This window comes from Macaca thibetana, chromosome 12 (genome assembly GCF_024542745.1).
Source record: "Macaca thibetana thibetana isolate TM-01 chromosome 12, ASM2454274v1, whole genome shotgun sequence".
Classification (NCBI taxonomy): domain Eukaryota; kingdom Metazoa; phylum Chordata; class Mammalia; order Primates; family Cercopithecidae; genus Macaca; species Macaca thibetana.
This window is the reverse complement of record NC_065589.1, coordinates 85,358,162-85,496,126: the sequence shown is the minus strand read 5'-3', so window position 1 is coordinate 85,496,126 and position 137,965 is coordinate 85,358,162. Positions and strand designations below refer to the sequence as shown.

At 37.0% G+C, this 137,965-nt stretch overlaps 1 protein-coding gene across 5 annotated transcripts; it reads right to left on the bottom strand.

The window, feature by feature from the left end:
- Window positions 1-38,187: 38,187 nt before the first annotated feature.
- ACVR1C (activin A receptor type 1C) lies at window positions 38,188-131,909 on the bottom strand. 5 transcript variants are annotated; one of them, XM_050751752.1, is made up of 9 exons: window positions 131,596-131,909; window positions 83,540-83,770; window positions 58,987-59,226; window positions 53,318-53,548; window positions 49,949-50,116; window positions 48,214-48,370; window positions 46,621-46,745; window positions 44,135-44,265; window positions 38,188-39,861 (listed from the first exon to the last, which is right to left on the bottom strand). In XM_050751752.1, exons 1-9 carry the CDS (start codon window positions 131,666-131,668, stop codon window positions 39,736-39,738), a joined length of 1,482 nt encoding a protein of 493 aa, XP_050607709.1. In that variant the 5' UTR covers window positions 131,669-131,909; the 3' UTR covers window positions 38,188-39,735. The 5 variants fall into 5 exon arrangements, with proteins under 5 accessions (XP_050607709.1, XP_050607711.1, XP_050607714.1 ...); XM_050751754.1 differs by having other exon boundaries at window positions 58,987-59,148; window positions 131,596-131,707; XM_050751757.1 differs by lacking the exon at window positions 131,596-131,909 and adding an exon at window positions 131,014-131,093.
- Between the last annotated feature and the right edge of the window lie 6,056 nt (window positions 131,910-137,965).

The following is a 137,965-nucleotide window of genomic DNA, read 5'->3' as shown; positions in this document are numbered from 1 at the left end:
TTTACACTTTATTTTTGCCCAAATTGTTTAATGGAATGTGCTCCATTCTTCAGAATGCCTATAATGTGCTAAGTGCTAAGCGAACAGACAAAGGAAAAACTTTTAAAGTCACCTATAAATCTCATTACCACTTTAGGAACTGGGGAATAGCAATTCAAAGTGCTTTCTTTTAAGATGCTGTAAACAAGCTTTAGTGTGTGCAATCTTTGTATCTTTCAAAGTCTGTGGAATTGCCATAGTGAATAAGGAGAGTTAAGATCAGTAATATCGTGCTGAATAGTTTATATAAATAATCTATATATTTTAAATCATTAATTAGGTGAGCAAGCATGTTTGGTGATGCAGAGAGCCTTTATCCATGGGTCTTTTTATGATCTCCCTTTTATTGTGACAAAATGGCAGGTCAGATATAGAAAGTGGTTGACGCCGTTTCTAAATTCTTCTCCTTAGGCATCGGACTCCAGATATTTTAGAGTATATGTTGTCTAAGACTAATTGGACAGAAGAGGCTGGTGGCTGCTTTTAAAAAATGCATGACTTTTTGATGAATCGAAAGGGGCTCAAGGTGTTGTCTTTTAAAGATGCAAGCTAAGGATTCTAGTCTGTTCAGGTGTTACCCACACAACAGGTGGGATAAATTGCTAGGCAATTGACAGTCCAATGACCACAACCATGGAGGATTTAAGAGGGAGATTTTATTATTTGCAACAAGGAAGGAGGACATCTGGGATAGTTCCCCAGGCAGTGCCTCCAGGAACAACAGTAAAAGCAGGGCTTGTATTAGGCTGGTTAGCTGAGTCATTGTATGTGGAAGTGATGTAAAGGCAGGGCAGTTGCCTGCTGATCATGCTTCTACATACACTGCGTGTACAGAAAATGGCAAATAAGCTCCTCCCTGAGCAGGGTTTGTTACTATGGTTAATGAGGAGAGTTGGCCAAAGTTCATCTCCAACTCAGGCATCTCTGGATCCAACCAGTTTTAGTGTTTCCAGGGCTGAGCTTCTTCCCAGGGCTTTTTGAAATAAGAACTCAAGATACAACAGTCACAAGTGGGGATTTCCTCACAGTGCATACCCCAAACCCTGGAACCCTGGGTTACACAGGGAGTCACTAACCCACCCTAGTTTGGACTGAACATAGAGGCTGTTGTGGTTCTCACTTAGACATTTACATATATTTTTAAAGTTATAGAGAATGGTAATGCCACTTAAAACCCAACATTCCTCTCTAATAAATACTTCTCTGACAAAACAGAATATAATGGATGTATAAATATTGATCCAACACTCAAATGTATTGGTTACCACACATACCCCATGAAATTCAAGCTCCATATCTTAGCATTTAAGTAGCACCGTCCTTTGGCCCCTAAGTACCTTTCCAGTCTCAGCCTCATCCTCATCCTCCTTATCACTCTGGCCGCAGCATAGGTTTTCATAATAGTATTTGATTCTTACCTAGTATCCTCTGTCTTGAAGCCTGCCCCTGCCCAGCTCCAATAGACACACACACACACACACACACACACACACACACACACACACACACCTTTTCTACCTGAAAAACTTCATTCTTCAAGAGCACATGATGTCTTCTTAGCCAATTTATTCCCAAAATATATCATGTATAGAGATCATATCTTATTCCTTCATATCTTCAGCAACTAGTATAAATCTTTGTTGAATGTGGATTTTCAAGAACACATCAATATAGCACTTACTAATGAGGGCAAGGTGATCAATTACTTGGGTTTACTCTTCAGCTGGTTGCACAAATGGGATTTTAAAAAAATCTTTTTATTAAGCAGAGCTGCTAATAAAGAGAATAAAATCAATTAAATAAATTACTAAGTTAAAAGCAGATCTATTATTCTGTATTAAAAAGGTGCCACATTAATAATACCATTATTACCCAGCTTCTCACACCTTAGATAGCAAAAAACTTCGGATCCTGGGCCATGTTCTGTCTACTCCAAATATAATAATAGCACTGAAGGGAAAACTATATACCTGTGGAACTGCTACAGGAGGATGAAAAATGGCTAAACATCAACAGCAATGACAATGCAAGCTGAAACTGCTTATTTCTAGTTTCAACTTACATAGGAAGAAAACAGAATAAAGGGACAGGGAAGGATCCAGAACAAAAAAGAAAAGGAGGAGAGGAAACCAAGGGAATGGCTGCTGGAAAAGATTATCCTTACAATTAGGTTCTGCCATTTTTCTCTTTATGAAAGTGAGAAATAGGGATATTTCTATTGATTGCACAGAACAGAATGACCAGCAGTTGGAAATAAATACTACTTAGTAAAAAGTTGTCCTATCTTCAAAGCCTTTTGCAAAAATTAGGGGCTGCTGATCTCTTTCAATATTTTAGGAAGAGTCCTGTCATTATCTAGATTTGAAACATTGATGTCTGTTTTTCAGTTTTACTCAAAATAAACTTAGGGAAATCAATAATTTAACCTGTGCATAGCATGTATATTTAAAACCACATACTTTTAGTGGGCATAGTGAAGTACTCCTGCAAATATTCTTAGTTCACTGGATCCTCACAGCAACCCTTCAAGGTGAGTATGGCATCTTTTTACAGATAAAGAGACTGAGTCTCAGAGAGATTTAGTATCTTGCAGAATTAATACATAAACCCCAACAGTCTAACTGTACTCTGGGGATTCTTTCATCAAATTACAACACTATGTGAATACTTTAAGAATTATTATAGATGCAGCTTTTATTCTTTACAGAACAAAATGCTGGCACTTTATATTATGCACCCAAATTTACTGAACAAGAGGTCTGTATGTTATATAAAATGATTTTTTTCCTTGATACCTGGAAATTACCTGAGAATCCCAATGCCATTTAAGGAATGCATTCCCAAGTTAATTAAACCTCATCAACACACAAGCAAATATTTATTTTCAGTTCATTCTTTAGCAGACAATGCAAATTCATGTTTCCCGCCAAATCCAGCAGAGGGCAGGATACTCCCACCAACAGCCAGCAGCTGGCTCGTGCCTCTAGCCAAGCCAGTGCAGTTACCTGGTGCAGTGTTCCCACACTGGAGCAATCATCACCTTCTCACCTGGATCTGAAATGCAGTGTAGGCTTGTGCTGAAAATAGGGAATGTGGGATGTGCCCTTGGAAACGTCCAGAAAAATTTTGACTTAGAGGCCGCTCACATTTTGTTTGATCTAAAGATACCTGGAAACTAGCCAGTTCCAATTATCTTCCTGGAATATCTTGCTGAGGATGCTACGCTACGGAATTAATTTAAGATATACTATGATAGTTTCTGTTTCTGGCTTTAGGCCATCGCAGGTCATAGCTGAGCTACTCCACTCTTGGGCTCCATACCTGTTTCCCATACCTTCTATCTCCCTGTGTCCCAAACAACTCTTAAGAACTACCCATTGCATGACCTCCTCTGTCTGTCATCCCTGCATAACCTCCACTAATCAGAAACAATGACCTCCTGCCCACTAATTCAAATTCTCCCCAAGCCCGACTTATGGGCCACCTCCTCCAGGAAGTTGCTGGAGGTCCTGGCCCCAGTGGTCATCATCAAGAAACATTTGCCAAGGTCAAAGTCAAAGAAAATATAAAGAAGAATCTCTAAACTCACTTTTTCATTTGGGAATCCCAGAATTGCAATTTGAGTCATACACAAACACAGGGGTGGTCTTCAGTATGTCTGAAGAACAAAGAGAAGGTTGGGAGTTTCACTGGAAAGAGAAATGTTATGTTATTTTGAAATAAAACTCATTGGCACTAGCAAAGTTTCGGGGGGCTGGCAAGCTCTGATTGGTGAGTGACGGTGGTAGGTAAAATTAATCTTCGAGTCTCAGCAGTTTGTTTCAGCAACTGGACATGTGGACAATTCTTGGGGTAGCTGTTATGTGCCCCTAGTCATTTTCCCCCTTGCCCCTTGAATCTGATTTAGTTCGCTATGACAATAATAAATCAATGTGTGTAGTTAACTTTCACAGTAAGCGAACTATTAGGTGAAGGTTTTGTACTAGAGCTTGGATCTAAAAAGATATATCCCATTCCTTCCAGTCCAGATAGTAGCATGGTAAATGTAACATGGAAGAGAGCAAGGATAAATGTCACAGTTCACAGGAGAGAACAGTGCTTCTGAAGGTGGCAGAATAATTGTAGCAAACTTCTAGAATTTTCAAACTATGGACTACAAGTTTGTCATTAGGACCTCAAAGGCTCCCAGGGTGAGGTGGCAGTAGGGGAAGGGATGGGTAGTTGGACCGGCTTTGTACCACCCCCAAACCCACTTCCCTACCCTCACTTCCACCCACCTCCAACCAGATTAAAACAATGCCATTTTAACCTGTAGTATTTGTGTACACCTCTAGATACTACATAGAGTTCCAAAAGGGGATCCGCAAGTAAGCAAACAATCCACCCACCAATAATCATAACAACAACAAAACAAATTTTTAAAAAACAGTTTAAAAATCACTGTTCTAAAATTCAAAGGCCTTTCTTCACTGTTGAGGAAACCATTCCTGGAGAGGAGGAATGACCAAACTAAGTTGTAGGCTGGTCAGTGAGGGAACTGGAATTTGAATTCCATCTAGCCTCTAAAGCCTAACACTTTTGACTAAAAGATGAGGCTTATTTTGAGCCTGAAAGAGAAGGATGCATTAAATAAAGGGATGAACTCCCTTAGTCATTCTTAGGTAAAAAGAGTCACCCAACCAGCAAAGCCATCCAGAGCAGAGGTGAGGGGCAAAGTTGCTTGCATGAACTTAACCAGCTACAGATTAAGGTTATGTTTTAAACCACATTTATTGGCAATGAATTGAGCACTTGGACAGAGTGGTGAACCAGAGAGATGTGACAACTCTCTGTGTTCATGGAGCTTACATTCTGGTAAAAGATATAGATATGTCACTGTCATTTGAGAAATGTTACACTGGAGAAGTACAATGTTCCACAAGGCAGTTATTAAATTCTATGCTTAGCACCACCTCCCAGATTATTCTTTCAGCCAGGTCTAATTAACTATTTAAACAACTAGTTGTCCCAGTTGCATAAAGTCCAGCCTGGCTCTCTTTAGGCCTTTCCCCCACCCTCAACGCAGAATGTCATCCAGGATCTCAAGTTGCATTTACTTGTCATGTCTACTCAGTCTTCTGCAATCTGGGACAGTTTCTTAGTCTTATCTTTTCTTTTTCATGACCTTGACACTTTTGAAGAGTATGGTCAGCTGTTTTATAGAATATTCTTCAATCTGTTTGTCTAATATTTCCTCATGATTAAGTAAAACTCATGTATTTTGGGCAAGAATATCCCCAAAATGATGCCATACTCTTCTCAGTGCATCATATCAGGAGTCCCTGTTGTCAATGTGTCATATTTTAATGATGTTAACTTTGATCGCTTAGTTAAGTTAGTCTCCCAAGTTTCTCCATAATAAAGATACTATTTTCCCTTGTAATTAGCTAGTGAAGATAGTCTGAAACTGTGTAAGTATCTTATTTCTAATTATATTTTTGCACACTAGTTTTAACATCAATTGAATTGTCCTTAAAACAATTATTACTGTGCCATTAACCAAATGGCGACTTTATATTTCCACCACTTCTATATTTACTCTTTGGAATTCTACTGTAAGGAAGACATGTCCTTTCTCCCTCATTTATTTATTTATTTGTTTGGTTTCATCAGTATGAATTAGTAGATATTTATTTTATTCAATGGATTATAATTCATTTATTTTTTGGCCCATATTGTCCAAGTTTTCACCTCCAAGAGCTCCTTTAGGTTGGCTTCCAGTCCTTTCAATTTGCTCCCATCATTTTTGAGCATTCACATTCTGGCATCACAAGATGATTCAAGGCTAAGCACAGTGGCTCGGGCCTGTAATGACAGCACTTTGGGAGGCTGAGGGAGAAGAATCACTCGAGCCCAGGAGTTCGAGACCAACCTGGGCAACAAAGTGAGACCCAGTCTCTAAAAAAAACAAAAAAAAAAACAAAAAATAGCCGGTGCACTTGTAGTCCTAGCTACTTGGCCTACTCAGGAGGCTGAGGCAGGAGAATTCCTTGAGGCCAAGAGGTCAAGGTTACAGTAAGCAGTGATGGCACCACTGCACTGCAGCCTAGGCAACAGAGTGAGACTCTTTCAAAAATAGATAGATAGATAGATAGATAGATAGATAGATAGATAGATAGATAGATACATAGATACATAGATAGATAGATAGAGGCATATCTTTTACTTTCTGCATCCCAGCCCTCAAATTAGCCATTTAACTGAAAAATGGTACTTAGAATTCAAGTTCTGGGTACCAGGATGCTCATGGCTGCTGGGGTGTCATTGCCTCCAGTCCTAAGTGAACAGAGTTAAGGAATATATGCATATACAGTCAGCCCTCTGTATCTGCAGATTTCAACCTCACATAGAAAATAATTCAAAGAAAATAAAAATTAAAACAATATAGTTCAACAATTATTTCATAGCATTTACATTATATTAGGCATTGTAATATCTAGAGATGATTTAAAGTACACAAGATGTGCATAGGTTATGTGCAAACACTATGCCATTTTATAAAAGGGACTTGAGCATCTGTGGGGTGCCCTGGAACCAGTTCCCCATGGATACCTAGGGACAACCGTATATACACAAAAATACATGCACATCTATGACTATTCCTGTAACTATCTCCTCTCTCTCTCACTCTCTCTCTGTGAGAGAGAGAGAGAGTGTGTGTGTGTGTGTACTCAGAACCAGTCTATACAGAAACAGTAGTTCAAACTGATACATGTGAGTCTAATCCATAGGGATCATTCTCACCTTCCCTCTTTCCTCATCTGTAACTCTTTTGTCTGATAGGGAGAAACTGGCTCTCATTATTCACCATTTTTTTACTTATTTGTTCAGTCTTAGAATACATATAGTTTTAGAATTACTAGCACATTGTCCTGTGAAAAATGAATTCCCTGAGAAGGGTACAATATTTTTGTGCAGTTTTTTGTCTTTGCCCTTATAGAATATATTTAAAAGACTGTTTTTCAGTATTACTTAGATTCACTCTTTTTTATCCCATTTATTATGGTGGTATTAATTTTTGGTATAGTTATATACATTGGTTACTGTTTGTGCTCTATTTTGGTTCCCCACACGTCCTGGTTAACATTAATTAGTTTTTTTAAATATCTGAAACACTACTTGGTTCAAGAAATTAGAAACATCCCAGAAGATGTATTTGCAGAAATGTCCCGCCTCATTCCTTCTAACCATTCCCATTCCCCTATTCTTTCCACCCCATTCCCACTGATCTCTGTAAATAACCAATAACAGTAGTTTCTACTTTTACCTTCCATACTTCTTTTTGTGCAGATGAGAAATTATATGTTTATTTTGTTATATCTCCTTCTTTCTCATCTGATGGTACCATACTACAGATATATGTGCACTTTACTTTTTTCACTTAAAAGCGTATCCTGGGCCAGGCGTGGTGGCTCACACCTGTAATCTTCCCAGCACTTTAGGAGGTCAAGGTGGGTGGATCACGAGGTCAAGAGATCAAGACCATCCTGGCCAACATGGTGAAACCCCATTTCTACTAAAAATAATTTTTAAAAAAATCAGCTGGACTTGGTGGCGTGCACCTGTAGTCCCTGCTACTCGGGAGGCTGAGGCAGGAGAATCGCTTGAACCTGGGAGGCGGAGGCTGCAGTCAGCCAAGATCACGCCACTGCACTCCAGCCTGGCAACAGAGACTCCATCTAAAAAGATGAAAAAAAAAAAAAAGGATATACTGGATACCAGTATAATATCAGTCCAGAGATTCTTCACTCATTTTTACAACACCATAATACTCTCGATTGTGCGGATGCACCATAGTTTATTCAACCATTCACCCTAAGTATGGGCATTCTGGTGTTTTCCCACAATTTGCATTTACAAACAGTGCTTCAGTGAATAATAGTGTGCACATGTATTTATTTGTATTGCTGGAGCTGTGCTTTCAGAATAACTTCCTAGAAATAGGATTAATGGGTCAAAAGGCAAATGCATGTATGATTTTGTTAGTTATTGCTAAATTTTTCTAGGGACTTTTAATAGCTGTTAATGTCCAAGCTGCACCCCCAGAGATTGCAACATAATTGGCCAAAGATGGAGGCTGGGCATTAGTATTATTTTTAAAGTTTGTACCCCTTTGTTGAGATGTAATTTACATACTATAAATTCACTCTAAGCGTAAGATTCAATAACTTTAAAGTAAATTTATACAACTGTTCAAGCATTACCAGTATTGGTATCTTTTCAAAACTCTCCATGTGATTCTAATGAGAGTTGAGAGTATAAGGCAACTAAACAAGGTCATTATTGCTGATGCTTTTCACTACCATATTGTGGTGTTGTCCTGCAACTTGAAGGCACAGGGCTTTTCCTACGCTATAGCGCCCTGCCGTTTTAAATCCAGTGGAACCTATTTCACATTAAACCAGGCTTCTCTTTAAGTATATTGTCTTATTCATGTCAGTGGGTCCCTTCTGTCCCAGCAACCAGGTGAGCATAATCTTAGAAAAAAAGAAGTCAACATACATTTTTGAATAGGAGGTTGTCTTTTGAGTGGCTCCCTTAAGAAGGACTCATACTATTTCGTATATAAAGGGGCTGACACAGACCCACTCTGGGAAATGCTAGGAATGATTTCCTCAGGCAGGTGACATTTGAACTGAGTTTTAACTGGTGACTATGACTTAACCTGTTGAAACACAGTGGGTAAAGGAGAGAGAGCACATTCCAGACAAAGCAAGCAGTACAGGCAATGACCCTGCAGTGGGGCTGGTGTGCCTGGTGCACATAGAGCTTATGGTGCGATATGTTGCTTGGTAAGACCAGAAAGGTAGACCTAAGGCCAGATCATCCGAGCTCTTTTAGGCCTAAAGGATTTTGGTCTTAATTTTAAAAGCACTGGAAACCCACTGAAAAAATTTAAGTGCTAGACTAGAGAAGATGTGAGCTTGTGTAACATGGTCAGATTTATTGAGAAAAGTTCACTGGGGCTGCAGCATACACACACACACACACATAAGACTGGAAAAAGTGGCTAGTGGAAGACCAGTTAGAGAACAAATGCGCTGAAGCACAGAAACATGATTTTTTTTTAATCCTATTGGCGACCAGAGTGGTGCTAATATTGAGAGAAGTGATAGACTGACAGGACTTAATGATTGGTTGAGACTCTGGGGGCTGAGAGAGAAATGTATCAAGGATGACTCAGGTTAACAGACTACACCTCCCACTTCTCCTTGCAGTCATCCCAGGTCCTCTCCTCTTTACTCCTCCTCATTCTTTTGGAGCTTTTAGCTTCCTGCTCTCTGTCATTCTCTCTATCCTGCCATGATTCTTGATGATTTCAATATATATGCAGATACTCCTTCCATTATCACAGTTGCTTAGTTCCTTGATTTCCTCTTACAATCATTTTGTATTCTATGTTATCTTAGCCACTGATTCCCACAGACATACCCTTGAGCTTTCACTACCATTAACTGAAATCCCTCCATAATTTCATTTGCAAACACCCATTCTAGTATCCCAATTCAAACAATCCCTTGACCCTATCAGGATCTATATCCCGTTGATTCTACCACAATTGCACTGCCCCTCATCTCATCATAGCCTCATTTTCATTACTAGACAGCTTAAATTACAAAATCAATCATTGCAATCACTTTCATATATTATCAACTCACTCAGACCTCTCTTAATTTGTACAATCCCTTGGCCAGCCACCATTATTACAATTAAATGGTGCCCTTTAGAGTGGTATAAAAACAAGATGTATACCAGATACCTTTTATTTCCCCCCAAGGATCAAATGTCCCTCCTTCTCCCCGTTCTATGTTCTAGGAAGTTGATCTATGAGGATTACAGCAACAGAGCCTTATGCCCTGTGTCATTCAAATGGTTCAAACAATGGAGAACCCTGGCAGGAAATAAGAGGAATACAGAAAAATTGAGGTACAGTTATTTATTTTACTTGTTTCATCCTTGCAAATTCATCAAGAATTATTTGTATCGCTACTTGAAGTCAATTCAGTGGCCTTCCTATCTAGAGATATTAGCAGCTCCACTACTTTTAGACCTGGGTTCCTGCATTATCCCTGCAGTGTAGTTGTACTCCATGAACAACTTTTGTTTTACATTTATTATTAAGGTGAAATTGACATAGTGAAATGCATATGAGCCAGTCAACTTTAACAAATATATACACCTGGAAAATGCATATTCCAATCAAGGTATGGAACATTTCCATCATACCAGTAACTTCTCATGCCCCTCTCCAATCAATACACTCTCTGCCGTGGCAAACGCTATTCTGGTTTCTATAACCACGGATTACATTTGCAGATTTTAAACTTTTATAAACTGAATCATATAATTTTTATTCTATTGTGCCTTGCATCTTGCTCTCAACATCATGTCTATAATATTCATGATAGAGTTTTATCAGCAATTTGTCTCTTTTTTTCTGTACTATGGCATTGTATGAGTATACTACAGTTCATCTCTTCTCCTACTCACGGTCATTAGGGTGGTTTCTAATTATTTGCTTTTATACATAAAGATGTTATGAATATTCTTGCACAATCCTTTTGTAGGCATATATTTGCATTTAAGGGGATAATTAAAGAGGAGTGGAATTATGGGTCACAGGGAAAATGTATCTTTATCTTTGTAAGAAACTTTCAAACAGTTTTGCAAAGTGGTTAAACAATGTTATGTAAGTGTGAGAGTTTCAACTGCTCCACATTGTTGCCAGTATTTGGGGTTGTTATGTTGTCTTTATAATTTTAGGTATTCTGCTGAATACAGTAGTGTCTCATTGTGGTTTTGACTTCCATTTCAAATACTGAGTACATTCTTATGTGCTTATTGACCATTTGTCAATCTTCTTTTGTGAGATGTTCCAGTCTGTGGCCCAATGGGGAAGAGGGCATTTATTTTCTTGTAATTGAATTATAAGAGTTCTTTTTATATTCTCAATGCAACACTTTTGCAGATGTAGATTTTGCCAGTATTTTTTTCCTGTTTGGTGCCTTGCAGTTCCACTTTCTGTAGATTAAACGATGGTATTGTGCCATTGTTAATTTCCTATTTGATAATTGCCATGTGGTTATCCAGTAGAATATTCTTGTGTTTAGGAGATGCATACTGAAGTAGGGAGAAGTAAAGAAGCATCATATCAGATATATATATATACACACACACACACAGACATATACATATATATGTATATATATACACACATACATATCTATATGGAGAGAGAGAATGATATAGCAAATGTGGTAAAATGTTAACATATGGGGAATCTGAGTGAAGGGTAATTAGGAATTCTTTATACTAGCAACTTTTCTGTAAGTCTGAAATTATTTCAACATAAAGTTTGGTAAAAAAAAAAAAAAAAAAAGAAAGAAAGAAAGAGAGAATGTATGACATTAAAGAAATATAGAAATAAAGCACTTTATTCAGAAGGAGAGCCTTATAGAGTGAATGTTTGTGTCCTTCCTAGATTCATAGGTTGAAGCTCTAACCCTAAATGTACTAGGAAGTGGGGCTTTTGAAAGGTAATTAAGTTTAGATGAGGTCATAAGGGTAGAGCCTGGTGATAGAATTAGTCCCCTTATAAGAAGAGAAAAAGACACCACAGCTTCCTTTCTCTGCAATGTGAATATACAGCAAGAAGACAGCTGTCTACAAACCAGGAAGAGGGCCCTCACCAAATATTGAATCTTCTAGTACCTTAATCTTGGACTTTCCAGGCTCTAGAGCTGTGAGAAATAAATTGTTGTTTAAGCCTCCTAGTCTATGGTATCTTATTACAGCAGCCCAAACTAACACAGAAGTATTCACCAAACTTTTGTTATTGTAGGAGGTCAAATGAGATAAAAACTGAAGAATGTTGAAAGAGTATGCAGAGGCTAAGTTGTAGATGTCTTACATGCCAAACTAGGGATAACTGACTATATTTCTGAGGACTACAGAGATGATATGGATACAATTAACAATTAATGAACTTGAAAACAATTACTGAACTTGAGAACCACATGTGTAAGGTATTATTTCAGAAAGATTAATCTGGCAAAGGCGTTCTTTGCCAGAGATGGAAGACAAGAGTCTAGTTGGAGACATCAGTTAACGGATAATCACAACAATCCAGGAAATGAAGATTTAGACTTGGATCTAGATGAAGATTAGACCACTGGATCAGTGGTCAAAGGGAACCAGATTGAGGCTAAAGAAAATGAGAAATTACTATGATAAAAATGGGAAGCAAAGAGTGGCAGAGTGAAGATTTAAAGTCAGTTTGCTGTAGTCACCACATAGAATGTAATAAATTGGTGAGGTGGGGAGAGAAAAGGACAATTATGTTGTTTCTTTAACTGTGGCAGAATGACTTTTCTCCAGTTTTTTAATGCTAAAACACAGAGTTTGTCTCTGTGCTGTGCAGTGGAAGGTCATGAGGTAGAAATGGCAAAGAATAAAGTACATCACTGGAAGGTCTTCTGAATAGGCATTTGCTTCCCTCTTAAACAAATACACTCTTTAAGATATACTGAGAAGACCAAGATTAAGGTACTAGAAGATTCAATATTGTATTAGTTCATTCTCGCATTGCTACCTGAGACTGGCTAATTTACTAAAAAAAAAAAAAAAAAAAAAAAAAAGGTTTAATTGGCTCACAGTTCCACAGGCTGTATAAGAAGCATGATTGGGGAGGCCTCAGAAAACTCAAAATCATGGTGGAAGATGAAAAGGAAGAAGGCCCATCCTACATGGCTGGAGGAGGAGGAAGAGAGAGCAAAGGGGGAGGTGTCACACACTTCCATACAACCAGATCTCATGAGAATTCTGTCACAGGACAGCACTAGGGAGATGGTACTAAACCATTAGAAACCACCCCAATGATCCAGTAGCCTCCCACCACGCCCCACCTCCAACACTGAAGATTACAATTCAACATCAGATTTGGGTGATGACACTGAATCACACCGTATCAAGTATCTAGTGAAGACCCTCTTCCCGTTTGCAGATGGCTGTCTTCTTGCTGTATCTTGCTGTATGGCAGAGACAGGAAGCTCTGGTGTTTTTTTTCTCGGGTCATGGTAATGCGAAAGAAAAGGAAGGAACAGAAATGAAAGCATTATGGTAGGGTAGCTCTGGTTAGGCCTTAGAAGTTTTTTGTTGAGACGCAGTCTCGCTCTGTCGCCCAGGCTGGATGCTAGAGTGCGGTGGCGCGATCTCGGCTCACTGCAAGCTCCGCCTCCCGGGGTCACGCCATTCTCCTGCCTCAGCCTCCCGAGTAGCTGGACTACAGGCGCCCGCCACCTCGCCTGGCTAACTTTTTGTATTTTTAGTAGAGACGGGGTTTTACCGTGTTAGCCAGGATGGTCTCGATCTCCCAACCTTATGGTCCGCCCGCCTCGGCCTCCCAAAGTGCTGGGAAAACAGGTGTGAGCCACTGTGCCCGGCCGGGCCTTAGAAATTTTCAAGCTGCCCAGAAACTTCTGATACATAGTCAGACATGGTGAAAAGTTTGAGACTAGGGAGGTACTGGTACCACACGGTGACATTAATGAAGACATGACTCCTGGATAGAGGGCTCAGTGGTCAAAGGGAACCAGAAACTGGGAGGTTACTATGATAAAATCGTACGTGTTTAATTACTGTAAGATAGAACATTTGAACAAAATGAAAATTCAATGTAGTAAATCCAAAGAGAATGTAATAAATTAGACAACTCTGTATTGACTGGAAATGGAGCCAGAGATTCGGATGGGGGCTGTTAACATGGTTTAATACAAAATATGTTTATATCTTTATCAGGTTATAATGCTTTTCTTTTTTTGTTTTCTTTTTTTTGAGACAGAGTCTCACTCTGTCATCCAGGCTAACGTGCAGTAGTGTGATCTTGGCTCACTGCAACCTCTGCTTCCCGGGTTCAGGCAATTCTTGTGCCTCAGCCTCCCGAGTAACTGGAATTACAAGCACACCCCAACACACCCAGCTAATTTTTGTATTTTTAGTTTCACCATGTTGGCTAGGCCGTTCTCGAACTCATGGCTTCAAATGATCTGCCCACCTCAGCCTCCCAAAGTTCTGGGATTACAGGTGTGGGCCACTGCACCCAGCCCAGGTTATAATGCATTTTAAATTTTATCTCATGTATTTAGGGAACAGTATTAATGTATTAAAAAAAGTGATATAACACAAACTCTATCCACCTCTCTTCTCTTTCTTCGTATCACTCCTTATCCTGAACTGTGAAAATCTCTGTGTATTTCTTAAAGAGTGAAACAAACACCTTTTCAAAAGACCTTCCAGTGACATACTTTGTTCTACGCCATTTCTATCTCATGACCTTCCACTGCACAGCGTACAAAAATGCTTTGTGCTTCTGTGTCAAACAAACTGGATGGAAGTCACTCTGCCATAGTCAAAGGAACATCATAATTATCCTTTTCTCTCCCCTTTCCCTCCAGAAAGAATTCAAATAGTCACCAATAATGAATATATTTTCTAAAAGATCAAATCAGGCTAATCCAAAAAGTAAATACATCGACAATGGCATTAAATGGGAATTGCATAAAGTACTTGTCAAGATAGTCAATAAATGATAGCCTATCTACCAACACCACCATTCACCATTTGAGAAGGACAAAAGGTAGAAAAAAACAATTGTTACAATTTTAAAATAAAGTTCATTTATGTTTGCTGCTCACCTCAGTTCTCCCACAGGCAACAAATTCATTTCCATTAGGTCCTGTCAGAGTACAGTGTGTTTCCCAAAAGGGGTACAGAGAGGTTACAAAGTAACTTTCAGGAGTATTTTTTGCTTATTGTGGGAGGAGAGAGAGAGAGAGAGTAGGCAAAGAACTCTGGGAACAAAATTGTCTCTCCCACTAATTCTATCAATTAGAGATTCAACGTAGTTAATGAGCTGTTCTTTTAAAGTGTAAAGGTCTTGTAGGGTTATGCTTCATTTGCACCTGAATGTTATTAAACAAATAATCAAGATTAGCTAAATTTCAAGGCAGAAAAGCCTGTGGCAGGAGCAGGCGATTTGAGGAGCTTTATGGAGGAGTAATGGAGGAGGCAGCCAGACTCCTGACAGCTGAAGACCCCTAGGGCAGTGAGTATCTGAAGGTAGGGAAGAAATGGCAAGTGGCAGCAGGATTTCAAAAAGGAAAAGGGCAGTGGCCAAGCTCAGTGTAGACATTTTTGTTCCAAAGTCAGAGAGCAATGGGTGTGTGCCACTCATATTCCAGCATGACTTTTAGATGACTACTTTAAGATATTCAGACATAAGAGTTTCCCTTATTTGCATACAAAATTATAATCCTTACAACTTGCAAGATAGATATTATATCCTCATTTCACAATTGAGGAAACTTGCACACAGAGAAATTATATAGCTTGATCAAAGTCCCGCTAAGTTTTGTAGATATAAGGGCAAAATTTGACCATAAAAATTTTTTACCACAAAACATGCTTTGCTTTAAAGGATAGCCTCTACACTTGCTAGTTACAAATCTCATTTTCATTCTACTGGGCTCAATCATCCTGGGCTAGAGCTGAATGGACTTTCTAGTTCAACTCAACGTCTTTCTAGTCAACCTATACCGTCTTACAGGAGTGGGTCAAAAATTAGAAAGAACTCAAACTTTGGATTCCAACACACAGGTTCACAGCTCAGCACTGCCACTTACATGCTATATAGCTGTCAGCATATTTCCTTTTTGTAACACAGATGATTGTACTTAATTTACAGTACTCTTGGTGCATTATCTGCTCCTGCATTAGAAAATACCTCATATTGTAATCACTTAGAAATGTATAAATGTAAAATTATGAGTATTTCACTCATAATTTTGTAATGTGATCAGGTATGTTAGAGATAGCTTATCTCTGCTCCACTCAGTGTCTGGGGCAGCTTGAAGGCTGAGAACAAGCATCATCTGAAGTCTCAGTTACTCAGAAGTCAGGCAATTGATTCCAGCTGTTGTTTGAGATCTTAGCTGGTACTCACAGCCAGAATATTTACACACGGCCTCTCCCTGTAGCTTGGGCTTCCTCACAACATGGGGCCCAGATTTCAAAGGCAAGCATTCCAAGACAAAGAGCAGTTAGGTGGCAGCTCTATTTCTTTTTATCACTTAGCCTCAGGAGTCACATAGCATCACTTTTGCAGCATATTTTCTTTGAAATAGTCACAAAGACCTACCCAGAATTCAGGGGGTGGGACATGTGTCCGTTAAAGGGGGAGTGGCAAGGTTCTGTAAGAACACTGAGATCAAAAGTATTATGGAGATCATTACTGGAAACTAAAATCTACCACTATCCACTTTTAGGTGAAAACAATTCACATCTCTTCCACATGCAAATACACTTAACCCTTTCCCCAAGACTCCCTCCCAAGCCCATCAAGCTTGAGGTTCAGGATCCTGTCATCTAAATCAGATGAAGTTCCTTGAATGTGATTCCTTAAGTTTAGCCCTTTGAATGTCATTCCTCTTGAAATGGAGATCTGTGAACTAAAAGATGAGTCATCCACTCCACACACACCTGACATGCAATGTGATAGATTGAAGAAAACCATTAAGTGTATTCACATTCAGTAAGGAGAAAACAGATGAAGTACGGCAGGTACTGAATCATTCTGAAATACAGCCACGTACATATTTCCATTTCCTTAATTAGGAATCAGTCCTGCTACCTAGGAATTCTCCATAGCTCTTTGCTCTGCCTTTTGAGCTGTTTGACCCACTGACTTATCTTTCCCATTTCATAAAATGTAAGTTGTCTTTGTAGTTAAAGTTTTCTTGGTCTGCTTCCTGCACATGGAAATTTAGGAGTTAAAATCCTCTTTTAATTTTGTTCTGTCTCCATCCTTTTCAATACAAGATACTAAAATTCCTTTAAACACTTTGTGGGTTTCTTATGAATCAATTTATAATCCACTCCATTAGAGAAAAGCCACATGCCCAAATCCCACAGAGATAAGACTTTTTCTAACTTTGGCTCTTTTTAAGAATGCCTCCCTTAAAATTTTTAGAAACCCTATTGTTATATGGAAGTAGTCTGTGAAACACCCCTTAAGGTCATTAGTGGGCTTTTGTCTGTTCTAAATAGTCTAAAATACACTACCTCAAAACTTTATGAGGCCTTAACAAAAGGTTTTATCTTTAGACCATGTTTTCCTGACAGCACCCTGGATTTGATCTCTGCTCAGAAGCCACATCTTAATTTTAGCATCATTTGCCATCTGGAGAGGCTGGGAATGAGAAACAGTTTTCTTTTCCAACCCAGCAAGTCCTGGAGACTTTATATATAACAGTGCTTTCTTTAGCTCATCTCTCTTCCTTGCATTTTACTACAGGCAGCTAGGAAGCAGACAGAAGGCAAAGCACTTTCAACCCTCTTTCTGCAAAACTCTTTAGCTAGAATATAGGTATATTTCCTATTTTCCATTTTACTGCAGGAGACATTATTGCTAAGCTTTCTGCCACTACGTGAGTCCCCTTTCCTCCAGCTTCCAAAAACATTTTCCTCTCTTTTCTTCAAGTTCTCACCAACAGCCTTTTCAAGGTCACCAGGCTTCCTCTGATAGTCTCCTTGATCTCTTTTAAGTTTTCGGTAACACTCCCCTAAAGACATTTCCCATTTCCACCTGCCTCTGACCCTAAAGCTATTGCCAAATATATTATGTTTAGTTTTAGCTACACTTCAATTTCTGGAACCAAATGTGTTCCAGCTATCTACTGCTGCCAATAAAATCACCCTAAAACTTAATGAATTGAAAGCATGACACTTCTTTTGCTCAGAAACCTGCAGTTTGAGGAGTATTCTGTGTGGATTGCTCATCTCTGCTCCACTCAGACTTAGCAGGGGCAATTCCAAAGCTGAAGGCTAAATTCACATTTTGTCTCTGCTCCATGATATTTGAGACCTCAGTGGGTAGACTTAATGTCTATGGATAACTTGTAGGCTAGGACCTGAAATCCTCTGAAGGCTTGTGCACACTCATGTCTAATGGTTGATACTGGATGTTGGCTGAGTTTTTTTTTTTTTTTTTTTTTTTTTTTTTTTTTTTGAGACAGAATCTCACTCTGTTGCCCAGGCTAGAGTGCAGTGACACGATCTCGGCTCACTGCAACCACCACCTTCCAGGTTCAAGCGATTTTCTCTCTCAGCCTCCCAAGTAGCTGGGATTATAGGCGCTTGCCACCACGCCTGGCTAATTTTTGTATTTTTAGCAGAAACGGGGTTTTACCATGTTGGCCAGGCTGGTCTCAAACTCCTGACCGCAGGTGATCTGCCCGCCTCGGCCTCCCAAAGTGCTGGGATTACAGGCGTGAGCCACCGCGCCCGGCCATTGGCTGAGATCTTACTGGGGCTGTTGGCCGGAACACCTACATATAAAGTCTATGTGTCCTGGGCTTCCAAACAACATGGGCGGCAGGTTTCCAAGAATGTGAGAGAAATAGCCAGGAAGAAGTACTGCCTTTTATGAATTAGCCTCAAAAGTCACGTATATGGACATAGAGTGTGGAATAATAGACACTGGAGACTCAGAAGGGTGAGAGGGTAAGGGCAGGGGTTAGGGATATGAAATAACTAAATGGGTACAATGTACATTATTTGGGTGATGGTTACACTAAAAGCCCAGACTTCACCACTACACAATAAACCCATGTAACAAAACTGCACTTGTACCCCTTAGATTTATATATTTTAAAGTCATGTATGGCACTTCTGAAACATTCTTTTTATTGAGACAGTGACATAGGATCCATAAGTTCAGGTGGTAGTATTTTAGAAGAGCATGTGAGACTAAAAATATTGTTTCTGCCATTTTTGGATAACACAATCCATGTCAAAAAGGTTAAATGAAATAATTTACATTAAGAAAGAGATGCTCAACTGGGCACAGTTGCAGATCCCTTGAGCCTAGGAGTTTGAGTCCAGCCTGTGTGACACAGCGAGACTCACCTGAAACTAGCCTGTGTGACACAGCAAGACTCACCTCATTTAAAAAAAAAAAAAAAAGATACTTACCACGTGTCAGTTCCCTGCCTCAAGTAAAATATAGATTCCTCTTCCATCTTAATCCAAAGTATTGCCTTAACATGAAGTATATGGATGGTCTTTAAAGACGTCTTAGATTGAATGTAAAATCTCTTGAGTATAAATGTATGTATACTTTTTTTTAATGTTGATCAAAATCATCAAGTTCTTAAAATATCAGTGACCAGGAAAAAGTAGTTATTTCTATGGTCTGTATCATTAAGAAGAGTATTTTTAAAATGTATTTTAGGAAAGTGACCTATTTTCTGTAATGCTGAAGGTCAACTTTACAGGTATTTCCTTCAGAAAAATTAGCAGGAGAAAAAAAGGCACATCAATACAAAAAAGGTTAAATTAAAAATTGTTTTTTCTAATCCAATAGATACAAATTGCATATACTTAAGCGAACACATATTCTCTCTTTGTTCCATCTTGCCCTTAAATAAGCTCTCTCAACTGAAACAGAAATCAATTTGCAGTAATTCAGCATTCCTATTTCATTAGAGTGGGCATGAAAGACGGTACATTATGATGAAACTAAAAGCCACTGGTGATTGCGTCAACCTGCCCCTAGAGTGGTTCTTTCTCAAATTTCAATATACAAGCTCTGGTTTCATGAAGCTAGCCTCAAAAGAGCCTAAATGTAGCTTTATGCTAGATTTATATGAGTCATAATTCAGAGGTGACCAAGCCATGTGAAGGAGGAAGTAATGATGCAAAATTCTTTTCCTTTTCTAAACCAGCCCTAAGCACTACTGTCCTCATTATCTACTGCTTCTTGAGTAACTAAGATTGGAAAATGGAAGAATACACAAACTCTGAAAGAAGAAGAAGAAAAAGTGGGAGTAAGAAAAGGAGGCATAGTGTCACATTAGGGGGCATATCAAGCACCTGCCCCTCCAGCCCCTAACATGCCAGAGGGGGGAAAAATGTATCTATCAGAAAGAAAATAGAAATGTTGAATGTGTATATAACTACCTACATTCACAGTGAATAAAAATCTATAATAATCTGTAAAATTTGCAAATTTCATAGATAACTAACCCTAAACATACAAGGAACATAGGCACTATAAAAAATATTATATTCCAGCCATTCCTACAATAAGATTGATCACTGCAGGGGTAATTGTGTAGATGTGTGAATGGCTTACAAGTAGTCCATCCTTGAAAATTTGTTATCATTCAGCACCTTGAACTATATGTTGAGGAGTTCCCTCAATATGAATAAATGATTGTGAAGCTCTTTTGATCTCTGTCCCTCTCACGCTCTTTCTCTGTCTGTCTCTGTCATATGAACACATTTTAATAAATTGGTCATGTCCAAAAATTGATTTTAGGCATTTATTATTCTGTTGCACTTGACTTGATTCAGTCTCCAAAGACTTAGTCCATAGAATACATAAGCTTTTAAATCAGTAATTGAATAAACAAATATAACGCATTAAAAATCTTACAAATTAAAACAGGGACTTCTGCTTCCATCCATGACAGACTATCTGGTACTAAAATTGCCCTCCTGCCATAAACAGCTAAAAATCAGGAGAAAAAAAGATATATACATATGAATGAAACATATATATATGTATAACATATGTGTGAAATATATGTGTGAAATATGTGTGAAATATATATATAACTATATATATATACATATAAAATAAAACTCAGGCATTTAACAACAGGTGGCAGCATAGGATTATAATCCCTAAAATAAGGGAAACACATGAACTGAGCCCCACTATTGCCCAGGGTCTTTCTTTTCCTGGAGGCACTTCTTGAAAGATTGTGAGGAGAAAGGCCGAACCAAGCTAAGCTATCACACGGCAGTCTTGCTGAGTTAAGGAGACAGATATTGAAGTTTGACAAGTCTAAGATAACTGGTATTTGCAGAACCAGAGGGAGCTTCACAAGGAAGCAACTTTAAAAGTCGGCAGCGAGGTAGCTTTGAGTCTTTTTCTAAATACTACATAGTACCTACTTAGGGGAATCTTCATGAAACAAGGCAAAGAACAATTTTTGAGAAGCAGTAAACAGAACAATCCCCAGAGTTCACAGAGAGCTTGGGAGATGTTTGTGTACTGACCAAGAAGAGTGTAGAGAGTTTACTGAAACCTGGGGCATTCAGTAGAAATCCAGGAGGGTTATACCTTTGTAGTAAGATTAAACTAGTCCTAGCAATAAAGCTACTCTAGACCTTTACAAAACTTAAAAACAAGACTTAAAAGGATCAGACTATTCTTGGATGCTCTTAGACATCTTCCAAATCAAACTTCAACTCTCCTGAAAGGATTACAGGAAGACCTAGACACTCAATAACGTAAGCTTTACAATGTCCAGCATCTAATAATAAATTACTGGATATGCAAAGGGAAAAAATATAATTCATAAATGAAAGAGCAGTTTTAAAAACACAGACTCAGAGGAAGACAAAGATTTGAAAATAGCTATTATAAATATGGTCAAGCACTAAAGTAAACACAGAAATAGTAAACGGAAGCTATATAAAAGAGATAAGTGATACTTCTAGGACTCAGAAATACAGTATCTGAGATGAAAATTTCACTGGAAGGGTATATTAGGAGATTTTAAAATGCAAAATAAAGGAGTAATAAACTTTAATAAATAAGCAATAGAAATGAATCAAATTGAAGCACAGAGAAAAAAAGAAGCTACAGAAAAATAAGAACCTCAGTTACCTATGTAACAATATCAAGTTGTCTAATACACATGTATTTAAGCACCCTAGAATAGAGGAAATAGTGCATGGAATCAAAAAAAAAAAAAAAAAAAAACTCTGAAGATATAGTGGAGCACGGAAATTTTGCAGATTTAATGAAAACCATAAACACACAAATCCAAGAAGTTCAGTGAAACAAAAGTAGGATAAAAACAAACAAAAAACACACCTAAGACCATTATAATAACATTGCTGAAAACCCACGAAAAAAGAAAAATCTTAAGATGGCAAAAAATAAAAATAAAAAAAAAGTTACAATGCAAACAGAGAAAGAGAATTACTCCTGACCTTGTCAGAAACAATGCAAATTAGAAGATAAAACAATGTATTTAATGTGCTAACAAAAATAAACCAGAAAACTCCCAAAACTGCTTAGAATTCTATGTCCACTGACAATATCTTTCAAAAATGAAGATATTTTTAAATTAACAAAAGTTGAGAGAATTTCATGCTCTATAAGGAACATTAAAAATAATCTTCTGACTGAAAAAAATAATATCAATCCAAACTCAGATCTATACAAAGAAGTTGTGAGCAATAGCTATAGTAAATATGAGGAAAAAAGTTCATATTAAAAATATTTTCAATGTAATTATTTAAAATGGACTGTTTAAAGCAAAAAGTTACATCACTATATTGTGAAATTTATAATACAGAAATAAAATGTATGACAACAAAAATAAAAAGGACAGGAGGGAGAAAACTAAAGATACTTCGTAAGATTGTTATTATATGTAATGTGGCATAACAGTTTTTGAAGGTAGATTATGATAAGTTAAAAACGTATATTGTAAATCATAGAACAAACCCTAAAAAATTAAAGTGAAATCACTAATAAGTCATAGAGAAAATAAATTGGAATATTAAAAATAGTGAACTAATGAAAAACAAGAAAAAAAGTAAAAAAAAAAAAGGAGATGAGAAAAGTGGAAAAAAATAGTAAGGTAATAAAATTAAAATTAATTATGTTGATAATTATGTTAACTATAAATGGTATATACACTCCAATCTTTTTTATTTTACTTTAAGTTTCAGGGATACATGTGCAGAATGTGCAGGTTTGTTACATAGGTATATGTGTGCCATGGTGGTTTGCTGCACCTATCAACCCAGTATCCAGGTTTTAAGTCCCGCATGCATTAGCTATTTGTCCTGATGCTCTCCCTCCACTCGCCCCTCAAGCCATGAGAGACCCCAGTGTGTGTCGTTCCCTTCCCTGTGTCCATGTGTTCTCATTGTTCAACTCCCACTTCTGAATGAGAATATGTGGAGTTTGGTTTTCTATACTTGTAAACTCTAATTTTTAAAGGTAAAAAGTCGTCAGACTAGATAAAAATGTAAGACCCAACTGCACACTATCTGTAAGAAATCTACTCTAAATATAAGACCCATATATATTAAAGTATGCAAAAATATATACCATGCAAATACTAATCATAACAAAGCTTCAGTGGCTATATTAATATCAGATAAAGTAGCTTCATATCAAGGACTATTATCCAACATAAAATGGGATATTTCATAATAATAAGGGAATTCATTCATCACCAAGGCATAATAATCTAGGTGTGCATATGTACACACCTAAAAACAGTTTCAAAATACCAGAAATAAAAACTGATACAGTGCAAGAAGAAATCAGCAAATCTATAATTATAGTTGGGAGTATCAACACCTTTCTTTCAATAATTGGTAGAATAATTAGAAATCAGGATAAAAATATTTGAACAACACTGTCAAACAACTTGACTTTATATTTACAGAATGCTATACACAAAACTACAAATATATATTCTTTTTGAGTGCTCACAGAACACACACCAACATAAGCCATATTCTGGACCACAAAACAACTCAATAAATTGAAAAGGATAGAAACCATTCAGAATCTGAACAACTCAGGACAAAGCTATCAGTAAGTAAGTGAACTAGTTTTCAACTCAGAAGATTGATTCTAGTAGCCAGGTCCACTATAACATGCTATCGGGCAAAGGAAAAACACTGCCAATATCTGAGGTGGTGTCCCTTTTTTCTCCAGGGGCTTATTAGTCAAAATATATATGCAGCAGAATCCATACATGCAGAAATTACTTGTGCCTTTTTGACACGTAGAAAAAAAGGGAATGGAATATTACCTCCACCCACACTCTATTTTTATCCACTGAAGTTTTCCAGGTAGAATAGCCTCTCTTGTTTTCAAATTCATCTTTGGGTTCCTTGGCAATCTAGAGCCAACAGCCAGTTGTGAAATTTAAACTGTAGCATGTCTCTTTTCTCTAAACCATTCAGATTTCTGTGCTTATGACTACCACTACTACCATACATTGCGAGTTATTTAATATCTGTGTCTCAGTTTTCTCACCTGTAAATGAAAAGCTGTTATTGATTTACTTATTCCATAGTTTGTCAAAAAAGTCACCTTAGGATTATTATTATTATTATTTGAGATGGCGTCTCACTCTGTTGTCCAGGCTGGAGTGCAGTAGCATGATCTTGGCTTACTGCAACCTCCACCTCCCAGGTTCAAGCTATTCTTCTGCCTCAGCCTCCCCAGTAGAGTAGCTGGGACTTAAGGTGTGCGCCACCATGCCAGGCTAATTTTTGTATTTTTAGTAGAGACTGGATTTCACCATGTTGGCCAGGCTGGTCTCGAACTCCTGACCTCAAGTGATCCGCCTGCCTCAGCCTCCCAAAGTGCTGGGATTATAGGCGTGAGCCACCACGCCCGGCCACAAGATTTTTAAACTTTACGAAGAATATATGGCATCTCTATTTTTCTGGGGACTAAAACTTTAATGCTTCACTGATTGAACTTAGACTTTGAGCTAAAATAATTCTCAAGCATAAATTCATTACATTAAACATATATTTACCAATTGCTTCGTATGTCTAAGCCACAGTTCTCAGTACTGTGGATAAATGAAAAGTCGTTAAGGTGAAGCCTAAGCCCTGGGGGAACTGATCTAGTAACATCGATTGTGTTTCCAAACATTACCACAGTGGAAAAATTGAAAAAGGAAAATTTTAAAAACACCTTTAACAATATTATCTTAAAAGCAGGCAATACTCAGCGAGAAATTAAGCAAAATAAGTGCAATACAAATAGATGGGGAGAAAATCTTCAAAACATTGCTTAAATAAATTAAAGAAGACATAAACACATGGAGAAATATATAATGTTTATGGATTGGAAGGCTCAATATTTTTTAAGGAAATCATTCTCTCCAGATTGATCTATGACATCAATGCAATCCCAATAAAAAAATCTCTCAGGGTTTTTTTTGTTTGTTTTTTGTTTTTTGTTTTGTTTTGTTTTGTTTTTGGTCAAAAATGACAATCTGGCTCCAAAATTTATATGGAAATTAACAGAATTAGGATAGCACAAAACAATTTCAAAACAGAACAACAAAGTTGGAGGACTTATAACTGCTTCATTTCAAGACTTACTATAAAGTGACCGGGCGTGGTGGCTCATGCCTGTAATCCCAGCACTTTGGGAGGCCAAGGCGGGTGGATCACGAGGTCAGGAGATCGAGACCATCCTGGCTAACACGGTGAAACCCCATCTCTACTAAAAATATAGAAAATTAGCCGGGCGTGGTGGCAGGCGCCTGTGGTCCCAGCTACTCGGGAGGCTGAGGCAGGAGAATGGCATGAACCCAGGAGGCGGAGCTTGCAGTGAGCCGAGGTCGTGCTGCTGCCCTCCAGTCTGGGTGACAGAGCGAGACTCCGTCTCAAAAAAAAAAAAAAAAAAAAAAAAAAAAGACTTACTATAAAGTGAGAATAATCCAGTGTACAACTGACACAGCAAAGACATACAGATAAAAGAAACAGATAGGAAATATAGAAACAGATCCACAAATACATGACCAACCGAACTTTGACAAAAGTGCCAATATATTTAAATATGAATTTTTTTCAACAAAAGATACTGGAACAATGAGACATCCATATGGATGTGACCTCTGTCTCACACCTTATACAAAACTTAAATCAAAATGTATCAGGGATAAAAAGTTAAAGCTAAAACTGTAAAACTTCTAGAAAAAAACATGGGCTAAGATTCTTCACATTTTTGAAGTAGGCAAAGATTTTTGGATAGAGCACAAAACAAAACCACAAAGAAAAAAATTAGTAAACTGGTCTTCATCAAATTTTAAATTTTCTCCTGGGGAGTGAGGGATAAAAGACTACGAATTGGGGTTCACTGTATACTGCTTGGGTGATGGATGCACCAAAATCTCACAAATCACCACTAAAGAACTTACTTATGTAGCCAAATACCATCTGCTCTGCAAAATCCTATGGAAATAAAAAAATAATAAAATAAAAATAAATAAAATAACATTTCTACACTTATTAAATGAAAAGACAAGTTACCAACTGCAAGAAAATATTTGCATTGCATACACTTGAGTACATACTGTATAATTCCATTCGTATTAAATTGATTTTTGCATATCAGTCTTATATCTTGTGGCCTCACTAAATTAAAGTATTAATTCTAGTAGCTTTGTGTTAGATTCATTAGGACTTTTTAATATACACCATCATGTCACCTAGCCCCATTTACTTCTTATTTTTCAACCTCTATTTTTTTTTTTTCTTTTTTAGAAACAGGATCTCACTCTGTTGCCTAGGCTGGAGTGCAGTGATGTGATTATAGCTCACTGTGGCCTTGAACTCGTGGGCTCAAGCGATCCTCTCATCTCAGCCTCCCAAGTAGCTGGGACTACAGGTGCATGCCACCATGCCTGGCTATTTTGTAAAAGCTTTTTGTAGAGACAGGGTCTCACTATGGTGCCCAGGTTGGTCTCTAACTCCTGACCTCAAGTGATCCTCCTGCCTCAACCTCCCAAAGTTCTGGGATTACAGGCGTGAGCCACCACACCCAGCTCCAATCTGTATTTCTTTTCTTCCTTTCTCTTACCTTATTTCACAAACTAGATCTCTAATACAATGTTGCATAGAAGTTGTGAAAATTAATATTAATTTATTTCTGGACTTAGGAGAAAGTATAGTCTTTAACCATTAGGTATAACTGTAGGTTTTTCATAGATTTGCTGTGATTTACAGAAAACAATGTAAGATTCAAATATACACATGCTTATTTATTTATCCCAATTATTCATCTGAATTTAAGGGAAATAATCAAAGTGAAGGTCCTCATTTTGTCTGCACTAGCTTTGCACCTCCCAAGAAAACCATCAACACCTAGACCCTTCCTCGGACTCTCTTTCTAGAAAACTCTGATTAAGACAGGTGCCTCCATCAAGGATGAATGAGTGAGATAATATTCAAAAGAAGATCATGTTTAAACTGAGCCTGATCAGAAATAAAAGTGAATCATGTGAGTTAGACAGAGACAGGGAAATTCCAGAAAGGTGGAAAAATAATTACATGAAATCCTAGAATCATAGATACACATGCAGTGTTTATACCATTGCCAGTAGTTTTAGTTGACAGGTATATTAGAGAAAGAGGTGAGAGATTAGCTGAGGGAGGAGGAAAAGAAGGAAATTGAGTTGCTATGAAATTCTAATTTTGTCCAGAAATAAACAGTTTCAAATTGAGATTTAAAAATATTTTAAAGAGGAAAATAAGCTGATTATACTTCTAATTTAGAACAATCACTAGTAGTTATCTGAAAGAGAGTAAATTAATAGGAGTGGAAATGGAGACACAATATGAGAAAAGACCATGGCAGACACCAAAGTAACAACTGGTAGGGGCCTGAAGTGAGACAGTGGTATGGTGGTATACAGATGAAGAGGAAGGATAGCTATATTAAGGAAGAAGGGACAATAGGACTGGGTTGTTGGGTTGAACAAGAGGGATCACAGGCAGGGAAACAAGTTTGTCATGAAAAAAAAGTCTTGATATTTGTCAAATATTTGTATCCAAAATCCATAAAGTCTACTTACAACTCAATAATAAGAAAACAAACAACCAGTAAAAAAAAAAGGGGCAAAATATTTTGATGTACTCCAAATATACAAAGTCAGTATTTATAGGAAAAGAAGCTAAATATTATTAGTGATCACAGAAGTGCAATTTAAAATAACAATGAGATATTACTGCACTTCACCACAAAAGCTACAATGAAAAACTCAGGAGCAACTATTACTCTCATACACTGATAGTGAGTATAAAATGGTACAAACACTTTGCACCCCTCAGTATTTACCTAATTCTACTTGTAAGTATTCACACTCCAGCAATTATAGTGTTAGGTATTTACTCAAGAGAATTGAAAACACATATCCATAAGCACCTTAAACATCAGTGTTCACAGCAGATTTATTCACAACAGCCCCAACCCGGAAACAACCCAAATGTTCAACAAGTGAATGCGTAAACAAATTGTGGTATGTTAATAGAATAGAACCGTACCCAGCAATATAAAAGAACAAGCTGCTGATACATCTAACAACATGACTGAATGTCAAAAACAGTATGCTAAGCAAAAAGTCAGACACAAAAAATTACATTTTGACATTGGAATCAGAAGTGACTATGTTATAACCAAGTGGATACATAAAGAAGAGGCTGGACATTAGGGCCTGGATCTTAGAAGAGAAATCTGGAACAAATATGCAGGTTTGAACATCACCAGCCTTATTAGAGACAAAAGAGTAGATGAGATCACCAAGGAGGAGTGTTTAGGACAGCCAAAGCTAGACATAGGGAAATATTAGCATTGTAGGGACACAAAGAGAAGAAAATACCGTCCAGGCACGGTGGCTCACACCTGTGATCCCAGGACTTTGGGAGGCCGAGGCAGGCAGGCGGATCGTTTGAGCCCAGGAGTTTGAGACCAGCCTGGGCAACACGGTGAAACCTTGTCTCTACAAATAATAGAAAAATTAGCCAGGTTTACTGGCACACGCCTGGTCCCAGCTACTGGGAAGGCTGAGGTGGGAGGATCACTTGAGCCTGGAAAAGTCGATGCTACAATGTTTGCCAGTTTGGATAACAGAGTGAGACCGTCTAAAAAAAAAAAGAAGAAGAAGAAGTGCAGAATGCAGACAAAAAGAAGAAGTAGGGGGAGGATAATCAAGCAAAGGAAAATAATTGTGGGAGAGGACAGTCTGTTGCAAAGGCCAGAGAGGGACAAAAGAAGAAAAGGGTAAATATCCTTGCACTAGACTGCTACAAAATACTTAGCACAGAGGAGGCCATTTTACAGGAAGAGTCAAAAATTCTATTGTAGTGGGTGGAGGAGTGAATGGGCAGAGAAGATGGGGACAGAGAAAATACCCTACACCTACAAAAGTGTTTTGGAAAGGAAAGAACTACAAAGTCTATGTCTTTGCGAATGTCATATTTCTACCCAATTGTAAATTTTTGGTTATTTCACAAATACCTCACAGTGACTACATTCTCAGTAAGATGTTTACGGTATCACCCATGTATTTCTGATAAAGGAAAAGCTGACATAGAGAAAAGTGCATTTTATGAACTAGTTCATATATTATATAAAAGTAAAGAGCCAGATTGCAGTATAGAATTGAAATGTGTTTTGCAAATTCTTGCTTTTGCTCTATACAGAAATCCTAGGCTGTATTTCCCCTGTTCCGCTTCACTTATATCTTATGTGATTGTCACCTTGTGTTTCTCCATTTAAAAATAAAAGGCAAACTCAGCAGTTCCTTTTTCTTAAACTGCTTCAGTAACCAGCAGTTGCCACATTAAAAGCTTTAGCTGCAGGACTATAAAAATAGTCTAATGCTCCCTAGCAAGTAGCTACATTTCAGCCAGTTCTCTTTTCAGGGATGTAGCAAGGTCAAATCTAATGGCCAAGGAAGGACAGGCTATGAGAGAGAAGGGAAAGCCAGTCGACATTCACAGAGCAAAAGTGCATTGTGCTTGGAATTTTTTGTGTAAGTGTTAAACAGTGCCCACAGTTAACCACCTGCTTGTTGTTTAGAAGGGTTCAAATGAACAATTTCAAGCACAATTGAATAACACTCAAAAGAAAATCAAGTGTAATTTCCTAAGTTGCTGAAGCAAGGATTCTTCTATGAAACACCATTAGTATTTCTAAACCTGATTTGATTATGTTTGAAATTTAATGCACACAGTTTAGTGGCACTTAGAAATTTCTTTGTGCAAAGATGGAATTACAAGGTAGACCTTTATAAATGATTGTTTCTTTCTGTGTATGTATTTTTTTAATTCTTTGTGTCATGATTGTAATAAAACTAAATGATTAAAGATTAAATGTCATTTCTTTTTTGTCTTCCTTATGACAATATTTTGTTTTGCATTTAAGATACATTAAAAAGTAAGGAAAATATACCACATAAAAACACTCACATCACACCGCTTGTATAGCTCGTCTTGAAATTCTTCACCTGCGTACTGTCTCTAAATATTTATCGTTAGGAAAGAAAGGGTATGTTGGAATCTTCTGGTTACTTTGATAAATCTCTTAAGAGGGTAATTCTTTTACTGCCTTTATTAAATGCCAACTTCACATATCACTGCTGCTTTAAAACCTTTTTCCCTCAATGACAGGATCAAGTTAATGCTGTAATCTAATCCTTACAGAATCCCTCAATCCCAGCTCTGTAGGTTACTCACTGCCATGAGCATCAGCCCTTGTTTTAGACACGTTTCCAACCAGGGACAACCTCTTCCTTGTATTCTACTTAAACGAATCTTTCCCATCCCACAAGCCTCAACACGTCAATTTTCTTGACTATTTCAACAGAATCAATATCTGATTTCTATGTCTCCATTCACATTTAATATTTGTACCCACACTAGGCCTTAATAATTTTCTTTCTTACAACCTCTCTTATATCACTATCTTCTAACCTTAGATAGCTTTCCATGTGCATCGTCTTCCTAAATAGATTATCTTCTTGAGTGCAAGAACTTAGTGTTTTCTTAACACTTAAGTGACTGCTAAGATACTATACACTTAGCAGCAATGTTTGATAAGGATTTGTTAACTAATATTTGAAGGAAAAAAAGAATATTAACCTCTTTAAATATAAAAGTGATTGTAATTACAATTTTGTTACATACATCATTAAAAAGACAAACAAAAAAACGCACTCTGTGGGAAAATATTTCTAATAAATAGATTTTAAAGAAACTATTCAAATCAATGTTTTAATAACTCTCTACCAAAATATGTATATTTCTTCTAAAAGTCACAGAGCATTTCTTGAAAATCACTTCCAGAACACCTCATAAAACAGCCTGGATTCAGTAATCCCCTAATCTCCAGGAATTTATCCTGAGGCAAAAAAGTAACTATCCAATATTATGTTCACACTGTAGGTTAACTATTGCATCAATGTGAACATTCACCAAAGTTTGCACATATTAATGTTTTAAAATTAAGATGCTGAAATTGCAGAATTACAACTGAGGGAAGAAAACGCTATGGCTAATGCCACTGAAACTAAAGCATTCGTTTCATTTCATGCATAGGTTTTACAATCTACATTGATATAAATATTTTGCCTTTCTCTGCAACTCCAAGCAGCAGCTAATAATGAAGCAGTTGAGAACCTGACTTAATGATTGCTAACCAATAGTATTTGGCTGGTGAAGCTGGTTAGCACTGACTTAATGCAAAATATTCAGGACACTTAACAAAACTGCCCTCAAAATGGAAAAAAAATAGATAAGCAAAAGAAGTTAAGAATCTATACCAAAAGTAAAACCAATTCAGTGTTGTGCCTCTCTTATGCTAAGTCTCAGAAAACATCAACTTTGTAGGGTTCAGAATATAAACCAAACAGCTAATCTTCTCATAATGTCATTCTGAAACAGCCATCATGAATTAGAAATCAAGCTGAACTATTCTTGATTGGGTAAGAAACCCAATCCGAAGGTTTATTGCAGATATTGGGGTGTGAATAATGAGTTTCATAGAGTATTTTTTTACGTCCCAAACAATACATTACTCTTAATATTTTAAAACTATATCTTCAAACAAAAGTGAAATGACCCCTAATTCCCTAATTCCAGTGCTCAAGGATTTAGTCATTTTGATCATACATACTAGCAGATATATAATTGAATGCCGATTAATGCTAAATGCTGTAAAGAAAAAATTACACAGGGGAAATGGGTAGTGAATGACAAAGTGTGCTTCTTTTGAAAGGGTAGCAAGAAAGGTTAATTTGGTGTGATGGCATTCTTACAGAGACCTTTAACATTCCAGGAAGACCAAAGAGCAGGAGCAAAGCCCTGGGACAGACATGTGTTTGGCAAGTTCAGGGAACAGCATGAAGCCAGGGTCTGGAGAATAGTTGGGGATGAATGTGGGGATACTGGAAATGAAGGTAGAGCAGTTGTTTGGTTCCGTGTCCTGAAAAGGCTTGTAGACCACATGCTTGTGATTTTAAGTGTAATGGGAGCTATTTTAGGTTTGAGAGCAGGTCAACCCAGTAGTCATTTAGTAAATGTTTAAAAAGTGCAAAAAAACAGTTGCTTGGTAGAAAAAAAGAAACAAAATCTATTGTCCTAAGTGCCATGTAGAGAAATGGCTATTGAAGAAGTATCCCTTCCAGTTCTGAAATTCTGGAATTCTATAACTCCTTGGTTGAAAGGAACGAAGGAAGTAAAATTCCAGTGCCCATTGGAGCCAGCTTTTAAGTCTCCAACACCCTCTGCATACACTGCATACAAATAAAACACAATTTAAAAATAATCGAACATAATTATATAGAAACCAAACTACGACACATCTTCCTTTATTTAAAATAGAGTTCTATATGCTTCACAGAAACAAGTGCAAGTGCTTGATTTATTATCTTTCCCACTTTACAAAACAATACATTTTCAGAAAATGCATACATAAAAATATAACATTTAGGCAGATAATTATTTACATCTGAAGACAGATGAAAGTTACGCGATAATATTAAAAAGCTTTAAAATAAATACTTTTATGACTTGCTGTTGGTAAAGTTAAACATTTTGGTATAAAGGCTATCACTGAGTTTTTAATAAATTCTAAAACACTATTATTTCTAAATAAAATAAGTCTATACATTTACTATAAAATGCATATTTTCACAGACTAGAAATTAATGAAACATCTGAATATCATTCACTTCTCTTTGGAATTTGAAATTCTCTTCACCTTCGACATTTAAATTACAACTACTAAAATCCATCTACATATTTTCGATACAGTTTATTGCCCAATTCTTATTTTAAAACCTAATTTATTTTTTCATATTCCTTCCTTATATACATTCCTTTGGGCCTGTCGGCTGAAAGACAATCTTTTTACATACTTAAGAGTATCAGCTAGCTTACAAAAAGTCTTTACAACGGTGATTCTTTTCACAGTAGTTCAAGAGTTCAAGGCATGTTTTGCAATGTCAAACTGCAATGGTTTTGACATTTGTAATATGTTCTTAGGTATAAGAAGAGTCACGCTACCAAAAGAAAAGTATAATTAGTATTAGTACTTTGAAAGTCAATCCAAAATTCCTTTTTTGAGATCTGAATCTAATTTTCTGTTTTTAGGACATTTAAAAACCTGAAACACAGATCAAGTTTGAATAATCTTCTCCAGTCTAGAATTAGAAGAGTACATGAGCATGACACTAGTCATTGCAGAAATGAACTAGAATTTAATATTTTGGCTCAGATACTCTTATTTTGTATAAAGAGGAAAAAAAGGGCTGGGTCTTCAGAAATAGTTGCTATTATTTAGCCTATGGAAGAAATAGAAATATTAGTAAATTTCATTCTATGCTTGCATTTCCTAGACAAAATTTAGGCACACAGTCCTCTCTTTACAGGCAAAGTCAGTAATTAGCTCCATGCATAGAATGAAAACTGTGTGTAAGATGTCAAAATTAGGGTCCATGTGCCTTGCTGCAGATTGTCTGGGTTGAAAAATTAAACCAACACGATAAACATACAATTTCTTTTCTCTCAGGAATGCCAGGATGAAAAGATAAAGTATTACTTCTTCTAAGTTCTATGTTCAATTTGCAGACGTCAAGAATTATTTTGGCTTTTTAATTTTCATTTTCTGAAGATGTATAAGCCAGACCATTCTTTAAACATATATAAGCCAATAAGATGCTTTTCTGTAAAATATAAAATTATGTCTGGGAGCCAATTGCAGTTGGATTTTAGCCCCCATCTGCCCCTCAGCTGGGAAGATTTGTATAGAGCACAACAGGCCCGACTGGATGTGATGGCAGTGGGTATAAGGGTAATCCCCTAAAGCACTCAGATTCTCAGTGGCCCTATTAAAATTCAGATTAATGTAACCCACAGTAAACTCTTGCAGTTAAAACTGTTAGGTCTGGAGAGAAAAATTTCTTTTAGGATAACCTGGACCAATGATCAGGAAATACAGTCACATCTGAAAATATTGAAATCTAGGATGAAATAGAGCTCTTCTCTCAAATGTATTCATCTACAACTGAAAGAGAAAAGTATGCTGGCAGTTCTATTATTGTTAGGGGAATTTTAAAATAGAGATTGTTACCTAATTTTGCTGTAGTATTATATTCCAAACTAATAGCATAATGGCTTAGTTTTAAGAGATGTCAAAAGCAAAACAAAGCAATGGTATGGAACAGCAGAAATAAATTTAGCAACCACATTATGGGGCATATATTTCAAATTGTCTTTCCCAGTCACTATTTCTCAAGTGGGATTTAGCATTAAAGCAAAAGTAGACATTCTTTACATGTTAGCTAAAAGTTAGAATACAATTAACAGCTAGTCTTTTTAGGTTTTGGAAAAAAAAAATCATCTCTGCCATTAACAAATACTCTATAGTGCCAAATGAAGGATTACTGGAGAAGTTACGAGGTGAAACCTCTTACACATCAGTGGGGAACTTAAAATCTTGTTAAGAAGTTCATTGTGTAGCAGTTTGGACAGATTAAAAGATAACTAAAGAATTATAGGAATTATAGACTGACTTGGGATTGATGAGATCTGCCAAACATTTTTAAATGCACTAAAAGAAGATGAATGCCAAAGACAAACTAATGAGAAACTGACGGGGGAAAAAAAAAGAGAAAGAGAGAAAAGTCAGATAATATACCACTGGACATAGTCCCAAATTCAGCTATTAAATCACCTTTCACCCCCATTCCAAAGTACAAAGAGAAAGAACAATCCTTACAGAAATGGTGGGGGATGTCAGGAAGCTTTTCTAATTATTACTGGCACTAAGAAATTCTATACTCTCTCTCTGTCCCTAAATTTTATCCATTAATTTTATCAGCACCCCAGTGGTTGCCTACTTAGCTTGACAACCATTCTACAACTCTCTCTTTGCCTAGTTTAGTTTTTCTCACTGACCCCACCCTGAGTGAGTAAATTATTTTAGTAGAAACACAAGAAGTGGGATTTTATCATCATCATTGAATGGCACATTACGTTAGTGTGCATTCAAGGTAGGTTTAGATGCATGCAAATTAATTTTTAATCAGTAAAAGTTGGGGATATGGCAAGGAACAGTGCTGGGTGTCACCACCTGGCTTTCATGAGAGTTCTGCTAATAACTAGTAGTCATTTAATCTCTGATCCTTGGTCTCATCATCGAAACAAAACTGGAATCAAGTTATATAATCTCTGAGAGTACTAAGGGATTCTCTTTCATTAGAAGGCTAAATTCCAGATGGTTAAGTTAAATAATAGTTATTTTTTTAATTAGAAACTAATGATAATGTTGAAAGATAGTGAGGGAATATTAAGAAAAAAAGTGAGAAAAATAATGAAATATAAAGCAAGGCTAGATGGAAAAAAGAAAGTCAAATATCTATATATTTTCATTAAAATGTTTTGAAAAATGCCCATATTATAAAAATTCTACTTAATATTAACGTTTTTTAAAAACTTATATTCCAATTGACTTGTTATTTAGAAGCAGCTCTCAAGATAAAACAATTACTGTTTTCACTAAAATAGCAGAAAAACTCCATGTAGGTATTAGCACGCAGAGCTAGAACTAAGCATTGTCAAACAGAAATGGTATGTTTCACAAAAGATGCTTAAAATATCTTCGAAAACCACAATGGTGCCATTTTAAGATACTCATACTAAACATTCCTAAGTAGCTTGTAATGATGTGTTTGTGAATTTATTTAAAGGAATGATTATTGAAGACATCAACTGCCAGCTTTTATTCATTTAGTACTGTTATTTTCTTAATTTTCCAATGGGAAACAAAATTTCTATATTTTAAATACATTTATTTAGCCAAATACACTCTCATACTTATTTCAATCAAAGACTATGCCCTAACAAGCAATTTTAAGTTGTTTACTCAAACTTTGTATAATGGCAAACATCAACTCCCTGTTTTCAGATGATTTGCTAAGCAGGTTCCTTGGTACCTTTGCGCAGACTCAAAGATAACCCTGAGTTTTCTCTGCCCCAATGAGTCACATGGTGGCAAAATTCCAGGAAAATAGAAGTAGTTTTGTTTTATTTTATTAATAATTCTACAATAGTAGCTGTAATAAAATAATAAATTACTGTGGAACTTCTAACCTAATGAATCTATTGTAGATTTTCATTTTTAAATAAAAGCTAATTTTAATTTTTTCAGATACTGCAACCAGGTTACTATTTTCATACAATCATGGAAATTTAAAATGCAAAGTTAATTGAAAGTATAAAGATGAAAAGCAAGTGCTATGCCTAAAATAGTGCACGACAGTCATGTTTCACTTAACTCTCAAGTCAGAACATAAATTAAGAATTCTAGATGTGACATGCCAAATATTTTAGACATAGAAGAAAGCATACAACAGAATCTGTACCAATTACAAACTTAAAGGCAAAATTTACAAGGCAACAAGTTCATGCTGAAATACTGACAACAAATAATGTTTCTCTTATTTTCAGAAAGTGATGCTGCATTTAAATCCCATCACCACTTTATACAGTACTAAAAATTCATAATAGCGTTTTCCCAAGTCTTGTATTATACCCCAAAGCCAAAATATCTGTAAGGAGTAAAGAACACTGATACTCTGAACCTAACCTAAGAAGAATTTTTTTTTTTTTGCTTATAACAAAATTTAAAAGAAATGAATATTACACAAAGGGACTCCATTAAAAACAATATAACATTTGACAGCATAAGTATATACAAGAAGCCTGCCTTATGCTCTATACTTCATCATCCTATTTTTGTAAGTGAGCATATTCTATATATAATCCTGTTAAGAGTAAAGGAAATATTATAACTTTTAACATTTTCCTCATCATTTTTGCTGCTCTATTCCCTTTCTTTAAAAATGTGTTTTGTAATTGAAATATAAGACTATTCAGCTAGGAGTCATAGTTAACCAACACAAGAACAAGAAAAATACCTCAAAATGTACTAACATACGGATTTCTTCAGAGTGAAAGTTGAACCAATAAAATATGAAATTATATTTAGACACCCTCAAATAAGCTACAAAACATAATGACAAGAAGAATGGAGATGTTAAAAAATCCTCTCTTAAAAATTCAATAAGCATATTTACCCAACATAAGTAAATAAAACAGGAAATATCATTCTTGTTTATTTGAGGCACGTACAACTATAGTAAATAAATAATTTCATTCTTATATATGCAGAACAACAATCTATGAGAAATTAGTAACAAGCATAAGCAAGATTACCCCTTCACATAGGCTCTTTTTAAAAAATCACTTCACATAGGCACTTTTAAAAACTGATGATATATTTAGATTGTCTGTAATATCCAAATAAAGCTACTTTCTAAATGCGTTGCAAATGAAAGCGATTTTCAGACCTATCCTAGAAACCCACTGTCATGCAGAACTCAAGACATCCCACTTCATATTTTATCTGTCAATTTATTTTCTTCCCCCACACACTCACATCCCTATTCACATTCCCAAATTAGACTTTAAAATCCCTGAGGGCAGGACCTATCTATCTTTGTATTCCCTCTTGTACCCGATATTGTGGCAAGCAAGATATGGGTACTCTATGATTATTTAATAAGTGGATGAGAGCATTAACAAGTATGGAAGTACACGCAAATTCCATAGCTGTCAGTGTTTTGCCTTCCTTATTTCAGCTCAGTAAAATGAAGATATATTCAGTAACATATTTTCATAGTGAAATGAAGCATAATCACTAAACTGTATTCTATGAGAAAATACAGAAGTATATCCTTCAGAACACTATTACCCAAGCTGTGCTTTGCTTTATAGAACAGTTAAATATGGGATAGTAAAAAGTTTCTCCTCCTCTTAATAAAAGGGTTCCACCACGATCAGGTAATCTGAGCAATCCAGTTTAAAAAAAAAATTCAAGTAGCATTTCTTTACTGTTATTAGTTTTGGGTTTTTTGTTTGTTTGTTTTTTGTTTTTACTGTTATCAATAGCATTTATTTCACTCTTCAAAATACATTATATGCTAACATGTACTATCACTTTCTAAGCAATACCAAAGAACACTTTGGTCTTGGATCATCTCAGCAGAAGAAAGTTCTATGGAATGGAGTTTGACAAAAGATGTTTTAGGAGAATAAAAGACATCATGTTAAATTTCCTTTACCAAAATAGCATTATAGATTTGAAGGGCATATTTAACGTCCCATTAAATATTCATTACTCTGTGTCCACAGAAAGTAGAATGAAGGCGGAACTATCATGAGCATTCTTCTGTACTCACTCGCTCATTGTGAAAGGGTAGAGGAATATGTATTTGCTGTTTCTCATACCCTCTGTAGGGTTTGGTTGTTACACTTCATTGAAGAGTTTTCTTAATTCTTCTCAATATATTCTCAAAATATTTCCTTCTTTCCTCTTCCTCTTCTGTCTTTTCTTTCTAAGTGTATATGTACAAAGGAAATAGGGACCTCTGAATTGTATCTTAAAGATATTTTCAGACAATGAATATTTATGTTTGATTAATCTTTGGAAGTGTTCAGAAAACATTAATACTCATTAATGAATGGGATAACCATGATATTTCTATGAGAAAAAAATGTCAACAGATATGGTTCTGAGATTTCATGCAGGTCCATCATGATTCTGCAAAATAATATGCCTTCTGCATGACTAAACCACAAATATCATAATAAAAGATTGCATACGGAGAAAAGCACTATTCAAGGAAAAGTAGGAAGCTAGTTGACTCTACAGTGCTCATTATCACAAGATGTGGACCTAGTGCCAGTTCTGCCATTAGCTGTGTGACTTTGGGACATTTCTCAGTGTCTCAGGATATCAGGTATGTCTTTTGCAAAGGAAAGGAACAAGTTTAGTGGTTCAGCGACTGCTGCAGTAGTGGATTATGAAGGAGAACAGCAGAAGGGGAGACCAAGCACGTGGGACACCGATCTCACATCTTCCACTGAGCAGCTCCACTTTCACATGTTTGATATATTAAAATTTAGAGCAATATTTATTTTTAAAAAGTCCTGCTAACTTAAAAATGGGGAAACATAGATTGCATGACCTAAATTTCTATTTAAGATAGCATGGTCTAGTTCGCATGTTTAATTAATATGTTTTCGTCTCAGGAAAAAAAAAAAGTTTTAACATCTTTTCCTGTTCACTCATGTGCTCTTGGTTCAAGTAAAATAAAAACTTAATGACTATATCATTTTTATAGAGCTTATTTTACACTTTTGTAATATATTTCTTTCTTATTAAATAAAAAGATGAGTGGAGGTGTTGCTTTCAAAATAAAATTAAACATAACAGAGAGATTGGATGAAGTCAACTCCTGCCCATGCTTAACTTTAGAGTTATCTTTTCACGCGGCCTTATGGGCACTTAAATACTGTACTGTCTTATCTTTGAGGTAGAACAAAAAAAATGGCAAAAACATTCACATAAAGGGGAAAATGGAAAAGAAAGCTGTGAGAGATTTCTTTTTAACATAATTATCATCATTAGGCTTTGCAGTCTTCTTTGACACAAAGTTGAGATATAGTCTTCTTAATACGAAGAGCAGTTAGGCGGGCCGCTCCGTTGGCATACCAACACTCACGCATTATTCTCCCCATGACTCGGAGTGCCTTTAAGAGAGAAAAAAAATCAAAGACTTTAGCTACTCACGTAAAACAGAGCACAAAAGAAGTAAAGCCATAAACCCAGGAATTGATGCCAAGTTTCTTTATTTTTTTTTTAAGAGATGGGGTCTTGCTATGTTCCCCAGGCTGGAGTGCAATGGCTATTCATAGGTGCAAGCATAGCACGCTACAGCCTCAAACTCTTGTGCTCAAGCGATACTCCTGCTTAATCTTCCAAGTAGCTGGGACACAGGCATGCACCACTGTATCTTCCATTGATGCTAACTAAGCTTTGATGAAGAAATAGTAAATGTAAAACAATATGAGAAGAAGATTAGGGTCAAACTCCTTCAAAAATTATATCAAAACTCAAATATTCACCTTGTAGAGACTAACTAAAAAATGTTTCAATCCACTGATTTCTGGGAATATGGGACATGAAAAACATCAAGGGATATGGGAAGGCTTGGAAATTCCCTGTATCTTGATGTTGGTGATGAGTACACAAATGTAGACATATGAAAAAAATTCATCAATCTGTATAAGATTTGTGAGTTTTACCAAATGTAAATTATACTACAATAAAAATTATGATGCAAGTATAAATATCAGAAATTCTGGACTTTAAAAATGAACTAGCAAAGAGATAAGATAAATACTAAGAGGGGAAAACAATGAAAATGCATGAAACCAGAGAAATAAAGGAAACTGCTGAAGCAAGTGGCTGCTGTAGGGGTATCTGCTACTCTCATGGTCTAGAACTTCAGAACTGGTGGATCGCATGTAATAGAGAGTACAGCCCACAGCACACAGAAAGTTTCAGATCAAGATGCGGCCAGGCAGTGTCTCATGCCTGTAATTCCAGCACTTTGGTAGGCTGAGGTGAGAGAATTGCTTAAGCCCAGGAGTTCAAGACCAACCTGGGTAACACAGGGAGACCCTCTCTCTACAAAAAAATTTAAAAACTTAGCCAGGTGTGGTGGTCCCAGCTATGCAGGAGGCTGAGGTGAGAGGATTGCTTGGGCCCGGAAATTCAAGGCTGCAGTGCGCCATGATCACACCACTGCACTCTAGCCTGGGTGACAGTGCAAGACTCTGTCTCAAAAAAAAAAAAAAGATGCTTAGAAAGCCCTCAATTTAAGGATGACTACTTCCCTGAAACCCTCTAAGGGAAGTTGCCTAAGTCTTGGCTCTTGGTGAAGAAAAAAACAATCAAGCCCATGCCTTTAAACATTGCAGTAAACCTCAGCTCATAATGAAAATTCACAAATACATAAGGAAAAAAGGTACCATAAGCAAGAGTCCGTTGTAAATAGTAGTTTTGGCCCATAAAAACATTAGATGCTAGAACTAAATGATATAAGTATATAAAATATGTTTTTAAAAGGAAAGAGAAATACAAAATATGAGTAAAAAATGACAATATTTTAAAATGTGAAAAAGTACCAATAAAACATCTTGATATCAAAAATATAACAATTGGCCAGGTGTGGTGGCTCACGCCTGTAATCCCAACACTTTGAGAGGCTGAGGCGGGTGGATCACCTGAAGTCATGAGTTCGAGACCAGTCTGGCCAATGTGGTGGCACGTGCCTGTAATGCCAGCTACTCCAGAGGCTGAGGGAGGAGAATCATTTGAACTCGGGAGGCGGAGGTAGCAGTAAGCTGAGATCATGCCACTGTACTCCAGCCTGGGCGACAGAGCAAGATTCTGTCTCAAAAAAATAAATAAATAAAGCAGAAAACTCAATGGATGAGTTAAATAGCAAATTAGACATATCTGGAGGCAGAATGAAAGAACTGAAAAATAAATCTTGAGAGATACATACCATAATGACACAAATACAGAAAATATGAGTTAATTTAAAAAGCAAATTATAATGAAGGGTCTAACATGCATCTAATGAGTTCTCCAAAACTGAGTAATAGAAACAATCAGAGAAAAAACTATTTGAAGAAATATGACTCCGAATTTTCCAGAACTGAGGAAAGTCACAAACCACTAGAATAAGATAGTCCAAATATTCCAAGCAAGATTAACCAAGAGATATCTATACTGAAGACATCATAGAGAAACTGCAGAATGCTGAAGACAGAGAAGTTCTTTAAAGTAGTCATAAAGAAAAGCTAAATTAACTAAAAATTTATTGATTGATTATTGCTGACTTCTCAGTAGCAAACTGGAAAGTAGGTAATAGTGGGATAATAACTTTAAGGTGTTTAGAGAAAATAACTGTCAACCTAAATTTCTATGGTTAGACAAACTATTTGTTCAAGACTGAGGACAAAATAAAGACATTTTGGATACGCCCAAACTGAAAAATCTTACAACCACTAGGCCTTCTCTAAAAAAACAAAATAAAATACTTTTAAAGGATTCATGTCAGGAAGTCAGAAAATGATTTGAGAGGTAAGAAGAAATGCTAAGCAAAGAAAATGGTAAACATGTGAATAAGTCTAAATAATGATGGCATAAAAAGAGGCCAATATCTATTATATGAGATTGACATAAAACAAGACAGAAACAAAGTACTGGACAAAAATTGCATGTATCAGGAATGTACAAAATTGATCACACTAAAATGACTATGTTGGGTCTATTCCAAGAATGTATATTTGGTTTAACACTGGAAAATCCATAAATGTAAGTCATTGCATTAAAAAACTAAAGCAGAATGCTATATCATCACCTCACAGATATAGCATATGCTTCCATTATATGGAATACTACACAGCAATGAAAATGGACAGATTATAGCTACACATATATAATGGAGAGTGAAAACATTTTGAAAATAATATCTACAGTAAGTTTCAATCACATAAGTTTCACAAATATGCAAAAGTAAACAACATATTGTTATTCTGGATGTATGTATATATTCTGAAAAAATATACATATAGTAAAATTCTAAAGCAAAGCAAGAAAATAGTAAAGAAATAATTGATTATAATACTAACCTCTCAGAGGGGTAAGGAATCTTCAAAGGTATTGAAAATGTTCTATTTTTCAAACCTGGTAGTGGATTCACTAGTTTTCATTCTATTATACTTTAAACATATATGTTTATATTGTTTCATGTACATAATTATTAGAAAATTTTAAGTTTAATTTCAATTGAATTATAAATGCTTCAAAATTTGCTTCTCAAGTATGTAGGTAAGATATCTACACAAAATATAAAAATAACAAAACACAAATCTTGTGTTTTAAATTAGAAATTAGAAAAAGGGTTGAGAAACATGATTAAATTAGAAAAGGGTTGAGAAACCTGAAGGAACAGAAAAATGAGACAAAAAGGCAACTATAGAAAATGTTCCCTAAAACAAAACCAGACTAAAAGACATCACCTAAAAAAGACCTCATTCATTACATTAAAATATGGCAAAAAATAGACAGCAATAACTGAAATGAGAGACATAAAGTATCAGAATGGTTCTGAAACTAGTTAGATGGTTTAGACTCTTTTTCCTACCTTCTACTCTTTTTCCTTGTAAGAGCTAGAAAAAAATCTCTATCTTCACATAAGGCATAACAAGTATTGCAATAACCATTTACTGTTTGTCTAGTACATTACGGTTAAGTACTGGTTTGCTGGAGATGATGAGATAAATAACAATGGTCTCTGATGTGAGGGAGCTTTTCTAATGAGAGAATAAGTTCAAACTTCAGGTTAGAGATGAGGTATAACTTATTGAATATAAAGATGATTGGATTGTAATATTCTGTGTGGCAGAGACATTAACTGCCCACTGAGTCTACCTGTGTTCCCTGCAGTTCCTAGCACCACTGCAGTTTGGGGGGACCATGTGACAAATTCTGGTAGGAGCCATGAGTGGAAGAGATGTGTGTCACCTGATGCCAAAGCATTAAAGAGCCAGTGTGTGATCCTCTAGCTCCTCTCTTCACCTGACCTAGAGATCTGGAAACTACGTGTCCAAGGATCAAAATCAGAGTGATTACTGAGTCACTGCAGTGAGAACAGGTGTCATGGGGAGTTGTCTAACCTGCAGAGCAGTTTCTGTAAGCAAGAAATAAAGTGAAAAGTCACTGAGATTTCAAGATTTGTTACTATCACATAACCTGGCATTATGCATGCATAGCACTAAAGGGAAAAAAAAACTCTTCTGAAGACTTATAAAAAGACATATGTCTACATATATGGAATGAATTGGATGCTTACATTAAAAAGGAAAAACTATACGGTCTCTGAAAATTCTCCCTGGTACTCACCTCAAAAATATAATAAGAAAAATATAGATAAAAACATAGCCTTACTTCACAACTTTGCCACTGGTTTGGGATACTTGGTCGAAACTTCTGGTCACAAACAACCTTTCTCATTTCCTCTATCGAGGGATCTGAAGGCACCATGTCATAATAAGGCAATTGGTACTCCTCAACAATTCCTGTAAGAAATTTGCGTAATAAATTTCCATGTGCAAATAACAAACAAAGATGTCTATTTCAAATAATACCAATTAAGTTTTCTAGGCACAAGTGACACCCCAGGGCACTGGAAAGCCAAGTTTATAAAATAATGTGTCACTATAAAATCAAGAATATAAATTTAAATCACCCAGTTGAATAAAGTTATAAAATGTTATAAATTTTTTCATAACTGTAAAATGTATACAAGATTATATAAAATTATAATATATAAAACATAATTTTATGATTATATAATATGTAAAATTTCTATTTTATAATTATATAAAATAAATTTTATATTTTTCTATTATTAAAATTATGTAAATTTTTATTCAATTAAAATGCCATTATACAATTTAAAAGTAATGCCTTTCTTTTGATTATGAAATTTGTAGCACAGCTTCATTGCTTTGTGAATGAAGTGCATATATTTTCTCATCAGATAACTTTTCCAAAACAAAACAGCTTTCTCTCTTTGAAAACTTTTAGGCAATCTTTTTAACGTTGGGTTTCTTACATTTAGACTTCAGAACTACTGAACCTGAGAACGTTCTGGAGAAGAAGCCAAAGGTAGTTGAAGATAGACCGTTCAACATGAAGGTTAATATTTAAAGAGTCTCAAAGACAAAGACAAAGATGACCTTAATTATTAGAATACTACTTAAATTCCAAGAAATCCCTTATAAAATCTTTTAAATTAACTGCAGTGCTTTTAAGTTAAAATATGTGAGACATGCTATAATACTAGACAACTAACTATAATTCACGTCTGCTAAATTACTATTTTTACAGTTGAAGAAAAGTTAAGGACAAAATCTAAAAGCAACTCTAGACTAATATCAATATGAAATTTTTACAAAAAATTATTAACATGTTTGAAATCTTGCTATTTGCCATGAATTGCCCTAATGCCTTTACAGGTTTTAACTAATCAGTCCTCAAAACTACTGACTAAACAAGGTACAGTATTATTTGTTTTATAGACGAGGAAACTGAGGCACAGAATGTTATGAATTTGTTCAGAGACATAGAGCTACTAAGTGGCAAATCTGTAATTCAAACACTAGTGTCCACTAGGGTTTTATAATGTTTTATAATATCATCTATGAATAAAAGAGAAAAAGTATATATGTTTGCTCATTCAGACATAGTTTTAACCTTAGAAGCTTTTCATAAAATCTGCAAGGTTTTTTAAAAAATGAGATTAATGTAATGCAAAATGACATCAATACAAAGTGCAAAAATATGACAATAGTTTAATAATGACAGCTCTTTAATCGAATGTTTACTGTGAACAGGCTCTGTACTAAAAGCTTCACATGAATTAATTCATTAAATCCTTAAAGCCCAAGGGATCAGTTTTTGTATTATCTTCATTTTACAGATGAGGAAATTACTACTAAGTAACTTGCCTGAAGTTGGACATTCAAGGAATTGCTAAACCATTGCTTAGTCCTAAGTCTGTCTCACTTGAAAGTGGAAACTCTAAACCATTTTCTACCAGCATTTAACTTTTTCTCTACTGATGCAACAATTTCATCAGACGTATTTACAGGGCTTCCCCCTCCCTAATTCTTTCTCTCATTATTAAGCACCTTTTTTTTTTTTTTTTTTTTTTTTTTTTTTGAGATAGAGTTTTGCTCTTGTTGCCCAGGCTGGAGTGCAATGGCGCGATCTCAGCTCATGAGCCCCCACGCCTGGCTAATTTTGTATTTTCAGTAGAGACGGGGTTTCTCCATGTTGATCAGGTTGGTCTCAAACTCCTGACCTCAGTGATCCACCCGCCTTGGCCTCCCAAAGTGTTGGGATTACAGGCATGAGTCACCATGCCCAGGTGCATTATTAAGTTCTAAACTGCTGGGAGCAAGAAAGGTAGGAAGTTTGTCTTTGTCCGCCTCTTCCCACACCTTTATCCAACCCCACAACATTTATCCTATCACAGGGAAGAAAAAAAAAACAAGAAAAGCTTAAGAAACTGAACCCTTCAAGTCCTGTTGCCTCTGCAAATCATTTAACTTCTTTGGGATATAAGTTAGGAATACCAGCTTATGGCTTACAAACTCAAATAATTTTCAAGTACTTCATAAAGTGTCATATGGAAATAAAAATTATCAGGAGAACTGTCACCCCACTAAGCAGTAATCACAATATAAAATCTCCATTACATGCAAGATATCCCACTTTTGCCACTGGAAATATATCACCAAAAGGTATTCTCTTAAATACTAAAAAACTGATTCAATATAGTGCTTGGGGAAAAAAGATAGAATATCACATCTTGTATTCAGAGTATCAAGGAAAGGCAAACACAAAGGATATTTCCAAAATTTTACCTCCGACCGAACACCTCCGGGCTATTTCCCAGTAAACCAGACCAACAGAATAGATGTCAGCTCGTTTGAAGGACTCAAAGATATTCACATTCATTGTATCATCAAGCATTTCAGGAGCCATATACCTTCAAAAACATGCACACTTCAGATTCTGTGTATGACTTTATAGCACTCCAGTAAAACAATCTTAATAAATTAGGATAGCTTATGCCATTTTAAAAGGCAGATTTGAGGCATGAATAAAATTAAAAGAATACATTATTGACTCAACCATCAAGTGTGCTCAGCAGCACTCCACCCATACTTTCTCTCAGTGAACAATTTTATTATACAAAAAATATAGCCATGTTTGAACAAGAGTCAGTGTAAGAAATCTACAGTCCATGGACCTGACCGAGCCTCACTGTACTAGGGAGATTTTGGAGATTTCCCAGAATACTGAAGTGAGGATGCAACACCCTCCCAAGTTCTTGCAAGGGTGTTAGATCCTCTGAAGGAATCCAGCATCCAAGGCTTCCCTGAAGGTTCCTGATGTGGGGATAATCAGACGGGTGAGCTAAGGCTTTTCTTGCACAGGGAAAAGAAGTCCCTTAGGGCTACCCAGTGTGAATAAACTGCCCGGAAGTGCTCCTGGGGTTTCATTAAAGTCTCCCAGTGAATCATGAGAGGCATTCACAGGCACTGTCCTAGGAATCTCAAATATGGCTTGAAGGCCAGCTATAGCAGCTTAGAATTTCTGTACTCTCAAGGGCCTTTAACAACTCCAAAAAAATATTTTGGTTGTTTCTAATTTCAAGGTCAAGAACTCTGGAATTTTGCCAAAGTAATATAGAGCCTGAAATTCAAGTAAAAAGAATTGGAAGTAGGCTGGCCATATGGCCAAAGGCTGGCTATAACAAGAAAAACACCAGAAATCCCATTCCTAATGGGCCTGACCTGACACATGTGTGGTATATGTTGTTACTTCACACTCATTCTTAATCTTCAGATTCTGTTCCTTGAAAATGGGAACTGTATCCAAACTCATATTATCTTAATACATATCAATTTGGGAGACTTAATGATAAGTAAAAGTATAGGTAATACATAAATTGTGATTTAAAGAATAAGGCAATATAGTAGCACATAAGTGTATTCAGCATATAGAGTCCCTACCTATCTATTTCAACATATTGATTCTGTGTCTGTTGTGTAGAACCTGAATAGGTAGAACTAGTCCTGAGTTTCAGTTCATTTATGGGATATAAAGGCTTTGGAGGAGCTACATACTGCTGACGTTTTTTTTCTTATCTGTAGGAAAATGCATTCTCAGAAGATGGCACACTAAAAATAATACATCACTATCTCTTCCGCCGTTTCTCTCCACTGGACTCTGTAGCTAAATGGCTGCAATCCATGTGGCCCAAAATGCCAGCTCTCCTTGCTTTATAACCATTATGCCCACTAACTTCTCAGTGATCCAGAGAAGACTTCCGGATTTCTTGGGCCCAGTGGTTTCCCATTTGGACCTGAGCCTCCTCCACACACATGAGGACATTCATGCTTATTGGGCACTCTCACATCTTACTATGCTACCCAAGTCAGTCATCTTACCTCTTCGTTCCCACTTTAGGATTCTGAGGTATGTCGATAGTGTTCAGTATTGAATCATGCTTCACAGCCAACCCTAAGTCCGCTATGGCACAAGTTTCACATTTTTTCACTAAGATATTCTTTGATTTTATGTCTCGATGAGCAATAGCAGGTTTACCTATGAAGCATAAGAAGAACATATTCATTTTTTCTTTACCGAAGACTGTTCAAGAGAAATCATCCTGAAGACTTAGCTCTAAATGAGCTAATTCAAAAAGAGTGTTCTTCAAAGCTCCTGTCACTATCTAAATTATCTTGTTTATTTATGTACCTGCTGAATCATCTGTCTCTCCCAAGTAAACTGTAAACTGAATAAGGACAGTTACTATTTTGTTCAACAACATTCCTCTATTGCTTAGAGCACTAGATGACTAGATCAATAATAAACATTTTTTAATAGATGAAGAAAGAATTAGTACTGCTATGTTCTCATAAGAGCATAGCAAATATTGTTTTACAAAATAAGTCTGAAAACTTCTATTACCCCACACCAGCAGTTCTCAGTTGTGGCCAAAAGATCCCCAAGGTCCTTGCAACTCTTTTCTAACTATGCATCTGTGTGACACCACCTTTTCTTCACATATTTCAACTAAAACAACATATGAGAACAGACGGAATGAAGAACAGGTATGAAAATCCAGACATTAAAACAGACATTAAAGGGATTTGCAACAATGTAAAACAAAACCAATATTTTCACTTGATCAGTTTTTGTATTAGAAAAAAATGTTGTTATATTTAAAATGTTATTTATGTTAACATTTAATTGGCTATTATTTTAAGCAAATTAATAAGTACTTTTAAATTCCTCAATTTTAATTTCTAATATTGTAAACAGTAACAGATACAAGTTACATACACAAAAACCTTTGTAGTCCTCAATAATTTTAAGAGTGTAAAGAGATCATGAGTTCAAATGTGAGAACCACTGCCCTGTCTAGACTAATTGACTCTCTAGAGTCAACCTCTTAATAAATAGAAATGGCAGTAGGTACTATTTGGCTTCAAGTACATGATCTACAAATTTTTTTTTTCAAAATCACGTTATACTTTCCAATTACTTTTTTAATTATCAAAAGTAAACATTTACATTATTTGTATTCTGTGAATATAGGACATTTGCCACTAAAGCAAGATCTCTGGGTACATATGCTAAATGGCAAAGATAGAACCACTAGGAATAATTTTTTAAAAATATTATTATGGATAAGATACAAAATAGTGAGTATATTGATGAGAGTTGGCTATATCATGACAACACCTTTAGCTTTAAAAATTACCTTTACTGTTTCTTTACTTTTTTTTTTTTTTTTTTTTTTGAGATAGGGTTTCGCTCTGTCACCCAAACCAGAGTGCAGTGGTGCAATCGTAACTCACTGCAGCCTGGAGGTGATCCTCCCACCTCAGCCTCCCAAGTGGCTGGAACTAAAGGCACATGCCACCACAACCGAACTTTTTTTTTTTTTTTTTTTTTTTTGGTAGAGATGGAGATCTCACTATGTTGCCCAGGCTGGTCTCAAATTCCTGGCCTCAAGTGATCCTCTCACGTAGACTACCAAAATGCTGGGATTATGGGTGTAAGCCACCGTGCCCAGCCTAAAGAAATAATAATTAATTATTTCTAATAAATTAAAATATAACTAAGTACTTCTATCCTCATATTCAAAGTGGAAAAAAATGAAAAGGAAATACATACCTTGTGTCCCAACAATCTCCATATGAAGGTGTGCCAAACCACTAGCAATTGAGAGCGCCAGCTTGATCATTCCAGCCACCGTCACTATATTTCTATTCAAATAGTCATATAAGGAGCCCTGTTCATGATATTCAGATACCAGCCAAAGTTGAGTCCAGGTTCCATTATCTAACATGAAAATATAATTTTGTTGTTGTAAATACATATTGAGAAAGAAGCCAAAAGCTTTTGACAAATATCAGTGTTTAATCAGTGTTTAATCTGTATTGTTAACAAAGCAAAGTTAATTGCTTCAGTGGTAATGCTTACAGTCCAAGTTAGTAAAGAAAAAATTCTCAATGAATTCCTGAAGATACTGATATGTTGGAACCATAAAAATAGAACGTTGTGAGGTTGTGATTGATTCTAACAACTGAATAACTCCTTTCTCATTTCCTCTCTATCAATACCTGCTAGCAATAGTAACCACATTATAGGAGAAATCACTGAGAGATGCATTTAGGCTCAGTGTTGTGTTATAAATTACTCTGAGCTTTTAAGAAAAATTGTACCAATAAAGATCAGAAATATAACGAATGTATGCAAAGTATTATTTCTATCATAAAAGCTCTAACATTCTAAAAATGTTGATGTTATTCACCTTTCAAAATATAAAGTTGATGATTTTCCCCAAAAGCTTATAGTAAGAGCCAAACACAATTACTAGACATTTTCAAATAATTTACCTCATTTAGCCAACACCTAATCCAGCTTATAAAAGACGTTTAGAAAAGCAATCACCCTAAAACTTTTCTACATATTAGTAGAGTGAGCTTTAGTTTTTGAAATAAAATGTCTACAGTAACCCTGGGTGGTCCTGACCAGTTCTAACACTCAGGGAAAGGATCTATAATGAACATTTGCTAAGGACCTATCTGGCCAAATGCTTTATGTATAACAGCTCTTTGTTATCCAAATATTTAATTTCCAAATCTGGGTAGTGATAAAAATTTCCTACGAATTTAAAAGTCAACATAACATGGTAAAGCTCATTAACATACAACATATAAAAATAATCCTTACTCACACCTCTCTCCCTGATTGACACCAGTGGCTATCTTGCCCTCTAACATCAATGCTTTTGTCAGACAGTTGACTAAAGAGTGAAACTGTAAATGTTGCAAAAGGTAAAGGAATTAAAAAATCAAAGTGAAGTTAGAGATCATTTGGAATCATGCAAAAAGCCACTGACAAGTTAGGAGATGATAGAGGTAAACCAGTTAAACTCAAGAAGAGAAAACCAAGGATAATATCTCTAGTGCATATTATTATTTTATTTTTATGTATTCATTTTTTGAGACAGAATGTCACTCTGTCGCTCAACTGGAGTGCAGTGGTGCAATCTCGGCTCACTGCAACCTCTGCCTCCTGGGTTCAAGCAATTCTCCTGCCCCGGCCTCCTGAGTAGCTGGGATTACAGGCATCTGCCACCAAGCCCATCTAATTTTTTTTTTTTTTTTTTTGGTATTTTTAGTAGAAACGGGATTTCACCATGTTGGCCAGGCTAATCTTGAACTCCTGACCTCAGGTGATCCGCCCCCCTTGGCCTCCCAAAGTGATGGGATTACAGGTGTGAGCCACCATGCCTGGCCAATGCATATTATTTTATAATCCAATAAACATCATGATTAAACTAGCCCATAAAGATGATCCATGTACAGCCATAACTGCTTTGACAGCATTGCTGCTTAATCCAACCAGCAGGCAGTTCAGCTCAAGATTAGGAGGGAAAAGAAAACATTCTTAACAGCTAAATGAGAAATGTTTCCTCAATGATCTGGATACAGTTTCAAAGTATATGTAGTTACAAATCTGGAAAGAACTTTTTTTGTTAGCCGTCTTGCCTTTACCCCGTTTCTCCTTAGCAAATCAGAAATGGCAAATCATCAACAAACATAATTATGGCCAAAATGTATGCTAAATGCTAAGCCTCTCTTTTTCCATCCAAGTAATAATGAATACTTTTATGATTAAGTTTATATTACATAAAATTGACTATAGGTTCTGAATTTTCACAGGCAATGGTGGATCCTTGACATTCATAGATAATTTGTCTTAACCCTTTTTTAGACTGGGGTTACAACCTCGACTCTACCAAAGTTCTTCCTGAGTATTACTAACCAGAGTTAAGGTTTAAAAGCCGACTGAATCAAGTTTTCCTCACTTTTGTTACCTATTGGGGCACTAATGAACAGTTAAATAACAATTGCGTAAAAAAGAAGAGTAAAAGCATAGATAATCAATGAATTTTATATCCAATCTGTGATTATACAAGCGTAGGTATTTTAAATATCAGAAAGCTGATGCTCTGACTTGCTCCATGAAACTCAAAAAATAACAAACACTACATGGCACCGTTAATGGTGGTCTCAAGACACAAATTGTGCACAAAGTAACGTTCACAGAAAAGTTCACTAAAAGTGTCTTGCTTGCCACCATTCCAATACAATCAAAAGAGAATATTTTCAGAAATTTTGAGTCTTGAAGATGAAGGCTGTTATACGGATGAAAAATACAGCCCTAACAAAGTTGAGCATTCAGCTAGTATTAATTGGTATGTCTGTATTGGTTATTAAAATATTGAAATATTTCTGTCCTGGTTGGTAAACAGCTGCTATTCAAAACTCCTGGGCTGGGCGCAGTGGCTCAAGCCTGCAAATCCAGCACTTTGGGAGGCCGAGGAGGGCGGATAACGAGGTCAGGAGTTCAAGACCAGACTGGCCAACATAGTGAAAACCCTGTCTCCACTAAAAATACAAAAATTAGCCAGGTGTGGTGGCAGGTGCCTGTAGTTCCAGCTACTTGGGACTACTTGGGAGGCTGAGGCAGGAGAATCGCTTGAACCCAGGAGGCGGAGGTTCCAGTGAGGTGAGATCGTGCCACTGCACTCCAGCCTGGGCAACATAGCGAGACTCTGTCTCAAAAAAACAAACAAAAACTCCCAATGATACTCCTTTGCCCTAGACATCCAGATGCCTCCATATCTCTTCATGACCAAGCAGCATCTAATGGGATAAAACCTAGCACGGCAGAGTTCTCCAGGATTCTGCTCCAGTTGAGGCTTCTGTTCTGATTAGTTGGTTCCTGCACCAAACAAGTCAGCAAACATTTTAAGCACCACCCTGGCTATCTGGACATCATGATTTCCTATCACTCATTTGCTCTGCTTCATTGTATGGTTATGTACATTTATCTGTGGGAAAGAGGAAAGGATTTTATACAAATTAGACTTTCATATAGACTTTATTAAAACAAAGAGATGAATTTAATTTCTTATCTGATACTAGACAACATTTTTTCACTTGTTGAACACAATTAGATTGGAAATACCTTTGTTGTCAGCAGCAATGAAACCAAGGATGTTTTCATGTCGCAGCATGACCGTCTGGTAAATTTCTGCCTCACGAAACCAAGATCTTTCATCTCTGGAGGAGAATATTTTCACAGCCACATCTTCCCCACACCATCTTCCATGCCACACCTCACCAAATCTACCTTTTCCTACTATTTCCTGAAGCACAATCGTCCTTGCAATTGTCCTTTGAACCAACAGAGGCAGACCTAACCAAAGAAAAGATGGAATTGATGATTAAACACAAATGCCAGAAAAGAACTCTCATAATAATCGCTGTTTTCAGATTTTAAAAAAGCAAATATTTAAGTGCTTTAATAATTTTGTCTATTTTGAAGGAATAAGTACCATTGTAGCAAACTTATTTAATGTCAAAGCATGCTGAAAAAAATACTTCAAATTATGAATATGAATTTGTCTTCTCGTATTCAAAGTAAAAATTTTTTGAACATAGCCTGCTGCTGCAGATATCTGATTTCCAAGAATTGCTGGAAATCTCCTTCATTTGCCCATCAAAGCCAGTCAGGTTACTAAGTACACAAGAGTAAAAGCAAAAAATAAAAGAAAAAAAATGTGTTAGCCTCTAAAATAAAATGTATGGTTCCTGGTACAACTGGAAGTACAAAATAATTATTTGTGAGTCTTTTCAAAACCAAGCTGAAATTGGAAAGTGAAGAATCAAATGCAATGATGATGTGAGACAATTATATTACACTAAAAGCAAGATACAGTCAAATAAGATATCAAATAAATATTTTCTGCGGAACAAAAAAAAAATTTCAAAGAAAATATATCCTGAATGCATGTATGATGCTTCTATTCTTTGAACTACTAACTCCACCTCTAGAATTCTGTCGCAAATACCTAATGCAAAATGTAGAAAAATTTATGTCAAGATGTTTAATATCTTATTATTATTTATAGGAAAAAAAATAAGTAAAAGTGTCAGGTAATGGAATAATTGTGAAATAAAGTGCAGAGATTCAGAGCACAGGTGGGTTCAAATTTCAGCTCTGCCACCTGATAATCACGCACAAGTTATTTCACCTGTCTGTGCTTCAGCTTCTTCATCTGAAAAACTGGGGATAATCAACATTACCCATCCCATAGAGATGATTTGAGAATTAATAAGCATGTTCAGCACCTAGCACAGTATCTGGCCTATTACATGCTCAATAATGGTTAACATTATGTTAATCTTAGGATGGCTTACTCAGAGCCAATAATAATGATGATGCTTATGAAGAGATATTTAATAACATAAAAAAAATTTGCTATAATATTAAATAAAAACAGCATAGTACATTTTATTCTTATAAATATAAGTGTACCTAGCTATTCAAAATATGCACAGAAAATAAGACTCAAGAGGAAATATGCTAAATGTTAGGATGGTTATTTCTCTTGGTGAAACTGGGGTGAGTTACGATAGTCTTCTTTGTAATTTTCCACATTTTCTTTATTTCCACAATAGATATTTATTACTCTAAAATCAAAGGAAAAAATAGTTAAAGAGGTTACAGTCTACATGTATTCTGAAAAGTCACATTCAGTTACTGTTTTTGTACTCAGCTAGGGAGCCCTCATAGCAATGACCCTGTCTTGCGAGGGCTTTGGTCCCTGCACCTAAAACGGGTCACTGTTCGTTCACATGTTCTCATATGAACATATAAGCACAGGCTAAATAAGCACAGACTACAAATATGTTGTTACAGATCTCAACAATTAGTCACAAAACCCTACAGGCAGAAAGTTTTTTTGAAATCATCTGGTTCAACCCTATCATTTTAGAGATGGCAAAACTGAGGTCCCTCAATAATCAAAGTCTTTCCCAGGATTATGCTGCTAGTGAGAGGCAGACCTAGAATTAAAACAGGGATCTTCAGTGCAAACTCTTCCTCTCTAGAAGCAAACTATAAGGACTGTTTTTGTTTGTTTTTGTTTTTTGAGATGCAGTCTTGCTCTGTCAGGCTGGAGTGCAGCAGCATGATCTCAGCTCACTACTATCTCCACCTCCCAGGTTCAAGCAATTCTCCCACATCAGCCTCCTGAGTAGCTGGGATTACAGGTGTGCACCACTATGCCTGGCTAATTTTTGTATTTTTAGTACAGAAGAAGTTTCATCATATTGGCCAGGCTGGTCTCAAACTCCTGACCTCAAGTGATCCACCTACCTCGGCCTCCCAAAGTGTGGGGATTACAGGCGTGAGCCACCGCGCCCGGCCTGGACTGTTTTTGCAGGCAACAATCAATTTTACTACTTGACCACACACTAAGAGTTGTACTAACAATTATTACGTCAAATCTCAATCTCAGTCTCTCCCTTCCTCCTGCTACCCTATAGTCTTATCTGCATACACACACACATTCACAGAAACATCGCTACCAACAACCAGCACTACCCAAAACACAACAAATGGATAGAGAGCTAGATAAGCTTATGCTTTCAAACAGAAAATTAATCAAGTACATAATCAGTGGTGCAGATCAGGAACAAAGTAAGACAACAACATATAAAGTACTCAAGACAGCAATTAAATTGAGACATTAAAACTCAATAAAACTTGCTTTGGTATCTTTCAAAGCAATCACCAAAATGAATCTAATTCTTCTGGTATGCACCTAGACATTTGATTTGAAGATACATGGATTTTTGCTTCTCCCTGTAGGTTCATTTCAATCTTTTAAGCAGGGGTTGTAGGTTAGCTTTCAATAATGTCACCATCAGTCAGAATTGTTACACTACAAGGGAAAAGCAGCAGCCTACCCAGTTTCTTGGAAGCCATCTGAGACACCATCCATCCTCATCAGTCCATTTTCCCCTCTTGCAGGCATTATATATGTCTTTGAAATTTGTCCCTGACCAGGTCAAGAATAAGCTTCCCAGTTTTTGTTCCTCAGCATCCGACAAAACTGTCTCACATGTAAAGTTATTGGCCAATTAAGAAAAGCAGAGGGAAGCAGACTCCCCCTTCCTCCAATCCCCTCCCTACAGGTGAGTTTTTAGGACTGAGGTCTCACTGCGGATACACCCATTCTCTGATCATGATAGGCAGGGAGGCCTTCTGTTACTTTCAGCTGCTGGTCACTGCCAAACATATGCAACTGGCTTTGGGGGAAAAAAATGCCTAACGCTCTTTCAGATCGGTATTTAAAGAAATCATCCATGCTTGGGTACATTTACTACTTTTTATTTTTTTTAAACGAGAGATCTTAGAATAATCTGAAAAGGAGAGAGTCCAGAATCAGTAATTCCAGATTTAGGTTTAAACATGCAAAAAACACCAGAAAATGTAATATTAATTTTTGATTTATGCCCAAGTCCATTACTACTTTCTCAAACTAAATCCCAATCTCTAGTATTAAAATCTGAATTACTTTCATTTGAAAGGAAAATCTTTGGTTATCTTAAATGTATTTAAGGAATAGCTCCAAAATACCTAACATCTTCAGATAAATTAAAATGTTTTTGGGGATGGGGATTAAGCAGAGAGTTATGTAACCTCTTGAACCTTATAAAGAAATCATATAAGGTTTCAAGAAACTTGCCATAAATCAGAGGTCTTTGTGCCTAGAATGTTGTCAATATTCAAGAAATCAAGGCACAGTGGGCCTCAAAGTGTCAGAGTCAAATAAGGAAAGAGTATTGAATATCAAGTTTTAATTTTAAAGAAAAATCTGTCTGATGCATTGGCTCACACCTGTAATCCCAGCACTTTGGGTGACCGAGGCAGGCAGATCACTTGAGTTCAGGAGTTTGAGATGAGCCTGGACAACATGGTGAAACCCCATCTCTACTAAAAATGCAAAAATTAGCCAGGTGTAGTGGGGCACACCTATAATCCTAGCTACTTGGGAGGCTGAGGTAAGAGAATCACTGGAACCCAGGAGGGAGACGTAGCAGTGAGCCAAGATAGCACCACTGCACTCCAGCCTGGGTAACAGGGTGAGAATCTGGAAAAGAAAAGAGGAGAGGAGAGAGGGGGAGGAGAGGAGAGGAGAGGAGAGGAGAGGGGAGGGAGAGGGGAGGGGAGGGGAAGGGAGGGGAGGGGAGGGGAGGGGAGGGGAGAGGAGAGGATAGGAGAGGAAGGAAGGAAGGAAGGAAGGAAGGAAGGAAGGAAGGAAGGAAGGAAGGAAGGAAGGAAGGAAGGAAGGGAGGGAGGGAAGAAGGAAGGAAAGAAAGAGGGGAGAGAGAGAGAGAAGGAAGGAAGGGAGGGAGGGAGGGAAGAAGGAAGGAAAGAAAGAGGGGAGAGAGAGAGAGAGAAGGGAGGGAGGGAGGGAGGAAGGAAGGAAGGAAGGAAGGAAGGAAGGAAGGAAGGAAGGAAGGAAGGAAGGAAGGAAGGAACATGCCAGTCTTCTAGCCAATAATTTAATTTAATTTAATTTCCGGTTTTTAAAACTTTGCAGTTTGGGAGTTTTCTTACCAGTATTCTTCCCTTGAAAGATGCTACCTAATGTGTACAGTGATGGTGTAAACATTTAGACTTTGTCAGTGGGGGGCCAGGTGATTTTGCCCCAGAAGGAGCAAACTCTCTGGGTTCCATTATGCTTTTCTTTTCTGATGAATACAAAGCTGCTTCACGCTAAATATGGATGCACATAGAGATGTTATCACCCCTCTGTCCCCTACCTCTGTTAATTGTGTCTGCGTGGATTTTCCTGAAAGCCATTGGCAAGGGAGTTCTTCAAAATGTTGGGCTACAATCGTAATGATCCTTCCAAAACAAGAAGAGATGCAGGGGCTTCTGAAGTGGTTCACCTAGGGTTACTCTTGTTCCTATTTCCGTAAACCATGAGCTAGCAGGATTTCTGGATATATATATATAGAATCCCCTACCATTTTATGGAGTTTGTTACTCTGGAAAAATTGTCTTCCCACTAACCCCAACCTCCTGGAAAAAAAAAAAAAAAAAAAAAAAAAAAACTTCAAATGCTTTGTGTTGTGAGAGAGGCTCATTTAGGCTATAATACAGCCTGGTACTTTGAATGCTTTACCTGGGGTTCTGGAGTTCCATTAAAGAGGAAGAGAGTTATTAATATACAACTGTAGCCAGCAAAAGCCAGCACAGGAATGCTGCACTGCTGTCTTTAATCTTCTGTTTCTTTGCTTTAAGAACATATTCTTGATTTAATTTCAGGTATGTTCCCTGTTAGCTTCACACATATCCCAGGGGGTGTCTATAGATTCTGAAAATCCTCATAACCACAAGCAAAAGTGCTCAAAGAACACTACTTTGTATAACCAACATCGTTCCCTCAGAACTCAACACCTTAAATACTACAACCCTAACTCTTTTGTGTCCATAAAACATTACCAAGAAAGCAACAGTGATTGTTAGTAACCATAATAGGGGGAGGTAGGGAGGAGAGAAAGGAAACTGCTTTCTTGCTTCAGAAATAAATTCTGAAGGAAAGTGAACATAAGAATCTGGACACCTAAAGTTATAAAAAGCAACTGAGAAGACTTAATTCTATAGGCCACAATGGTTTTTCTCTACCTCAGGTACTAAAAGGAGTTCCTATACCAGAGCTCACCATGTATCCTTTCAAGATGGAATTCATAGTATTTGGGCCCTTTTGTTAAAAAGTTTTTATTTACTTGTAAATAAAGAGTTTGCTTATGAAAAAATGGACCATGGTAACATACCAGAGCCAGATCCAGAGGCAGTTACATCATAAATCAGATCTTTCAGGGTTTTTCCAGCATTTACCAGATTGCACTCAGAGAGTGGTTCCTCCACATTCGGTCTCTTTTTCTTCCTGTAGGAGCACTGTCGACCCTGGCATGCCCATATTGTCAGCATCGCAGCTATGGACAGGAGGCAAACAGGCACAGTAATAATGATGGCCAGCTCCATGGGTCCAAGTTTTGGGGCATTTGGTGATGCTAAAGTTTAAAGAAGAAAGAACATGACCATAAATCAACCCATTTTAAGTATTTTTGGAATTGGAATTGCAATCACCAAAATTTCACATCCAGAATATGCAGCTACACAGTATGCACTTATGTTCATTGGTAAAGGCTCTCTGTGGTATAAGAAAAGATGGAGAAAAAGAAATGAGATTAGGCTGCAGCTAGGAATGGTTATGGCAGGTGACAATAAGAAATATGATTAGGATACTGGAAACTAGCACATGGGATCTGTTTTACGACCTCTGAAGCATTTCACTCTTTTCTATCTACTATTTTTCCTCCATTATTCAGCAGTACACTTTTTTTTTTTCACTCTATCACCCAGGCTGGAGTGCAGGGGTGCAATCTGGGCTCACTGCAACCTCCACCTCCCAGGTTCAAGCCATTCTCCTGCCTCAGCCTCCTGAGTAGCTGAGACTACAGGCGCCCACCACCACACCCGGCTAATTTTTGTATTTTTATTAGAGACAGAGTTTCACCATATTGGCCAGGCTGGTCTCAAACTCCTGACCTCAGGTGATCCACCCACCTCAGCCTCCCAAAGTGCTGAGATTACAGGCGTGAGCCACCATGCCTGGCCACAGTAGTCCACTTTTAAAGTATGTACATTCATTCTTTCATGCCGAAATAATTATTGGGCTCTTGCAATGTGTTGCTGCTATTCCAGGTGCTGGATATACAATGGTGAGCAAAGAGCCCAAATTCCTGTTCTTGAGTCATATATGTTCTCACTCATCTACTAAACAGATGTTTAACACAAAAGCAAGAAAGAATGGTGCTACAAAAAAAAAAAAAAATGAAGCAGGGAAGAGAGAGGGAATGATAGTGGGATGAAAAGGATTAAGAAAAGGACTGTGAATTTTATTCTAAAAAGTTGTTTCAGGGTTTTGGTAGGTGAGAAGCATGATCTAACTTTTATTCTGAGTGGCCGCTGTGTGAATAGACACTAGAGAAGCAAGAATAAACGTGAATAGGCCAATTAGAAACCTAATGCAAGAAGCCAGTTGGGAGACCGTGGTGTTGGCTGACAACCTTACCTAAAATAGCACTTCATTCCCATTCCCTGTACACTCTCAAGACCCTTGTCCTGCTTGATTTTAAATCCTAGCTCTGATCACCACCTAACACATCACATACTCATTTATTGATTACCCAGTTCCCTCCAGAAGACATAAGCTTTGGGAGAGGAAGAAGTCTGCCTGCTTTGTTCCCAGCCATATGTCCAGTGTTTACAATGATGCCTGACACATAGTAGATGATCAGTAAATAGTTCTTCAATGACAGAATCACTAAAAGTTCTACTAGTGGTATTCCTATAAGAGACAAGACTTTTCATTTTAGAAAAATAAATGTGATCATTGAAACCAAGTAACATAAGGATATAATTAAATTTGTGATTCTAATTTTAAAAACACATGAAGCCAATTTTTTTTTTTGCTTAAACTTCATCTTGCATTTAAGAAATCTTTTTTTAATTTAGAAAAAAAAGTGATACATGAAAAATCTATGATGACAGATAATTTCCTGTGTTTTTCAAAGAAGTTATTTTGACACTTGAAACTGACACATTGTTCATTTCCTTTTCATTGACTAAAGATAGCCTCTGCATCAATCCCATTTCATCCCTTTGTCCTACCACTGTGGTGTTGATTTTTGTTTTTAATAAATCTTACAGCATATTTGATAGACTATGGGAACAGAATTGAAGAGACTTAGGTTCTCAAACATCAAGGAGAAGGAGAGGAATCCAGGTTTTAGAGACAGAGACACCAGCTCCACCTGTGGGCTGCCATCTTCTTGCTGTGAACCTTTGGCAAACTGCCTCCCCAGCTGATTCCTCACAGACCAAAGAATGGGAGACTATGCTTGGAAATCAATAGCCTGACACCAGCACCAGGGCATCTAAACAAATGGCAATGATAATGGGCCTTGATAGTTTCGCCATTCCCCAGATGTCCTCCTTTGCACTGACAATGCTAAAGAGCTTAATATCTTAGATGTTCTTACACTTTACCTACAATGTGTCAAAAAATACATGACTATCACTGAAAACAAATATTATTTAATTCTGAAGGAAAAAGAATCAAATTCCTCACAAATGTGTTCATAGAAATTTCACTATAATGCCAAAGATAGTAGTTTATCTACTATCAGTAAGTAAAATATTTAAAATTGTTAAGTGAACTTCAGAAACGATCATAATCCGTGCTGTTCTACTACTTTGCCTAGTGAATTTTAACTGATTACCAACTTTTCTTCCCTGAGTGTTTCAGAATTCCTCTGAAATCATTAGTAGTTATACAGGTGCATATGAGGAGAAATTGGCCTACAGTGTTCTTAGAATAGGTACTAAAAGAATTCTCTGACTTGACTTTGTTTTAGTAATCATTAGCCACGGTACTTCCAACTTCTGAAGTTTGCTGTTCTAAAATTGTGTATTTCACAATGATCTTTCAAACTGTCTCTATATTTTTATGTCTGCACAAAGGTATTCCAGTTTTTCTAAAAAAGCCACAGAATGCATTTAATCTCCTGCATCTTACATAAACATCTACTTAAACGTGTTTTTAAATACACAATTCCACTATTGAATACAATTACATGACTAAATTTTATTTTGATATGTGTTATTAGGAACCATCAATAAAACATTAGCATTAACAAGCTTATTGATCGTCATCATTTTTGTAAAGCTCTATTAAGCAGAGCTCAGATCATCACTATAGCAACTAATAAAAAAGCAAAAGGTCAGCAACCCTAAAAATAGAATAATCTCCATAAAAGTACACCACTCTAGCAATGGCTATGGCTCTCAGAGATGTTTATTATAGATGAACAATGTTTCTACTTTTGTGAACAAATTTACCAATATGAGTCAATAAAGAAAAAAGATTACTCAGCTAGAAAAAGTCTAGCAACACCACTCTGGAAGAACTCCTTAAACACTGAGGAATTTTAAAAGCAAACATTTGTAAAACTATGCTTTAAACGTAATGCTGATTATAATCACTAGAGGAGATAAATGAAAAAAAAAACTGTAGTCTACATCCAGCGAATCATGGTACAAGAAAACAATCATGCAGCTGAGAATAGGTTTCAATAATAGCTAACTTTAATGAACATATTAATTTTTCTTATATTCTTGATCACAGGAAAACTCTTATTATTTATATGCTTTGCAATTTAGGGGATTTTCTGTGCCAAGTGAGATGCATTCTCCATGGAATTAGCAGCTCCATGGAGGGACATGTTAAATCCCAAAAGTGAGGTGGGAGGAGGGCTGCATTGTTAATTCAAGTCATTTCACTCCTTAGAAAATTAGATTGAAGAGGATGGGGAAAATGAGAAAAAAGCACTAACCCAGAAAGGGTGAGGGCCTAGCTGACAAATATTTCCCCAAAATAAGCCCTACAATATGTTAAACTGAGAAAATGCAAGGGAAGGAAGTATTAACAAGATAGCAGGAAGAGAAGGGGGAAGGGAGAGAAGGAGAGAGGGAAGGAAGGAAAGAGGAAGGAAGGAAGAAAGGAAGGAAAGGGGAAGGAAGGAAGGAGAGAGGGAAGCAAGAAGACAGGGAGGGAAGGAAGAAAAGAAGGACGGAGGGAGGGGAGGAGAGAGGGAGGGAGGGAGGGAAGGAAGGAAGGAAGGAAGGAAGGAAGGAAGGAAGGAAGGAAGGAAGGAAGGAAGGAAGGAAGGAAGGAAGGAGGGAAAGAAGCAAGAAGGCAGGGAGGGAAGGAAGAAAAGAAGGAGGGAGGGAGGGAAGGAGAGAGGGAGGGAGGGAAGGAAGGAAGAAGGAAGGAAGGAAATTTTTAATTTATCTTTGTGACTTTTGCAACTCTCCCTGGAGACTTGCGTGGAACTGGTGGTTGTGAAAGTCACCGCTGGTTGCCACTGTCCAAGTGAAGACTTAGTTTAGATGCAGCAGCTTCTCCCAGAACAGTTTACTATTCCCATTACCTCCTCACTACTTCCTATTTCTTGCTTTAAGGAACGCCTCAAGATGAAAAGAAAAAGATAAGACAATGTAGACATCATCCCCACATTTCCTTCCCTGCTCCTTCTTTATTGAAAGTATGAGAAAATATTGATGTTTATGAGATTTACATGACCTTCAACTTAATTAATTTACATTTCCTTAGCATATGCTATAAGCAGGAGATGGCTATGTGAACCTGAAAAAGTCAATCCCTCAAGATCAATCCTGAGTGGCAAACAGGACCTAAATTTAAAATAGAACCGAGTGGCCATTTGCTGACTAGAGGTTACACACATACTGTGAGTTCCCAGAAAAGCCATACATCTGCTTAACTTTGAAACTTTCATAATTAACTGTTCTTGCCCATGTTACCTGAATCAACCAATAGACTGTGGCCTGCATCAACCAATCAGAACTAAGCAACTTCTAATCTTTCATTTTCATAGGAGGACCTGACTGAAAACCTAAATGGGAACTTTCTCTATAAAAGCCAAACAAACCCTGCCTTTGTTCTCTGGAATGCACCTTCAGTTTATGCTGAGGGCTATTTCTACCCAGTTTGCAAACTGTTTACTAGAATAAAATCTCTTTCCTCTAAATTCCTTCTCAGAACTTTTGCTCACACTTAGAAGTGGAGGTGTGTACTTGATCAATTGCTTCAAATAATCATATGGACTACTGGCATGGAAATCTTCTAGTATAATAGCTACATTTCAAATTACAGACACATTTCCCCACTATATTAAAATGGCAATCAGCTGACTGAAAACCAAAGCATTACAATGGAGTGACATATTAGAAACCCTCTGAGAATAGAGGGAGTGAAGAGCTATGTCCTGCTGGAAAATTGTTTAGAAACAAACAAACAAACAAACCAGAGACCTTCATCCAAATAAAGTCCATTCTTGTAAAACCTTTCAAGGTTAGTGCTTCCATCCCAAAAGTCACTGTCATTTTGCATTAAAACCACTCTCCCTGCCGGGCGCGGTGGCTCAAGCCTGTAATCCCAACACTTTGGGAGGCCGAGACGGGCAGATCACGAGATTGGGAGTTCGAGACCATCCTGGCTAACACGGTGAAACCCCGTCTCTACTAAAAAATACAAAAAACTAGCCAGGCGCGGTGGCGGGCGCCTGTAGTCCCAGCTACTCGGGAGGCTGAGGCAGGAGAATGGCGTGAACCCGGGAGGCGGAGCTTGCAGTGAGCTGAGATCGCGCCACTGCACTCCAGCCTGGGTGACAGAGCGAGACTCCGTCTCAAAAAAAAAAAAAAAAAAAAAAAAACCAAAAAAACAAAAAAAACACTCTCCCTCCTATTATTAATAGTTTTTCCCAAGTAAAAAGATAACATTTTGCAAGGTCCAATTCATGAAGGTATAACTATTAATATCAAGTCTTCAACTGCTTTCTCACTCCCCTTCACCCATAAAAAATAAAGCATTTCCTTCTCCAGCTTGTGACTTCGAAATGTTCTCAGGTAACACACGAACCAAAAGGGAATATTGCTGGAGATGCTTTGTCTCAAAAAAAAAAAAAAAAAAAAAAAGTGTGTGTGTGTATATATATATACACACACATACATTTTAAAAAGTGTATATATATATGTGTATATATATACACACAAACACATACATACATACATGGAGAAAACTTTAAGATTGGGGGAGGAGGCCCAAGACTAAACCAGGAAGTTGAATCCCTGAATAGACCCCTGAATACAAAGCCTACCAACCAAAAAAAAAAAAAAAAAAAAAAAAAAAAAAAAAAAAGCCCAGGACCAGACGTACAGAGAGGAGCTGGTACCATTCCTTCTGAAACTATTCCAAACAATTGAAAAAGAGGGACTCCTCCCTAACTCACTTTATGATGCCAGCGTCATCCTGATACCAAAACCTGGCAGAGATACAACAAAAAAAAGAAAACTTCAGGCCAATATCCCTGATGAACATCAATGCAAAAATCCTCAATAAAATACTGGCTAAGCAAACGGCAGCACATCAAAAAGTTTAACTATTACGATCAAGTCAGCTTCATCCCTGGGATGCAAGGTTAGTTCAACATATGCAAATCAATAAATGTAATCCATCACGTAAACAAAACCAATGACAAAAGCACATGATTATCTCAATAGATGCAGAAAAGGCCTTCTATAAAATCCAACATCCCTTGATGTTAAAAACCCTCAATAAAGTAGGTATACAGGGAAGATATGTTAAAATAATAAGAGCTATTTACGACAACCCCATGGCCAATGTCATACTGAATGGGCAAAGGCTGAAAGTATTCCCTTTGAAAACCAGCACAAAACAAGAATGCTCTCTCTCACCAGTCTTACTGAACATAGTATTGGAAGTTCTGGCCAGGGCAATCACAAGAGAAAGAAATAAAGCTACTCGAATAGGAAGAGAGGAAGTCAAACTGTCTGTCTGCAGATGACATAATTCTATACTTAGAAAACTCCATCATTTCAGCCCAAAAAACTTCTTAAGCTAATAAACAACCTCAGCAAAGTCTCAGGATACAAAATCAATGTGGAAAAATCACAAGCATTCCTACACACCAACAACAGACAAGCAGAGAGCCAAATTAAGAATACACTCCCATTCACAATTGCTACAAAGAGAATAAAATACCTAGGAATACAGCTAACAAGGAATGTGAAGGACCTTGAAGGAGAACTACAAACCACTGCTCAAGTAAATAAGAGAGGACACAAACAAATGTAAAAACATTCCATGCTCATGGATAGGAAGAATCAATATCATGAAAATGGCCATGCTGCCTAAATTAATCTATAGATTCAATGCTATTCCCATCAAACTACCATTGACATTCTTCACAGAATTAGAAAAAAACTACTTTAAATTTCATATGGAACCAAAAAATAGCCTGTATGGCCAAGACAATCCAAAGCAAAAAGAACAAAGCTGGAGGCATCATGCTACCTGACTACAAACCATACTGCAAGGCTACAGTAACCAAAACAGCATGGTACTGGTACCAAAACAGACATATAGACCAATAGAACAGAACAGAGATATCAGAAATAACACTACATATCTATAACCATCTGATCTTTGACAAACCTGACAAAAACAAGCAATGGGGAAAAGAGTCCCTATTTAACAATTGTGCTGGGAGAACTGGCTGGCCACATGCAGAAAACTAAAACTGGACCCCTTCCTTACACATTATACAAAAATTAACTCAAGATGGATTAAAGACTTAAATGTAAAACTGAAAACCATAAAAACCCTAGAGGAAAACCTGGGCTATACCATTCAGGACATAGGCATGGGCAAAGATTTCATGGTGAAAATGCCAACAGTAATTGCAACAAAAGCCAAAATTGACAAATAAGATCTAATTAAACTAAGAGCTTCTGCACAGCAAAAGAAACTACCATCAGAGTGAACAGGCAACCTACAGAATGGGAGGAAATTTTTGCAATCCACCCATTGGACAAAGGTCCAGTATCCGGAATCTACAAGGAACCTAAACAAGTTTACAAGAAAAAACCAAACAATCCCATCAGAAAGCAGGCAAAGGATATGAACAGACACTTCTCAGAAGAAGACCTTCATGCAGGTAATAAGCATATGAAAAAAGGCTCAACATCATTAATCATTAGAGAAATGTAAATCAAAATCACAATGAGATACCATCTCATGCCAGTCAGAATGGTGATTATGAAGTCAAGAAACAACAGATGCTGGCAAGGCTATGGAGAAATAGGAATGCTTTTACACTGTTGGTGGGAATGTAAATTAGTTCAACCACTGTGGAAGACAGTGTGGCAATTCCTCAAGGATCTAGAACCTGGAATACCATTTGACCCAGCAATCCCCTTACTGGGTATATATCCAAAGGAATATAAACCATTCTACTATAAAGACACATGCACACATTATGTTTAATACAGCACTATTTACAATAGCAAAGACATGGCACCAACCCAAATGCCCATCAATGATAGAACAGATAAAGAAAATGTGGTACATATATACCATGGAACACTATGCAGCCATAAGAAGGAATGAGATCATGTCATTTGCAGGGAAATGGATGAAGCTGAAGGCCATCATCCTCAGCAAACTAATACAGGAACAGAAAATCAAACCACATATTCTCACTTATTAAGTGGGAACTGAACAATGAGAACACATGGACACTGGGAGGGGAACACACACACCAGGACCTGTCAGAGGGTGGGGGGTGATGGGAGGGAGAGCATTAGGACAAATAGCCAATGCATGTGGGGCTTAAAACCTAGATAATGGGTTGATAGGTACAGCAAAGCACCATGGCTCACATATACCTATGTAACAAACCTGCCTGTTCTGCACATGTATCCCAGAATTAAAGTAAAATTCTTTTAAAAATAAAAAAAGAGTGGGGGAGGAGGGAAATAAGAAAAAGATTATGAGATATTTCATTCATGATGAATGGAACATTCATAAAAGAATATGTAACTGCACTTTGATAGGCATTTAAAGTAGAATGGGCTAAGAAACTAAGTCACAAACATCAATTTTTTTGTCTACTCCTCTCGTGTAAATCTGTACTTACTGGTTGCAGGCAGATACCCCCTTCACTCTCCCATCCTTGACTTCCTTCCCTTACAATGGTCACTTCTTCACAGTGACCATTGTAAGTTTCATCAAGAATCATCCAATTACAAGTTAATTCGCTTAGATCCCTCCAACATGCTATGCTCCATTTGCCATGCAGCAAATGGCCTCCCTTTTGCAAACAGCAAACATGATTATGTCAGAGGGGTTATTTGGGATCAATATGAACCTTACATACTGAATAAGGGCAGAAGATTTTCTAATCCAGAGATCAAATCAAGGCATGACAGAGGCAGAAATAACATGATAATTATTTCTCCCTTTTAACTGAATCAAAAGAACTATTGATGGGCCATTCCATTGTTTGGTGCTCAGTCTATAAATGGCTATTTGCATAAACTATCTTCTTCTGGCTAGGTTTCATAATAGAGTGCCACACATAAAAATATTTCCTGTATGTGTTCTCCTTGTGCTGCTGGTTTTCTGGGAGTAGATGACAAACATCAAGAGGCTGCAAATCTTCTTTCATCCATTAGCACTGGAATTTAAGAAGAATAATATTTTTATGCTTTAAAGAAACAATCTTGGATTAAATAATATAATCGTTGTCATAAAAAGTATGAAGAACTTTCACTCAAGCGGAGGTAAGCTTAATAAAATGTAAACAGAATATAAATAGGTTCCATAATCAGTGTTCTTAATTTCAGGACACATACCTAGCAGAAATGATAGTCTCTTAATCTTTGTTATCAAAACACATATTCTCAAATAATGCATGTCTGTAAAGAACTTAGATAGTAATTATTCAAGAAATGTTTTAGGGTTCCTTTTTTCTTAAATCAACCCTTTACATAAAAAAAAATTAAAGTCTTTGGAGCAGCATCCATATCTCAATCTCTCTGTTTCCCCAGCACATAATACAGAGTGTTATTCACAGAAGACACTTAAAATATTGATGACGGAAAGTTATACTTCTCTGTCCTAAAGTCTACGCTAGCATAACTTCTCCCACAGCTAATATATTCACACAAAGCAGCTTGTTCACTTCGAAAAAACTGATGTGAGATAATTACATTTTGGCCTAGCTCACATATAGCTTACATATAGCTCAATGTCCTATACGTAATAATCACCTCAAAAATATTTGAGTAAAAAACATCACACACCGGGGCCTATCATGGGGAGGGGGGAGGGGGGAGGGATTGCATTGGGAGTTATACCTGATGTAAATGACGAGTTGATGGGTGCTGACGAGTTGATGGGTGCAGCACACCAACATGGCACAAGTATACATATGTAACAAACCTGCACGTTATGCACATGTACCCTAGAACTTAAAGTATAATAATAATAATAATAATAATAAAGTAATGGTATTTAAATAACTGAGAGAGTAAAGCCTTATATAATGTAAAATCCTCAATTTAGAATTAGCTATAAACTTTGCTTTCAATTTCCTATTACATCTCTATGAACAAAATTTCATAATGTAAATCAGTGTACTTGTTTCTGGAGACAAGAAATGCCTCCTATATTAAACTTTAAAACACAAGTCTGACTTTTAGATGCTTATATTTCAGAGCACTTTCCAAACAATAAAAATCATAGCACCTTTCATTTTAGGGGGGAAAAAAGCCAGAGTCCCCAGAGAGTGAGCTATAAATGGATTTGCTCGTGTGATGGCAGAACAATTCCACAATGGGTCCCGTGAGTATTTCTCAGCATGCACATGTCACCTTTGCCTGACTAGAGCAATGAATTTATGTATCAAATAGAAAACCAGAAGAAAGTTAAGAAACAACGAGTCTTCTAAGAGGAATGAAAATAACAAGACTTTTAAACTCCCAAAAGAATAACACTCACTTTCTGAGTCTGCAATTCTTATAATTACAGCTTGCTTTAAAATTATTAGTTTTTTATAAATTTGATTTTAATGTTTTGGCAGCTTATCTTCTTTCAAATGCAAACTTTGGTTTGGTTTAAAAAGTCTAATTTAGACATGTGCCTAATCAATATGTATTATATACCTACCACAATTGATATAAATTATCAATTTTCCTTTTCCTCTTTATGCAATTGAGAACAGAACAGGAAGGCAGAAATTGTACTGAAGTTAATAAAGCACCCACATTTTAACGTTTTGTCATATTTTCTTTATTAAAGTAATTATTTGAATTAGTGAAAAATATAATGGCATTATTAAAGTAGTATATTGAAATCTGGAGGGAAAAATCAGAAATTATTACAACACTTACCCTTTTAAGCACTGTATGTTTTGGTAGCAAAATGGGAACAAAGATAACTGGAATTTGAAGGGGTTTTTTTGTTGAATAGTCTATTTCCATATGAAGGGCTGTAATTAGTGCAAGCATGAACTAAGTAGCAATTCTTATCAAAATTAACCCTAAAAAGTGCCAGCTTCTCTAGCCCAGTCTTCCTGATCTTATTCTGGATGAATTTTCACAGACAATTTTAAGGTGCTCTTGGTGCTATTTGACATCATCATGATTTCTCTGAGCATGTCTCTGCTATTACCCAGAGTCTACAGAAATCAGTTCTGTCACAAACCAAAATACAACCCAGCCATAGAGGAACCAAGCAACAAAATGGGATTCCTTCACATAGGAAAAAAATACTTGTCTAATATTAAGGAAGTAACATACAAAATTGTATTAAACAGAACAACTCAACTATGCTAAAATATAACTAAACTATTGATAGTGGGAACTCTAGGCCAGTGGATATAAGCACAATACATCATGAATGAATGAATGAAATAAGAAAAGCCCATGCCCCACACAGAAGAGTCAGTCACTATTCAGCTTCGGCCAACTGATAGCATGAGACTTCAAGGATGTCGTATCTTCTGAATTTTCAAGACCAGCCAGGAATCTGGATTTTTATATTAAAACTTTATCTTCATCCATTCTGCAAAATAGCATACACTGGGTAACTTATAAAGAACAGAAATTTATTTATCATAGTTCTGGAGGCGGGAAGTCTGAGATCAACATGCCAGCAAGTTCCATGTTTGGTGAAGGGCTGCTTTCTGGTTCATAGATGGCACCTTCTCCCTGTGTCCTCTTATGGTGGAGGGAGCAAAGGAGCTCCCTTGGACCCATTTTATGAGGGTGCTAGTCTCATTCATGAGAGCTCCACCCTCCTGACCTAATCAAGTCAAAAGACTGCTACTTTCTAGTACTATCACCTTAGAGGTTAGAATTTCAACATACGAACTTACGGGGAACATATTCAGACCATAGCAGACTCTTAATGTTTAACATTATAAACAAATTCAATGTTCTTTCCCAGAAACTGTGTAGATCAAATAAAACCTGTCTACGAGCCTATCTCATAGACAGGTTTTATTTGATCTACAAACAAAAATTCTACCTTCTATGGGCAGGTAGGCTTGCTTTACTGCCTCTCTGGATGACTTGCTTTGCTGCTTTTATGTTAGTTAGAATTGAATTTAACTACAAATAACAGAGGAAACCAAATACATCAATTGTTTTTCTCCCTCATGGGAAAGAGATCTGAAGATGGGTAGTCCAATAGTAGCAGGATGGTTTTATAAAGTTTTCAGTCAGGCCCCTGTCAGTTCCCTTGTTGTGGTCCTACAGTGAAACCATCATCCTCATGATCCAAGGCAGCTGCTATAACTGCCATAACTCCAACCTTTGCATCCAGGCAGCATGATGATGGTGGTATACTCATATGCCAATTCTGTTTTGTTTTTTTTTATTTAATTTTTTAAGAGACAGGGTCTTGCTCTATCACCCACTCTAGAGTGTATTGGTGCAATCATAGCTCACTGCAGCCTTGGTCTTCTGGGCTTGAAGGATCCTCCTGCCTCAGCCTCCCAAGTAGCTGGGACTACAGGTGTGTACCACCATACCCAGCTAGTTCTTTTTTTTTTTTTTTTTTTTTTTTTTTAAGGAGTTTTGCCCTTGTCACCTAGGCTGGATAGCTGTGGTGTGATCTCGCCTTACTGCAACCTCCGCCTTCCGGGTTCAAGCGATTCTCCTGTCTCAGCCTCCTTAGTGAGTAGCTGGGATTATAGGCATGTGCCACCATGCCCAGCGAATTTTTGTATTTTTAGTAGAGACAGGGTTTCACTGTGTTGGCCAGGCTGGTCTCAAACTCCTGACCTCAGGTGATCCACCCACCTTGACCTCCCAAAATGCTGGGATTACAGGCTTGAGCCACTGCACCCAGCCTAATTTCCTTTATTTTTTGTAGAGATGCAATTTCACCATCTGGCCAAGGCTGGTCTTGAACTCCTAGGCTAAACAGATCCTCCTGCCTGGGCTTCCCAAAGTGCTAGGATTACAGGTGTGAAACATTATGCCTGGCCACCAGTGCTGTTTTAATGAGTCTTCTCCAAAGTCCTCCCAAACACTGCCATTTATCTAATTAGCCAGAGCTTAGTTACATTACCACATTTAGCTGCAAGAGTAGCTGAAAATATTATCTGTTAGGGAGACAGCCACATAACCAGCTAAAAAGTCTAAGTTCTCCTGTGAAATGGGTATGGAAGAAAACCAGATGTCTTGGATACACTTATTTATAGTCATATTAACTTTTGACTCATTAGGCTTTTTTATTAGAAAAAGAATATATGTGCAACAAAACAAGCCAGACACTATACAAATTGACAAGGGAAGAGTTAAAGAACATCCTTTGTCTGTCAGCTGTCTCCAATACCTACTCTGGATATTAACAGAATGTGTAACCTTCCATAGATTTACCTATACTCACACATTACTTTGAAACTTGATGTTTTATTCTTCTTTTGTTGTGAAATATAATGAATATACAGAAAATTATGTACAATATATAGGTAGAATATAACAAATAATTATAAATGTCCATGTAAATCCCCTCTCTGCTCAACACTGGCACCCCCATTCTGAGAAACTCCCACATGATTACAACCTTATCCCTTCCCCCAGGACAACCATTATGTTGGCTTGAGGAATAATCATTTCCCTTTTTTTTTTTTTTTTTTTTTTTTTTTTTGAGACGGAGTCTCACTCTGTGGCCAGGTTGGAGTGCAATGGCTCAATCTTGGCTCACTGCAACCTCCACCTCCCGGGTTCAAGCAATTCTCCTGCCTCAGCCTCCTAAGTAGCTGGGAATACAGGCATGCACCACCATGCCCTGCTAATTTTTGTATTTTTAGTAGAGACGGGATTTCACCATGTTGGCCAGTCTGGTCTCCGTCTTTTGACCTTGGATTCCACCCGCCTCAGCCTCCCAAAGTGCTGGGATTACAGGCATGAGCCACCATGCCCGGCCTGGAATAATCATTTCTTTGCCTTAAAAAAATAGGTCTATCATTGTGCTTGATCATTTTCTTGTTAACTCGGGTAAACTTGAACTATGGCTCCCAGAGTCTCATTTCCTATATGGTTCCAGGTCAAAGTTAGGATGCTTGCATACACGTTCATGAATGAGAATGGCTTGTACTTTTCCTTTTCTATACTTCGTTTGGTTTTGATATCAAATTTATGCATAAAATGAGATTCCTCCTTGTCTTTGCTTTGGAAGAGTTTGTGTAAGAATTACCTGTTCCTTGAAGTTTAGCACAACTTTCTGGTAGAGCCTTCTGGGCTTTGAAATTTTCTTAATGAAAATACATATATTACTGCCCATTTTATAAATGCTTCAAGTTCTTTAACGTCACAGGACTGTTCAGGTTCAGTAAATTATAATTTTTGAAAAAGTAGGTTGTTCATAAATCATATTGTTTCAACTCTGTATATTCTCCTAATTTAAAAAAAATCTACTGTAATATCAATTACCAAGACAGTGGTTATGTTGAAATCTCCCTCTGAGATTGTGGACTTTTCTATTTATCCTTATAGATCTGTAAATATTTTCTTTATTTTTGAGACTTCATTCTTAAGTACATAGAAATTTAGCTTTCTTTAAAAATCCCTGGTAAACTGAAACTTCAGCTGTGAAAAAGTGACATTTTTAAACTCTAGTAATTTTTTTGCATTACATTCTGTTTTGTCTTCTATTAATTTAAGTAAACTAACACTTTTGTTTGTTTAATATATGTACAGTATATATTTACCATCACAATAATTTCAACATTTCTGTAAACTTTCATTTTAGATACGTATTTTAAACATTTAATTGAATTTGTTTTCCACACTTTGATAATCATTGTTTTTTAACTGGAATGCTGAGTCTATTTACATTAAACTATTTACATTTAATTATTACTGACATATTTGGGTGCTCTCTCTTTGTCACATCTTCTGTGTGCTTCCTTTTCTCTTTTCTTGACTTCTTTTGGTTTTTCTGTCAGTTTGTTTTGTTTTGTTTTTGTTTTTGTTTTGGAGACAGGGTCTCATGCTCCTGCCCAGGCTGCAGTGCAGCGGCACCCAGGTTGGAGTGCAATGGTGGGAGCATGGGCTTACTGCATCCTTGACCTCCGGGCTCAAGCAAGCTTCCTGCCTCAGCTTCTCAAGTAGCTGGGACCGCAGGCACACGCCACCACGCCTGACTACTTTTTTAAAAAATTTTTGTAGAAACAGGGTCTTGCCATGTTGCCCAGGCTGATCTCAAACTCTTGAGCTCAAGCAATACTCCCACCTCGACCTCTCAAAGCATTGGAATTACAGGCGTGAGCCACCGTGCCCAGACCTCTTGACATTTTTTGGATTGTTTTTATTATTCCATTTTTCCCTACCAAAGATTAGAAAGAATATACTCACGTTCTATTCTTTTAAAAGTAACATAGAAATGACAACAGGCACATTTTAAAGCATTAATGCTTAAAAATATCTTTTACCCTTCTCCTAGACGAATAAGGTCTTTAGAACATTTTAACTCCATTGGCCCCTCTCCTGACACATCCAGTATGCCACTATTACACTGAATGGTTTATATTAATATTTTTAAAGCCCTATCTGATTATTGCTGTTATTGTCAATAATATTCTTGAGAATTAGTCACATATTCTCACTTTCTTTGCTTTTCGTTCCTCCTTGCGTGTCAGAACTTTGGTGTTACTTTCTTTCTGCCTGAAGTACATCCTTCAGAATTTCCTTTATCAAGGTGCCACTAATAGCAAACTCACTCTATTTCTGTTACTTTACAAGGGCCTCTTCCTTACCCTCCTTCTTTAAAGATATTTTTGCTGGACATAGAATTCTGTTACTAGCTATTTTCTTTCAAAACATTGCATATATAATTGCACTGTTTCTCTTTTCACTTCTTGCTATTGAGAAGACAATGTTAATTCTACCTGGGTTAACATGTAATAAATGTTCATTGATTAACATTTAATTCAAATTAATTGAATTTAATTAAGACAATTCAAAGGAGCTGAATTTAATGTTAATCTATTTACTCGAATTTAATGTTAAATTGAGTTTGAATTTAATGTTAAATTCAATGTTAAATTGAACTTAATATTATATTCAATTAAACTGATGAACATTAAATTAAATTCTGCTCTAATTAACTTTTTTTCTCTGTCAACTTTTAGGACTTCCCTTTGTCTTTGGCGTTCTGTAGTTTTACTATAATGTGTTAAGCTTTGGAAGTCTTTTTATTTGTCCTATTGATATTCATTGACTTTCTTGGGGTTGGGGACCAGTGTTCTCCATGCTGGAAATGTGTGAGCTGTTATCTTTGCAGGTACCGCTTTTGCCCCATTTTCTCTCCCCTCTCTTTTGGACTCCTATGTGAAAGCATGTGTTAGCTCTTCTTTCACTTTCCTTTGTTTGTCATCCCCTCTTCCATACATCCCATTTCTATTCTCCGTGTACTGCATACAAAATTATTTCTTCTGACCTGTATTTAAGACCCCTATTTCTCTCCTCAATCATTCTTATGCTAACTGTTCTTAAACCCATCCCTAAGTTTGGTAAATGAGTTATTGTATTTTTCATTTTTAAGAGTTTTCTTCTGTGCTTCTTTAAATCTGCCAGTTCACTTTTTAATGGCTTCCTATTCTCTAAAAATATTTTCAAGTTTGCCTTTTGTTTCTTTACATTTGGAAAACAGACATAATTTTTGTCTGTTAATTCCAATATATGACGCCATCGTCGGTTTCTGGTATACGCTCTTTTCTGCTGTCCTTATTCATACTGCCTTGCATCCTTGTATGCTTGGTTGTCAGAAGTACTGAAATATGGAAGTAGGCTGGTGACATTGTCAAGCCTCTTTATTAACAAACAATAGACCCTGACTATTTCCAGATTTCTTGCCATGTGAGCCACTGAATTTCCTTATTAAGATATTATTATCTAAGTTTTGGATACTTTTATTTAAAAATGTTCTGGCTGATACAACATTTTTTTAACTTTTGCCCATCTAATAGGTGGGAAAAATGGAATCCCAGCTAATAGTGAGATTAAACATCTTTTCGGTATTTGACCATTTAGATTTTCTCCTCTGTAAAATTTGTTTATGCCCTCTCATTTTTTGTTCATTTAGCATTTTCCCTTCCTCAGTCTCTCTCATGTACCCTCTCTCTTTCCCCAACCCATCTTGCAATTAACACATACACAGACACACACACACACATACACACACACGCCCTCTTTATCTTTTAAATAGTTATCTTTTTCCAGTCATATATACTACAAATATTTCTACATTTCCACCCAATATTTAAATTGTTTTCTGGTTTTATTTATGTTATCTTTTGTCATTCATTTTTATTTTAGTTTTCATCAAGTCAATTATATCTTTCTTCTCCTTTTATAGCAGCTGGGTTTCCTGTCTTATTTAAGAACAGCTTCCATACTATAAAGTCATAAAAAATCTTTTTTTCTAAATTTTTCTCTGACATTTAAATTGTTTTATATTTCACAATTAGATATTTAATCAAGCTGTAATTTATTTTTGTATATGGTATGACACTGTGGTACAGTCTTGTTTTCTTCCAGATGGATAGATAATTATGCCAGCATCATTTCAAAAATAAACTATCTTAGAATTTCCATTTTTGCCAAGTTACACTTTAGATGTCCACAGAAACCCTTCTTGCTACAGTACACATAAAAATGCTGAATAAAATATCAATAATTTTTTTCTATTTTATGATAAAGCTGGTGCAAAAATAAATGAATTGCTCGACAGCCAAGAATAAAGTACAAATCCAGAAAGGGGATTGAGCACTGTGGCTGCCTTGACCCTGGAGGCATCTGCCAGCTCTTGGTGGTGAAGTGCTTAGTTTACCACACTGTATCATGAGGCTGGGAAATAAAGCATGGTTCCTGAAACAGTAAAAGGTCAGATCAGCGATTCTTGCATAAATCAGACAACTAAGAATGGCACTGCCATGAAAACAAAACAAAACAACAAAACAAAAAGTTCTACAGAGAGAGATAGGGTATATGCTTGTGTGTCTCAAGTCTGACTTTGGGTAAAGCAGAAAAAAGACAAAAGAAAAAAAATCTGAGATTTCCTCACTACCAGTGCGTATCCCTTACAGGGAGGCTTAGAGTCAGAATTCACTCCATTACATTGCCCCAAAAAACCTAATCAAAACACTGAATGGTTTTGGGTTGGTAACACCCCCCGAAGCAGCTGGTAGAAGCTAATATAAATCTTCTTTGGAGGAACAAATTTTAAATACAGGCTTCAAAACTTTCCTCCAGATAAGGTTTCCCAAGACCATGAGCTCACAATAAAATAAATCATTAAAAAACACAAGGAAAGAAGTCACCAAAACAGCAGAACCAAAAACAGCAGAACCAAAAACAGCAGAACCAAACCCACAGAGACTATAGATACTGAAATCATCAAAGATTCAAAAATTAGAAAATATGAAAAAACGGTTTAAGAGACATGTTGAATAGAGACAGGAGGCCGAAATTACACGAAATCAGGAAGGAATTGTGAGAACTGAGGGGGATGGATTAGGGGCCTCACAGACAGAAACCACTGTAAGGATACACACCTACTAGGGGAAGAGGGGAGGGGAGTCATGAGCTCTAGTCAGGAGAAAAATTTTGTCACACACACAAAAAAATAAAGCAAAGTCCCCACCATAACAAATAGGATCTAAGTACAGAAGAGAGGACCAGCTGAAGCATGAGACTGAGTTACTGCACTTACATCAAGTCAGCTACCCTTAGAAATGACCCCACCATCTGGGGTGACTGATGAAAGAGTCAGAGAGGCAAGAATCCACTTGGCTTTCAGGTGAAACTGTAAAGGGAAGTCCGAGATTTTGTCCAACCTCTTCTGGTCACCTCCTGACCTTTCTTCTACTGCACATGGACATGATGCAGACTATCAAGTACTGTAGAAATATCACACTGTCTACTTTTCAGAGTACATTTCTGTATTTCCTGTTTTGTGATCACTTCGAAATTGACAAATCCCTACAGGCAGAGGGGGAGATGTCAGTCACACTCACTGATGACACAGAAATGGTGGAGTTGTTGGCACTAGCTTCATCATCCAGTACTCAGCCTGAAAGTCCCCAACTTTTTCAAATAAAAAGGTTTGCATCTGGCCAGGTACAGTGGCTCATACCTCTAATCCCAGCACTTCGGGAAGCTGAAGCAGCAGATTGCTTAAGGCCATGAGTTTAAGATAAGCCTGGGCAACACTGTAGGACCACATCTCAAAAAAATTTTTTGTTTTGAAATGAGCCAGGTGTGGTGGCATGTACCTGTAGTCCCACCTACTCAAGAGGCTAAGGTAGAAAGATCACTTGAGCCCAGGAGTTCAAGGCTGCAGTGAGTCATGGAGCAAGACACTGTCTTAAAAAATTTTTTAATTAAAAAGAAGCTTAAATTCAATTAAATGTTACATAGCATTTCTTGTAGACATTAATTAGTGGCCAGACAACACATATCTTCCCTATTATAGATAACATTTGAAAACCAATTAATGCAATCCATCATACGAACAGACTAAAGAAGAAAAATCACATGATAATCTCAATAAACTCATGAAGCTACTTTTTAAAAATGTAATATCCATTCATGATTTTAAAGAGAAACTTTCACCAAACTAGGAATACAAGTAAATTCCCTCAATTGATAATAGGAATCTACAAAAAGCCCACAGTTAACAACATACTTAAGGGTAAAAGAATGAATGCTCTCCTCCTAGAATCAGGAGAAAGGCAAGGATCTTCACTCTCACCACTCCTATTCATCAGTATATTGGCAGTCCCATTCAGTTCAAAAACTCAAGGAAAACAAATAAAATTCTGTATCTTCTATATATCAGAACAGAAGACATAAAATGGTCTATATTCATTGATAAGATGATTATGTATGCAGAAAATGCCAAAGAATCTAGAAAAAAAAAAAAGCTACTAGAACTAATATAAGTTCTTTTCCTTCCTTTCTTTTTCTTTCTTTCTTTCTTTCTTTTCTTTCTTTCCTTCTCTCTCTCTCTCTCTCTCTCTCTTTCTTTCCTTCCTTATTTTTTTTTTTACCAGTGTCTCACTCTGTCACCCAGACTGGAGTGCAGTGTGGCACGACCTCGGCTCACTGCAACCTCTGCCTCCTGGGTTCCGGCGATTCTCCCGCCTCAGCCTCCCGAGTAGCTGGGACTACAGGCATGTGCCACCACGCCTGGCTAATTTTTAATAGAGATAGAGTTTCGCCATGTTGGCCAGGCGAAACTCTTCCAGGTCTCACACTTCCAATCTCAAGTGATCTGCCCGCCTCAGCCTCCCAAAGTGCTGGGACTACAGGTGTGAGCCACCGCACCAAGTCTATAAGTTATTTTCACAAGCTTTCAGGAAATCATAAATAAGATAAAAGGAAAATTAATTTTATTATCATATACTAGCAGTTAACATTTAGAAATTGAGATATTTAAAATACCATTCACAATAGCATCAAAAACATGCACTAGAGATAAAGTCAACAAAATATTTATAAGACTTGTTCTCTGATAACTACAAAGCACTGCTAAGAGTAACCAGAGAACTAAATAGGTGAAGAAAAAAAAATTCTAGGTTCATGGATTAAAAGTTCAATATTGTGAACATGATTATTTTCTGCAAATTAATCTATATATTCAACTCAGTTTAATCAAAATCTCAGCAGGTATTCTTGTAGAAATTGTCAAGTAGATTCTAAAATTTAGATAAAAATGCAAAGGATAATAGGCAAATTAATCTGGAAAAACAAAGTTGGAGAATTCACAAAACCTGATTTCAATACTTACTATAAAACTACAATAATCAAAACAGTTTGGTGATAGTATAAGGCATATAGAACAATTGAACAGAAGAAAGAGGCCAGAAATATACCCACATATATAAAGTAACTTTATTTTCAACCAAAGTGCAACCATCACTCAATGAGTAAAGCATAGACTTTCAATAAATGATGCTAGAACAACTTCAAATCCATATGGAAAAAATAAAATTCCACCTTAACCTCACATAATAACACAAATTAAGTTGAAACTGAATGTAAAAATTGAAACTAATTGTAAAAACTGAAATATTAAAACTTCTGGAAGAAAACATAAAAATATATATGAATTTTGGGTAGACAAAAACTCAGGACATGAAACTAGTAAACTATCATAATTATTTTAAAAAAATAAATCAGACTTCATCAAAATTTCAGCCTTGTGCTCTGTAAAAAATAGCTTCAAGAAAACAAAATGGCAAACCACAGAATGGAAGAAAATAGTCACAATTTATCTATGTGATAAAGGACTTGTATTCAGAATATATAAAGAACTCTTCCAATTCAACCAGAAAAAGATTAAAAAAAAGAAAAAACCCGCCTCCCAGGTTCATGGCATTCTCCTGCCTTAGCCTTCCGAGTAGCTGGGACTACAGGCGCCCGCCACCACACCCAGCTATTTTTTTTTTTTTTTTTTTTTTTTTTTTGTATTTTTAGTAGAGATGGGGTTTCACTGTGTTAGCCAGGATGGTCTTGATCTCCTGACGTTGTGATCTGCCCGCCTTGGCCTCCCAAAGTGCTGGGATTACAGGCATGAGCCACCACACCTGGCCAAAAAAACTCAATTTTTAATAAACACTCAAATACACACTACACAGAGGAAGATACATAAATGATGACTAATATGCACATGAAAAAATAATTTAACATTATTAATTATTGGGAAATGCAAATTAAAACCACAATAAAATACCAACACAAAACCCTTGAATAACTAAAATTAAAGACTGATTATATCAAGTGTTGGCAACAATACATACTAACTGAAACTATCACACATTTCTGTTAGAGATATAAAATATTATAAGCGGTCTGAAAACTATTTGGGAGACTATAAAGTTAAACATATACTTATCATGTGACCCTGCAGTTCCACCCTTAGGTATTTTCAAAGAGAAATAAAAGCACATATCCAAAGACTTGTACGTGAATGCTCATAACAGCTTTGCGAATAATAGCCTGCACATGGAAACAACCTGAATGCACATCAATGGACGAATGGATTTTTTAAAATTGTAATATATATGTAGAGTGGGACATTATTCAGCAATAAAAGGAGTAAACTACTGATAAACTCAGCAACATGAATGAATCTCAAAAACATTATTCTGACTGAAGAAAGCCAATTCCTCCCCCCTCAAAAAAAAGTTTCATAATGACTCCTTTCATGGGAAACTCTAGGAAAAATAAATCCAATCTACAATGATAGAAAATAGATCAGTGGTCTAGCCCTGGTGGAAGTGGGACTGAGAACATTTTGAGGTAATGGAGATGTGGTGGTGGTTACAAGGGCATATGTATGTGTCTAAACTCATCAAACTATATAGTTAAAATCTGTGCATTTTAAATGATAAAGGTTTGAGATGATGAATATACTAATTACCCAGATCTAATCACCCACTGTCCTCCCACTGTTCATCACACACATTCTCGATAAAGAAACTATTTTTTGTAAATAAATAAATAATAAAACATGGGCATTTTATTATGCCTAAATTAGGTCTTAATAAAGTTGATTTTTGAAAAAGAAAGACTGGTTACTGATTAACTTAAGGGCAGAACATATAGACCTGTCAGTACTTTGGCAGAGCTTACAGTTAGGTTGGGAAGGACCTACATTCTAGCTGCATTGAGTACGTTTGATTTGCCCAATTGCATATGAGACATCTTGCCCTCTAATACCTTTTGTTGTAGTTAAAGAATATAGTCTTGAGGATCATTCACTATTGGCAAGACACATTACAAGTCACTGCCACAGCTAATGAGGAGACTCTTTTTTACCCCTAAAATCCTTTGTATTTGGCTATGGAGAAGACCATCAAACATAAGGAACCTTCACTTTAGGGTGTCTCTGGTGCACAGATAAAAACTGGGAGATAAAACGTAAGGAAACAAGTGCCCATAATAGATCCCAGATCACTACCAAAGCAAGGAAGTCTATGGAATCTGAGATAGAAAGAATAAATATGGTCTAAAATCCATGACTGCAAGTAGCATTCAGGGATGAAATATGCCAAGTATAACTTTTGAGGTTGCAATATACATGATAATGCCTTACAACAGTGTTTCCAAGGATTGGGATAAGTACTAGTGGTGGTACGTGGAATTACTTTAAGAGTTTTTCTGAGATGAACTGGGATGGCAAACAAACATGATATTAAATAACACTGAGTCATACTATGATTCCTTCTCTTATTCTCTTAGTTTTTTTGGATTTTGTAACAAAAAGTCTCATTTCCTGCTAATATGTCTTATTCTTCTGTCTTCTCTCTTTTAAAAAGGAGAAAATGCAAATACCTAACTGAAATGCAGGAGCATTTTTTGTTTGTTTACATAGTTATCTTCTATTTAGGGCAAGTTTTTACATTTGTGATAGTGATACTATATTTTATACAATAAATGTTTTTCAATTAAAAGGTGGTTAGCTTATTTTAAAAATAGGTAAAAAGTACGTGAGTGGTATACTGATATGATGACATATGAACACCTGAGCTTGGATAACATTGCCTTAAAATGTTAATTTGTAAGGAAGTATATGTATCTCTGTATAGATACATCTATATTGATAATCATTAAATTATTGTTATATTAAAAATATTAAAGAAGTTCAATAGCGGGATTATTTTCACATCGTAAACTAGTTTTAAAGTCAGAATTACATGCCCCTTAATGTCTCCCAAAGTTTCAGATCCCAGTTACTGATAAAGGGCCAGATCAGGATGTTTAGCATCTTATAAATTGGGGTAAAGCACTGTATAATTGGACGAAAGGCAGAAAAATATCTGAACAATGATGAAGGGTCAAATTCCACTCTGCCTCTATCTCTCTGAGGTGTGCTCTCACTTGAACGTGGGTAGATGGAGAAGATATGCAGAGGATGCCCCTGAAAAAAAGATTCTGTCCCCAGAAAAGTTGGCAATCTGCTATTTTTAGTTATGCTCTTTTTCTTCTCAGTATATTTCTCAATGTCTTTTACACGTGATCTCAGCCAAAAGGCCGAGAAGCGATCTCAATTTCTTTTTTAAAAATCCAAAAAAATTTACATTTGACTTTAGGTCCATTAATCATTTCAAAAATACATCACGTGGACAAATTTCTTCAAAATTGTTACGTTGTTGTCAATGTTTTGACAATGATGTGCAATTTTTTAAAAACTCAACCTCAGTAGACTCTAGAGAATTTTACCAGCCAAAATCAAAAACAGAACTGTAAAACAGATTTTCTTATTTAAAGAAACATAAGACAGTTTGATTCCTACCATTTCTTATAGTTTTCCAAGAGTAAAATTAAATTTGGAATGAAGAAAGATAAACCCCTTACCTGTTGGAAGGTGCAGTGTTATGTTGTTGCAAAAATCTGTGAAGCAGCATTCGGTTTTGGTAACATTGTTGGAACTATGACAGAACACTTGAGCATTCAGTTCTGGAAGGGAGACACAGGATTTGATCACCTGTTCTTTTCCATTGGTTAGCATGACTGATGCCCAACATGCTCCTTCTGTTTGGCAGGTAAAGTTTGAAGAATCACACAGAAGACATACACACTTCAGTCCTGGAAAGAGTAAGGCAAAAAGATTTAAAATACAAAAGACATCATGCTACTTTACTTGATAATACCTCAGAATATAAATTCAATCTTAATGAAAATGGAAAAGGGGTTTAAATAAAAACACTTGCTAAATACATGCTAAGCTCTTACTCCCGCTCCATCATGTATTTCACTAAACATCCTGTCCAATTATCATTTACTATTGCTAATATTTTTGTGATTTATTCAGTTGCTACTATATTTAAAGCATTTTTCCCATCCATGCTCTAAATACCCCCTTATTAAGTTCAATCAGCTCATTCCTAAATCAATAGCTCCTAGGAAATGCTAGGAAACAGTATCACAGCAACCAAGAGGAGCTGTCCAGCAACACTCACAGAACATTAAAGTGGGGTTATGGCAGCTGTGTAACCAAACAATTCAGTGTGTTCTGTTCATTTGCCCTCCTTCCTTTAAACTTTTAAGCAAATGTGCTAAACGCAAAGCTAACCATAGACATTTATGTCTCTAAAAAATAGTTGTGACACTTTATATTTATTTTCTGTGATACTTTAACACAATTGTTATTGTCATAGTTCCTTTAAGACATTGGTGAGCCACTATATTTCCCCTCTTCACTAAAGAACATATATTAGAATGAATCATTTGAACAGACACCATGACCTTCAGGTACTTTTCTTTAATTCACACATCCAGTCCATAAAGTAAGGCACACCAATAATAGAATTTAGAATATCGATACCAATACAACTGTGAAAAATTACACTTTGTTAAACTAATCTGTTCACTATCTACACCTCTCCAACATTCTCCACTTATTACACACACACACACACACACACACACACAGTCACCACTAAGTCACATGTCCAAAGCAGTGCCTATTTATGTTTTGATGTAAAATATTCATCAGCATGAAGCATCTAGTGGTTGTGAGTTATTTATTCAAATTTTATTTAAATATATTGTTTCTAAATAGCATAATACTAAATAAGCTTTGTATTACTGTTTTAAAATTCTTTAAATTTCAATAGCTTTAGGAGTACAAGTTGTTTTGGGTTACATGGGTGAACTGTATAATAATGAAGTCTCAGCTTTCAGTGTACCCATCACCTGAATAGTGTACATTGTACTCAATAGATAATTTTTCATTCCTAACCTCCCTCCCACCCTCTCCCACCTCCTGAGTCTCCAATATCCTTTACATCTCCCTGTTTGCCTTTGCATACTCATAGCTTAGCTCCCTCTTATTAGTGAGGACATACAGTATTTTGTTTTCTGCTTTTGAGTTACTTCACTTAGGATAATTTCCATCAAAAGTCGCTGCAAAAGACATTATTTCATTCTTTTTTATGGCTGAGTTGTAGTCTATGGTATATACACACACACACACAAACATACACACCATATATATATGTGTGTATATATATACGTGTGTGTATATATACGTGTGTGCATATATATATATACATGTGTGCATATATATATATGCACATACACATACACACATGTTTTATTCATTTATCGGTTGATGGGCACTTATGTTGATGCTGTATCTTTGCAATGTGAACTGTGCTGACATAAACATACATGTGCAGGTATCTTTTTGATAACCCAATAGTGGGATTGCTGGATCAAATGGCAGTTCCATTTTTAGTTCTTTGAGAACTCTCCATACTGTTTTCCATAGACATTGTAATAATTTAAATTCCCATCAGCAGGGTATAAGCATTTGCTTTTCACCATATCCACACCAACATCTATTGTTTTTTGACTTTTTAATGGTGACCATTCTGGCTGGGGTAAGCTGATATCTCACTGTTATTTTAATTTGCATTTCCCTGGTGATTAGCGGTGTTGAACATTTTTTCATATATTTGTTAGCCATTTGTATGTCTTCTTTTGAGAAGTGTTTGTTCATGTCATTTGCCCACTTTTTAATGGGATTATTTGCTTTTTTCTTGCTGATTCTCTTGAGTTCCTTGTAGATTCTGGATACATCCTTTTTTGGATGTATACTTTGCAAATATTTTCTGCCATTCTATAGGTTATCTGTTTATTCTATTATTTCTTTGTGCAGAGATATAGATGACACAAACATATGGAAAAACATCCATGCTCATAGATTGGAAGAATCAATATTGTGAAAATGACCATGCTGCCCAAAGCATTCTACAGATTCAGTGCAATTCCTATCAAAATACATCATTTTTCACAGAATTAGAAAAAAAGTCCTAAAATTTTTATGGAATCAAAAAAGATCCTGAATAGCCAAAGTAATCCTAAGCAAAAAGCACAAATCTGGAAGCATCACATTACCCAACTTCAAATTATTCTATAAATACAGGGCTACAGTAACCAAAATGGCATGGTACTGGTATAAAAGTAGACACATAGACCAATGAAACAGATTAGAGAATCCAGAAATAAAGCTACATACTTACAACCAACTGATCGCCGACAAAGCACACAAAAACACACACTGGGGTAAGGATACTCTATTCAATAAATGGTGCTTGGAAAAGTGGATAGCTATGCGTAGAAGAAACTGGATCCTCCTCTCACATTATACAAAAATTAACTCAAGATGAATTAAAGACTTAACTCTAAGCCCTAAAACAAGAAAAATTCTAGAAGAAAACCTACAAAGACAAACTATTCTCAACATTCCCTAGGTAAAACATTTATGACTAAGACCCCAAAAGCAAATGCAACAAAAACAAAAATAAATAAATATATTATTAATGTTACGAACTTTTCGTTAAATCACAACTGTCCTCCCATAATTATCTAAATGTGCAAATTTTTACCATATAATCATTGTCAGTAAAACTAAAGTTTTAAATTGCTAATCGTTCAAATGGAAGTTGATTTTATACTTGTAAAATATTTGATACATAAATGACAACTTTTACTTAACTTCAAATACAGATATGGGAGCAAAAATGGGTACTATTCCTATATAACTGAATATTTAACAAAGAACAAATTCTATATCAATCATATAGAAATTATTCTCTTCTATCAATAATTTTTCTTAACTGATGAAGCATCATTTCTAAAAACATTTTTAATACTGGTATCCTAAGGGAAATACAATCTTAAAATAAAATACTGTTTTGTTATCAACACTGAACCAAGCATAACAGCTCACTTTCCTATTTATTCCAGTGGTGATCAACATTAATAAATATACTTTGTCATCAATATCTATGTGATACGGAAGAGCCATATATTCTAACTTGATGGGGATTCTATAGAGCTATATAGATAAAATCTAGTGCTTTAGAACATGTTTCAAGGCACTTTCCTTGCAAAAAGAGAACTCATGGGCAACCATTCATCTAGGTTTCTACTGACAATGAAATCTTTCTAGCATTCTCCAGTTCCAATCTTAGAAATTTGATTATACTGGCTTTGCAATCTTAGGCATTACTTTGTCTCCTGTACCTCCATTTTCTTATATGAAAGGCAGGACTAATAATAATATATCTCCTCATAACGTTGTTGTGGAGCATAAATTAGTTAACCTGTGTAAAGCCCTTAGACAAATCTCTGGCACATAGGAAATACTATATAAAGACTTAGGGACTATCTCTCCTACTACTGAAGGAGGTAAAGCCAGTTGCCTTATGCAAACAAGCAAAACAATCAAAATACATTTGCAACCCATAAAGGAATAGCCAAATGAACTAGGGTGCAGAGACCATTTAAAAGCCATAATAAAGAAATGCATCTCTTTCTGCTCTGTCAAGAGTGATTTGACTGCTCTCCTTCTTTTAATGACCCAGACTAGATTCTAGATGGTCACACAGCAGGTAGTATCTGGTGACGGTCCAGCCAAAGAATTCAGGAAAAGACAAAAGTTCCAGCCCTCACTCTGTCACTAACTTGCTGATTGACTTTGGAGAAGACATTTAACCTTACAGAGTCTCAATATTGTTCTCTGAAAATAGAAAATGAATAGCATAGGGAAAGTGGGTCTAAAAATCTTAAACTCTTATATAACACCAATATTTTATGACCGTACTTATTTACACCTTATGGAAATCTACAATTACAAAATAGGAAAACTCATTTAATGTTAACTCAATTGCTGAACTATGGTTATTCTTCACTTTCATATTTTAAGGGGCTAAAGGTAGGAAAAAGAGTAACTCTTCCAACACACAATCTCAAACCATTTGTCACTAGACATTTCATCAGAATCTCCTTGGACACTCTATTTCCAAGAGAAGCTTAGCAACTGACACAACCAACTAAAGAACATGAATCTGCTGAGTGAAGACAAACATAAAGCACTCAACAATTAAATATATGTTAGTTTCACATGCATTCATCATCTCATATAATCCCACTGCAACTGTGGGAGTTAGTTGTCACTATCTCCATTTCATATATAACAAAATGAGGCTGAAAAAGATAAAGTGACTGACTTATGTAACAGTCTCTGGACTAGTCAAGCAAAGGTACCATTTTTAATGGCACCTTACTCATGAAAGGTGCCATAAAAAAAAATGGGTATGTGAACAATTCTCCCACCCCACAAATTTCTAGCAATTGTGAAAAAAATAGAATTCTAATACAGCAGAAAGAAGCTGTTAATGAATTAATAACTGAAAACTAGGATTCTGATCGGTATTATCCTAATAGCCTTTAAAACACAGTTGGTGTTTTTGAAACGAATTCTACCTACCTATTTTCTGAGGGGACATGCAGTCAAATAAAATTCAGTATCATGTGCCTTGCATCTAAAATAAATAATCTCACCTTACAGCTTTATCTAAATTCTGTATTAAGTAAGGCTCTGAGTACATAATCTGATACTTTCTTTTTGAAGCACTACTGGCTCCTTATAAAAATGATTACATAATAGTTCTTAGCAAGGAATTATGCAGATATTCACTAAATGATTAACAAGCTATAAAAATTTACTTTGGTTAAAAGTAAAAGGTACAAATCATAATAATAATATATACCTAGGTGATATAGTTAAGACACAAAGTGACACCGTACTTCAAATCTTGCATGATGAAAAACACTGGCAAAATTGAGGATTTGTTAATGATAATGGCTTCAAACATCTGCTAAATGTTCCCATTTATTCCAGTTCAGCTGGCAGTACGATAGGACTGACAGCGAACAAACAGCAAACTAAATAGGACCTAAGATGAATAAGTAACATACAACATACTCAGACTCTCATATTTCATTTCGCACCAGTCCACTATATCACTGCATTTGACATATAATTCAACTATATTTATATTAACCATCCTCAACATAGAACCTTTGTGCTGCCAATTACAATATAAGTTGCCATTAGTGATTAGACATGATTTCATATTTTGTCTTTTTCAAAAAAAACTGATGTTCATTGAGTTAATTATACTACAATATTCTGTGACAGAACAAATCTGGTTGTTAGCAGGCAGTAGTCTTGTCTCATGTTTATTTTATACTTTCCCATTACAATGTACTTGAGTCCTATGGAAAGGGGCAGCAAATGAGGTTGAAGAAGGAAAACAATTACCCATAATAAGGAGGTTTATTAGATTTTTCACCACAAGGAAGATTGTACTTTGCTTTTGTCTCCTCCTACCCCTTTAATTATCCCCTTTTATCCACTCTGCCAATTCGTCTCTAAAAGGCAAGACATCTGTTACCCACAAGACATCTGTTACCCACATCAACTAAAGGATGTGCACATTCCTAACCAACCAGAAAATAAATATTCATCCATATTTACATGTGATGGCTAGCACACCCTGGTGTCCAGAAATATAAAAACCATCTGACTACAAAAAAGAACCAAATTCGTTGATCTGCATTTATGTGCTATTCTTATTAGAAAGCCAAATATTTATTTGGCAAATATTAGGTGCTTTGAATTAGACAGTATTTTCAACATGTTGGTTACATATTACTATGTTCCCTATGTTTGGGGTCTATATGCTAAAATTAACCAGTGCTTAACATAAACATCTGACATAAACTCTTTCTTCTTTTCCAGACATCAGTTTATTCAGTTTCTCTAGTTTTAGACCAGGCTATGAAACGCAAAATATTTTTTTTAATTCAGAAAACCGTCTCGGATTTGACCTGCTGAATATGTAATCTTTTCATCATTTGCAGGCTTCTGAGTTAACAAAGGGAACAATTCAAGCTTTTCAGTGTGCTGAATATGAAAAGTACAGCAGCAGGAAAGAAGCCAGGAAAACTAGCACTAGTAAATCTGAAGGAAAGCCAGACAGGGTCAAAGAAAATCAGGCAAAGATCTAGCTTCCTTTTCTATTCCTTGTCAAAATTTTATTTTCTTGCCATGTGGTCATTTCAAAGCATTCGCCTTTCTTAATGGTAAGGAAAAATAGAACAAAGAATGAAAATAGCATTAATAAAATATGGTCAATATAAATGTAAACTTTTAGGTCAAATGAGCTTTCAATAAAGATTCAGCTGGTAGAAATACTCCTTCTCAGGCTGCAACCAAAAATTTCAGAACTCCACAAATAAGGGAAGACACCCATCACAAAGAAAAACTTTGCACAAAGTAGCAATTACGTTCCCCATTAAAGAAGGTTCAGAGCTGAGAAGGAATGAAACCAGCAGGGATTCTGTCCAGGAGAACTGCTTAAACTTTCAGCTGTACTGCTCAATTTAGTTAGAGTTCAGCACATTGTAAATTATTCGTACTAACCATTTGGAATTTTCTCAGTCCAAAGGCAACATTGATTGAAACTCGAGGTTTTAGCTCACCTGACCACCAGCCACCTGAGACTTTAGACAAGTTCCCCAATCTCTCCAGATCTTATCTTCCTCACCTGTAAAATGAGGAGGTCAAGAAGCAGGCTAGAAGACTTCTAAAGACCCCTCCAGTTCTCTAGTCCTCTGCTACTCTGAACTTGTGTCACAGTTCTCAATATAAGTGACTTAAGGATTACCTATGATAGATGAAAAGAGAGAGCTGGGGTTAGGGATGTGAACAGGATTGGTCTGTGCCCCCAAATTCACACGCTGCTGTTTCAGAGGGTGAGAGAATTCTACTGGTTTCTAAATCAGCAAAACTTCTCCAATTAATGTTAAAGATTGTTTATCTTGTACTATATGTACTACACGAGAATTGAATGTTCTTTCCAATATCAGCATGAAATTTGGGGGCGATGGGGGGAATGTGATGGAGGCCTGAAAATGTTCATAGCCTCTCTGAGTTATGTGAGACATCTAGAGACTGTTGCTGAGTCCCTCAATCTTAGTATCCACAGGATCACAGAAACGGTATGCAAGACCAAAAGCAACTCAAAAGAGCACCACACTTCAGCAATCTGAATACTCTACATTCTACTAAGTAGATATGAAAACGTTTCCCAAAAATTTTTCAATGGCTGACAGCAATTAGAGCTTAAAACTGACTAGAATGATGTTATTTATTTACTTATTGCCTCAAAACTTTGAATACATATGGAAAGGACACGTATGATGGCACAATGTCACAAAGCTTTTACTGCAATTTTAAAACTTAACGGGAAAATTTCTATTTAGCATTTTTGCTTATCAGCGTGGTGATTAACTGAAAGTTTCACCTTTCAAAGAAGGCTTTTTCCAGAAATACCATTAATAACCTTTGCTGCTAAGCTCCTCCAGTGTGGGACAATTAGTAATCAACCATAAAGGGATACAATATAATCAAAATGGTTCGTGACAAAATTATTTGTGTGGATTCTCTTAAAACATCCCTTTGAAGGGATGAAAATGCAGGATTCTTAGATAGGAAGATGGCAGCCTCCTCCTTCCTGCCTTTGGAAGTCAAGGCATGAGTGGGCAACAGGCTAGCAGGGGTGGCAGTTGGTGATAACTGCTCTTGGGTATATAGCAGTGTTTCCACGGCTTAATCTTTGTTTCCTTAAGGAGGATACAGCCTATCTGGAGTCCTCTGGCCCAGTTTAGACTTTGCAGCCATGTAGCGGAAAAAACAGACCCTATTTGAAGGGTCAAAGAAAAGAGTATTCCCAATCACAGGACACGTTTCCTCTGCCACTCCTCACATACAATTCTTGCTTGGTTTGAAAGGTTATTTTCTTACCCTGGCAGCCTAAATGGTTCCTCATCAAACTGTTCCCCAGTAGTTGGGGTTTCTTAATCTACTGTCTTCTGCTTTGGAGAATATTGGTGTTTAATGGATTCCAATTACATTTAGAATAAAGCAAAATCCACAATCATTATCATGACCTGATAGGCTAATAGTCTGGGTTCATCCCACTCATCCAACCTCATCTCTCATAACTCAGCCTTCCGGAGCACTTGTCTCCTTTTCGCAGCTGTGATATAACAAGTTTCCCACCTCATGGCCTTTACTCATCTTGTTCCCTTTACCTGTAGTGCTCTCCCCTTTCTTCTCATTCTCCAGGTCTTAGCTCAAATGTCACCACCTCAGAGAAATCTTCAGTGACTACCCTTGCTCAAGGATCTGCTCCCCATCCTTCCTGCTACGTATCACAATCTATAATTCGCTTTTTAAAATTGTATTAGCCCCACTAGAATGAAAATTTCATGAGGGCAGGGCCTTTCTCCTGTTTTATCTACTATCACTTCCCCAACATTTAGAATAGGGTCTGGCAGTGTGGTAAAATTCAATAAAGATGTATTGAATTACAAATTGTAGAAAACTGCAAAGTACAGAAGAAACTTTTGTCCATGCTATTTATCTCTTGGATGAATTTTAAAGTTCATTCTCAGTTTGAAAGAGGTTTTTATAAAGATAGAATAGAATAGAATAGAATAGAACAGAATAGAAATATAGAATAGATATAGAAATCCTTTGTCATATGTGTTACATATAGCTTTTCCCACTTTCATATTTATTTGCTTTTTCCCTAACACATTACCTTCATTATTTGGGGGGTAGGGGGCGGAAAGATACTTACCCCTTGTCAAAAAGAAGTCAGGTAATACACATAAAGAAGGAAGTAAAATAAAATACATCACCCTTAATCCCAAATCCCCCAAACCACTACTGTATACAACCTCTCCAAATATTACTTTGTGGAGTTTCACACTAGATATGCATAGTGATGTTCTCATTAAAATCCTAATAACATGATAGACATAAACTGTGTCTATCAATATTTTACTCTGCAATTTATTTTGCTTTAAAGCTTAGAAAATCTCCCATCCAGATATTTTCTAGTCAATATTTTCTTCCAGTTTCTGATCTGTTTCTTAGACACTTAAATATATATGCAATTTTGACATGGATCATCCAAATCATAGATAATATACAAATCTCCTTGACAGTAGTAAGTGAATTACTTTATGGCAAGTCTTTAGATAAATTTTTAAAATCATTTTTTAAAGAGTACTTTACTATATGCCAAACTCTTTGGCAAAGAGTCAAAGCAGGGAGGGAGGGAGAGAGGAGAGAGAAAAGGTATGTACTAAAGCAACTTGACCGTGTAGGTTAAAGGATGTTAGGACAGTGTGGTAAACCGAGCCAGGGACACATGTAGGAGCTGTGAGCTGCGTTGGGACACAGAAGTGAAGCACTACTGAATCCGGCTGGTGCTGAGGGTAAGAGATGCGGGCAGGGGCGGGAAGGTTTCTTGGAGGTGAATCTTGAGAAGCATACCTGTTCACCCTTCCTGCCGTTTGGAGGACCAGTCCCAGCCCATCCTCTCAGTAGTCCTCCAAGACGGTCCAGAGAGCACCCACCAGCCTGAGGAAACCGCGGCAGTCCTCCCCCACCAGGCAGTGTGGAAATACCTCCTGCTGCGAGGCGGCACCGCATGGACACTAACTGCCCCCACTTTGTCAACGGGTTTGGTAACACTCACTGCCCCAATGGAACTCCATTCCCGGTCCCCAGGCCGCTGCCCACCCCAACAATGACCTTGGCACCCCGACCCACCCCCCTGGAGCTCCCCTTGCCTGGACTTGCAGGTTGGAGCTCGGAGCCCTACCCCAGAGCAGCGGTCAGCGGCTTCCGCCTCCCCTTCGTCTGATGAATTTGCGAACGGGCACCCTGGGGTCGCCGGGACGCCCTAGCTGTCCGCTGGACCTTGGTGCAGTGAATTCGGCCCCAACGACAGCTCCCGCGGGGCTCAGCCACCTGCCCGAGGGCAGCGCAACGTCCTCCGACGGCTTCCCGGCGCACCAGGGTACCATCTAGTGGCAGCAGAGGCAGGACGCAGGCTATTTTTTACAGAATGACCTCCACTCAGGATTAGCATTTCTCAAGCATTTTTAAAACCTGTGTGTCTTTAAAATAACCATAAAATGTCACACTCTCAATTTTGTTATTTGAAATTTTAAAATAAAATGCCTTGTCTAGAAGCAAATCAATGCGGTGATGATTTGATGACGCTTTTTCATTTGGAAATAGTGGCCCTCCACTCTCCAGCACCCTTGAAGATCACCATTTTAGCCTGGGAGGACTTGCTAGACCGATATTTATTGAGAGAAATCTCTTGTTTGAACCAAAAGATTCCACCTATCCAAATACTGCCAGTGAAGTCTTTCCAAATTGTAAGAAGAAATGAGAAACTGATAAGCCCTTAATGTGTATTATAATTTGCATATTCTTGGGAGGCCGAGACGGGGGGATCACGAGGTCAGGGGATCGAGACCATCCTGGCTAACACGGTGAAACACTGTCTAAAAATACAAACCCTACTAAAAATACAAAAAAGTAGCCGGGCATGGCGGCGGGCGCCTGTAGTCCCAGCTACTCGGGAGGCTGAGGCAGGAGAATGGCGTGAACCCGGTAGGCGGAGCTTGCAGTGAGCCGAGATTGCGCCACTGAACTTCAGCCTGGGCGACAGAGCAAGACTCTGTCTCAAAATAATAATAACAATTATTATTATTATTTTATAATTATTTGCATATTCACGTAAGTCCTGTTGGTCTTATAGCTGTTATATTTACGCTCACATAAAATCATACCTGATAATGGTGGTTACCAGATTTGGAAATTACACTGACCAGTAAAATTTCAAAAATAATTTGGGGACCCAACCAAGGGTTACATCAAATTTTTGTGTTGTCAAGGAAGAACATTGAAAAAAAAAATCGGTGGCTCATGCCTGTAATCCCAGCACTTTGGGAGGCCGAAGCGGGCAGATCATGAGGTCAGGAGATCCAGACCATCCTGGCTAACATGGTGAAACCCCATCTCTACTAAAAATACAAAAAATTAGCCGGGCATGGTGGCGGGCGCCTGTAGTCCCAGCTACTCGGGAGGCTGAGGCAGGAGAATGGCGTGAACCCAAGAGGCAGAGCTTGCAGTGAGCCAATACTGCACCACTGCACTCCAGCCTGGGCAACAGAGCGAGACTCCATCTAAAAAAAAAAAAAAAAAAGCATCCTCTATTACCATCATTTCAAAAAAGAAGTCAATTCACATGATTTAATCATTTCACACTGTATACATATCAAAACAACACATTATACCTCACAAATATATACAATTATGATTTGTTAATTAAAATATTTATTAAAAGAAAACAATAAAATAGCTCACATTAAAAAAAGAAAAAAGAGCATTATAATACCAATTAAGAAAGTAAAGACATAAATCCCAGAATTAAGGTCTGACTTTACCAAACTCAAGGATATCTTTTAAAAAATTTCAAATGTGGATAAATATAATTGCATTTTATAATGTTACATTTCTTTTATTTCTTTTAATGGTCTTTTTTTTTTTTTTTTTTTTTTAATGAAGTCTCACTCTGTCGCCCATACTGGAGTACAGTGGCACAACCTCGCCTCACTGCAACCTCCACCTCCTGGTTTCAAGTGATTCTCCTGCCTCAGCCTTCCGAGTAGCTGGGATTACAGGCGCTCACCACCAAGCTCGGCTAATTTTGTATTTTTAGTAGAGGTAGGGTTTCCACCATGTTGGCCAGGCTGGTCTCGAACTCCTGACCTCAAATGATCCATCAATCTCGGCCTCCCAAAGTGCTGGGACTGCAGGCGTGAGTCACCCGCCCAGCTTTAACAGCCTTTTTCTAATAAAAATTATTAATCTAGGGGTTGACTGCATCAGAAAGTGGAGCTGAGTGTCCAACCTGTTATTATTCCAACCTATTGTGTTCACAATGAATGGCCATACTCCACATGGAAATGCTGTCTCAAGTGGAAGGGGCAATTTTCTGTAGTGCTAATTTTACTCAATATGGAATATTCTGGAAACTGAAAAAAGCTGAATAGTCCGGGCACAGTGGCTCACGCCTGTAATCCCAGCACTTTGGGAGGCCAAGGCAGGCGGATCATGAGATCAGGAGACTGAGACCATCCTGGCTAACACAGTGAAACCCCGTCTCTACTAAAAATACAAAAACTTAGCTGGGCGTGGTGGTGGGCACCTGTAGTTCTGGCTACTCGGGAGGCTAAGGCAGGAGAAGGGCGTGAACCCGAGAGGCGAAGCTTGCAGTGAGCCGAGATGGCGCCAATGCACTCCAGCCTGAGTTCAAAAACAAACAAAAAAAAGCTGAATAATAATAGCCACCCACTCCAAGCAACAGAGAAAGCTAATAATGGCCGACCAGGTGTCTAGCTAACAAGGCACATCTCTGCCCAGGGAACAGAGCTGCTGAGCTTTCCTGGCTCAACAAACTCACTCTAGATAGATGTTCACCTACCAGAAATTCACTTGGCAATGCCTCCATCAGTACTGGAGCACAAATCTTAACAGTGTATTTGATCAGCCTGCACACGTTGGTCTATTTTACAGAACTTGGAAGATAGTATGCATTTTCTAAATTAGTACAGTCTTGTGTTCAATATATTGCTTGTCAAGTCTATGATTTACTTGATGATTAACTCCTGATCAAGAATACACCATACACTTTTAACACTGTTTCTACAGGAAATGATTACCAATTATAATCAACTCCTGAAGGATACTATTTCCAGCAATATCTTGCAGTGGTAAGCAGGGATTGCTACTCTGTAGCATGGAGAAGTGAACCTGTGTAAAGAAAAAACACCACAGGATCCCTAATCCAGTCCAGGGCATTTAGGGAACAAGTTAGGAGACTTGGGGTTCTAATCCTAGTTCTAGTAATATGGCCTCTGGGTCTTATGTGTTCAACTGATCTGTTTAAGAAAGAATTCAATTAAATGATCTCTAATGTGCCTTTCAGTTGTAACATTCTATAACCCTAAAAGCAGAAGGCATCAATGGCCACCATCCAGTATCAGAAAGAGCAACAGGAGTGACAGCATACCCAGAAAACCAAGTTGTTGCCCTAGAATCACAGTTAGGGAAGAAAACTGTTCAGAAGAATAATGTATTCTGATAAAGACTGACATGAATAATCAGAGTTCATATTTTGAAGGTCTGTTCAGTCAGTGAGATCTAGTTTTGTGTTTTCAAACTCTATTAAAGTAGAGAACATAGAAACCAAATGAGAGAAGAGCAGAGTTCAGTGATGAAAGGAGTATATGGCATAATAAATCTATTTGGGAAATATGCCATGAAATGCAAAAAAACAATTAACCACAAAAAATATTAAGTTCCAAACTAAAAGCTAAGAAAGCTCTGACTTGTTAAGCAGAAGCAATTAAAAGTAACTAGTAAGTAATCAACAATTAATAGTCATATATGCAGTTACAGGATTGAAGAGATACAAAAACAGAACTGTCTGTCTCAAGTTTAGAATGAAAGTAGCAAAGAAAATTGAAAAGGTAAAGTCCTCAAGGGTTCTCAGGGGCTCACTCGTCAGAAATTTTTACCACAATCCACAGCTGCATATTTATATATGATCAGATATGGTAAAGAATAGATAATTCTCAATCTAGAAATAAAAGGAAACTATCCTAAGAAGCTGATCTAGCTAAAAAATAGAGTGGCAAGCTCAGAGTTGAACAGGGAAGAGGAGGACAAGTGATTTGGAAGGATCTTTTTGTTTCATTAAGGCTGATCCTAGCTGAGCATCTTTCCAACATTGACCATGAGGCTCAAAAGTTTAGCCTGGATAATATGAAGAACTCATATACTGTGCAAACATAAAAAGGGCAGCATCACCTACCACTCCCTTCAAAGAAGATGGGTGGGAAAGGGAGCTGATGAATGGGGAGCACATTTTAAAAATCCACAATGCTTTTTTAAAATATAATTCTTAGACTTCTAGGAATTATCATAACTATTTCAGAAGGTACGTTACTGGCCAGGCGCAGTGGCTTGCACCTGTAATTCCAGCACTTTGGGAGGCTGAGGTGGGTGGATCACTTGAGGTCAGGAGTTCGAGACCAGCCTAGCCAACATGGTGAAACCCCATCTCTACTAAAAATATAAAATTAGCCAGGCATGGTGGCAGGCTTCTGTAATCCCAGTTACTCAGGAGGCTGAGGCACGAGAATCACTTGAACCTGGGAGGCAGAGGTTGCAGTGAGCCGAGATTGCACCACTGCACTCCAGCCTGGGTGATAAAAAAAGACAGTCTCAAAAAATAAAAATAAAAATAAACTAAAAAAAGAAGGTAGGTTACCTGGCTTCTCCTGGTTCCTTTTATCTATCAAGATACTGTTAAGTAACGTAATTGCCTGTTTCTTTTTTGCAGCTGCCCAAATATATTTCAAGACATAAAAGTATAAAAGTAAGGAAACATAAGAAAGAAGTTATAGGACCTCCAAAAAGTCTCAAAGAATTCATATTAGCCAGAAGAAAAGGAAAGTCTAAGGTAGGTCGTCTAAGTCTTATTGCTTCTTTAATAGTGATATAAAACAAAACAAAACAAAACAAAAATATAGTAAAGAAACAAACGAAAACCTTGTTTTTAGCTGTGTCTGAGTTTAACATTGTTGGAATTCAGCAAGGTGCAGTAAAAAAGATCCTGCACTTTGGAAGATGCCTATCTGTAGTTCTAATCCTGAGTCACCCCTAACCCTGCTGTGCAGCCTGAGAGGTTACCACACCTCTCTAAATCTGTCCATGCACTGATGAAGTAGGGATAATAATTCCTATCTCACAGGATTATTATGAAAATTTTAAAAACAGATATTCTAGATAACACATTTAACACACAACAGATGTTTAAGAAAAAAAAAAAAGGAAAAAAAAGAACACCCAAAAATTAAGCTCCTGCTATTACAAGTTATGGGCTATTCAGAGCTCAACATTTAAGGCACAAACCACACTCCTTAAAAATAGCTTTCAGTGTTTCTCACAACTTTCTGGTTCTGATTAACGTTTTCCTTGGTAGTGACACTGCCACACTAAGGTGATAAAATCAGCAGCTCCAAATCAAGATAGATATTTTTGTTAAAATAAAAAAATGGTATCCATACATGAACGGGTAGATGTATCTGGAACATTAACTCCCATATTGGTTACTACACTAATTTTTCCTTTTCAATCAATTATTTCTTGGGCCTGATAATTTCAACAGAAAAATGAACAAAGTAGATGAACAGAGAAAGAAAAGCTGTCAATAAACATGAAAAGTTTAAATCTCACTAATAATCAAAACAGAAAATTAATGCAAAGACATAACTTTCACTTGCCAAATTAGAAATGATGTTGTAAGTTATAACACCCAGAAATGGTTGGGGGGTTGGTCAATGAAATTTCATCTTCATACACAGTTGGTGGAGTATCAGTTGGTACAAACTCTTAGATGTACAATCTGAAATATTTATCTCAAGTCGTAAAAATATTTATGATATTTGTGGTTGTATTTCTACTTCTACATGAAATAAACACAAAAGTTTCTTTAAAACTTCCATTACAGAGTTATTATTCACTAAAGTAAAAAACAGAAATAGACTAAACACCCCCAAATCAAGTAATATCCTCCTTTTTAGTAATATTTAGATTGGAACTTGCTCACTATAAATATGAAAAGTAAAATAATTAAACATACAGGATATGTGCTCAATTTTTATACATGCATTGAAATAAATAGGATGAAACACATTCAAATATTAATAGTGGTTATCTCTGAGGTATGGGAATAAAGATGATTTTTACATTTTTCAACACCTTTTCCTAATTTCCAATAAAGACTATGTTAATATTCTGTAATCAGGGATATTATTTATGAATATTATTTTGTTAAAGTTCACTTCTTGTTCTGTCAAAGTATTTAGTTCACAGGGAGTAGCTAAACATATCATAGAGACAGCTTCAGTCAGTTTTTCAGCAAAGGCCTCTAACATAATCCTGATGGTGGGATCTGGGTAAACACCCCCAGGTTCGACTGCCATACTATACACCATAGCTAAAGCAAATCTGTTTTCAAGTCCAAAAATTGGAATTTATGGTCTGAAACAGGCGAGCATACTTGAAAGCAGGGCTGTCCCTGGAAATTCAAATACATCGTCATCATAAAATGACTCCTACTCTACATGGAAACTTACCTGATCTCTGGGACATAAATAAGACTAGCCTAGTTTGATGATCTTTCCATAACTTTTCCTCTTACCTTTTAATTGTTGAGAGAGGGTTACAACAGACACAGTGACTTTCCCTGACTGAAGAAGATAATCAAGAAAATGCTGACTGCCCACTATGTGCATGGCACTGTACTCAACAAGGGGTACCTCTAATCTGACTCAGCAAAGTAGGTTTGTTAACACATTAATGAGCCTCTGTAGAAACTGCAGATGCAAGCAAAATTCTCCATAAGCAAGCTTAATTCTATAGTAAAGAGAGAAAAGGAGCCCAAGTAGCCCATAAGTGTTCTCCTGTAGGTGATAAATGACCTTTCAAGTCTAACCAAGTGCTTTCACCTAAAAGAACAGGTGAGCAAATGTTGCATTTACAATGAGCTTTATCTGTGTATGGACAATGTCCCTGACTGCAATTTCCTTTGCTAAGAGAAGAAATCACTATTCCATGTTAACAAATTAAACATAACCTAATTTATCCTAACTTGATTTCATTTCTATCTACTTAATATCATTTTGCAGAATGAAGATTATACAGACAAAAAACATTTTAATATGTACAGAAATTCCTTACTTTCAAAGAAGTTATAAAACATGGGTAAATTTTAATTATTTATAATTTTAAAATATTTCTATTTAATTAATGTTATAAGTGCACATGGCAAAAAAAAAATAGTATAGGAAGAATTTAAAAGAAAAGCATCCATCTAGTGACCCACATCTCCCCACTCTCACTTCCCAGAGGTACCCACTTTTAACTATTGTTGTTATTATTTAGGACATTATGTTAGGACATTAATTCTAAAAATATATCTGATTAACCAATTTGAAACATAATCTGTTGACTTCCTGATCTGTATGACTTCTTAGTTTATCTATAGGCTCTCCAATTTGGGGAGGAGAGCCGGGTTTATTGAACTGTAATTTACATATAGCAATTATTACAGTAACTATTTTAATGTAGTTGTATGAGTTTTGACAACTACAATTCCATAATCCCTCCTGCCAAACTTATACTACTTTTCAGACAATTTCTCTCTCTGTCCCAACTGCTGGCAAGCACTGATATTTTCTGTTCCTATACTTTTGCCTTCTTCAGAATGTCAAACAAAGGCAGTCTTCTGAGTCTGGCTTTTTGCATTTGGTTTAAGGCATTTGAGATTTATTCACCATGTTGCATACATCAGTAGCTTTTTTGAATGCATATACAACCGTTTGTTTATCCATTCATCAGTTAAAGGACATTTGGATTTTTCCCGTTTTTCTGGATTAGAAATAAATCTGTAATAAGCATTAATATACTGTTTTTATGTAAAGTAAGTTTTATTTCTCTTTGCTAAATATCTAGGAGTGGGATTACTATTTTGTATAGAAGGTGTATATTTAACTTTACATAGAATTGCCAAAGTGTTTTCCAAAGGGCTTGTATCATTTTACATTTCCACCAGTAATGTATGAGAGTTCCAGTTACTTACATATTTCATCCACTTCTTACTGAGTTGTTTCCTTATTATCGAGTTCTGAGTATTCTTTATATTTTTTGGAGACAAGTGCTTTATAAGATATGTGCTTTGAAAACATTATCTCCTGGCCTGCATCTTGTCTTCTCATTCTCTTAACGGCATCTTTCAAGGAACAGAAGTTTGTAATTTTGATGAAGTCTAATTTATTCAGTATTTTTCTTTTACAGATCATGCTTTTAGAACCCTCATCTAAGAAATGTTGCCTAACCTAAGATCAAAATGTTTTCTATGTTTTCTTTTAGAAGTTTTCATAGTTTTAGATTTTATTCTTAGGTCCATTTTAGTTAATACTTGTAAACATGCAAGGGATTTTGATTTTTATTTATTTATTTATTTATTTATTTATTTATTTATTTATTTATTTTTGCTTATGAATGTATCCAGTGTAATTTGTTGAAAAGGCTATTCTTTCTCCATTAAATTGCCTTTATAATTTTGTCAAAAAAATCAATTGACATATATATGTATGTAGGTCTATTTCTGGTTTCTCTATTCTATTCTGTTGATCAATGTGCCTCTCCTTTTGTCAATACCTCACTGTCTTAATTATTGTAGATTTATAATGAATCTTGAAATAGGTACTACGAGGATTCCAACTTTGTTCTTATTTTACAAAATTGACTTGGGTATTCTCATTCCTTTGCCTTTCCCTGTAAATTTTAGAATCACCTTGGTGAATTCTACATAAACTCCTGCTGAGATTTTGACTGAAACTTTGCAATCTATAGACCAATTTAGAGAAAATTAATAAATTGACAACACTGAGCAATTGATTCTGTGAATATAGTACAATACGCCCTCAATATCCGCGGGGAATTTGTTCCATGTCTCCTGAGGATATTGAAATCCATGGATGTTCAAGTCTCTTATATAAAATGGCATAACATTTGCTTATAACCTATGGACATCCTCCCCTACACTTCATTTTACTTTTATTTAAATATTTATTGATACATAATGTCTTATAAGGCACATATCAGCGTTGGTTATACAAACAGAATGTATAATAGTCAAGTCGGGGTATCTACTACCTTGAGATTTATCATTTCTACGTGTTGGTAACATTTCAAGTCCCCTCTTCTAGTTACTTTGAAATATACAATATATTGTTGGAAAGTACAGTACACCTAATCTGCTATCAAACATTAGAACTTATTTCTTCTAAATAATTATATGTTTGCACCCATTAACAAACCCCTCTTCAGCACCCCCTCCCACTTTCCCTCCTTCCCAGCTTTTGAATGAGAACATATGGTATTTGTCTTTCCGTACCTGGCTTATTTCACTTGACAAAATGACCTCCAGTTCCATCATGTTGTTGCAAATAACATGGTTACATTCTGTTTTATGGCTGAACATATTCCATCATGTATGTATATCACATTTTCTTTATCCATTCATCCACTGATGGACACTTACGCTGATTCCACAATGTAGGTTTTGAGTAGTGCTGTGATAAACATGTGAGTGCAGGTATCCCTTTGATATAGTGATTCATTTCCTTTGGATAAATACCCAGTAGTGGGACTGCTGGATTGAAGAGTAGTTCTAATTTTAGTTTTTTAAGGAAACTCCATGCTGTTTTCCATAGTGATTGTACTTGTTTACATTCCCACCCACAGTGTATAAGAGTTCACTTTTCTCTAGATACTTCGCCAATATCTGTTGTTTTTTGTCTTTTTACTAATAGCCATTCTAACTGGGATGAGATGATATTTCATGGTGGTTTTGATTTGCATTTCTCTGATGATTAGTGATGTTGAGTATTTTTTTCATATACCTGTTGGCCATTTGTACGTCTTCTTTTGAGAAATGTCTATTCATAATCTTTCCCCGTTTTTAATAGGATTATTTGTTTGTTTGTTTGTTTTTACTGTTGAGTTTGGGTTCATTTTATATTCTGGATATTAGTCTCCTGTCAAATAAGAAATTACTAATATTTTCTTTCATTCAACAGGTTGTCTCTTCACTCTGTTGATTGCTTCTTTTGCTATACAGAAGCTTTTTTTAGTTTAATATAGTCCCATTTGTCTATTTTTCTTTTTGTTGCTTTTTCTTTCACAGTCTTAGCCATAAAATCCTTGCCAAGACCAATGTCATAAAGTGTTTCCCCTGTGTTTTCTTCTAGTAGTTTTATAGTTTCTGGCTTTACACTTAAATCTGTAATCCATCTTGAGTTGATTTTGTATGTAGTGAGGACTAGGGGTCCAGTTTCATTCTTCTGCATATAATTATCCACTTTTCCCAGCATCATTCATTAAAAAGGGTGTCTTTTCCCCCAATGTGTATTCACGGCAGCTTTTTTGAAGATCAGTTGCTGTAAATACTTGGATTTATTTCTGAGTTCTCTCTTCTGTTTCATTGGTCTATGCATCTATTTTTATACCAATACCATGCTGCTTGGTCACTATAGCCTTCCAATATGTTTTGAAGTCAGTTAGGATGATGTCTCCAGCTTTGCTCTTTTTTGCTTAGAATTGTTTTGGTTATCTGGGCTCTTTTTTGGTTCCATATGAATTTTAGGATTCTTTTTTTATATTTCTGTGAAAAATGACATTTGGTCACTATAGCCTTCCAATATGTTTTGAAGTCAGTCAGGATAATGTCTCCAGCTTTGCTCTTTTTGCTTAGAATTGTTTTGGTTATCTAGGCTCTTTTTTGATTCCATATGAATTTTAGGATTTTTTTTCTGTGAAAAATGATATTAGTATTTTGATAGAAATTGCATTGAATCTATAGATACCTTTAGGTAGTACGGTCATTTTAACAATACTAACTCTTCAGATCTATGAGCATGGAATGTCTTTTCATTTGTTCGTGTCCTTTTCAATTTTTTTCATCATTGTTTTCTGGTTTTTCTTGTATAGATGTGTCACATTCTTAGTTAAGTTTGTGTATGTATTTTTGTAGCTATTTTAAATGAGATTGCTTTCCTGATTTTTGCTTAGCTAATTCATTACTGAAGTATATAAATGCTACATATTTTTGAATGTCAGTTTTGTATCTTGCACCTTTACTGAATTGAACAGTTCTAGGAGTTTTTTTGGTGGAGGCTTTTGATTTTTCTAAATATAAGATCATGTCCCCTGCAAAGAGGGATGATTTTATTTCCTCATTTCCAATTTAAATGCCTTTTACTTCTTTCTCTGGTCTGACTGCTCTGGCTGGGTCTTCCAGTGCTATGTTGAAAAGGAGTGGTGAGAGTCAGCATTGTTGTCTTGTTCCAGTTCTTAGAGGAAAGGCTTTCAATTTTTCCCCATTTAGTATGATATTAGCTGTCGGTTTGTCACATATTACTTTTATTATTTTGAGGTATATGCCTTCTATGCCTAGATTATTGAGAGTTTTTTTATCAAAATGAGTTGCTAAATTTTGTCAAATAGTTTTTCTGCATCTATTGAAATAATCATATGATCTTTGTTCTTCATTCTGTTGATGTGAAGTATAACATTTATCAATTTGTGTATGTTGAACCATACTTGCATCCTTGACATAAATCCCACCTGATCATTATATGTTATCTTTTTGATGTGCTGTTAGATTCAGTTTGTTAGTATTTTGTGAAGGATTTTTGCATCTTTGTCCATCAGAGATATTGGCGTGTAGATTTCTTTTTTGGTTGTGTCATTGTCTAGGACTATCAGGGTATTGCTGGCCTTAAAAAATGAGTTTAGGAGAATTTCCTGCTCTTCAATTTTTTCTAATAGTTTTAGGATAATTGGTATTAGATCTTCTTTATATGTTTGGTAGAATTCCACAGTGAATACATCTAGTCCTGAGCTTTTTCTCGCTAGAAGACTTGTCATTACGACTCAGTCTCACTACTAGTTATTGGTCTGTTCAGGTTTTCTATTTCTTTCTGATTCAATCTTGGTAGGCTGTATGTTTCCAGGAATTTATCCGTTTCCTCTATGTTTTTCAATTTGTTACTTTATAGTTGTTCATAACAGTCTCTGATGGTCTTTTGTATTTTTGTGGTATCAATTATAGTATCTCCTTTTTCACTTCTGATTTTATTTGTGTCTTCTCTCTTTTCTTTTTTTTAGTCTAGTTAACAGTTTATCACTTTTGTTTATCTTTTCAAAGAGCCAATTTTTCATCTCATTGATTCTTTGAATTTTTTGTTGTTGTTATTTAGTTCATTTAGTTCTGCTGTGATCTTTATTATTTCTTTTCTTCTGGTAATCTGGGGTATGGTTTGTTTTTGAGGTTCATTGAGGTGCCTTGTTAAGTTATTTGAAATCGGGTGTGGTTTTTTTAGTGTGGGCATTTATTGCTATTTAGTGTGGGTATATAGTGCTAACTTCTCTATTAGCACTGCTTTTGCTATATCCCACAGGTTTTGATATGCTGTGTTTCCATTTTCATTGGTTTCAAAACTTTTTTTAAAATTTCCATCTTTATTTCTTCCTTGACTCAATGGTTGTTTAGGGGCATGTTGTTTAATTCCCATGAATTTGTATAGTTTCCAAATTTCCTCTTGGTATTGATTTCTAGTTTTATTCCACTGTGATCTGAGTAGATATTTGATATAATTTTAATTTTATAAAATTTGTTGAGACTTGTTTTGCAACCTAACACATGATCTCTCCTGAAGAATGTTCCATATGTTGATGCAGAGGATGAATATTCTGCAGTTGTTGGATAGAATGCTCTGTATATGTTTGTTAGGTCCATTTGGCCTAAGGTCCAGTTTAAATCCAATGTTGCTTTGTTCATTTTCTGTCTAGATAAACTGTCTAATGCTGAAAGTGGGATGTTGAAGTCTCTCACTATTATTGCATTGCAGTCTCATTCTTTCTCTAGAACTAGTAATACCTGCTTCATGAATCAAGGTACATACGTACTTAGAATTGTTATCTCTGCTTGCTATATAACAACATTCTTTGTCTTCCTTTTTACTGTTCTTGATTTAAGGTCTCTATTATCTGATACAAGTATAACGACTCCTGTTCACTTTTGGTTTCTATTTGTGTGAAATATCTTTTTTCATCCCTTTACTTTCAGTGTATGTGTCTTTACCGGTAAAGTGCATTTCTTGTAGGCAGTGTATAGTTGGATAATTTTTTGTATCTATTCAGCCAGTCTATATGTTTCAAGTAGAGAATTTAATCCATTTCTATTTAAGGTCATTATTGATATGTGAGGTTTTGTTCCTGTCATATCGTTAATTGTTTTCTAGTTGTTTATAAATTCTTTGTTCCTTCCTTTTTCTCTTAATATTTGTCCTTGTGGTTTAGTGGTTCTGTAGTGGTCCTATTTGAGTTATTTCTCTTCCAAATATGTGTGTGTTTGTCATGTCAGTGAGTTTTATACTTTCATGTGTTTTCATGATGGTAATCTTTTTCATGATGGTTGTCTTTTTGCTTCCAGGTTTAGGACTCCCTTGAGCATTTCTTATAGTGGCGATCAATTCCCTCAGCATTTGCTTGTCTAAGAAACACGTTATTTCTCCTTCATTTATGAAGGATATTCTCACTGGATATAGTTTTCTTGTGTATCAGTTTTCTTCTTTCAGCATTTTAAATATATCATTCCATTCTCTTATGGCCTATAAGGTTTTTGTTGAGAATTCAGCCTTTAAAAAGATGGGAGTTCCTTTATAGGTTATGACATACTTTTGCTGTTTCTAGAATTCTCTTTTCTCTTTGACTTTAGACAGCTTGATTATAATGTACCATGAAGAAGACGTTTTTGAATTGTATCTGTTTGGGGATCATTGGGCCCTGTATTTGAATGTCTAAATCTCTTGCTAGAGTTGGGAAAGTTTTCATCTATTACTTCACTAGATAAGTTTTTAAACCCTTTTGGTGTCTCTTTGCCTTCTGGGATACTAATAATTTGTATATTTGGTCCCTTTATTGTGTCCCATATATTATGAAGATTTCGTTCATTCTTTTTTATTATTTTATATTTGTTTCTTTCTGACCAGACTTTTTTGAAAGACCTGTATTCAAGTTCTGAGATTATTTTTTCTGCTTGATCTAGTCTTTTGCTGAAGCTTTCAAATGTATGTTGTACTTCATTCAGTAAATTCCTCAGTTCCAGGATTTATTATTATATCTTTGGTAAATTTCTCATTCATATCCTGAATTGTTTTACTGATTTCTTTGCACTATTTTTCAAAGTTCTGTTGTATCTCACTGAGATTCTTTAAACTCAACAATTTGATTTCTTTATCTGGGATCTGTAGAATTCCTTTTAGATTGGGATATATTGATAGATAATTATTATGTTCCCTTGAAGGCGTCATATGTCCTTGCCTTTTAATGTTTCTTGTGTTCTTACATTGATATCTGCACATCTGATTTAACAGTTACTTCTTCCAATTTTTCAAATTTCCTTTTGTAGGAGAGGACTTTTTCCTAAAGATGTATCTATGGCATTGGTTGGGTAGGGCCCTTCCTCTTTGATTTTGGGTGCATGCAGTAGTGTAGTCTCTGTATGACTTTTTTGTGGTAAATAGCATCAGTGGTATCTATGATTTCCTCAGTGAGTTACAGTATGGTTATGAGTGGAGGCTGTGGTGAAGTTGTGCTGATGACAGGAATTCCAGGTGGGCCAGTCTTTAGGCACGAGTGGTGGCAGCAGTGGGCTGAGCGTGCCTGTTGTTAGACTCCAGGGTGGCATATGTTGACTGTGATGTGAGTGGGTCCAGATGGGTCCATTCCTGGGCCTCCGGTAGCTGCTTGGGATGCTAGCAGGTGGGTGGGTGGGTTCTTGGGCCCCTGGGCAATAGGCTTGTTGTGGGCAATGGCAATAGCAGTTGTGGGACAACTTTCTGGATCCTGAGCAGTGTGTGCTGGTGTTGGCAGTATCTGTGATGGGCTAGGTAGGCCAGTCCCCAGGCTCCTAGGTGGCATGTGTGGGTGTATTTTGTCAGGGGTGTTGACAGCAAGCTGGGTGGGCCAGCTCTTCAACTTCCTGAGGGAAGTGCACACATGCCAGAGGTGGTGAAATGGGCAGGGTGATCTCCAGGTTCTCAGGCAGAATGCTTGGGCTCTGTGGATGCAGTGCCAGGGTAGACAGGTCTGACCTTGGTCCCCTGGTGATATGCAGGGCATGGGCTGTAGTAGACAAGGTGAGGTAATCTGTGGTGAAGGGTGTGGAGAACACGACTCCAGGACTCATTCTAGAGCACAGCATTCACGCTATTGGGATACATGGAGCTGCTTTTAGCAGTCCCCTGTGGTTAGCTCTCGGGGTCTGAGAAGTGCACACTTTGTCTCTGGCAATAGCAGTGGCCAGAGAAATGTGTGGGGAGCCTGTATTCAGGTCACACACTGGAGTGCAGAGGCTGTGCTCCTGGTGTGGGCAGAGTTGGTGACCACAATCCCAAACACGGAGCTCTTAGGTTCTAGGTAGCACTTACTTCAGCTCCTGGCTGCAGGAGTGACTGCAATGTTTTGGGGGTTAGTGGGAGGGATCCTGCCCTCCTTGCATGGGCCCCAAAACAGAGGCTACATTGAGAGTGGGGGCTCAGTCACCACTCACAGCCCCAGATAGGCAGCTCCAGACAGGCAGCCCACTCCAGCCTCTGGCAGCACAAGGGCAGCTGTGGTGCAGTGGTATGAGTGAGGGACAGGATCCCACTTTTCTATGTGCTAGCCTGAGCACAAGGGCTACACTGCCAGCAGGAACAGGGTTGCTACTCCCAGTCCATCAGCGCTCAGGCTCACCCACCTCAGGTCCCGGTGGCAGCAACTGCTGCAGAAGTGTGTGGAGTTGGGAACGGGTCCCACTCTCTGATTGCAAGCCCAACAACAGAGTCCATGCCACTGCTGGGGACAGGGTTACTTCTCACTGCCCCAGACAGGTCACTTTCAGGCTCTGGAAAGTATACACTCCGGTTTCCTTTGTCCCAGGAGCCACCTCCTTGGTGTGCTGCACAGTTTCTTCCCCAGAGAGTAGTACTCCATGTGGACTAGAGTACTAAGGACCACACAACACCTTTGGGTCCAGCCAGCACTGTGCCACTGTAGCCCTCTAGCTAGACACTGGGGAATGTCAGTGGAGGCTTCCAGAATGTAGAACTATAGGGCCTATGGTTACCAGGGCAGGATGAATCCAACTGACAGCAGAAATCTCACAATTATGCTGTTTTGCAGCTGCTTAGGTCTCAGGGAGGTGCGTGACCCAGTACAAGTTCCCTGTCTAGTGTAATGTCCCCGCAGAGTCTCTAGATCATTGTCCATGTTAGTCTAAGGGTTCATACAGGTAGAGGAGCTCTCCCATGGCAACAGTCTAGTGGGAATGTGGACTGCTAAGGGTCTCTCACTTACCCATTCCCTGCAATAGGAAGCCCCTCTGGGGTCCCAGCCAATCTCAGCCACTGGCTGCTCACTTCCTTTTTCTTCCTTGTCTCGGTTGTTTCCTATGACTTTTCTGTTGATCTCTAGTGATCTCTCCTAGATGTTCTATTCAAGATGTGATTATCTCTTTGCAATTTTGGTTCTTCTTTCTGGGGAGGGTGAGTGTCTAATGTCCCTAGTCAGCCATCTTAACACCTCTATACTTTAAATAATCTCTAGATTACTTGTAATACCTAATGCTACATAAATAGTTTTAATACTGTATTGGGTTTTTACTTGCATTATTTTTATTGCTGTATTGTTAATTTTTGTTGGTTTTTTTCCCCAAATATTTTCAATCTGCAGTTGATTGAATCTGCAGATTTGAAACCCACAGATATGGAGGGCCAACTGTATAGGATTTCATTCATTTAGGTTTACTTTAAATTATTTCAACTGTGTTTTATAGTTGAGTGTTGTCATCTTGTTTTAAATGCATCTGCTGATATTGTCATATGGTTTTTCTTTAGTCTGCTGAAATGGTAAATGGAAATATCAGATTTTTGAATATTGAACTAGCCTTGCATTCCTAGGACAAACTCCACAAGAAAATAATGTATTATCCTGTTGTTATATTTTTGTTCAATTTGATAACATTTTGTTGAGGATTTTTGCATCTCTATGAGAGATACTGGTCTGTAGTTTTCTTTCATTGTGATGTCTTTACCTAGTTTAGCTTTCAGTGTATACTGGTTCCATAAAATGAACTGAAAGATGTTCCCTCCACTTGCACATTCTGGAAGTTTATGTAGAATAGACATTATTTCTTCCTAAAAATTTTGATATAATTCACCAGTGAAGTCATGTGAGATGAGAGACTTTTTTGTTGGAAGTTTTCAAGCTTTGCTGCAAAATGAACATCTTTAATCTCTTTAGGACTATTCAGGTTATCTATTATTTCTTGATTAGTCTTTGGAAGTTTATATCTTTCAAGGAATTTGCTCATTTTACCTAAATATTTTAATTGTGAATAAAATGCAATATTCTTTTATTTTTAGTTTTATGTCTGTAGGGTGGAGAGCAATGTCCTTCTTTCATTTATAACATCAGTAATTTGTATATTCCCTCTATTTTCTTTGTAAATCTAGCTAAGGTGAACCACTTTGACCTATGAGTATTTAGAAGTTTGTTGCTTAATAAGTTCCTGTTGTTGATTTCTAGTTTGTTTCCATTATATTCAGAGAACATATTCTGCATACTTTAATTTTTAAAAAATTTATTTGGTTTGTTCTATGCACCCACAATATGGTCTATCTTGGCTAATATTCTACATGCACTTTAAAATATGTGTATTCTGCTGTTAGTTGGAATGTTACGTAAATGTCAATTAGACCAAGTTAGTTAAAATTATTTTTTAGATTTTGTATATCCTTACTAAAGTTTGGTTTACTTATTCTATCAGATATGAGAGAGGAGTTTGAAGACTCAAAATATAATTAAAGATGTGTCTATTTCCCTTTCAGTTCTATCTGTTGTTGTTTCATGCATTTTGAAGCTCTTTGGCTAGAAGCATACACAACATTATGATATCTTGTCAGTGAAGTGATATCTCTATCACTATGGAATATCCCTGGCAGCATCTTATCTTTTGATGTCTATTTTGTTTGTTATTAATATAGCCACCCCAGCTTTCTTATAATTAGTGTTTGTATAATTTTTTCCATAGTTTTACTTTCAATCTATTTGTCTCTTTATATTTAAAGTGCATTTCATATATTAAAGTGGATTTCTTATGATAGCATATAGATCTTGCTTTTTTATCCAGTCTGACAATCTCAGTCTTCTCATCAATATACTTAAACCATTTACATTTAATGCAACTATTGGTATAACTGAATTGAAATCTACCATATTGTTCATTGTTTTCTCTTCATTGTTTTTGATCCCTTGGATATTTTATCCTCATGCTTTTGGATTAATTGAATGTTTTTATTCCATTTTATTTACATTATTAGCTTATTATTTTTACCATTTTAAAAATATTTTTGAGAGATGTCCTTGCAGCTGGGCACAGTGGTTCATACCTATAATACTTTAGGAGGCGAAGGCAGGAGGATCACTTGAGGCCAGGAGTTTAAGACCAGCCTGAGCACTGTAGTGACACCCTGTCTCTACAAGTAACAATCACACGAAAAAAAATACACAAAAAAGTAGCCAGGCGAGGTGCATGCTTCTGAGTTTTTGTGGGTTTTGTCTGTTTGTTTTGAGACAGGATTTCACTTTGTCAGCCAGGTTGGAGTGCAGTGAGATGATCATAGCTCACTGCAGCCTTGACCTCCAGAGCTTAAGCAATCCCTCCCACCTCAGCCTCCCCAGTATCTGCGACTACAGGTGTCTACAACCATACGTGGCTAATGTTTTTCATTTTTTGTAAAGACGGGGTCTTGCTATGTTGCCTAGGTTGGTCTCAAACTCCTAGGCACAAGTAATCCTTCCACCTTGGTCTCCTAAAGTGCTGGGATTACATAAGTTCTTATTTATTGGAAAATGCATATTTCTTTTTCAGTAAAAAAACAAAAAAAAAACTTCATGTAGTATGGAATACTGGGTTGGCAATTTTTTACTCACTGCATTTAAAGTTGTCACTTTATTGCATTATGGCTGTTCTTGTAAAAATACTAAAAATTTAAAAAATAAAATCACTTCATTGGTTTGTGTTTTGCAGTTTCTGCTAAGAAGTCTGCTGCAATTCTTAACTTTGTTCCTCTTTATGTAAGAGGTATTTTTTAATGCAAGCTGCCTTCAAGATTTTCTATTCATCTTTGAATGTCATCAGTTAGAATGTGATGGATGTTGTCTATTGATGTAAGGTTTGGAAGTAGAGCAATTTGTCTGGATTGGGCTCTCCAAGTTTCTGTCCTTGGTGGTTTGATGTCTTTCATTATATCTGGAAATTATTAACCAACATCTCTTCAACTATTTCTTTTGTCCCATTCTCCCTTTTTTTCCTTCTAGCATTCCATTTACACATATGTTAATATATTACTTGATATTACCATATACCTCTTGGATGTTCTATTGAGTCTTTTTGCTCCTCCCTCTTTATTACCTTTGGACACTTCCCTCTTTTGTGTAATGGCTTTAAACAAGTATAAGTACACCATTAAAAGGTAATTTCTAGTGATCCATTTTCAAATTTATGATTCTTTCTTTGGCTGTCTCAGGTCAATTGATGAGCACACCAAAGGCATTCTTCATTTGTTTTTCATATTTAGCCTTTCCTTTTGACATTTTCTTACACTCTCTACCCTTCTAATGAAATGCTACATCTGTTCAGGCATATTTTCCACCTTTTCCACTACAGCTTTTAGTCATAGTTATTTTAAATTTCTTGCCTAATAGTTCTAAAATCTGCATCATATCTAAATCAGGTTCTATTGAGTGCTCTGTCACTTGTGAGTAGGGTTTTTTCTTAAGTATCTCCTCATTATTATTGGTTGATATAAATATAATTATACTATTGGTAAATTTAATCATACTATCATAAGGTCTTTACACTAAACCTGGAGGTGTCAGGGTAAAGAGAGAAGCATGAAGTAAGAAGATTGAAGTGTCAGATATGAAGAGTAATGAATGAAATGACACAGTATTGATTCAAAAGGAACATTAAGAAAGAATACAGTTAAACATAGAGCAACCACTTATAAATAATAATTAGAAGAGAGAGTTAAGAAAGTCAAAGTAAAATGAAATACTCAAAAAATTACTAGTCAAACAGAGGGCAAAAAAAGAGGAACAGCAGAATGATAAAAAGAAAAATAAATAGGCTTCAAATTACTATACTAATTGTTAATGAACTAAACACCTTAATAACTGTCCAAGTGTTAAAAGGTAAAAGTTAAGAACTAACTATATGCTGTGTACAAAGGCTGCACTTTTGTTATAAAGAAGCTGATAGAAAGTAAAGGAAAGGGAAAAAATACACGCAAATACTAAACATAAGAAAACTGGCATGGTTATATTACTATTAGAGAAGATTTCAAGACAAACAGTATTACTGAGATAAAGAGGGACATCTTTTATTAATGAAATAGTCATTGCATCAGGAAGGCATGGAAATTGTAAATGTGTACGTGCCTAAGTGTTTCAAAATATATAAAATAGAAACTAATGAAACTAAAGGGAGAAACAAATACATGAGTATAGCTGCACACTTATCTCAGTAAGAAATACAGATGATGAGAACAACACTATCAACAAACCTCATCTAACTGGCATCTACAAAACAATACACCCAAGAGCCAAAACTAATCTATGGTGGAATAAAGAACAGCAGATGCCTTTGGGTGTACCGCATTGAGATACGACTAGGTAGACATGAGGGAGCTCACTGTGATGATGCTTATCTTTAATATCTTGAAAAAGATTAGGTGAATGTATTTCTCAAAATTTCATGAGTACACACAAAAGACTTGTGAATGTCATTATATATAAATATTTTATCCAAAGAGAAAAGTGTTGAACTCTGTGTAATAATAGGCATGCTGAAGTATTTCAAATGAAGTATACTGCTATCTGTAATTTACTTGGAGTTGCATCAGAAAATAACATATATTAATGGACAGAAGGATAGATAAATGGATACATATGTGATAAGGCAAATATGATAAAATAATGATGGTATAATACAATTGGTCAGTATATGGGTGATAACTAAAATTCTTTTAATTCTGGTGTATATTTGAAGTTTAAAAATAAAACTTGGGAGGAAAAGTAAAGCAAAATCAAACTTTCCCCAAACAAAAATGAATTAGAATGTGTTGCTATCAGAACTGAACTACAAAAATTGAAGGAAGATCTTCAGGCTGAAAGAAAATGACAACAGATATAAACTTGGATTTATACCAAGTAATGAAGAGTACTAAAAGTGATAAATAGGTGGGTAAATGTAAAATAATACATTCATTTTTAAAACTTCTTTAAAGGTAACTAAATACTTAAAGCCAAAATAATAACTCTAAGTTTCAAGGTTTATAAAATAGTTAGAAGTAAAACATGAGATTAATAGCACAAAAGACAAAGAGAGGGAAATGGAGGCATGTGATGGTAAGGTTCTTAAATAAACTATGGTAATCAAAGGTATTATAAATTTTGGAACAATCACCAAAAATAAAGAGGCATAGCTTAGAAACTAATAGTGAAAATAATATATAAAGCTAATATTTGGTCAATTTAACCAAATGAAGGCAAAAGGAGGAAATGAAAGAGGATATATAAAAATAAGATGACAGATTTATTACATACAACCATATTGGTAAATACATTAAGTGTATATGTTGTAAATGCTCCAGTTAAAAGACAAGTATGCAAGACAGGATTAAAAAAAAGCAGGACCCAAACATATGCTCTCTATATAAGAAACACAATTTAAATATAAAGATATATATGAGTTAAGCATAAGAGAATGGAAAATTTATAACATAGACATTCAGCACAAGAAAACTGGAATAACAGAGTAACTATATCAATAGTTTAAAAAAGTAGATATATAAATATTAACCATAAGAAAGGTGGGATAGTTATATTAATATCAACAGAGTGGACCTCAAGGCAAAGCATATTGCCAGTAATAAAGATAAGCATGTCATAAAAACAAATATTACCAAGGATAAAGTAGGAGTTTTCCCAATCATAAGTATGAATCAAGAGGACATAATAATTCTAATTGTGTATGTACCTAAAAACAAAATTTTCAAATATACGAAGCAACAATTAGAAAAAAACAAAAAAAAGGAAATACATAAATCCACAAGTAAATTAGAGATGTCAACAATCCTTTCTCAATAGCTGGTGAAACAAGAAGACAGAATTAGTAAAGATAGAAAAGACTTCAATAACACTGTCTAGCAACTTGACCTAAATGACACTTACAGAACACTCCACTCATCCAAAGGGAATACATAGTATTTTCAAGTACATATGTAGTATTCACAAGGTCAGACATATGCCAGGCTATAAAACAAACACAAATGAATTCAAAATAAATGAAATCATACAGATTACGTTATTTCATCCCAAATGGATTTAAAGTAGAATTCTATACGAAAAAAAACTCTGAAAAGTACTAAAATATTTGGCAGTTAAATAACAGACATCCAAATAACACACAGGCGGCTCCAAAAAATTACAAAGGAAACTAGGAAGTACTTTTAATTCAGTATGAATAAAAACACAATATCACAATTTCTGGATGAGCTGAAGCAGTTGCTGAGAAGGAAACTTAGAAGTTAAATACTTATATTAGAAAAGAAGAGCGGTCTTAAATTAATAATTTAATATGGGTCAGCAAACTGTGGCCCACTGACTATAAATAAGGTTTTATTGAAATGCAGCAACACCTATCTGTTTATATATTGTCCATGGCTGCTTTCATACTACAAAGGCAGGGTTAAGTGGATGCAACAGTGACTATTCGTTTTACAAGCCTAAAATAGGATAAACTTTGACCCTTTGAGAAAATGTTGCCAACACTTGGTATAATGTACCCGCTAAAGAACTTGGAATAAAAAGCAATAAATTAAACCTAAAGAAAGTAGAGGAAGAAAATAATGAAGAGAAGAAAATAACTGAAAACAAATAGAGAAAATAAATAAAACTAAAAGCTATTTATTTGCAAGAAATCAATAAAATTGATAAACCTCCAGCTAGACTCATCACGGTAAAAGGAGAGAAAATTCAAATTCCCTATGTCAGAAATATTAAAGGGGCCATCACTACAAATCTTATAAATATTAAAAGGATAATAAGGAAATATGGCAAAAAAAAAAAAAAAAAAAAAAAAAAACCTTCATGGTAATGGCAATATCCAAAACATAGTTGAGTAAAAGCCATTCTGGGGAACATCATCTTGATTTGGCACAATAACTCTCTATACTTCTAAAGGAGTCCAGTTGTTTTAATGAAGTCAATTTTCTTCTCTCTACAAAAGGGAATGCCTTTTAATATAACATAGCTAAAGAGTAGCTGCAGGAAATAAATATTTTCAAAAAGAGTTTCATTCAGTTACACATTTATTATTCTATAAGGAATCTTCTGCTAATTATATAATTATTCTGTATTCAACCTGTCAAGTTTTGTGTAATGTCTATTTTCTGGAAATACAAATGACAGATTGCAAGTAGAATTTAAGTGAGAATGCAATCTCACCATGACTATCAGAGCAGGCAAATGTCCACAGAGTAGAATTTTTACTCTTGGAGAATGAAAATGGGGATGATAGAGAAAAAAAAATACACTTCCAGGGGAGTAGGCCAGGAAAATGTCATCAGATAAAGTTGTGAGACGTGATTAGTTAATACTGTTAAATATATTTTGGCTGTGTTGTAAAACAATCTTGTTTTTTTAAAGCTGAATTAATCTGGATTACCAGTTTCTGAATTAACATCGCTTGGATATGTATGCATTTTAAAAAACTAAATATTTGTTGTTTTTAATTATTATTTTTAATTGACACATAATTGTATATATTTATGGGATACAATGTGATGTTTTGATACATGTATACAATGTCCAATGATCACATCAGGAGAATTAGCATATCCACCACCTCAAACATTTATCATTTCTTTATGTTGAGAACATTCAAAATCTGGTCTTCTAGCTATTTGAACACATCCACATCCTGAAGAGTTAGATTTTTTTCTAGTCCTGTTTTTGATCATAGAGTCTTTATTTCAGTCAATTATGGAGTTGCACAAAAAAAGGTATAAGGTGCTTAATCAACATGCAGAGATGTAGCATCCATCCCTGTCTTTTTACTAACCATGAGATAAGAAAGACAAAATAGATTGGGAGAAAATGTGTGTTTCACTTTCAAAATGGGAGCATCCTAATGATTTTCTTGAAGTGAAAAGTTTAATGAAAAAGTGGATTGATCTAATTTGGGATGTTTAAGTCATTGGCAAATTTAAATTGTTTTAAAAAAATAATAATAAGCCAAGCTCTTGAGTCATACTGAGTGATTCACCCATGAATTCTTGAGATTAATTTAAAACAGCTCCAAAGAAACAGTATCTTTGCATGCCTACTCTCTAAAAGACAGAAGAGAACAACAGAAAGGAGAAGTTATTCCAGAGGAAAAAAAGTGAAGAATCAGGACAGAGCAGGGCCGTGTTAGCCTGGCTGGCCAATCAGAGTAGTGAATTCAAGGGACACAGGATGAGGCAACGGTAGGCCCTGAGAAGTAGCCAAGTGCTGGCTTCTATGGAAATAAGGTCTTCCTTATCTGTTTCATACTCCCACTCACCTCCTCCATCCTTTTACTTTCTACTGGATCCCTAAGTAGGAGGAGTAGTGATTTGTATTGTTCGGGTTTCAGGGAACCAAGTGGCCCACATGCTTTAGGGATCCAACTTTCAAATAACAAGAAAAACACAGGGCTCATGGTCATGGCCATGTCTCCCATCTTTTCCATAGCAAGTGTGGGAAAGGTACAACCTGCTTCCTTGGTAGAAGAGATCCCGCCACCTCTTTCTAGACTTTCTACTTTTTCCCTCACTTAACAGTTGCCCCTGAAATTATTGCCTGGAACTCCTGCTCGAGTTTCCATGAGAGCTGAAGTAATGTGAGGTATTGTAAATAGAGGTCCCTTTCTCCACAACCTCTATGGCTTCATTTTGCCAGGACTGAATAGCCTTTCAGTGGTTTCCTGGAGTTAGGATCCAGGGTTCGGGTTTATCACAGCTCCCCTGCCTTTATGCTTGGGCTCTTTAGTTGTTGAAAAGAAGAGTGTATTCAAGTCTGCCATGCTACTGGGTGCAAAAGCTCCAGGTAATAAGAAAAAGTTACTTTGCCTTGTTTCACCTCCTTTTTCTAGATGTCACCTCTTAAATGAAGATGAGACTCAGAAGATAGTGTTTGGGTATTCCTAGGTCCCATTAGCAAAAGAGTCATTTCTGTATCATTTATGAACATGCCGTAATTTCTTAAACATACTACCCCAATTTCTTAAACAATGTAAGGATAAATCTTGAGATTTTGACTATTGACTGTGAAAAATGTATGACCTAGAAGATCAAAGCAATGGAAAACCAAGAAGAAACCTCACAGATACAAATGATAAGGTGTAACTAATGACATTCTTCACAGAAATAGGAAAAAAAATCCTAAAATATATATGGAACCACAAGAGGCCCAGCATAGCCAAAGCTATCCTAAGGAAAAAGGACAAAACTGGAAGAATCACATTATCTGACTTCAAATTATACTAGAGAGCTACAGTAACCAAAACAGCATGATACTGACATAAAAACAGACACATAGACCAACAGAACAGAATAGAGAACCCGGAAACAAATCCACCTACCTATAGTGAACTCATCTTTGACACAGGTGCCAAGAACATACACTGGGGAAAGGATAGTCTCTTCAATAAATGGTCCTGGGAAAACTGGATGTCCATATGCAGAAGAATGTAACTAGACCCCTATCTCTTACAATATACAAAAAAAATCAAATCAAAATGAATTAAAGACCTCAAACTATGAAACTACTACAAGAAAACATTGGGGAAAATCTCCAGGACATTGGTTTGTGCAAAAATTTCCTGAGTAATATCCCACAAGCACAGACACCCAAAGGAAACATGGACAAATGGGATCATATCAACTTAAAAAGCTTCTGCACAGTAAAGGATACAATCAACAAAGTGAAAAGACAATCCACAGAATGGGAGAAAATATTTGCAAACTACCTCTCTCATAAGGAATTAATATCCAGAATATATAAGGAGTTAAAACAACTCTGTAGGGAAAAAAATCTAATAATCCAATTTTTAAAAAGGGCAAAAGATTTGAGTAGTCATTTCTCAAAAGATGACATACAAATGGCAAACAGCACATGAAAAGGTGCTCAACATCACTGATCATCAAAGAAATGCAAATAAAAACTACAAAGATATCATCTCGCCCCAGTTAAAATGGCTTACATTCCAAAGACAGGCAATAATGAATGCTGGCAAGGATGTGGAGAAAAGGGAACACTTGGGGGGCGGAGCAAGATGGCCGAATAGGAACAGCTCCAGTCTCCAACTCCCAGCGCGAGCGACACAGAAGACCGGTGATTTCTGCATTTTCAACTGAAGTACTGGGTTTATCTCACTGGGGAGTGCCGGACGATCGGTGCTGGTCAGCTGCTGCAGCCCGACCAGCGAGAGCTGAAGCAGGGCGAGGCATTGCCTCACCTGGGAAGCGCAAGGGGGAAGGGAATCCCTTTTCCTAGCCAGGGGAACTGAGACACACAACACCTGGAAAATCGGGTAACTCCCACCCCAATACTGCGCTTTAAGCAAACAGGCACACCAGGAGATCATATCCCACACCTGGCCGGGAGGGTCCCACACCCACGGAGCCTCCCTCATTGCTAGCACAGCAGTCTGTGATCTACCGGCAAGGCAGCAGCGAGGCTGGGGGAGGGGCGCCCGCCATTGCAGAGGCTTAGGTAGGTAAACAAAGCTGCTGGGAAGCTCGAACTGGGTGGAGCTCACAGCAGCTCAAGGAAACCTGCCTGTCTCTGTAGACTCCACCTCTGGGGACAGGGCAATAACAAACACAGCCGAAACCTCTGCAGACGCAAACGACTCTGTCTGACAGCTTTGAAGAGAGCAGTGGATCTCCCAACACGGAGGTTGAGATCTGAGAAGGGACAGACTCCCTGCTCAAGTGGGTCCCTGACCCGAGTAGCCTAACTGGGAGACATCCCCCACTAGGGGCAGTCTGACACCCCACACCTCACAGGGTGGAGTACACCCCTGAGAGGAAGTTTCCAAAGCAAGAATCAGACAGGTACACTCGCTGTTCAGAAATATTCTATCTTCTGCTGCCTCTGCTGCTGATACCCAGCCAAACAGGGTCTGGAGTGGACCTCAAGCAATCTCCAACAGACCTACAGCTGAGGGTCCTGACTGTTAGAAGGAAAACTATCAAACAGGAAGGACACCTACACCAAAACCCCATCAGTACATCACCATCATCAAAGACCAGAGGCAGATAAAACCACAAAGATGGGGAAAAAGCAGGGCAGAAAAGCTGGAAATTCAAAAAATAAGAGCGCATCTCCCCCGGCAAAGGAGCGCAGCTCATCGCCAGCAACAGATCAAAGCTGGACAGAGAATGACTTTGACGAGATGAGAGAAGAAGGCTTCAGTCCATCAAATTTCTCAGAGCTAAAGGAGGAATTACGTACCCAGTGCAAAGAAACTAAAAATCTTGAAAAAAAAGTGGAAGAATTGATGGCTAGAGTAATTAATGCAGAGAAGGTCATAAACGAAATGAAAGAGATGAAAACCATGACACGAGAAATACGTGACAAATGCACAAGCTTCAGCAACCGACTCGATCAACTGGAAGAAAGAGTATCTGCGATTGAGGATCAAATGAATGAAATGAAGCGAGAAGAGAAACCAAAAGAAAAAAGAAGAAAAAGAAATGAACAAAGCCTGCAAGAAGTATGGGATTATGTAAAAAGACCAAATCTACGTCTGATTGGGGTGCCTGAAAGTGAGGGGGAAAATGGAACCAAGTTGGAAAACACTCTTCAGGATATCATCCAGGAGAACTTCCCCAACCTAGTAGGGCAGGCCAACATTCAAATCCAGGAAATACAGAGAACGCCACAAAGATATTCCTCGAGAAGAGCAACGCCAAGACACATAATTGCCAGATTCACCAAAGTTGAAATGAAGGAAAAAATCTTAAGGGCAGCCAGAGAGAAAGGTCGGGTTACCCACAAAGGGAAGCCCATCAGACTAACAGCAGATCTCTCGGCAGAAACTCTCCAAGCCAGAAGAGAGTGGGGGCCAATATTCAACATTCTTAAAGAAAAGAATTTTAAACCCAGAATTTCATATCCAGCCAAACTAAGTTTCATAAGTGAAGGAGAAATAAAATTCTTTACAGATAAGCAAATGCTTAGAGATTTTGTCACCACTAGGCCTGCCTTACAAGAGACCCTGAAGGAAGCACTCAACATGGAAAGGAACAACCGGTACCAGCCATTGCAAAAACATGCCAAAATGTAAAGACCATTGAGGCTAGGAAGAAACTGCATCAACTAACGAGCAAAATAACCAGTTAATATCATAATGGCAGGATCAAGTTCACATATAACAATCTTAACCTTAAATGTAAATGGACTAAATGCTCCAATTAAAAGACACAGACTGGCAAACTGGATAAAGAGTCAAGACCCATCAGTCTGCTGTATTCAGGAGACCCATCTCACACGCAGAGACATACATAGGCTCAAAATAAAGGGATGGAGGAAGATTTACCAAGCAAATGGAGAACAAAAAAAAGCAGGGGTTGCAATACTAGTCTCTGATAAAACAGACTTTAAACCATCAAAGATCAAAAGAGACAAAGAAGGCCATTACATAATGGTAAAGGGATCAATTCAACAGGAAGAGCTAACTATCCTAAATATATATGCACCCAATACAGGAGCACCCAGATTCATAAAGCAAGTCCTTAGAGACTTACAAAGAGACTTAGACTCCCATACAATAATAATGGGAGACTTCAACACTCCACTGTCAACATTAGACAGATCAACGAGACAGAAAGTTAACAAGGATATCCAGGAATTGAACTCATCTCTGCAGCAAGCAGACCTAATAGACATCTATAGAACTCTCCACCCCAAATCAACAGAATATACATTCTTCTCAGCACCACATCGTACTTACTCCAAAATTGATCACGTAATTGGAAGTAAAGCACTCCTCAGCAAATGTACAAGAACAGAAATTATAACAAACTGTCTCTCAGACCACAGTGCAATCAAACTAGAACTCAGGACTAAGAAACTCAATCAAAACCGCTCAACTACATGGAAACCGAACAACCTGCTCCTGAATGACTACTGGGTACATAACGAAATGAAGGAAGAAATAAAGATGTTCTTTGAAACCAATGAGAACAAAGATACAACATACCAGAATCTCTGGGACACATTTAAAGCAGTGTGTAGAGGGAAATTTATAGCACTAAATGCCCACAAGAGAAAGCAGGAAAGATCTAAAATTGACACTCTAACATTGCAATTAAAAGAACTAGAGAAGCAAGAGCAAACACATTCGAAAGCTAGCAGAAGGCAAGAAATAACTAAGATCAGAGCAGAACTGAAGGAGATAGAGACACAAAAAACTCTCCAAAAAATCAATGAATCCAGGAGTTGGTTTTTTGAAAAGATCGACAAAATTGACAGACCACTAGCAAGACTAATAAAGAAGAAAAGAGAGAAGAATCAAATCGACGCAATTAAAAATGATAAAGGGGATATCACCACCGACCCCACAGAAATACAAACTACCATCAGAGAATACTATAAACACCTCTACGCAAATAAACTGGAGAATCTAGAAGAAATGGATAATTTCCTGGACACTTACACTCTTTCAAGACTAAACCAGGAAGAAGTTGAATCCCTGAATAGACCAATAGCAGGCTCCGAAATTGAGGCAATAATTAATAGCCTACCAACCAAAAAAAGTCCAGGACCAGATGGATTCACAGCTGAATTCTACCAGAGGTACAAGGAGGAGTTGGTACCATTCCTTCTGAAACTATTCCAATCAATAGAAAAAGAGGGAATCCTCCCTAACTCATTTTATGAGGCCAACATCATCCTGATACCAAAGCCTGGCAGAGACACAACAAAAAAAGAGAATTTTAGACCAATATCCCTGATGAACATCGATGCAAAAATCCTCAATAAAATACTGGCAAACCGGATTCAGCAACACATCAAAAAGCTTATCCACCATGATCAAGTGGGCTTCATCCCTGGGATGCAAGGCTGGTTCAACATTCGCAAATCAATAAACATAATCCAGCATATAAACAGAACCAAAGACAAGAACCACATGATTATCTCAATAGATGCAGAAAAGGCTTTTGACAAAATTCAACAGCCCTTCATGCTAAAAACGCTCAATAAATTCGGAATTGATGGAACGTACCTCAAAATAATAAGAGCTATTTATGACAAACCCACAGCCAATATCATACTGAATGGGCAAAAACTGGAAAAATTCCCTTTGAAAACTGGCACAAGACAGGGATGCCCTCTCTCACCACTCCTATTCAACATAGTGTGGGAAGTTCTGGCTAGGGCAATTAGGCAAGAGAAAGAAATCAAGGGTATTCAGTTAGGAAAAGAAGAAGTCAAATTGTCCCTGTTTGCAGATGACATGATTGTATATTTAGAAAACCCCATTGTCTCAGCCCAAAATCTCCTTAAGCTGATAAGAAACTTCAGCAAAGTCTCAGGATACAAAATTAATGTGCAAAAATCACAAGCATTCTTATACACCAATAACAGACAAACAGAGAGCCAAATCAGGAATGAACTTCCATTCACAATTGCTTCAAAGAGAATAAAATACCTAGGAATCCAACTTACAAGGGATGTAAAGGACCTCTTCAAGGAGAACTACAAACCACTGCTCAGTGAAATAAAAGAGGACACAAACAAATGGAAGAACATACCATGCTCATGGAGAGGAAGAATCAATATCGTGAAAATGGCCATACTGCCCAAGGTAATTTATAGATTCAATGCCATCCCCATCAAGCTACCAATGAGTTTCTTCACAGAATTGGAAAAAAAATGCTTTAAAGTTCATATGGAACCAAAAAAGAGCCCGCATCTCCAAGACAATCCTAAGTCAAAAGAACAAAGCTGGAGGCATCATGCTACCTGACTTCAAACTATACTACAAGGCTACAGTAACCAAAACAGCATGGTACTGGTACCAAAACAGAGATATAGACCAATGGAACAGAACAGAGTCCTCAGAAATAATACCACACATCTACAGCCATCTGATCTTTGACAAACCTGAGAAAAACAAGAAATGGGGAAAGGATTCCCTATTTAATAAATGGTGCTGGGAAAATTGGCTAGCCATAAGTAGAAAGCTGAAACTGGACCCTTTCCTTACTCCTTATACGAAAATTAATTCAAGATGGATTAGAGACTTAAATGTTAGACCTAATACCATAAAAATCCTAGAGGAAAACCTAGGTAGTACCATTCAGGACATAGGCATGGGCAAAGACTTCATGTCTAAAACACCAAAAGCAACGGCAGCAAAAGCCAAAATTGACAAATGGGATCTCATTAAACTAAAGAGCTTCTGCACAGCAAAAGAAACTACCATCAGAGTGAACAGGCAACCTACAGAATGGGAGAAAATTTTTGCAATCTACTCATCTGACAAAGGGCTAATATCCAGAACCTACAAAGAACTCAAACAAGTTTACAAGAAAAAAGCAAACAACCCCATCAAAAAGTTGGCAAAGGATATGAACAGACATTTCTCAAAAGAAGACATTCATACAGCCAACAGACACATGAAAAAATGCTCATCATCACTGGCCATCAGAGAAATGCAAATCAAAACCACAATGAGATACCATCTCACACCAGTTAGAATGGCGATCATTAAAAAGTCAGGAAACAACAGGTGCTGGAGAGGATGTGGAGAAATAGGAACACTTTTACACTGTTGGTGGGATTGTAAACTAGTTCAACCATTATGGAAAACAGTATAGCGATTCCTCAAGGATCTAGAACTAGATGTACCATACGACCCAGCCATCCCATTACTGGGTATATACCCAAAGGATTATAAATTATGCTGCTATAAAGACACATGCACACGTATGTTTATTGCAGCACTATTCACAATAGCAAAGACTTGGAATCAACCCAAATGTCCATCAGTGACAGATTGGATTAAGAAAATGTGGCACATATACACCATGGAATACTATGCAGCCATCAAAAAGGATGAGTTTGTGTCCTTTGTAGGGACATGGATGCAGCTGGAAACCATCATTCTTAGCAAACTATCACAAGAACAGAAAACCAAACACCGCATGTTCTCACTCCTAGGTGGGAACTGAACAATGAGATCACTTGGACTCAGGAAGGGGAACATCACACACCGGGGCCTATCATGGGGAGGGGGGCGGGGGGAGGGATTGCATTGGGAGTTATACCTGATGTAAATGACGAGTTGATGGGGTGCAGCACACCAACATGGCACAAGTATACATATGTAACAAACCTGCACATTATGCACATGTACCCTACAACTTAAAGTATAATAATAATAAATAAATAAATAAATAAATAAAAAGAAAAGGGAACACTTGTACACTGTTGGCAGGATTGTAAATTAGTACAAACACTAAGAAGAACCCTTTGGAGGTTCCTCAGAAAATTAAAACTTGAGCTACCATATGATCCAGCAATCCCACTGATGGATATAACCCAAAAGAAAGAAAATCAGTATATGGAAGAGATCTGCACTTCCATGTTTGTTGCAGCACTGTTTACAATAGCCAAGATTTGGAAGCAACCTGAGTGTCCATCAACAGATGAATGCATAATGAAAATGTGGTACATATACACAATGGAGAACTATTCAGCCATAAAAAGAATGAGATCCAGTCATTTGCAACAACATGGATGGAAGTGGAGATCATTATGTTAACTGAAATAAGCCAAGAACAGAACGATAAGCATCACCTGTTCTCACTTACTTGTGGGATCTTAAAATCAAGAAAAGTAGACTCATGGTCAGAGAGAGTAGAAGAACTGTTATCAGAGGCTGTGAAGGGTAGCAGGAGGTTGGCATGGAGGTGGGGACAGTTAATGGTACAAAAATAAAGAAAAAATGAATAGGACCTGCTACTTGATAGCACAATACGGTGGCTATAGTCAGTAATAACTTAATTGCATATTTTAAAATAAAGCATGTAATTGGATTGTTTGTAAGTCAAAGGATAAAATGTTTGAGGGGATGGATACCCTATTTTCCATGACGTGCTTATTTTACACTGCATGCCTGTATCAAAATATGTCATGTACCCCATACATATATGTATCTACGATGTACCCACAAAATTTTTTAAAATAATTTAAAATTGTTTAATGATAAGGTATAATACATAGTACACTCCTTATGCTTAGAATTTTTCCTTTGTTTTGTTCTGTTTACGAATTATACTTGAAAATTCTCTTGTTCTATTATTTATTAAAATAAACTCTTCATATACATGTTGACATAATCTGTTTGAGCTTTGTAATGATCCACGCCTGCAGTTGTCCATTTAGAGGACACTACAGATCTCAAATTGAAGATAACATTAATCATTTGGTAGCCACATTTACAGGTCAAGACTAAGCTAGAGCAGGAACTAAACAGCTTCAGGATGATATTTATGTATCCAAGCCCCTTCCCCCAAAAACATGTCATTGCTCTCTTAGAAACATGCTCTAAAACTTCAAACTACATTGGAGTAACAGGTCCCATAGGGCTCAGCAGCCTCCCTATTCCTGCCTCTATCCAATCTCCTCTCCTCTTAACCTTATTTATGGCAAGAGATGCAAGTACTGCCAAGAAAAGTACAACAAAGTGGGTCTTGGCCATTGCCTGAAAGCATTTCCCCTAAAAGAGAAACATGAAAGTTTATTCAAAAGGAAACTACTCCAAAACTGCATCTGAAAATAACCAGTTTCAAAATACAGCAAACTTGGGAAAAACCAACTGCTTTCATGCAACAATCAAGGGAATCAAGAGTTATTCTTGTTTTTTTCACCCATATTTTCATGTCTAGATACTCATGTAGGATTAGGAAAAGCTAGGCAGCCTTTCAGGTTCACACAGAAGAGAGATATCCTGTGCAAAGAGTTGGGAGTGACACATCCAGAGACGCATATGAAGACAGTAACAGAGCTAGAACAGGAGAGGTTTTTAGAGATGAGGGCTAGAAAATAGGTCTTCACTTCTCTTTTTAATAAAAGAGCCAGAAATATATGCATCAGCAACAGTTTATCTCACAACAGGATTTCATTTATGTTGGTTTGCAAGATAAAATTACAGAACACCCAGTTAAATTGGAATTAAACAGCAATTAATTTTTAATATATTTGTGTTCCATGTCATACTTGTGACACACTTACACTAAAGAGGTATTCATTGTTTATCTCAAATTCAATCTAACAAGGTATTCTCTGCCTTATTTGCTAAGTCTGTGGCTCTATTTAATGCGTCTTTGAAAAGTTATCGGTAAATGCCCTTGGCTCTCAATTTTTTATCATCAGTCCAGATTTATCCCCTGAACTTCAGACCCAGAAAACCAGCTGCTTACTTGACATCTCCATTTCAGCATCTTAGAGGTATTTTAAACTCAACATATCCAAAACAGAGCTCCTGTATCTGTCACCACCAACCCTTCTCTCCCCACACCAGCTTTTCCTGCAGTCTGTCCCACCCCAATTAAGGGTCCATTCTTCCATTGCTTGGGTAAGTCATCCTTAGCTACTCACTTTCACAGCTCAAAGTCCTTTATTTTTTGTATGAGTTTACCAATTCAGAGGAAATCTCTAATCATAGCTTCTCCTGGGCCAGAGAGGTCTTCCTTGGAACCAGGGAGCCTCTTGCCACACCTGTGTCAATCAACCAATAAATGACTATGCTTAAAGAAGGGCAAAGGTGGCAACATCTTTTGCATTTATAAACTCAGTCAGCCCTGAGCTTTCACTTTCACTTCCAGCAACACTGTGGAAAACTCTTAGTGGAAACTGCTAACTATTGTTTGCGGTAGTGGTGCAGGGGTGCAGGGGGATGGGGGGATGAATTTCATTACTTGAAACCTTCACTCTCACCCTGGTTATTAAGGAGATACTTATTCCATTTTTAGAGTAACAACATACAGCTTTCTGGACTATAATGCTTTCTGGACCAGAGGACAAAGGAGTTTCAAGAAATTAGAAGAGAATGCACAATATGTAAATCCATGAAACATCTAAATCATAGCTTCAAAGTAGAGAACTCCAGGACATTTTCTGCCACTTCTTTTTTGGGTACACATGATGAATGTTGTGAAGCCATGTCAGGTCTCCCTTATCAGACATCAAGGCATCCAGTACCTACATAATCAGAGCAACTCAGAGCAGCCTGATTTTTTCGTTTCTTTTGTTTTTAGAGATGGTGCCTCACTGTTACCCAGGCTGGAGTGTAGTGGTGCAATCATGGCTCACTGCAATCTTGAACTCCTCATCTCAAGCAATCCTCCTGTCTCAGCCTCCCAAGCAGCTAGGACCACAGGTGTGTGCCACCAGACCTGGCTAGTTGTTCTTAAATTTTTTGTAGAGACGGAGTCTCACTGTGTTGCCTAAGCTGGTCTTGAACTTGCTGGCCTCAAGCAATCCTCATGCCTTGGCCTCCCAAAGTACTGGGATTAGAGGCGTGAGCTACTGCACCTGGCTAGCCTGATTTTTTTTAATTCCAGTCTAGACCAATAAATAGTTTTTCTAAGTCTCCACCAGCTGTTATCTTCTGAGATTCTCAAAAAGGAGCAATGGACATCCCTAAGGTGACAACAATGTGGGGAATGAGCAACCAAAGTAAAAAAGGTTTCCTGGTTTATCATGTGTTCAGATATTTAAAGTTCTAGGCCTGCTCTGCAGAGTCAAATGAAAGGTGGTGCCTTCTGTCACACCGTTTCACTAACTATGTCATTACATCAAGAACGACTTCTCATGTAACATTCCAACAATGGCAAGTACATGTCATAAATGACCAATATGATTAACAGTGTAATTTGTAAAAGTGACCAGGTAAAAATACAGTTGGCTAAGCATGTGATAAAACAAATTGAAAAAATGAAAAGCAAAACAAAACTACCTTGAATCTTTCTACCAATAGCCAGAGATTTTTATAAAGTTAAGAATAAATACTGTAAGTAGCAATATACATTGTTAATGTGGGACACAGAGGGGTAAAAATTTCTTAAGAAGATTTGAAAATGATTGCACCTGACATAGAAAAGGTTTTTGTAAAAGTTCAACTTCAATAAATACGTCTCTACTATATTATTCCATATCATGCATTTTCCTTAGACTTCAAATTTTAAGTGAGCGACTTTGAATGGATTATCTTTTTTTATTTTTTGCATATTTCAATGTCAAAAGTTTCCACGCCTTTTCAAGAACATGAGGCATGTTGCTATGCTCAAGGTCTCTGAAATTTTCTAAAGATTCTGGATATACAACAAAATATACCCTTGAAGCTACATTAAAAAAAATTGAATCTGTTTTTAAAATGTGTGCAGCCAAGTTATCAGCTCCTCCAAATAAAAAGAGTTGTACAGACAGCCTGCAGAGGCAGTTTCACCCCATCAAAACTGTGATATCTTAAAGACTTTTCTATGTAAATTCTATTAAATTGTCAAGAGCACTTTCAGTATCCCAAGTTAGCAGAGTTTTCACCCATTTTTTAAAGACTTTCCCATAGTTGGTTTTCTCCCACTTATAAATTTATTAACTCTAAACGCAAATATTTCACTTTATCCCATTATCTTTCTGACAGTCTTGGGCTGTTTTCCTAAAAGATAACTGAAATGCTTTAATCCTCAGATTTTGTCAATAATCAAATTTGTATTTGAATATTGTATTTAGTGATTCTCTTAGGCCATCTGAAACACTGAAATCTGTACATGACAGCAATCACATCATTCAAATCATTCTGTTGCACATGTCACTAAGAGGAAAACGACCCACCATGAATATAGCTATTAATGTCAAACAGATTGTCATCTGGGAAAACAAAATGCATCAAAATCAGCTTCGGACAAAACACAGCTCTATGGGAAAACACCATATTTTTATGTGCAAATGACTTCAATGTCTGATAGAAATTTTAAAAGAATGAGTTAGCAAAGAATCTGTTCCTCCTCTGCATAATCCAGGACAATGTAATGAAAACACTTTTCTAGGTAAAGGGCTTTTAGTCACAGCATATTATGATTTTATCAAAGATGCATTTGCCCCACTTTCTAGTAAACATTATAAAGAAACGTCTGGCTTCTAGATTGGGTAGAGGGCTCTATTTAGCCTATCAAGGCACAGACCTGTTATAAACTCTGGGGCGCTTGCCAGAATTTTTTTCCCCAGGAACTCTGAGTAAAGATCGTACCTCGAAAGCAATGTGCGTTGCAAACCACACAGATTCAAGCTCCCACTCTCGCCTCCATAGCTTGGCATCTGCGGCTTTTGGGGTATTCCCCGCCTCCTAAAACTCAGACTAAATCACCACCTCCCACCACCACCATGCCACCATCCTTCAGCAGCTCTCAGGGGCTTAGCACAGAGCGCGTCCGACGCACACCTGCAGCCCTCCCGGTCCCTGCAGGGTGAACCCAGCTCCCAGCCATGCGCGCACCCACAAACGCTCTCCTATTTTCTCCGCTGCAAACTGCCCACAAATTAGTCACCCACCTCACCCCTACTACTTATTCCCCCACGTCCCTGCCGCCTTTTCCCTCTTCCGGTGGCTTCGTCCCCAACACACCTGTCTACCCCTACGGCTGCCAGATGTCAGGTGCCCACGCTGCACCCTATCCCGCGCCCCCTCAATCCGACTGGCTCTTCCCGGTCCGCCCCGATGGTCAGTTTGCTCGGAGTACCCGCTGTCCCCCCCCTCCCCCGCCGTGCCCACTCGCAGACCTCCCCCCAGCTCCCACCGTCGCGGACGCCGGGAGAGAAACCAGCAACGTACCTGCCGAGAGCTCGGCGGCCGCGGCGAGCAGCAGGAGAGCCTGGCGGAGCGCTGAGCGGAGCGCCCGGGTCATCGCCACCAGGCGGCCGCGCCGGGGCTGCGAGGCCCCAGAGCAGAGCGAGGCAGCCGGGGCAGCACGGCCCGCTTTGAAGTTCCCGGGCCGCGGGAGGGGAGCGCGGCACCGACACCCTTTTGAAGTGCGCGGTTGGCTCTAGTCAGTGTGGGCGCCCCCCTCCCCGGCCGCCCCCATCCCACGCCCCCCGCGGCTGGCGGTGCGCGGCGCTCCTGCCACTGGCCCCGCAGCCGGGCGGGGAGGGGGTGGTGGGGCGAGCGGCAGAGCCCGCCCCTGCCGCGCCTCCGCCCCCTGCGCCCTCTCGCAGCCGCCCGGGCCTGCTGCTGCAGGGCAGGCGGGCAAAGGCGGCCCCGTACCCAGCGGTGAGAGCCCAGAGCTGGGGCGAAGAAAGAGGGGAGGTGGGGAAGCGTCGCGGAACCTCCGGGACTAGATACTCCGGAAGGGGGCTCCGCACGAGAGGGAAAGCCCCACTGAGACTTTAGGGAAACTTCAACTACGCGGCGATTGCACCCTGGTGATCCGCTCTATAGCCTCCCGCAGAAGAGCCAGCCCCCTAGCTCTCCTGACGTTTATTGTCCAGGGTCCTTAAGTCCAACCAGGCTGCGCTGTGAGAGCCCCGCGGGCTTTCTACTCGCTTGTCCCACCACTACGTCCTAGCCGTTTGCGCCTCTGGGGAAGGGCGCCCTCTCTGTTCATCCCTGGAAATGACCAGTTGTCCGACTGCCTTCTGGACCTATAAGCTTTGGTTTAACAAACTTCATCTCTTCTCGGGTGCCTTTTGGGAACTCTCCCCTCTATGAATGGCGACCAAAGTTGGACCACCTGCGCCAGGTGATGTGGCCATCTACAATGTGTGACCCAGGTCTGGTAGTAAAAGACCTCACTTATGGAAGATATTTCGGCAGCTACAATTTCAGCAATTGAAGAACTAGGGGAACTTACACACACACACACACACACACACACACACACACACACACACACACGGATTAAGGGAAAGGGAAGAATTGTTTAAAGTAATATATGAGAAATTTGTTTGAGTATTGTTTAATCCCCAGAGGCTGTCAAATAGGTATGTTTCCCATGTGGATTGTGCCTAAGGACAACGGCAACATTACCAATTAACAGAAATTAACCTAAATTCAATTCACCTATGGAGTCAGAACATTAGAGTGAATGGGATTATTTCAACCTGAACAACGCGAAAAAGCAAGAATACAGTACTGGTATTATTACTACTGTTGGGGGTTCCTTGAGAAGTGATACCATCATAAAAATTGCTTTAGAGTAAAACATTGCTTGCTGCTTCATCTAGCTCAGCACTAAATTATATGCTAGGTGTTCTTTCTAAGTTCTATGAAAGACTTATGGTGAAATGTTGTATATAATTGACTTTATTATCAAAGGATCACAATATTGGAAGTGAGATGGTCATTGGACTTTGAGATGTGGGTGGCATCCTGAGGATCCCTTCTGCCACCACCTTGGATAAGTCAAAATATTCCTAAGCACAAAAAAACTTTGTTCTCATTTTATCCTGGATCCAAACAAACAAAAAACTGGAGATGTGGGACAAATCTGAGCCCTTTCAGACACCCACAAAACAGATGCTTTTTTAAAAAGGCAAGAAAATGCTAGGACACATTATATTTTGTCTGGTTTGGCTTGCTCATTATTTGATAACTGCACCTTAAATTGTGATCTGCCAATAGATCATGATACCAGGAGCCTAAGAGCATAATGTAGTGAACTTTCTGGGTCTGCTTCCTCAAAAGTAAATGGAACTTAATTCCTCCCTATTTCCCAGAATTTTGACCAGGATCAAAAAGGGAAGTGATTGAGAGAGCATTGTTAAACCATACACATTACAACAATGGCAGGGATTTACTCCCCACATACTTATTTTGTCTCAAATTTAGTAAGCAACATCCTCTGCAAGTTGTAAAGCTCTCATTTGCAAAAAATAAAAAATAAAAAATAAAAATAAAAAAGCTTCTTATTCCAAGAAGTCGAATTTTGAATAATTTCAATATTCTACACAAACTCAATGCTTAGTCTAATGGTGCATTATCAGCACGGTAGCCACTAGCCACATGTGGGTGGATATTGAGCCCTTGAAATGTTGTCTAGACTGAATCGACATATGCTGTAAATAAAAAATACATGCTAGGTCCAAAGATTTAGTACAAAAATAAGAATGTATCAAATACATTACTAATAATTTTATGTTGCTTAAATGTTGCAATGATAGTATTTTGGACATATTGAGTTGAATAAAATATGTTATTAAATCAATATTACCTATTTCTTTTTACTTTTTAGTGTGACTACTAGAAAATTTTAAATTACACACGTGGCCCACATTACATCTCTACTGGACAGTACTGGTCTAAAGAATCCTCATCAGATGGCAAGGATCCTTACCTTGTCTTAAGAACAGTATGTGTGTGTGTGTATGTGTGTGTGTGTGTGTGTATATATATATATGTAGTTACGTATCTTGTCAGTCAGCATATGGTCAGCCAATAAAGGAATCAGGATCTTTTAAATTCTTGGTTGAAAGTTCTGTAAAACATCAAGAAAGGTTAGTACATCAAAAACCTAAGTACTTTATTTGTAGGAATATTTTAAACTAGGTCTTTAAATACCATTTTCCCCATCCGCTTGTGCATGTTCCAATGTCAGTACTATGAAAGCTTTGCAGTAAGGTGTTAACTACTCTCAGTGTATTGAATCCTAATAGCTAGCAAACTATACTCTTAGGAAATTATAAATATTCCTTATATGCTTGAGTTCTTAATGCCACATTCATGGCAACAAAGAAAATATCTTAATCCTTATAATGTGTCCCAATTATACTTTATTTACACACACACACACACACACAGTGGAAATTAATCCAGTCTTAATCCAGTATCTTTTAAAATGAACCATTAATAAAAAATACTCTTTGGATCATATTTAGTTGTTCATGTTATTTAATATAAACAATATAAATGCATTATTCAAGATGTGATATAACACATCTTTCTTTCATATTTTTGCACATAACAGAAAAAGATTTACATGCAAGATTCTTTTATTTCACTGGAAAGAATTTACATGCAAATGTGTTTTTCAAGATTTAACAACCCCCCGCCACCTTAATCATCTATTTGTACATATTCATTGCCATAGCAACATTACATCATGACTCCTGTATTCTCATAAACCAAAAGAAAACAACAACAAATAATTGAGGGGTTCATAGCCCATCAGTAAAACAGATTTTGTCTGAGTAAATCTTATATAAGCAAGGAATCCAGGTATAGGAAATGTAAATTGTAAAGATTTGATACATTGCAGAATAACACCCCAAGTTAATAAGGCAGAGAAATGTGTGTAATAATTGAACTTTGAAAAAGACTATCTGTTGGGTGTGGTTTTTTGTTTGGGATTTTTTTTATCATGCAGGTTCCTTTTATTATTACGCTTTCCAGAATCTCCAAACCCATGCATCTTAATTTCTCATTTCATCTTGGAACATGAATTTATCATGGAATGAGCATATGGTGAGGAGGCATGCTACAATAATTTGCTATGCACTATCAAGGCCTAATCTTTTCTCATTTTACTGCATTTTTCCTTCCCCAAACTCATATTACCCCTAAAGAAGTGCATGGCACACTCAGCTCCACTCATCTCATCTCATCTCTTAATCCCAGAAATCTTTGCTTTGGGAAATCTTGGTTTCACTTCTATTCTTTTTCTCTTTTTTTTTTTTTTTTTTTTTTTTCAATTCTTAATTTCCATTCCATGAAAATACTCATGTGTTTCAGGACCTTTATTGAACATTTGCAATATGTGTCCTCAATGCATCCACCTCATGAGGCAGCTCTGGTTTCATAAAGAAGAAAAATATGGAGCCCTCTGTGGACATGGTTAACGAGGAGATATCAAACTGTTTCTTAGCTCAACTGATGCTGCTAAATCTTAAAGTCTATTTTCAGTACTTACATTATCTGTTTTCACCACCTTCCAAAGTGGTTACACTCCTTCACTAATTTTCTTTTCTTTATTTTTAAATTATTTTTATAGATTCAAGGGATGTAAGTGCAGTTTCGTTACATGCATATAATACATAGTGGTCAAGTCTGTGGTTTTAGTGTATCCAGCACCTGAACAGTGAATACTGTACCCAATGGTACTTTTTCAACCCTTACCACCTGGCTCCTTCATCTGCCCCTCTTTTGGAGTCTCCAGTGTCTATTTTTCCTATCTTCATGTCCATGTGTACCCTTTGTTTAGTTCCTACTTACATGTGAAGACATGCAGTATTTGATTATCTGTTTCTGAGTTATTTCACTTAAGATAATGACCTCCAGCTCCATCCATGTTGCTGCAAAGGATATAATTTCATCCTTTTTATGGCTGATTAGTATTCCCTGATGTATATATACCACATTTTCTTTATCCAACCATCTGTTGATGGACACTTAGACTGAATCCATGACTTTGCTATTGTTAATAGTGCTGTGATAAATATACAAGTTCAGGTATCTTTTTGAAATAATGATTTGTCCTCCTTTGGGTACATACCCAGTAGTGAGATTGCTGGGTTGAATGGTAGTTCTATTTTTAGTTCTTTCAGAAACCTTCATATTGCTTTCCATATAAATTTACATTCCCACCAACAGTGTATAAGTGTTCCCCTTTCTCCACATCTTTACCAACATCTGTTGATTTTGACTTTTTAATAATGGCCATTCTGACTGGTATAAAATGGTATCTCATTGCTTACTGATTTTCATAGCCTTTTAATACTATTGATAGGGTATTTTCCCATAACTCAAATTTTGTCTGTTTTTTCTTTCACTGATCAATGTCAGTATGCTGGGATGATAAGCTATATTCTATACAGGCCCTATAAAAGGCAGGTCAGAGATTCAGTTCCAAGTAAGCAAGTCACACCACTTGGATGATTTTCTTAGAATGGTCCCATAATTACACCCTACCCGAATGAGGTCACAAGGATGTAAGAGAATTAGATGGCAGAGTATAAGTCTATTACTTCCTGGGAAGACTCAAAGAAGATAGTTATTAAAAACCCCAGACAAAAACGTGAGGGTTCTGATGATCTTGACTGAAGTAAATGAGTAGTTTAAAGCTGCTGTGTCAAAGGTGGCAGCCACTAGCCACTTGTGGCTATTGAATACTTGAATGTCACTTGTCTAATTTGATGTATACTGTGAGTATGAAATACAAACTAGATTTCAAAGACTTAATACCAACAAAAAGAAACTTAAGTTATCTCAATAATGTTTATATTAATTACATGTTGAAATGATATTTTTGATATATTGGGTCAAATAGAATATATTATTATTAAAATTAATTTTACTTTTTTACTTTTTAATACAGCTATTAGATCATATGTGTTGCTTTCATTATATTATATTTCTACTGGATAATGCTCATCTAATGAATCCTTATTCAATATTAAGGATTATTTTTCCTGTACTTGAAATGTACCAGCAGCAAGACTATATGAGTCCATTCTCACATTGTTGTAAAGAAAATTACCCAAGACTGGGTAATTTATAAAGAAAAGAGGTTTAATTGACTCACAGCTCTGCATGGCAAGGGAGGCCTCAGGAAACTTATAATCATAGCAAGGCCAGGCGCAGTGGCTCACGCCTGTAATCCCAGGACTTCGGGAGGCCGAAGTGGGGGGATCACGAGGTCAGTAGATCAAGACCAGCCTGGCCAACACAGTGAAACCCTGTCTCTGCTAAAAATACAAAAAATTAGCTGGGCATGGTGGCAGGCGCCTGTAATCCCAGCTACTCTGGAGGCTGAGGCAGGAGGATCACTTAAACCCAGGAGTCAGAGGTTGCAATGAGCCGAGATCACGCCATTGCCAGGGTGGCAGTGCAAAACTCTGTCTCAAAAAAAAAAAAAAAAAAAATTCATGGCAGAAGGCACCTCTTCACAGGGTGGCAGGAGAGAGAATGAGTGCCAGCAGGGGAAATGCCAGACACTTATAAAACCATCAGATCTTGTGAGACTCACTCACTATCAAGAAAACAACATGGGGGAAACTGCCCCCATGATTCAATTATCTCCCACCAAGTCCCTCCCGCAATGTATGAGGATTATGGGATTACAATTCAAGATGAGATTTCAGTGGGGACATGATGCCAAGCCATATCAAAGGTCTTTCTTCCAATCACATTGCTCCAAATGCAGTTATCTGTTACTCTTTTCATTTCTTCAATAGTAATTCATATTCTGTCAATAATCAAGTCACATTTATTT

Bases quoted from the DNA above. Each gene is read 5' to 3' on its own strand.
- ACVR1C (XM_050751752.1), bottom strand. From the start codon at position 131,668: ATGACCCGGGCGCTCCGCTCAGCGCTCCGCCAGGCTCTCCTGCTGCTC. The intron at 53,549-58,986 runs GTATGTTACCAT...TTCTTTGGTTAG, and splicing joins TGCCTCTGGATCTGGCTCTG to GTCTGCCTCTGTTGGTTCAA. The intron at 46,746-48,213 runs GTAAGATGACTG...ATGTTTTTGAAG, and splicing joins CCTAAAGTGGGAACGAAGAG to GTATATGGCTCCTGAAATGC.